Source organism: Schistocerca piceifrons, chromosome 1 (genome assembly GCF_021461385.2).
Source record: "Schistocerca piceifrons isolate TAMUIC-IGC-003096 chromosome 1, iqSchPice1.1, whole genome shotgun sequence".
In the NCBI taxonomy this organism is placed as follows: Eukaryota; Metazoa; Arthropoda; class Insecta; order Orthoptera; family Acrididae; genus Schistocerca; species Schistocerca piceifrons.
This window is the reverse complement of record NC_060138.1, coordinates 75,645,496-75,789,674: the sequence shown is the minus strand read 5'-3', so window position 1 is coordinate 75,789,674 and position 144,179 is coordinate 75,645,496.

Here is a 144,179-nt window from a genome sequence, read left to right as displayed (position 1 = left end):
CAAACACATTGTGCATGAACGACCTAATCAAAATCCATTTTGTTCTTCAGAAATACAGCTTCTGTAATATTCTTCATGCAATTATTGATTATCTTTGAGTAGAGCTTATAGCCGGTGTTTAGAAGACTCATGCCGCGACAGGCGTACAGTCATTACGTTTCCCATTCCTGAAACGAGACGATACTTCTGCTACATACAAAGAATCTGGGATCTAGCAGTTTGTCCAACCCTCAATTATTAATTGTAAAAGTCTTTTTCTAGTGATAACCCTCCACATTTAATTAGTTCTCCATCTATTTCATCAATTCCAGCAGCTTTTCTGTTCCTCAGCCTGTTAAGTCAAAATTTGTTATACGGTATCGTATTTTGCGGTAACTCGACAGACCGAGAAAAGTGGGCATAGTGGAAATTGATTCATTTGAAGCAGAACATTATAGTGGTTACGACCATGGAAAGAAGACCACACATAGCCGAACCCTTCGTTTTGACTCTCGGGATCTTTGTTGTAAGAGTTAATTGGGAAACAAATAATGTAATGAACGTGTTTAAACATGAACGTCTCTATAATCCTATCTTTCGCGACTACTTGTTACTTTCCTGTGTTACCTATACATAGCTGGTGATTGGTACGAGGTGAACGCATCCGTAGGTTGCCAGTAATGACCGAGAACAATTACACATTCCACCTCCCGCGGCCGCTCTAGACTCATAGGCTATGCCATTCGTTCTCCGCTGTTCGAATTCTCTTGAGCGAAACCGTCTTCTTTACGTAGAAGCACCTACAGAAAAAAGACTATTTGTCGACAATAGTATCGATTATCACACGAAAGCTTCCGAGAATTGTCGGTCAGCTAAGCTGAGCTCTTAACAGAACTTTCCGATATTGATATTTATAGCAGTGACCACTGGCAAAATACACGGGAGAAACAGGTGGTCAGTAAGTGAGCCGGGAGAGTTAAGAAAAAAGACTGCTCTAGTAGGGAGATCCCAGAAAATACGGGAGAGATGGTCATGCTACCTACAGATTCCCCTCCTTTCCGCAACGATGGAATTTTTGAACTTTCCATTCCATTATTAACAGTCATTAGCAATATATTCCTAAACAATGAATAGTTGTAGCTATCTGTAAACACTATAATCATTTTGAATTGGGCTGTGATAAAATTACACTACTGGCCATTAAAATTGAATTGCTACAGCACGAAGATGACGTGTTACAGACGCGAAATTTAACCGACAGGAAGAAGATGCTGTGATATGCAAATGATTAGCTTTTCAGAGCATTCACACAAGGTTGACGCTTGTGGCGACACCTACAACGTGCTGACATGTGGAAAGTTTCCAACCGATTTCTCATACACAGACAGTTGACCGGCGTTGCCTGGTGAAACGGTGTTGTGATGCCTCGTGTAAGTAGGAGAAATGCGTACCATCACGTTTCAGCCTTTTATAAAGATCGGATTGTAGCCTATCGCGATTGCAGTTTATCGTATCGCGACATTGCTGCCCGTGTTGGTCGAGATCCAATGACTTTTAGCAGAATATGGAATCGGTGGGTTCAGGAGGATAATACGGAACGCCGTGCTGGATCCCAACGGCCTCGTCTCACTATCAGTCGAGATGACAGGCATCTTGCCCGCATGGCTGTAACGGATCGTGCAGCCACGTCTCGATCCCTGAGTCAACAGATGGGGACGTTTGCAAGACAACAACCATCGACAGTTCGACGACGTTTACAACAGCATGGAATATCAGCTTGGAGACCACGGCTGCGGTTACTCTTGACGCTGCATCACAGGAGCGCCTGCAACGACGAACCTGGGTGCGCGAATGGCAAAACGTAATTTTTTCGGTTGAATCCAGGTTCTGTTTACAGCATCCGTGTTTGGCGACATCGCAGTTTACGCACATTGGAAGCGTGTATTCGTCATCGCCATACTGGCGTATCACCCGGCGTGATAGCATGGGGTGCCATTGGTTACACGTTTCGGTCACCTCTTGTTCGCATTGACGGCACTTTGAACAGTGGACGTTACATTTCAGATGTGTTACGACCCGCGGCTGTACCCTTCATTCGATCCCTGCGAAACCCTACATTTCAGCAGTATAATGGACGACCACATGTTGCAGGTCCTGTACAGGCCTTTCTGCATACAGAAAATGTTCGACTGCTGCCCTGGCCAGCCCATTATCCAGATCTCTCACCATTTGATAACGTCTGGTCAATGGTGGCCGAGCAACTGGCTCGTCACAATACGCCAGTCACTACTCTTGATGAACTGTGGTATCGTGTTGAAACTGCGTGGGCAGCTGTACCTGTACACGCCATCCAAGCTCTGTCTGACTCAATGCTCAGGCGTATCAAGGCCGTTATTACGGCCAGAGGTGGTTGTTCTGGGTACTGATTTCTCAGGATCTATGCAACCAAATTGCGTGAAAATGTAATGACATGTCAGTTCTAGTATAACATATTTGTCCAATGAATACCCGTTTATCATTTGCATTTCTTCTTGGTGTAGCAATTTTAATCGCCAGTAGTGTACTGTGTACATTTGAATTGATTTGTGTTAAAATTACTTAAGGCGGAAAGTTAACCAAACCTGTTTGCTCGACACAGCAGCACGGTCAGTGTTCCGTTACCGGTGCAAAGAGTGGCGGCTGCTGCTGCTGCCGCTGCTGATGCTGCAGAACACCTAGACGAGCCAGTGCAAGCAGCCAGGATTACTTCCGCCTGCCTAGCTTCGGGCTTGAAGCGATACGGCCCCAGCCCGGTGGCGTCGCCGGCGCGAGCACGGCGCGTCGTTAATCACTGCACTGCGGGAATGAGCAGTTTCCAACTTCATAAAGAAGTAATAGGAGAGCAGGTAATGGCGCCGTGTCAGTCCTCCCTCCAACCTCCTCTTCCCCTCCCGCCCTCCATGCTTTCCGACAGCCAGCGCGCTCTAATTATGCAAGACGTGCCCCGGCAGGAAATTTGTTGTAATTAGGGAACTCGATTATAAAATGATGAGTACATAATACTACCGACCCGGCTGCCGTCGCTTCGTGACGTGAGAAAGTTTTTCAGCGTCCGAGTGCCGGCCGGCTCCGATTAATTAGGCAGGGCATACTCGGCTGGTGCGTGACGCCCGTCGAGGCACAGTTTCGTCCGTCGAGTGAGGAGTGATCACGAAGGAACCGCCGATAGTCGGGAGGCAATGAACCAACTGCAGAAATAAGCCGTGGAGGAAAAGCAAGGTCACCGACTCGAGAAATCGTGTACGCCGCCTCTGCACTCTACAACGGCCGAAATTCGGCGAGGAGGACAGTCAACGAGTTTCGTCAGGTACATCATATCCAGATGAAGGTCCACGAACGTTAGATCCAGTATGGCCACCATATCGGTGACGGGGCGGGGGTGTTGATTACTATTCACTTTTGCAAATTGTCGCACATATTGATGTGACTACATAAACTTCCCCTGCGCATGAATCCATACATATAAAAATGAGTGTACATACACTCCTGGAAATTTAAATAAGAACACCGTGAATTCATTGTCCCAGGGAGGGGAAACTTTATTGACACATTCCTGGGGTCAGATACATCACATGATCACACTGACAGAACCACAGGCACATAGACACAGGCAACAGAGCATGCACAATGTCGGCACTAATACAGTGTATATCCACCTTTCGCAGCAATGCAGGCTGCTATTCTCCCATGGAGACGATCGTAGAGATGCTGGATGTAGTCCTGTGGAATGGCTTGCCATGCCATTTCCACCTGGCGCCTCAGTTGGACCAGCGTTCGTGCTGGACGTGCAGACCGCGTGAGACGACGCTTCATCCAGTCCCAAACATGCTCAGTGGGGGACAGATCCGGAGATCTTGCTGGCCAGGGTAGTTGACTTACACCTTCTAGAGCACGTTGGGTGGCACGGGATACATCCGGACGTGCATTGTCCTGTTGGAACAGCAAGTTCCCTTGCCGGTCTAGGAATGGTACAACGATGGGTTCGATGACGGTTTGGATGTACTGTGCACTATTCAGTGTCCCCTCGACGATCACCAGTGGTGTACGGCCAGTGTAGGAGATCGCTCCCCACACCATGATGCCGGGTGTTGGCCCTGTGTGCCTCGGTCGTATGCAGTCCTGATTGTGGCGCTCACCTGCACGGCGACAAACACGCATACGACCATCATTGGCACCAAGGCAGAAGCGACTCTCATCGCTGAAGACGACTCGTCTCCATTCATCCCTCCATTCACGCCTGTCGCGACACCACTGGAGGCGGGCTGCACGATGTTGGGGCGTGAGCGGAAGACGGCCTAACGGTGTGCGGGACCGTAGCCCAGCTTCATGGAGACGGTTGCGAATGGTCCTCGCCGATACCCCAGGAGCAACAGTGTCCCTAATTTGCTGGGAAGTGGCGGTGCGGTCCCCTACGGCACTGCGTAGGATCCTACGGTCTTGGCGTGCATCCGTGCGTCGCTGCGGTCCGGTCCCACGTCGACGGGCACGTGCACCTTCCGCCGACCACTGGCGACAACATCGATGTACTGTGGAGACCTCACGCCCCACGTGTTGAGCAATTCGGCGGTACGTCCACCCGGCCTCCCGCATGCCCACTATACGCCCTCGCTCAAAGTCCGTCAACTGCACATACGGTTCACGTCCACGCTGTCGCGGCATGCTACCAGTGTTAAAGACTGCGATGGAGCTCCGTATGCCACGGCAAACTGGCTGACACTGACGGCGGCGGTGCACAAATGCTGCGCAGCTAGCGCCATTCGACGGCCAACACCGCGGTTCCTGGTGTGTCCGCTGTGCCGTGCGTGTGATCATTGCTTGTACAGCCGTCTCGCAGTGTCCGGAGCAAGTATGGTGGGTCTGACACACCGGTGTCAATGTGTTCTTTTTTCCATTTCCAGGAGTGTATATACACTGAAGAGCCAAAGAAACTGGTACATCTGCCTAATATCGTGCAGCATGCTGAAGTGCTGCAACACGACGTGACATGGACTACGCTAATGTCTGCAGCAGTTCTGCAGGGAATCGACACCACGAATCCTGCAGGGCTGTCCAGAAATCCGCAGGAGTACGAGGAGGTGGAGATTTCTTCAGAACAGCACCATGCAAGGCGTCCCAGATATGCTCAATAATGAAACTTCCTGGCAGATTAAAACTGTGTGCCCGACCGAGACTCGAACTCGGGACCTTTGCCTTTCGCGGGCAAGTGCTCTACCACCTGAGCTACCGAAGCACGACTCACGCCCGGTACTCACAGCTTTACTTCTGCCAGTATCTCGTCTCCTACCTTCCGAACTTTACAGAAGCTCTCCTGCGAACCTTGCAGAACTAGCACTCCTGAAAGAAAGGATGTAGCGGAGTTTTAATCTGCCAGGAAGTTTCATATCAGCGCACACTCCGCTGCAGAGTGAAAATCTCATTCTGGATGCTCAATACTGTTCACGTCTGGGGAGTTTGGTAACCAGCGGAGCTGTTTAAGTTCAGAAGAGTGTTCTTCGAGGCACTCTGTAGAAATTCTAGACGTGTGGGGCGTCGCATTGTCCTGCTGGAAATGCCCAAGTCCGTCGGGATGCGCAATGGACAGGAATGGATGCAGGTGATCAGACAGGATGCTTACGTACGTGTCACCTGTCAGATTCGTATCTAGACGTATCAGGAGACCCATATCACTCCAACTGCACCCGCCCCATACCATTACAGAGCCTCCACCAGCTTGAACAGTGCCCTGCTGACATGCAGGGCCCATGGATTTATAAGGTTGTCTCCATACCTGCACACGTCCATCCGCTTGATAGTCTGAAATGAGACTCGTCCGACCAGGCAACATGTTTCCAGTCATCAGCAGTCCAATGTCGGTGTTGACGGGCCCAGGCGAGGCATGAAACTTGGTATCGTGCAGTCATCGAAGGTACACGAGTGGGCCTTCACCTCCGAAAGCCCATATCGATGCGGTTTCGTTGAATGGTTCGCACGCTAACGCTGATGACCCAGCATTGAAATCTGCAGCAATGTGTCTAAGGTTTGTACTTCTGTCACGATGAACGATTCTCTTCAGTCGCCGTTGGTCCCGTTGTCGCAGGATCTTTTTACGGCCGCACGATGTCGGAGGTGTGATGTTTTACCGGATTCCTGATATTCACAGTACATTCGTGAAATGGTCGTACGGGAAAATCCCCACTTCATCGCTACCTCGGAGATGCTGTGTCCCATCGCTCGTGCTGCGTCTATAACACCACGTTCGGACTCACTTAAGTATTGATAACCTGCCACTGTAGCAGCAGTAACCGATTCAACAAAAGCGCCAAACACTTGTTGTCTTATACAGTCGTTGCCGACCACAGCGCTGTATTCTACCTGTTTATATATCTCTGTATTTCAGTATGCATGCCTATACCAGTTCCTTTGAACTTCACATTATGTAGCTATGTACGTATGTAGTGATGTATGTAAGTAAGTTCATCTTCTCCTAAACCACTCGAACGATTTCAACCGAACTGTGTACGCATATCGCTTACTGTCTCGAAAGAACCGTAGTGGGGGTAACAACCACCTACCTATCGAAGGTATGAGGATGGAAAACAGTGGAGCACACGACGCACAAAAACATATAGTTCAGTCGTCTATTGTTTGAGAATGAGATCACTTAGTGACATGCTACAAACTTTACACATAATTTCAAATATTTACGAAACTTTTTTCACTGACGACACTTCAAGAATGATGAAAGCAAATAGGTTAACCCTCATTACAGTTTCGGTATCCACCCAGTATTACTGTCGCATCAGGGACAAGGTTTTCATTTATTACTTCTCTACTACTAACTGTATTCGCGATACGTTTTGCAGACGGCATTCACATATACTACTGAATTTACCAGCAGAATTATATCGTTGTACGATAAATAGTTCAGGTGATATGGCGCACTAACACTGAGATGGATGGAAAGCTACCGCATCAGGCAATACTTTTAAATTTATTACTTTGTTGTTACTAAAGCTATTCGCTCCACGACACACGATTCTGGAGATTTAACGTCAAAAACACTGAGGTGCATGAAATGAAACTGCAGCTCGAGATTCTCTATTGAAATGTGTGTACAAATAAGTGTGGAATGGCTTGGCTCTGAGCACTATGGGACTTAACATCTATGGTCATCAGTCCCCTAGAACTTAGAACTACTTAAACCTAACTAACCTAAGGACAGCACACAACACCCAGCCATCACGAGGCAGAGAAAATCTCTGACCCCGCCGGGAATCGAACCCGGGAACCCGGGCGTGGGAAGCGAGAACGCTACCGCACGACCACGAGATGCGGGCAAGTGTGGAATACATTAAATATATTTGATATCTGCGTACATGGGCAAAACCAGGGGCAGAACTCTCATTTTCAACCGCAGTAACGATTTTTAGATGCGGGGAGGCGGGAGGGGGGGGGGGGGTCACAATCGATTTGGCGTGCCTTCATATGGTTCAAATGGCTCTGAGCACTATGGGACTTAACTTCTAAGACCATCAATCCCCTAGAACTTAAAACTACATAAAGCAAACTAACCTAAGGATATCACACACATCCATGCCCGAGGCAGGATTAGAACCTGCGACTGTAGCGGTCGCACGGTTCCAGACTGAAGCGCCTAGAACCGCGCCTAGAACTTGACGTGCCTTGATTTCGGGTATTATACACTGGTTCTACTATTGGCAGCCCATATCGATTGTAGGTTGTCTCTGATTATTTCTCGCGGAGAGTCCTAAAGTGCCGGCCGCGGTGGTCTCGCGGTTCTAGGCGCTCAGTCCGGAGCCGCGCAACTGCTACGGTCGCAGGTTCGAATCCTGCCTCGGGCATGGATGTTTGTGATGTCCTTAGGTTAGTTAGGTTTAAGTAGTTCTAAGTTCTAGGGGACTGATGACCTCAGATGATAAGTCCCATAGTGCTCAGAGCCATTTGAACCATTTGAAGTCCTAAAGTAGGCCTTGAGCCACATTTGTGGGGCAGCGAGTGACAGCGGTAGAGAGGCCATCATATGCCGAGTTCCGGACATAGTGGGTTAGTCGGCCGTTTGCTTTGTTTATGTCAATATTTGGTGTAACTGTTGGAGTTACGACACTGCGCTGAACACGGCATCCTTTGGTCCGTGTCGGCTGATTTGTCCGGCTTTGATATACCATGCTGTGTGATACTGGATGCTGGGAGCTGCACTGGATATCTACAGGATTGTCAAGGGTCTGCCACATTGTGCGTTTGTGGTGAGTGTTTCTCATGCTACGATACGCCCACCTCTGTTGCCTGTGCTTGGTGGCTTACTGAAATTTTTGTTTCAGCATAATTCTCTGATCCAAGGCTGTATTGCTTCAGATTATTTATACTTCTCATCAGTCGAATATTTGGCTGTATATCTAGTTTTGCCTGTATTGGGAATTTCTGTGTGCCACTGAGAGCTTCATTGTAGTGTAGTTGTGTTGGCTATACAGAGTCTGAGAGACTAAGTTGAGTGCTTAACCTTAATGTTAGATGTACCAACTGGATATGGCAGTCGGATTTCTTGTGTCGTAGTATTCGGGGAAAGTGTTTTGGCAATAGCTTACGGCAAAAATTTTGCATGTTAAATTGTGATCTTAAGTGATCTTAAGGATTTTGCGTTTAATTTTTTATCTTATATTTTGTTTGCTGTAAAGAAAATTTCGTGTATATGGCATACGCTGTATAATTGCGATGTAGATATCCACGACTGAATACCACAGAAATAATGATTGCTTGTTAGATCTAATTCTTATGTATCACCTCATAGAGGTAAGCTAATAATTTACTTACATAACTGTTTGGTTGACTAAAGGTTCCTTGTCCTGTGGTTTGGCTAAATTACTGTCAGATCTATTCTCTGGGCGTTTTTTTAAGTTTCCCTCCATCAGATTTTTTCAGCTAAATTGTCTGAAACGTTATCTTGACCACTACTACGCATTCTTGATTTTTGTTAATTTGGTTAAAGATAAATATTTCAAACTTGGTGGCATATTACGAGGCCTTAGACGGGACTGGGAGCTGGGAGCCGTACTGGATATTACCAGGATTATCAAATGTCTGCTGCATTGTGCGGGCTGGTTCATTGAGTTTGGGTAGTGAAGTGGGTATTCTGGAACAGAGTAGTTCGGCCAACAGTCTGTTACTAGATTTAAAACAGGTCGGTGCTCGAGGTCTTGGTTGTTTGGGCTCTGAAGCATTTGTTAAATCAGCTAACCTTATCACGTGTTCGTTTAGTGGTATTTCCGAGTTTTATATGGATCACTTATATCAAGTTCGACAGGTAATTACTTGTCCGATTTGAATTTCATGCTGATGCCTTACACATATCGCATTCTGCTTTCCTTTCTTCACCCTTTGTCGGGGGGGGGGGGGGGGGGAGGGTTGTTAAGCAGTTTGTTGTCGGAGTTAGGTAGAAATCAAGGTACCCTAAGTCAGCTCAGGACTCATATCATAGAAAGAAAGTTACTACCACGCATGCGTAACAAACTTGGGCGGCTAAACTATTGGCAGATACAAGTACCACAGCGACCTACAGTCAGCATATTGAACGTGTACGCACTACTGTCTCGGCTTTGATCATGGAGGCTACCGAACAGGACTGTATCTCGAACATTACGCAAGGCATGAAGCCAGAAGATCGGTCGCGTTTTGTATTTGCGCTCTAGATTAAGATTTTTCCTGTGTTAAATCAGTAGCTTGCTTCTGTCGAGGCATTTAGATCTTCAGACAAGCAAAGAGATCAGGTTAGGGTTTTCAGTCTGAACCATGTATCCGAAATGGTAATCATCAACAGTCGCCTTCTGATCCATTAGCCTTTCTTTTCGGTGTGGTGCCAGTAGTTACGTAGTGCGCGAGTTTCTGGATAGATGTGGTCTTAGGCCTAGGGTGTGACACCACAGGGTGCGCCGTAAAGCTCTTCCGTGTAAACCTCCCGTTCATTGCGTGCTGATTCGAACTCTTCATAAATGTGCTTTTCCACTCTTTTGTGGTTGGTTTAACTGGGAACCTGTTTCTGCACTTCTGGATCCTTGAAGTTCAGTTTTCTTGCTCGACTATACTTGGTATCTCGAATTTCGTAATTTGTGTGAGTTGCCCCCTATATACCCCTCCGTCCATAGACGTCGTGTGGCAATGGGAAAGAGCTGCCTCTGGTGAGTGAGGTGTGCAGGAGTTTATCTGTTTGTCATTCTTCTTGGCCTGTTAGATTCATTGTCGTTAAGAATTTATCTGTCGCCTTGTTGCTTGAGCGTGATTTCATTCAATGAACAGACTTGGTTCTCGACTTCGCTAGTAACATCTTTTTCTTTAGATTCCGTCCATCTGAGAAACTAGGCCTTTTCTCTTGTCCGTCTGGCCGACGACATGCCGGTACAGCATGACCCGTATCATCTCTCACCTCCTAATATGAGAATATTACAACAAAAGATTAATGATATGCTATGGGATGGAATTATTAGACCATCAACTTTCCCGTATGCCTCAGCTGTGTTTCTCGTTCCTAAGTAGCAGGGTGAGGATCATAGGCTGGTACTCAATTATTGGGCCCTTAATGAGAAGGTAATTATGTAGTCAGTTACCCTTTCTGATCTCCATAATTGTTTCACGTGGTTTTCTGGTGTTTGCTATTTTACTGTACTTGATTCAAATCAAGCTTACTGTCAGATCCCATTAAGCGAAGAGTCTAACCACGTTATTGCCTTTTGTACAGATTGGAATCCGTATGAATTTGATCAAGTACCATTTGGCATGATTGCCGGGAGTAGTGGAGCAAACCATGTTCTGCCCCACTCTCCACTGTTGCCAAATGTATTCAAGATGGCGGATCCAAGATGGCGACGATAGATATGGCAATGTTGCAATGACGTAATGGTAGGAACTTCCAATTTTGGTGGGAAGATAGGTCAATTGGGCTACCTCCACTAATATAACCACCTCCCCTCCCACCTCCCGAGAAAATGGTGGGAAGTTCAAATCCTATCAGGAAAATGCAGCGCACCACAGCTACCTCCACTAACCTAAGAAAATGGCAGGAAAATAGGTCACTTGGGATACCTCCCCTAACATAAGTCATCTGACCACCACCTCTTCCTAGGAATTGTTGGGAACAGGACCCAGCCTTTATTTAGCATACAGTCCTTGTTTAATCAGTTTGAGGCAGTATGCCCATCAAGTGTGTTCACCATTGGGTCCAGAGTCCAACTGACCTAGTACACAGTACCACCACCACAGGTCACTGACATCCCTTCATGATGTAATCCAAGATGGCGGTCTGAGGAGGAAAAATGGCAGGAAAGGGACTCAGCCTGTGCTGGGCTGCTGGATAGGAAGGACATAAGTCTCTATTTTCAGGCAGTTTTTATTTAAACAATTTCAGGCAGTAGCTCCATCCAATGTGACCACCATGAGGTCTGGAGTACAACTGACGTAAGTCATAGTACTACCACCAGAGGTTGCTGTCATCCCTCCCATGACATAATACAAGATGGTGGTCTGGGGGGAAAATGGCAGGTAAAGGATTCAGTCTGTGCTGGTTTGCTGGAGAGAGGAAGGGGTGCACTTTATTTTGGAACAATTTATTTAGGAATGGATTTCACGTAGTTTATTTATTACATTGATACAAAGGACATGCTCTGACATGCTTGGGATCACAATTCACAGCCTACAGACATGCAAACTACTCGTAAATCGCCGAAATAATGCGGTACACTGATTTACAGACACGCAAATGATTCGTAAATTGTCAAAGTAATGCATGTATAATGCTCCGCAGACACTTTTACTGATTCTAAACTGTCCAAATAAAGCACTACACAGCACACAGGTATGCAAACTACTAGTAAATTATCGAAACGAGGCAGTATACTGATGTACAGACACACAAATAACTCGTAAATTACCAAAAATAATGCTTACAGACCTGCAAACTACTCGTAAATCACCGAAATAATGCAGTATACTGAAGTGTAGACACGAAAACAACTCATATATTATTAAAAGAACCCGTGTAAAATGCTCTGCAGTCATGCTCACTACTCATAAACTGTCCAAATAATGTGTAGCACAGCCTACAGACCTGCTCGCAAAATAATGGAACAGACTCGCAAACTACTCGTAAATAAAGGCCCCAATGCACGCACGCACTGATGCCACTGACTCTGCACATGCCCCCAGGAGTCGGGGAGCACCAGTGTCCCCTGCAAAGTGATGTTGCGGCCGTCAGCTGCCAAGCCACGCACAGGTGTCTGTTTGGGTCCCTCAAGCTTGAGGTGGTGGCATCCCTTTCACACTTGACACCTGAGAAATTCCTGTCGAAATATGTGTTTCCCTAGGCACTGTTGCTGACGCGATGACGCATAGCTGCGGTGTGGCTCCAGTGTGGAGAGAGATGTTTGCATAGTAGCTAAAAGGTTCACAATGTTGTACTGACGCCACATGTCTATCTAAATAAGCACCAATTCACAATCTGGGCCGCTGGCGTGAAACCTTTCTACCTGTGGATTCTGATGTCACAGGTCATGCTATAGAAATCTGTTACAGTGCTGCCCAGAATAGCACAGAATGCACTGTTCCTAGCAATCCTAATGGGACATGTGAAAAGCACATAGCCGTGCTCGCATGTTTACCTGCCCAGTGTGGCTGAAGCATCACTGCATCGTCCTGCTTTCAACATACGTCTCAGAAACATTAAACATTCTCACCGCTAAAAACCTTCATCATGTCTGTGCACACTCGCAAAAACTCTGTTAATCATAAAAGCATTCTTGTTGTTTGGAAAGACAGCACTGTCTAAGCACAGGCGGAGGGAAATTAGAACAATTATGCAAACAGAATTCGAAGCACTGTCCTACAGAAGAGATATATGACGAGAATCTTCGGTATCCTACAGCTACTGCTCTGGAGATGGCCTAATGCCACAGGGGCGGATGGGTGATGGCATCCCTGCCAGTGGTGGATTGTCTGCTTCAACTTGTCTTTGAACACTTGCTTTCTCAGAACATTCCATAGATACCTTGCCTCAGTCTTGTTTGAATCAACTTGTAGAAGCTCCTACGTCCTGGCACAAAGTATGTCTTGTGAATGAACAGAGCATTATGATTGGTTCTTATTGAATTTACCCACTGAATTACCGACGCCACCATTGTGGATGCACTGTCCGTCTTTTTCTTCCTTTCTGCAGACGAGACTTTCAGTGGCGAAAAATACTATTTTGCACAGATCACCATATCGCACCAACAATTAAACCCTGCAAAGTGACTTACAGATTGTCAAATGTGGAAAGACTCTTACTCAATTACACTGCTCTGCCACTGAGGATGGATGCTTGAATATTAGAGCGTTAAACTGATTTCCAGCCTGACAGTACATCACCGTGTACTGTGTCGATGTAGTAAACACACAATTCGTATCATGTGCCATACAAAATCGTCCCTTTTACACCATTCGTACATACACCGCAAAGACAGACAGCATAAGCACATGCACCGTAGATCTGGCTGCACTAGATATTTCCTGTGAGGTCATCCACTCCTGATGCATGACAAGAGCGCCCTCAGTGCAGAGAAGTCACTCTCAGAACTGTTGTACAAAGGCTGGGTCGGTTCCCCTAGGCACAAAGGGGTCACTGCTTCTGGTCCCAATATATTTGCCTTGTACACAAAACTCCAGACTCTCGGATTACAAGAACATATGTAATTCCGAGGATGTAGACTGGAAATTATTTGTCCAGAATCTCAAAACTTTAGCAAAGTGCATCATCCTGTAAACCATTGAGTAATTAGAAAGTTATCCCTTCTGCGACGATCTTTACATGGCAACTCGAAAAAAATAGAGCAGATTAATATTTACACTTGTGAATATCGATGTCGGTGATAAAACAGATTCCAAATCATCCCTATAGTTTACAAAGTCAGCTAAGCTGTGTGTCATGTCTAGAGAACCAGCAAACATGTCCTTCACCTGCTAGATGTTCATACCACAATCAATGTTTTCTCAACCAAATAAAGATGGGATATGTGAAGAAGCAGTCAAATGGACAATTTTCATGGGAGGGAATAATGGTCCAACGCAAACACATGTTTATATTGAACTTTCTCAAATTTCCATACGATCACGAAAGTTGCCCAACACATACTTAGTTCCCTATTCGGCCATCTAGGGGATGGCAAGGTTCAGTCAGCTACATTCCTACACCCAAACAGGACTTTCCATTCCGACGGCTCCAACTGTTAGCAAGAAACGTGAATCATTGACGCCTTAGGTCACCAGCGCTGCACACCAAACACACATATACAGAATCGTCCTAGGTAAATGGGTCACATAATATTTTATCCCTGTACTTACAATTAAATGTTACGATAGCAGTCCCAGGTGAACAACATTTGACAATGAGTGAAGTATCAGAAATACACCCTGCTGATGGCCATGGCTCTGGAAACAGAACTATCTGTAACATTTTTATGCCTTGGCATGCTGTCCCCTTTGCTATCACAGTATTCCATGTCAAGTCAATACCTTCCTATTTCCTTTGCACATTTCTGAACACAAACACATACTTTATAAGTCTTATGCTCAAGGCAAACCAGCACACATCCCCTGCATCAGTAACTGATGCCGGCGATATGAAATAATACTGACTGAAAATCAATGATGGGAGGACATGTGTAATAATTTTTATTGCAAGTGGTACCACTGTGTCCTACGAAGAGAGGCGTAATCGTCATATAAACAGCGAGAAGTTAAAAAACACAACCATATTACCATCACATGCGGTCTTAGTCCTACAGGTGCACACAAGTATCCATGTTAAAAGCTATACCCACTTTACAAATCGAGGTACAACATTACCTCTGAATGAGGGTTTTTTTGTCCAGACAAATATCGTAACACTGAATATCGATGGTGATTGCTGGAGTATATAGTATCAGAACAATAATACACATACACATCACCGGTGGTGCAACCTCATAATAATATTACCCAATTTAGAAACTCATTCTGCTAAGGAACGTGGTATGAAACCGGTATATGCAACTCCCTCATTCCGCCGCCGATAGGCGTTTCTCCAGTATTTGTTACACATTCTGTCTCGATGCCATGTCAGATGTTGAGTGATATATCGACTGGGTTATAGGTGATGGTTGATTGAGAAAAATCACAAACAGCAGTAAATGGTGTGTTGATTGAAGTCATAAGAAATGTACCCTAGTTTTTCAGATCTCTAGTGCTACGCTTTTGTCATAAATGCTGTCTGGGATTTGGAATCAAGTCTTCCATTCAAACATACCTGCGTTGGATCCTATGGAGAAGGTCTTTTATGATTACAGCCACTAGTGAATCATATTTCTGGCACTCTCATATATCGAAACGAGTCACCTTTCTCAAACCTATCTGCTACAGTAAAATTCCAACATGGTTTTTAGGTAGTCATACCAATCTTGCAATTGCCCCCTCAGACTCTGCATTACTATCCCTGCAGCTTTGCACATGTGATCGTTCTAGTGAAAGTCAAAACTGAGTAGAAGTTGGAGAAAGCTACATCTAACAGGAGGTCCTGGGTTCGAATTCCAGTCAGGGTACACACTTTTCAACTGCCCCCATTGATATTTGTCAACGTCTGTAAGCAGAAAAAGGCTTACATTTCATTATAACTTCATTCTTCGAGAGATGCAAGATCACCAGTGATATCTGTACAGGTACTAGATTCACACAGATAAGACTTAGCAGCCAACAATAGATATCATTGCAGATGCACTCAGATTGTCTGAACTATTCCGGGAATCGGTAGATTGACTGCCGTGAGTAATGACTATGGTGAGCAGGGACACTACAAATGCAGTGTGCAGACAGAAAGTTGGAAAGTGATGGTCTCAGGGGGAGTGTGCAAGAGGTAAGTCCCTGCAGTTGCATTTTGTCTGTGTCCTCAGTGGCTCAGTCAGCTAGAGTGTCTGCCATGTAAGCAGGAGGTAGCAGGTTCGAGTCCCATTCAGGGCACACGTTTTTCAACTGTCCTCATTGATATTTATCAATGCCTGTAAGCAGAGAAAGGTCTAGATTTCATTATAACTTTAGGCTCCCGTATGGATGACTTAGTGAAAGCATTCCTGGCATAGAAAACAACTGAAAGATTTGAAAGCATATAAATCACCAGACTTGGATGGATTCCCAGTTCGATTTTGCAAAGAGTACTCTACAGTATTGGCTCCTTACATTGCTTGCATTTGTAGTGAGTCTCTCGCCCAGCAGTATTGTTTGTTTGAAATATGTAATTTATTACACTTAGAAAAAGTAACCTATAACTGTATGCCTGGTGGTGTAAATCTGTCAATTGTTACACTGCACTAAATCACGGAAAACATGAAGGCTGTATCAGCTGCAGAATATTTGTATGACCATTATGTTACATTCCTGTCATGGTGTAGGTGATCGCCAAATGCTGGCGACACCTCTTGCCAGACACCCAGCTGGACTTAGCATCAGCATGGTAGCTGGGATGTGCACATGTCTGTTACCAGCCCAGTGAAGAAAGATATTTTGTCCACACTGCTGACAGCAATCCCCATGTGATCCAGCCACTCACACTGTTAGACACTCTAAATACAGAAGTTCTGACAACTGTGTAGACTATGTCCATATCCTGTGGTCTGACATATTTGATCCTTAATTTAGGACACATGCAAGCTGTGTCTGTATCCCTAGATTAGCTGTCTTATATCACCATCTTTGATTCGAATGTTAGAGAGCTGGAGACAACCTAGGAAATCCGGCAACCATCCAAGTTATGTGTGTATTCCAGATCCACTGTCTTTGATTCTGTACTTAACAGAAGCGACCACCTTCGATTTTCTTTTAATTCGCCTCCAACAGACACACTGACCATGTTGTTTTCTGGATTTCCTATCATTCATACTTCGCACAAGCATCCTGCCTCCACTGTGCTCTCAGAGGGATGGGAGAAAGCTGGCAGCACAACTCTGCCATTTTGAATTTGACACCAATTTGTAGATAATGACAATTGGCCTAGGTCAACTATGATTTCAGAAGGGTGGGTGAGAAACTGGGGGAGAAACATGCCAAAAACGCTTAGTATGGAGGGATTGGGGAGGGGAAAGTTGGGATAAGGGACAGAGAAATCTGGCAACAATGCAGACTGCACTTGAATCGGCGTAGCCCTACTACTACTGCGCACAACAGACAGACAGGTACATACATGTAAATTCCATGTGGGAATTAGGGGGAGTGGTGGGGCCAGGCAGGTCACACAGCCACCAGCTGTCACTAAGCATTGCTAAAATTGTCTCTAGTGTTCCCTTCTACCTTCAGAGCTACAGCAATTAAAATAGGCAGAGCTCGTGGTAGGTATGGTTCAGTCTGTTTTCTAACCACCCAAGAAAATTAAGAAGAGATGATGCACTCAGTAAATGACGATCTTGGTCTCCGTGTTCGTGGAATTTACAAAATTCCTCGTGAATCTAGTTGCATTTACTTTGGCCGAATTTCAGAACACTGTGTAAGATATTATATTATTCTCATCCTCAATTGTTTGCAGTTTTCTGTGAATTTAAGCTACGCAGTAGTTGTCACTATTTGCATATCTCTGTGCTCGCTGACTGTTTTCAGTAGCAGCCATGGACCTTACAAATCCGGTTAGTACTGGTTTGCATCAAACTTAATGTAATCGCGATCATTTCGTTTGTGAACCATGAGAAATGCAACGGTCTGGATATCGATCAGTAGTCGCGATTAAACTAAACATGCTTGCGTGATAGTGGTTTCTACTGCCCCTGCCTGGGCTTCAGTTTACTTTTTCTCATGAATAATAATTTTACCATTTCTCTCTAGCTCTACATACACACACACACACGTGCGCGCGCTCTGTTCAAGTACTGGACGATCTAACAAACCGCTAGTTTATATTGCAAATTGTTCAGTTGATTTTGCCCTGGAACAAGACGTTTTCTGTGTCATGTTTGCCCTATTCTTTGTGTGTAGTATTCGATATTTTAATTGTAACAGGATACCTTCCATTTCCAAGTGTGTTTGTGGAAATAAGTACATGGTTTTACCAGATCTGTTCGACTTCTGGTCTGTAGAATTCCCCTGTTGCCTCTTACAATCCTTTACTTAAATTCAGAAACCACTTTTAGAGGAGATGAGGTCCGATTCTGGCCGCAGTCAAGAGAGCCAAAGATTAGCAGGTAAAGCCACAGTATCAGTCAATTGGGAATCGGAGGTTTTTAATTTCTACCACCCCTATCGCCATGTTCGTTGTTTTAAAAGAGAACCTACGAAAGTCACAACATATACATTATAAAGCCGTGGAGATACGAGCTGAGATATCTAATGAAATCAACATTGGTACCACTGTTCGTCTGTCATAGACATCTACATAATTTCTGGTAGTATATGGAAGTTCCGTAACATCGTGATGTCTCCGTGGCATAATTCGGGCAACTGTATGAATAACAACACGGCCTACAGGTAACTCCTGACGATGACGGCGGAGGAAGTAACCGAAACTCTGGGAATGCCCTGCAAATCTCACGCTGCAAGTTGTCAGTCATGCACTTACATAGTACCTGGTATTGTTCGTGAGACATCTAGCGTCATGGTTTTCGGGTGCAACACGAATAATATTCGGCCGCGTCGCCCCTGCTGGACATAATTAGCCGCACCTTGTCGCCCGGCCTCCTGCGGCGGTCAGCGCAAGACTGGGGCGACAGCTTCCACGTCACGTGCACAAAGCTATTGGGCGAGGCTTTGCTCCGTAACCTAATTTCGGCCGCTTCAATTTTGAACACGTCCGGCGTTGCCTCGCATAGCGTTGGTGCCCGCCAGCTTTTCATCCTCCTTCCCTCTTTCTTTGCCCCTCACGTCTTTCCCTCGTACCGTTTATTTCTGCCGCTCCTTACCAGCGGCAGTCGCCGAGGGCGGCGCGGCACGTCTGCACCAGAAGCGGATTCCAGAGGCATAGTGGGAGAGGGGGGGGGGGGGGACGGAGGGGTTGGGGACGTCTGCTGGAGACGTGACGGCAGCACGCTGACGTGCCTCCCCTCCCCCTTCCCCCCCACCAGCCTCACACACACACACACACACACACACACACACACACACACTGATCCCACGCCACTCCCTCCAGGGTCTCTCTGCACAGAGCAGCAGTATGCACACGGTCAGTGGTGTAATTCATGGCCCCTTGCTGGTATCTTTGCTTTGAGAGTTTTCCTCTACAAATTTCGCGTGACATCGATGACTCATTCTTTGACTTAACCGTAGCGGTCGGGTTTTAAAAACTGTATGTCGCGGCCTCCGGAAGTCTTGCACCCCTACCTTAGAGGCGTCGTGGTATTTTAATAAAAGTACACTACTGGCCATTAAAATTGCTACTCCACGAAGATGACGTGCTACAGACGCGAAATTTAACCGACAGGAAGAAGATGCTGTGATATGCAAATGATTAGCTTTTCAGAGCATTCACACAAGGTTGGCGCCGGTGGCTACACCTACAACGTGCTGACACGAGGAAAGTTTCCAACCGATTTCTCATACACAAACAGCAGTTGACCGGCCTTGCCTGGTGAAACGTTGTTCTGATGCCTCGTGTAAGGAGGAAAAAGCGTACCATCACGTTTCCGACTTTGATAAAGGACGGATTGTAGCCTATCGCGATTGTGGTTTACCGCATCGTGATATTGCTGCTCGCGTTGGTCAATATACAATGACTGTTGGCAGAATATGGAACCGGTGGGTTCAGGAAGGTAACACGGAACGCCATGCTGGATCCCAACAGCCTCGTATCACTAGCAGTCGAGATGACGGCACTTTGAACAGCGGACGTTACATTTCAGATGTGTTACGACCCGTGGCTCTACCCTTCATTTGATCCCTACGAAACCCTACATTTCAGCAGGATGATGCACGACCGCATGTTGCAGGTCCTGTACGGGCCTTTCTGCATACAGAAAATGTTCGACTGTTGCCCTGGCCAGTACATTCTCCAGATCTCTCACCAATTGAAATGTCTGGTCAATGGTGGCCGAGCAACTGGCTCGTCACAATACGCCAGTCACTACTCTTGATGAACTGTGGTATCGTGTTGAGGCTGCATGGGCAGCTGTACCTGTACACGGCATTCAAGCTCTGTTTGACTCAATGCCCAGGCGTATCAAGGCCGTTATTACGGCCAGAGGTAGTTGTTCTAGGTATTGATTTCTCAGGATCTATGCCCCCAAATTGCGTGAAAATGTAATCACATGTCAGTTCTAGTATAATATATCTGTACAATGAATGCCCGTTTATCATCTGCATTTCTTCCTGGCGTAGCAATTTTAATGGCCAGTAGTGTAATAGTCGGGTTTATTTGTTTTCTGTGTAAAGGAACATTGTATGTGCTAGTAATTATATACAGCGAGCTGGCAAGTATGTGTTGTTATAATGGCAGCGTGGTAGATGACATCTGAATTCTGGTATTAGGTTGGTGCGTAAGTTCGTAGTGCTTTTCTCTACGTGCAATAAATATGACAGATACATATAACACAGATTTTTGTTGTCACTAATGTGTTCTTGGCTGTTTACAACAGTCTGCCAGCGACTGGGAAACTTATCGTTCCCGCGACTGTAGAAATCGCGTGGTTTTGAGACGAAGAGCGCTTTTTCATCCGGAATCGAAGTTCCTTGGAAGTTATTCGATAGAGAGCGGAAAAGGTGATAATCTGAGGGCGCAAGATCACGCGAATAAGGTAGGTGCGGAATGGCTTCCCAACCCAACTCCTGTACAGTCTTTCTAGTCAGTCTAGCAGAATGCTGGCGGCCGTTATCGTCGAGTGACGTCACTTCTCGCAGTCTTGTTGAGAACGAATGCCATCAGTAACGGCTGTACCGCGGGATATCGATTCCTAGTAAACCACACCGTCGCTCTTCCACCAGATACGTAACATTATCTTTTGTAGATGCGAGCAGCTCTTTGTACAGGGAGTTGCTCCTTTGTTTTGACTCAACCATCCCTTTCTTTTCCTTGTGTTAAGCACAAAGATGCGGTTTCTCGTTACCAGTAACGACGCAGGGTAGGAATAGTCGGTATTATCTTCTTCAGACACCGAAGCTGTTTCTCAGCGTGGAGACTAACTAATGTCAAAATCATCTTCCTCAACGCTAGAAAACCATTTTCTTGTGGTACTCTGACCAATAGTATTAACCTCATACGTAAATATTTCTGGCTGCCGCCGTTCCTGTCACCCCTCTATTGAACTCAAGCAGAAATTCGTGACGGAAATGTTCCGATTACTCCATTTTGCACTCCATTTTCTAGAGTTAACAGCTCCACTCACTATCTCCAAATGACAATATCACAGTATGTAAACTCAAAAAGCAACAGTGAATTACAAATAAAAAGTGACAATAGATAAATAAACCCATAGCAACCGAAGAACCAACATGCAAAACTAAAACGCTACCAACTTATGCTTCATTCGTTAACAGTAGATTAGAAGTTTACTATCCTGACGTGGTAACAAGGCCCTATAACTTTTGGTATCTTTTACTTAGTTGTTGTTGTGGGGGAAGAGATCAGACAGCGAAGTCATCGGTCTCATCGGATTGGGGAGGGACGGGGGAGGAAGTCGGCCGTGCCCTTTCAAAGGAACCATCCCGGCAATTGCCTGGAGCGATTTAGGGAAATCACGGAAAACCTAAATTAGGATGGCCGGACCCGAGGGTTCTTTTGCAATATACTGCTTACGTAAGATAGGTTTTTCGATAGCGACAGTCATCAACACAGGAATGTGAAGAAGTAAATGCGACTCGCATTTCCCCGTTTTGTTGCGAGATTGGACGAACTGATGATGAATATGTAAGTTCATCATTTTCCCTTGATTTCACCCCTAGAATAAGATGTTATAACAATAAAAATTCATTGAAATGTTACCGGTATGTGAACAGTTAATAAAGATGTATATGCTTTTATTCCTTTTTTAGGAAACTTAAGTTTGTTTACGTCACACGATGAGTCGGAAGTCAATACGAAGGTAGCTGCGGGTGTTAACGTTTAGTGAAAGGATCCGGGGACCGAAAAAGTTTGAAAATCTCTGGTACGGATAGTGCCCGGGTCTTCCCAGCTCTTACTCTTTATTTATCATACTACAGCCTGAACTGTGTAACACAACACACATCTGACAGTCATTCCCTTTTTAACGACGTTCATCATAATATTTGATTTTTGGTCATAATTTGCTTTACAGATGGACTATACTTCCTTAGGAACCTGCCAACCTATCAGTACTCCATGCACCTTTCCTAGTATTGATTTTACGTGATCATCCCAGTTCAGATCGCTTCTTGGTATTCCTTTCAACTAGTTACGTGAGGTCATGTGCTCCCGATGCTCATCACTAGGATATCACTCAGTTCTTTCTCTTTGTTGAAAACATTACCTAGCATTTAACGACTTTTACCTGCATGTATCATTGGTTAAGCCAAGTCGTAATTTTGTTTAATTATAAGTCTTTGCGTATTTCCGTCCGATCGTTCAATGACGATGTTTCCCTGGACACAATTGCATCACCAGCGAACAATCTCACAGCGCTGCTTTGCCTATTCGTTAAATCTTTTATGTATATTGAGAATATTGTAAGTTCTATTACGCCTCCACTAGGTGCCACTACTGTCATTTTCATTTCTGTGGAACATCCGCCGTTCATTACAACATGTGGGCATTCGCTGTCAGTTACAACAAATGGTTCAAATGGCTCTGAGCACTATGGGACTTAACTTCTGTGGTAATCAGTCCCCTAGAACTTAGAACTACTTAAACCTAACTAACCTAAGAACATCACACACATCCATGCCCGAGGCAGGATTCGAACCTGCGACCGTAGCAGTCCCGCGGTTCCGGACTCAGTTACAACATATGGGTCCAATTACACATATACTTGTAGCTACTACTATACTTCTTCATACATCGAGGAGGGACTGCTGTTGTGTACGATGAATAAACGAAGATGTCAGACGATTCCCAGTGTTTCTTTTACTACATTCCGAGTATTGTGGTTCTATATACGTGTTATGGAAATCATTGTGGCGTGCATGCCATAGGGAATTTCCGGTATACAATGTGTTACGCTTTCTTCCCATTCCAGTCACATATGTAACGCGGGAAGAGTGACTACTCAAATGCTCCTATGGGCACCGTTATTGGTCTTTACGTCTTCACGGTAACTACGGAATAGATATGTAGACAGCTGCAGTACACTTCTAGATTCCTCACTTATACTGGTTCTTGAAAATTTCTATGTGGTCTTTCACGGGATAGTTTACAATGTCTATCATAATGCGCCAGCATTTCCATGACGTCCTCCTGTGAGCCTAACAACTTGTGACCATTCTTCCTTCTTCCTGAGGGCACTTTCAACGTCACCTGCTAGTTCTATTTGGTATAGGACCCACGCACCTGAGCAGCTTTCGAAGCTCGTTTTGTAGGTAGTATCTTGTACAGGCTGAGTGCATTTTCTCGGTACCATACAAATGAACGGAAGACGGAAACTCGCTTAATCTTCGGCTGAACAGATGTTGTCATTCCATTTTTACCGTCACAAATTGTTACTGATAGGTCTATCCATGACAGGACTCACTTGTATTCTAGTCATTTAAAAAAACAAAGTTGACCTTCCTATCTCAGAAGCGATCCCACCTAGCAACAAAAAAACCAACGTCATATTATGGCCCCCGTTGTCCCTTGCAACTTTTGTCTCATAAACTTTTCAGCTACTATTATACTTTCGGAGTTATTCTAGGTGGCAACAGTTAGTGACTCACCCTGTATTTGCAAGTCTTAGCTTTAATGTCAAGTAATGAGACGGTAGGGGATAGAGCCAGTTTTTGACCGAAAGGGGAGCTTTCACAGCATCACGAACTCGCCGACACAGGATGATTGATGGACGAAAATGCGTTACCTGTTTGGCTGAGTTGGCGTTCGTAACGTCTATTTCTGCGTTACAGTCAATTATATTTTTGCAGCTTTTCGGTACAGTAAACTGACGACTGACAAGATATATCGCTCAAGTTTCATCTGTTTCATATAGAGTGAAAGGTGTGTAAGCGAATATAATATCTGCGCATTTTCCGAAAAAGTACTATTTGTCTTTTTTTCTTTTAAATTTATTTGTCTGAATCATTTAAGCTATTGATCATATTTTTGGGGACAGTAAACATGGAAACTAGAGATAACAGTAGTATATTAGTTATTTAGTATTAATCAAGTAGAAGGTTACAGACAACCAGTAATATACAATGTTTCACGGAGATTGAAGCACGTTTAATTCACTTTACATTCAGTTGAAGTATATTGATACAAATGAATGAAAGAGCAACGTCTGTTGCAGAATAGTCTTGTTTGAAACCTAATTTAGTTACCTAAGGAACTCCTCTCTGTTTTTTTCCCCTTTCCTACAGCTGTCCTGGACCAAAACACCTCGTCAGCATGGAGAACCATATCTCATTCACGAACAACGGAATTGTAGACATCTATATGACCGACTTTACAGCCATTTTCTCGTCTGCATAATGCGTGGCCGAGGGTAACTTTCACCACAACTTATCGTTTCCTTTCCTGTTACACTCACCAATAGAACGAGGGAAAAACAACCCTCTATATCTCGCTGAACGACCCCTAATTTCTCGCATCTGATCTTCGTGGACTTACGCGAAATGTACGTTGGCGACAGTACAATCGTCCTGCATACAGCTTCAAAGGCTGGTTCCCTAAACTTTCTCAATAGTGTTCCGCCAAAGAATGTCGTCTCTACTCTATGTTTTCCCTTGGAGTTCCTGAAACAATCTTGCACCCCGCCTCTAAATTGCTTCGATTTCTTGCTTTAATCCGAGAAGGTTCAATACTCGTAGATGAGTCGCACTAGTTTTCTGTACTCATCCTTCTTTACAGACGAAAGACACTTCCCTAAAATTCTCCCAATAAACTGAAGTCGAGCGTTCGCCTTCACTACTACCGTCCTCACGTGCTTCTTCCATTTCGTATCTCTTTGGAACGTTACACCTAGACACATACAGTCGACGAGACTGTATTTGAACATTACGGGAATATCTTTCCTTCTCATTTATATTAACTTATATTTTTGTGCACTTAGAGCAAGCTGCCATTCATCACACCAATTAGAAATTATAAGGCACAGAGATAAAGAGCGGTCCATCTCCCTTCCCTGGGGCAGTTCTGACGATGCCCTTGCCTCTGACGAATACTCGCCGTCGAAGTTTTCGAACCACTCACATCGGGCGATGCTTCCTAAAACAGTGATGATTTGTGGGAAGACTCTCTTAAGAAAATTTATTCTATTCGAACTGGGAATAAATCATTCTACAGAAAATCGATGTTATGTATACTACTGGCCATTAATATTACTACACGACGAAGATGACGTGCTACAGACGCGAAATTTAACCGACAGGAAGAAGATGCTGTGATATGCAAATGATTAGCTTTTCAGAGCATTCACACAAGGTTGGCGACGGTGGCGACACCTACAACGTGCTGACATGACGAACGTTTCGGCTCGGAGACCATGGCTGCGTTTACCCTTGACGCTGCATCACAGACAGGAGCGCCTGCGATGGTGTTCTCAACGACGAACCTGGGTGCACGAGTGGCAAAAAGTCATTTTTTCGGATGAATCCAGGTTCTGTTCACAGCATCATGATGGTCGCATCCGTGTTTGGCGACATCGCGGTGAACCCACATTGGAAGCTGTTATTCGTCATCGCCATCGCACATTCTCCAGATCTCTCACCAATTGAAAACGTCTGGTCAATGGTGGCCGAGCAACTAACTCGTCGCAATACGCCAGTCACTATTCTTGATGAACTGTGTTATCGTGTTGAAGCTGTATGGGCAGATGTACCTGGACACGCCATCCAAGCTCAGTTTGACTCAATGCCCAGGCATTATTACGGCCAGAGGTGGTTGTTCTGGGTACTGATTTCTCAAAAAATGGCTCTGAGCACTATGGGACTCAACTGCTGTGGTCATAAGTCCCCTAGAACTTAGAACTACTTAAACCTAACTAACCTAAGGACATCACACACATCCATGCCGAGGCAGGATTCGAACCTGCGACCGTAGCGGTCGTGCGGTTCCAGACTGTAACGCCTTTAACCGCTCCGCCACTCCGGCCGGCTACTGATTTCTCAGGATCTATGCACCCAAACTGCGTGAAAATGTAATCACATGTCAGTTCTAGTATAATATATTCATCATCTGCATTTATTCTTGGTGTAGCAATTTTAATGGCCAGTAGTGTATATTAGTCTGTAATTTTGCGGGACCTTTCTTTTATTCTTTTTATGGACAGAAGTCACCTACACTTTTGTGATTTTTCAATAAGCGAAAAATCGATGATAAATGCCAAATATGGAGGCAATGCCATAGATGACGCGCTCTTAGGATATTAGGTTTCTACATTTTGTGAAGGGCACAGTTAATAATTTGTGAAATGTTAAAGAAAGTCGTCAATATTTTAGACACTTTAAAATCTGGAAAACTTAATAATAAATTCAGTCTACAATTTCTATGGTAGTTTCACAGGATGGGCAAAGTAAAATTGGCCTGGATATATTTCACGTGTCATAAGACTAGAAAGGCAATTTACAGTCTTTACAGTCCCTGCTGTTTGGGTGGACGATGTACACCGAGTTGACATTCTTAAGAAGCATTAAATGCACTGCATATATATATATATATATATATATATATATATATATATATATATAGTTCTCTCATAACACATAATCGGATGCGACTATAGCTCTATACGTACCGCACAACATGTAGGGTTTGTAAAAAAAATGAGAGTGTAAATTCTCTGTGACAAGTGGAATGCCACGAGTGTGTATTACTGTTTTTCAGGTTCAGTGTTATCACCAGTCTTGGTAAAGTATGCAGGGTGTTCAGTTTAACCGAAGACACTGAAGTATCTCGAAAACTACCCATAGGATCAAAAAATGTTGTAATTGCAATATGTTTGTCTCTGAGGGGAACATTCAACGATGGCACACTATACCCGTCACCCCAACTCGTGCGTGGCTGGTACGTGCAACTAGAAAACTTCAATGAAAATCCTGTCTCCTACTGCGGATTACGATTATACGGAAAAATCTACGTACATTTTGTTTGAATTATTTTCTTCGCTTCTCCATAGATGGCGCTGTAATCGGAGGAATGGAAATGGGTTGACAACCGCAATTTCCAAGACGCCCCTCAGTGGCCCTGGAATGCACAATGCTACGTGAGACCTCATCTCCATGCTGCGACGTTAGGACAGGCCAGTATTTCGTAACTTATAATTAGAAACACAACTCGCAACGTTGTATTACTTCGATATATGGAACAGCGGACTACTCGACGCGCCACTGGCCGCTCATAAATTAAGGATAATTGCAGGATGTGATGCCACACAAAGTAGCACTACACAAATCTGGCAGTAATAACATAAGCAGATAGGAAAAATACACGACACAGATCTGTAAGTCCACGGTATTGGTGATAAGTTGAGAAAGCCGTCCCGAAACACATGTGTTACAAAACGCCACAGTTTCCTGCGCATGTACCCCGACATCAATATGGGATATAATCACCAGGCACACGTACACAGGCCGCACAACGGGTTCGTATACTCTGGATCAGGCGGTGGAGCAGCTGCTGGAGTATAGCCTCCCACTCTTGCACCAGTGCCTGTAGGAGCTCCTGAAGTGTCGTAGGGGTTTGAAGACGTGCAGCGATACGTCGACCGAGAGAATCCCAGACGTGCTCGATGGAGAACAGGCAGTCTACTCCATTCGCCTGATATCTTCTGTTTCAAGGTGCTCCTCCACGATGGCAGCTCGGTGGGGCCGTGTGTTATCACCCATCAGCAGGGAGGTGGGACCCACTGCACCCCTGAAAAGGCGGACATAATGGTGCAAAATCACGTCCCGATACACCTGACCTGTTATAGTTCCTCTATCAAGGACATGCAGTTGTGTACGTGCGGCAAGCATAATCCCACCCCACACCATCAAATCACAATCTCCAAACAGGTCCCTTTCAAGGACATTAAGGGATTTGTATCTGGTTCCTGGTCCACACCAGATGAAAACCTGGTGAGAATCACTGTTCAGACTATACCTGGACTTGTCCGAGAACATAACCTGGGACCACTGTTCCACTGACCATGTACTGTGCTCTTGACACCAGGCTTTACGGGCTCTCCTGTGACCAGGTGTCAGTGGAATGCACCTTGCAGGTCTCCAGGTGAATAAGTCATGTCTGTTCAGTCGTCTGTAGACTGTGTGTCTGGAGACAACTGTTCCAGTGGCTGCGGTAAGGTCCCGAGCAAGGCTACCTCCGTGTCCGTCTGCGGGCGCTGATGGTGAGATATCGGTTTTGTTGTGGTGTTGTACACTGTGGACGTCCCGTACTGCAGCACCTGGACACGTTTCCTGTCTGCTGGAAACGTTGCCATAATCGTGAGATCACACTTTGTGGCACACGGAGGGCCCGGGCTAGGATCTGCTGTTTTCGATCAGCCTCCGGTCACCCTAGTGTTTTACCCGTCGTAACGTCACTAATATGTGATCTTTGAGCCATTTTCATCACACAGTCACCATTAGCACGTCTGAAAACGTGTGCACACTTGCTCGCTGCACCGTACTTTGACATGCACCAACACACCTCTGCGTATGTGGACTGCTGCCAGTGCCACCGTGCGACGACCGCAGGTCAAATGCACCGCATGGTCATACCCGCAAACCGCCCACCAGAGCGTTGTTTCACCATGTATCAACATTATCCTTAATTTATGAGCATGAGTGTACAACGTATCATAACAGACAGTACACTGCGACCAGGGTTCACGTATCACGCAGACGTAGAACAGGTAGAGGCTCTGAACATTACAGTACTTGCACAGTGTTTATTGCCTGCACACCTACCTATCGTTTGGAGAACAACCACTACCACAGAAGAAAAACCTGAAATGATCCTGGTTTATGGAGCGCAGGAAGAATGTTGAGTCTGCTGTTACCTTACGTGCCAACCGTTTACCAGAGAAAGCTCGCTCTCGTTCGTTCTTCAAGGCTGTGAATACCGTTACGTCTGATGGCAGCGTAAAGGTCGGCAAAAAGAAACGAAGCAAACGTGTTACAGTAGAATCTAATGAAGTAGTTGCACTAGCGGCAGTGCACAACCCACGTATAAGCGCCCGGCAATTACACTGCTATTCTGGTATGCCCGTAGGCAGAATTGTCGCAATACTGCATTGACGTAAGTATTTTCCATACCATGTGTCACTGCATTAAGAACGTCATGGCGCCGATTTCCATAACCTGGTAGTGTTTCGTGAATGAGCTCGTCAACAAATTTAAACGTCCACCACGTTATTTTCTGAGGTACTATTTTCCGATGTGTCTACATGCACAAACAGTGGTTAAAAAAAATGGCGCCGGCCGAAGTGGCCGTGCGGTTAAAGGCGCTGCAGTCTGGAACCGCAAGACCGCTACGGTCGCAGGTTCGAATCCTGCCTCGGGCATGGATGTTTGTGATGTCCTTAGGTTAGTTAGGTTTAACTAGTTCTTAAAGTTCTAGGGGACTAATGACCTCAGCAGTTGAGTCCCATAGTGCTCAGAGCCATTTGAACCAAAAAAAATGACTCTGAGCACTATGGGACTTAACTTCTAAGGTCATCAGTCCCCTAGAACTTAGAACTACTTAAACCTAACTAACCTAAGGACATCACACAAATCAATGCCCGAAGCAGGATTCGAAACTGCGACCGTAGCGGTCGGGCGGTTCCAGACTGTAGCGCCTAGAACCGCTCGGTCACCCCATCCGGCCACAAACAGTGGTAGCGTTAACGGACACAACATGCTTTACTGGAATGGAGGCAACCCCTGGTTACAGCAAGCTGACAATCAATTTCTCGGTTAACGTATGGTATGTCATCGTGAGTAATAAAAGATGTACCAGAAAGTGCCAACAGGCCGTAATGACATGGTCGACAGCATCAGAAACGTCTGTGCTGACATTCCTGCAGATATGTTTCTGACCTATATGCAGTCAGTTGAAAAGTGGAGCACTTCTGAAGTTGGCGATACCACGCTTGAACACTTACTCTAATTCGTAAAGTAGAGTCGCGTTCGCCTCGATCCACGGACACAGTGGCGCATTGAGTAGTCCCCTGTTCGATATATCGGAAGAATGGAAAGTTGAAAATGGGCTTTCTAGTTAGAAATTATGAAATACTGCCCTCTCATACCCTCGCAGTATGGAGGTTGGGTCGTATGTGCCATTAGATATTCAATCGCCATTGAATAGCATGCCGTAAATTACGATTGCTTATCCCATTATGTTCCTCCGATTACAACGTCCTCTCTAGCGAAATAGAAAATGCTACATTCGAAACGTATGTAGATTTTTGCGTAGAATCGTAATCTGCAATAAAGCTGGGGGTTGGTATTGAAGATTTATTAGTTGCACTCCGCCACTCACGCGTGGGGAGAGATGGGGAGTCGAGTGTGGTATTATTTCATGTCCCCCTCCGAGACAAACAGACTGGAATTTTAGCTCTTTCTATCTGGTGTGTAGTTTTCGAGATATTTCAGTGTCTTCTGTTAAAATGAACGCCCTGCATAAGGGCCCGCGAACGGCCTCAGATATTGAGTTATCACTTTTCACGACACGGAGATGCCGCTTACACGTGTGAGATAGCTGTATCGGCAGCTGACGGCCTCGTTGTAGGTCTCCTTTTGGGCGGTTCGTCAACGTCTGCAACATTCCGATTTGTGGGGCATTTGTATGTGATAATGGTCTGATTTTGGACTGCATGGGAATATGAAGACAGCCAGATTCGACGCCACGGTTCCCACCAACTATGTGTGACTACCCCAATGTAAGATTGTCGTACTGTACACCAAGCACATCATAACCCCTACAGATGAGGGGTTGCCGTCTGAGAACAAATAATCGACTCCCTGCAACATTATCTGTTCGCAGACTGGGAGCAGCCGTGCTAGGGAATTACTAAACCATGAGCACACTGTCGCTAACACGACAGCACAAACGGGTGCGTTTGGAGAGGCGCTGTGATCGAAAAGCATGGACTGCCGATTCGCAGCGTCGCATTGTGCTCGGTGACGAATTGCCATTCTGTGCTACACCAGATGGCCGTCGTCGGTGAATATGGCGACGGTCTGGGTGGGAAAGCCTCATTCTTCCAGTGCTTTGGAAAGGCACAGCAATTTTACTCCTGGCGCTATCGTATGGAAAACCATCGTGTTTGACTCAGGCCACAGCTGGTAGTGACAGGAATTTCTGATGATACAACAGTACGTCACTGACATCCTGCATCCTCAAACAATGTCCAGACGCACTCACGTGACCGCCGCCTACGTTCAGTGTCAACGAGCATTAACCACTTACAGACTACAAATGGCAGCAGTAACAGTGGAAGGTACTAAGGCTTCTCGAAGGACGTGGAAAACAGTACAGTCGTTGTCTTGCTGCAGAAACGGACCGTTTTTTTTCTGACGTCCAAAAGAATATGATCACCGACTTTCAGGCCAAGGGTAGAATCATTTCCGAGAAGGCGAAGTTTGGAAACTGCTCTCCTGCCATCGTGGCTAACGTACTCTGAAGCGCCAAAGAAACTGGTATAAGCATGCAAAAACTAGGATATCTAAACGGGCAGAATACGGCTTCGTGGTCGGCAACGCCTATATATGGAATGTGTCTGGCGCAGTTGTTATGTCGGTTACAGCTGCTACAATGGCAGGTTATCAAGATTTAAGTGAGTCTGAACCTGGTGTTATAGTCGGCGCACGAGCGATGGGACACAGCATCTCCGAGGTAGGAATGACATGGGGATTTTGCCGGCCTGATTGGCCAAGCGGTTGTAGACGCTACAGGTCGCAGGTTCGAATCCTGCCTCGGGCATGGATGTGTGTGATGTCCTTAGGTTAGTTAGGTTTAAGTAGATCTAAGTTCTAGGGGACTGATGAACTCATATGTTAAGTCCCATAGTGCTAAGAGCCATTTTTGAACCAGAATCAGCCCCGAGGCACCACGGGCCGTGGATTTCAGGGGTCAACGACAGCGAATAGACGTGCAGCTTTTGAGCGACTAAACGTCCACATACACCTAGTCGATACAACAATATCTTCTCGAAAATTGATCAACGGACGTTGCTGCACATTGTACTCCGCAACAGGTGAATGGTTCTTGCACCCATACCGACTGCTGCTCATCGGCGACGAAGACTGGCATTTGCACGCCATAACGCAAATGGACGTCCACTAAGAGGCGACAAAAAAGTGGCTCTGAGCACTATGGGACTTAACTTCTGAGGTCATCAGTCCCCTAGAACGTAGAGCTACTTAAATCTAACTAACCTAAGGACATCACACACATCTATGCCCGAGGCAGGATTCGAACCTGCGACTGTAGCGGTCTCGCGGTTCCAGACTGTAGCGCCTAGAACCGCTCGGCCACCCTGGCCGGATGAGTGGTGACAGATGGAATTTTCAGGTTAATCACGTTTTATGCTCCATTTTACAGGCGGACGTTTGCGTGTACGGCGTGAAACGTCAGAGAGCAGTCGACGGAGCGTTACGGTCTGGGCAATGTTTTCGTGGCATTCCCTCGCTCATCTCGTCATTATAGAAGGCGAAATGTGTCAAAACAAATATGCATTTATCCTTGGGAACCATATCCATCCGTACATGAAGTTTATTTTTCCTCTTCTACCAGCAGGACAATGCAACGTGTCACGTGCGTGGTTTGAAGAGCACCAAGATGAGTTTACCTTACGCACCTGTCTCGCAGCCCACCCAGATACAAACCCAACCGGGAATCTGTTTGACCACCTTGTTCGGGCTGCTCGCGCATGTATAGTCAACCGAGAATCCTAGTGTAGCTGCCAATGGCGCTGGAATCGTCATGGGTTCACATCTATGTCAGTACTTTGGTGAATCTCGTCGACTCTCTTCCTGCACTCGGTCCGCGCTCAAGAAGGTGGTTATTCAGGCTTTTGACACGTGGTAAATGTGACTTCACAGTGTATGTTACCACTCAAGCGACACTATCATGCTGACATTTTTCAACAGGACAATGCTCGTGCATACGTGGCACATGTCTCTACGAATTGTCTGAACGATTCTCAAAGGCCCAGCAATATTACCCTGTCTGTACATGACAGAACATGTGTGAGAACAACTCGGGCGTCAAATCCATCTCAGTGCTAGTGTCCCGGACGTCAAGGACCAGTGACAACAGTAGTGGGCCAGCTTGCATCAGGAAAGGATGGAACGTCCCAAGCGAATCAATGGATGCACCCAGGATAGTGGGCGTGCAACGTTCTTTGTCAATTTTACTCATTACCGTAATCACTGAAATAACATCACATACGCTCTCAGCCCCTGAAGTCCTTTGTCGCTTTCTCGTATACTTCTGGGTACCTCACTTGTTTTGTCAATCACTATATTTCCCAGATTAGTTTTATTTGGCCTAGTCTGTGTTACGCCAATGTACATTCGAGGTCACAGCCTCATCACGTTCATTTTTGTTCTTATGTAAGGACACTGACTGCGATGTCAACACACCAAAAAAGTGAATCTTGACGTCGCAACAAACCCTTTGTGTGAGAGAAAACTCTGATGAAGAAACGGTGTCTTGAAGAATGTGTACTGACATAGTGCAATGTATACTAAAACAGTAGGCTGAAATTATTATACAGGTATGAAGTATTCATTGACAGCACTGTTGTATTTTCTCAGACATTTTACAGCATCAGTTCAGGGTAAAACCGCGAGCTTTCGAGGATTACCATCGTGGTCTCCGTCAGGAGCAACTGGCTGTCTAAACTGCTGTTGCAGTGGCTTTATATTATTAAGTTTTCTGTTTAGTCTACTGTCGTAGTTTGCCAACAATTGGCGCTATGGCCTCCACGAAGCTTTAAAATTCTCTCTAGCACTTACTGGATTTTTGTATCATGTTATCCAGGCAGTATTTTACTGTAGACAACTGCATCAGCAGCAGGAAAAATGAACTTAGTGTTAAAATTTATCCTTGTCTGTCAGACCATTCATAACAACGTGAGCAGTTACTTTTACATCTTGAGATGAATGTGTTAACCTGAGACTTTTCTGAGACATATAAAAAAGTGCCGAGAAGCTCCAGTAGCTGTCCAGCCAAGGATCTTACAGAGAAAGAAAGTCTTGTTAAATAAAAAAATCACGATTCAAATTTCAGAGTCGTATAGCATATTAATCGTCATGCCGACGATGTTAATGACGGACCTATTGCTTTACTGACTAAAGTCAATAAAATTATTCCGTCATTCCATGAGTTAGAATCATTTTTCCCTTGCAGTCGGAAACCATCGATGCCTTGGCTAAATAGAGGACCGTCAAATGATGAAGCAGATTAATTTTCATGTTCATCGATCAGTTAATTGAGAAAAACAGGAAGATGGTGAAAATCAGCAGAAGTTTGGCGCCATTACATTCAAATTCGTCTGCGTGCAGTTTGACTCGTGGTCGTCGACCCGGCGCGCAGTGGGTCGACTTGCTTCAGAACTTGTACAGAACAGCTACAGGGCATGGTGCGCTTTCCTACGTTAGTTCCACCAGTCTTATCTAGATTTCACTGCTACATACTTGTCCAATGCTGCGGTGGCATTAGTGTCAGGGCTGTTGATTGAACATTGATATATCGATACGAATCGGCGATATTCTACACCGATATATTGATATCAAAACGGAAATATCGAGTGCTGGTTATTTTATTTTATATTTAATTTTTTTCACAATTTTTCGTAAATTGGTGAAGCTGTTCTTTTAAAACTGTAGTTGAACATAATTTTGCTTTCGCTTCGTGAAAATAAGTAGTCCGATTGCACTGCGGGATGGGGTGTGGGGGGGGGGGGGGGGGTGAATAGAATAACAAGAGTTCCGATGTGAAGAAATAACACACCGGTTGCGTTAAAAAACAATTCTAACACATCTACATCTACATGGTTACTCTGCAATTCACACTTAAGTGCCTGGCAGAGGGTTTTTTTTTTTTTTTTTTTTTTTTTTTGTCATCAGTCTACTGACTGGTTTGATGCGGCCCGCCACGAATTCCTTTCCTGTGCTAACCTCTTCATCTCAGAGTAGCACTTGCAACCTACAACCTCAATTATTTGCTTAACGTATTCCAATCTCTGTCTTCCTTTACAGTTTTTGCCCTCTACAGCTCCCTCTAGTACCATGGAAGTCACTCCCTCATGTCTTAGCAGATGTCCTATCATCCTGTCCCTTCTCCTTATCAGTGTTTTCCACATGTTCCTTTCCTCTCCGATTCTGCGTAGAACCTCCGCATTCCTTACCTTATCAGTCCACCTAATTTTCAACATTCGTCTATAGCATCAGATCTCAAATGCTTCGATTCTCTTCTGTTCCGGTTTTCCCACAGTCCATGGTTCACTACCATACAATGCTGTACTCCAGACGTACACCCTCAGAAATTTCTTCCTCAAATTAAGGCCGGTATTTGATATTAGTAGACTTCTCTTAGCCAGAAATGCCTTTTTTGCCATAGCGAGTCTGCTTTTGATTTCCTCCTTGCTCCGTCCGTCATTGGTTATTTTACTGCCTAGGTAGCAGAATTCCTTAACTTCATTGACTTCGTGACCATCAATCCTGATGTTAAGTGTCTCGCTGTTCTCACTTCTACTACTTCTCATTACCTTCGTCTTTCTCCGATTTACTCTCAAACCATACTGTGTAGTCATTAGACTGTTCATTCCGTTCAACATATCATTTATTTCTTCTTCACTTTCACTCAGGATAGCAATGTCATCAGCGAATCGTATCATTGATATCCTTTCACCTTGTATTTTAATTCCACTCCTGAATCTTTCTTTTATTTCCATCATTGCTTCCTCGATGTATAGATTGAACAGTAGGGGCGAAAGGCTACAGCCTTGTCTTACACCCTTCTTAATACGAGCACTTCCTTCTTGATCGTCCACTCTTATTATTCCCTTTTGGTTGTTGTACATATTGTATATGATCCGTCTCTCCCTATAGCTTACCCCTACTTTTTTCAGAATTTCGAACAGCTTGCACCATTTTATATTGTCGAACGCTTTTTCCATTTCGACAAATCCTATGAAAGTGTCTTGATTTTTCTTTAGCCCTGCTTCCATTATTAGCCGTAACGTCAGAATTGCCTCCCTCGTCCCTTTACTTTTCCTAAAGCCAAACTGATCGTCACCTAGCGCATTCTCAATTTTCTTTTCCATTCTTCTGTATATTATTCTTGTAAGCAGCTTCGATGCATGAGCTGTTAAGTTGATTGTGCAATAATTCTCGCACTTGTCAGCTCTTGCCGTCTTCGGAATTGTGTGGATGATGCTTTTCCGAAAGTCAGATGATATATCGCCAGACTCATATATTCTACACACCAATGTGAATAGTCGTTTTGTTGCCACTTCCCCAATGATTTTAGAAATTCTGATGGAATGTTATCCATCCCTTTTGCCTTATTTGACCGTAAGTCCTCCAAAGCTCTTTTAAATTCTGATTCTAATACTGGATCCCCTATCTCTTCTAAATCGACTCCTGTTTCTTCTTCTATCACATCAGACAAATCTTCACCCTCATAGAGGCTTTCAATGTATTCTTTCCACCTATCTGCTCTCTCCTCTGCATTTAACAGTGGAATTCCCGTTGCACTTTTAATGTTACCACCGTTGCTTTTAATGTCACCAAAGGTTGTTTTGACTTTCCTGTATGCTGAGTCTGTCCTTCCAACAATCATATCTTTTTCGATGTCTTCACATTTTTCCTGCAGCCATTTCGTCTTAGCTTCCCTGCATTCCTATTTATTTCATTCCTCAGCGACTTGTATTTCTGTATTCATAATTTTCCCGGAACATGTTTGTACTTCCTCCTTTCATCAATCAACTGAAGTATTTCTTCTGTTACCCATGGTTTCTTCGCAGCTACCTTCTTTGTACCTGTGCTTTCCTTCCCAACTTTTGTGATGGCCCTTTTTAGAGATGTCCATTCTTCTTCAACTGTACTGCCTACTGCGCTATTCCTTATTGCTGTATCTACAGCGTTAGAACTTCAAACGTATCTCGTCATTCCTTGGTACTTCCGTATCCCACTTCTTTGCGTATTGATTCTTCCTGACTAATGTCTTGAACTTCAGCCTACTCTTCATCACTACTATATTGTGGCCTGAGTCTACATCTGCTCCTGGGTACGCCTTACAATCCAGTATCTGATTTCGGAATCTCTGTCTGACCATGATGTAGTGTAATTGAAATCTTCCCGTATCTCCCGACCTTTTCCAAGTATACCTCCTCCTCTTGTGATTCTTGAACAGGGTATTCGCTATTACTAGCTGAAACTTGTTACAGAACTCAATTAGTCTTTTTCCTCTTTCATTCTTTGTCCCAAGCCCATATTCTCCTGTAACCTTTTCTTCTACTCTGCATTCCAGTCGCCCATGACTATTAGATTTTCGTCCCCCTTTACATACTGCATTACCCTTTCAATATCCTCATACACTTTCTCTGTCAGTTCATCTTCAGCTTGCGACGTCTGCATGTATACCTGAACTACCGTTGTCGGTGTTGGTCTGCTGTCGATTTTGATTAGAACAACCCGGTCACTGAACCGTTCACAGTAACACACCCTCTGCCCTACCTTCCTATTCATAACGAATCCTACACCTGTTATACCATTTTCTGCTGCTATTGATATTACCCATACTCATCTGACCAGAAATCCTTCCTTCCACTTCACTTCACTGACTCCTACAATATCTAGATTGAGCCTTTGCATTTCCCTTTTCTGATTTTCTAGTTTCCCTACCACGTTGAAGCTTATGACACTCCACGCCCCGACTCGTAGAACGTTATCAAATGGTTCAAATGGCTCTAAGCACTATGGGACTTAACAGCTGTGGTCATCAGTCCCCTAGAACTTAGAACTACTTAAACCTAACTAACCTAAGGACATCATACACATCCATGCCCGAGGCTGGATTCGAACCTACGACCGTAGCAGTCGCACGGTTCCGGACTGCGCGCCTAGAACCGCGAGACCACCGCGGCCGGCGTAGAACGTTATCCTTTCGTTGATAATTCAATCTTTTTCTCGTGGTAACCTCCCCCTTGGCAGTCCCCTCCCGGAGATCCGAATGGGGGACTATTCCGGAATCTTTTGCCAATGGAGAGATCATCATGAACACTTCTTCAATTACAGGCCACATGTCCTGTGGATACACGTTACGTGTCTTTAATTCAGTGGTTTCCATTGCCTTCTGCATCCTCATGTCGTTGATCATTGCTGATTCTTCCGCCTTTAGGGGCAGTTTCCCACCCCTAGGACAAGAGAGTGCCCTGAATCTCTATCCGCTCCTCCGCCCTCTTTGACAAGGCCGTTGGCAGAATGAGGCTGACCTCTTATGCCGGAAGTCTTCGGCCACCAATGCTGATTATTTATCAAAATTTAGGCAGTGGCGGGGATTTTTTTTTTTTTTTTTTTTTTTTAAAAAATAAAGAAAGCAAAATTTTCAGTCGAGGGCAGATTTCAGAGCGATCAGGGGTCGTAACCCGAGGCCTGGTCGCAGTGTCCCCCTCGTCCGTCAAGGAATCAGGGATGGGAAGGGGAAATCTTTTGTGGGAATTATTGTTTATTTATTTATTTTTATTTACTGTTTTAATACATTCTTAATGTGGTTTTACTTTATACCACAACAAAAATAATAAAAATAAATGTATCTAGCACCGCATCGCGCTCTGAGAAAAAGAAAATATCTCGGCACGTTCCTACACCGAGGTAATGTATATGGGGAAAACCAAAAAAAAAGTGTCTCATACAGGACACAGATGGGTGTGTCGCTACTCTCCTTACGCTTCATCATCCAGGTACGTCTTCACGTATATCATGTTGTTCCACCGAGAATCGAACTTAGTCATGTCAGCTCACTCAATGGGTATCTTCTCCTACCTGTTGATGATCCAGCTGCGCGGAGGGTCGCGTAGGGCACTCCCAAAGTAATTAGAAAAATACTGTCTGTATTTTGGGTTCCGTACGATCTTGCAATGACGTTCTTGTAGGTAGTTCCAAAAGTCTAATACATCTTTAGGTCCATCGTGAAATAAGTAGTGTACCGCATGCGCACGGATCCACGTGACAGCGTTGGTCTTGCCGCGCGGGAAATACTGTAGATCCGGAAATAGTAGAAACCGAGGTGTAATGTGTTCCGGAGTCACTCGTAGAAAATACGACAAAATTTGTCGCACCAAGCGCCATACGTCTTCTGCCGCGCCACATGTGAGACGGTGTTCGTCCGTGTCTGGTATCCCGCAGTCTACGCAGAGAGGCGATTCCGCCATGTTTATCTTGTGGAGGCGTGATCGGGTGATCTGTTTACCATTGACTGTGATGTACCATGTGGATCGGACGGCTGTGTCCAGTGGAATCGCGTGAATCGTCTTCCACACCACCTTCCAATTAACCTGAGGGCTTTTCGTCTCCACGATGTTTGGTGGGCGCCTCTGCTGTAGGACATGATATATATCCCGCGCCGACGCCTGTTTCGTCGGTGGTACTGCGATACGGAAATAGCTGTGTTCAATGTAAAAGTTCCCGAAGTAGTAGAAGGGTGGGGGTATGTCTTGCGTCGTCAGTGGGGGCACAATGGACGGCGGAGCTAAGGACTCCAACAGCAAACCTGTCAAACTTTCCGGGTGGTGGCGCCACAGCTTGATGTGTGAGCTGACATACAGGGACACACCTCTGTCGTGGACATGGACTAGGCCAAGACCTCCCCTTTCTGGGGGAAGGGTCAGCGACTCATAACTGACTTTGAAGAGCATGCCTGTACTGACGTAGGCTCTGAATGCCGCTAAGAGACGTCGAGCCATCAGTAACGGTATTGGGAGAACACGCGCTATGTGTGGAAGGCGCGATGCGAGGTAAACATTAACGAAGTGTGTCTTTTGGAGAATGTCGAGGGTCCGCAGACGAAGGTTGAAGATCTGGACCCGAATTTGTTGTAATAAGCGGCGGTAGTTAAGAGCCGCGGTGCGCCGTATGTCGTCGTGAAACTCTATTCCGAGACATTTGATAGTGCCACGAAGCTGTAGGGGTGCGACACACGCTGGGGTCAACCCGTCTCCTATGGCCATGGCGACCGATTTGGCGACGTTGAGACAGCTGCCGGAAGCCACACCGTACGTGGTAATCCATTCTAGTGCTCTGTTGACATCATCGCGATTGCGGAACACGAGAACCAGGTCGTCTGCATATGCTGTACAGCGAAATGTGACGTCACGTAGGGTAAGACCGGTGAGGCGTTGACGGAGGCCACAGAGGAGCGGTTCCAGTGCCAGAGCATATAGTAACGTCGACAAGGGGCAGCCTTGACGGACGGAGCGGAAAATCGGGAGGGACTGCGAGAGACGCCCGTTTACGAGCACTTTGGAAGTCGCTCCTCGGAGTAGGCGCATCACGACGGCTGTGAATTGCTGTGGGTACTGCATGTGCTGGAGAACGGACGTTAGGTATGCGTGATCCACTCGATCAAACGCTTGGCTAAAATCTAGTGATGCCAGCGCTCCCGGGACGCGGCGTGCCCTGGCTAGGGCTATTAAGTCACGGTATCGACACAGTGCTGTGTGGATGTTGTTGATACCCCCTAGGGAAGTCTGATCTGGCGAGATGACGTAAGGTATAGTCGGTCGTAGACGGTTTGCTAATAGTCTGGTGAATATCTTCATGTCGCAGTTGACGAGTGTTAGCGGGCGGTAATCTTGTATTCGAGCCCCACCTTTAGGCTTGTGAACCGGTATAATTATTCCTTCTACGAAGGTCGCAGGGAGCGGCACCGCTGGGGACATAAGCTCCCGACAGATGTCTGTTAACTTGGGAGCCAGTAAATACTGAAAAGTTCTATAAAACTCCACAGGGAGCCCGTCGGGGCCAGGAGACTTATTCGCCGCTCCTTTACCGATGGCGTCGATAACTTCGTCTTCCGTAATGTCGTTCAATAATTCAGTTTGTAAATCCTGTGGGACAATGCCGTAAACCAGTTGTGAGACTGCTGTCACCGTCATCGGGTCGGAACATTGAGCAGAATAAAGTCGTGCGTAATGGTCGAAGAAGGCTGCAGCAATATCGCGTTGTGTGGTGTGATGAAGGCCGTCCTCAGTGGTGATGGCATGTATCAGCGCCCGTCTTCGCAGTGTACGTTCTCGGATGACGTGGTACATGGTGGGTCGTTCCGTTGCGTGTCTGTCTTGTGTCCGCGCTCGGACGATCGTCCCTTCGAGGTGTCGGCGCATATGGGCTACGATCTGTGCTTTCGCACGCTGAACTGTCAGCTGTCGTTCCGGTGTGGGTGGCAAGGAGGCGCATTCGCGAAGGACGGTGAAATAAAAATCAAGGGTCTGCCGCCTCCAAGCAGCAGTCTCACGACCATACGTAATAAAGGTTCGCCGTAGGGCCGGCTTGGCGCAGGTTAACCACCAACTAATCGACGTAGTATACGTTGGGAGGCGGCGGACGCACAAACTCCACGTGTCTTCGATGGCGCATCGACAATCCGGAGAAGCGAGATGAGCAAGGTTTAATTTCCAGGGATGTCGGCTGCGCCACACCCGTTGGCGACGAAGGGTGACGGCACATATATAGGCCTCGTGATCAGAAAAGGCTACTGGCCACACCTCCGCGTCACTCACCGTTGCCGCGAGAGAACGGGAGACGTAAATCCTATCGATGCGACTAGACGAGTGACTCGTGAAGTGGGTGTATCCCGGTCTATTTCCTCGGACATGTTCCCATGTATCTACTAGCTGGAGATCGCCGATGAGTGTCCCACGTTCGGGGCACGGTGAATGGCGTGGCAGCTGGTCTTTAGGTGCAATTGAAATCGCCCCCTAATATCAAGTCATCGTGCCTGCCCTGAAAAAGCGGTGCTATTCCTTCTGCGAAGAAGAGCGATCGGTCACGACGGCGATTCGTTCCGGAAGGGGCGTACACATTGATAAACCGGACGCCTTGCACCGTTACGGCCATTCCTCTAGCGTCGGGGAGATATCGGACTTCGTCCGCCTCGAGGCCCTCTCTGAGGAGAATGGCGACTCCATTGTTAGTCGGTGAGGCGTGGGACACATGAGCCGTATAACCATACATACCCGGGAAATCTTCGACGAAGACTTCTTGGAGAAAGACAATGTCAACGTCTGCTGCATTGAGCATGTCTTGGAGCAGCGACAACTTCGTACGTGTCCGAATGGTGTTAATGTTGATGGTCGTTAAGCGATAGGTTTGTAGATCGTCTCCTGCGGTGGGGGCTGCCGTCAGTGTCGCCGTAAAAGGTGGGGCCTGTGATCTGCTGGCCGCGTCCGCGCCGTCATCTGTTGCTACTCGGGAGGGGCCGAGGTGTGGGAGGAGAGACCCCTCTCCTCATCCACCACAGCGGCCGTAGAATCGTCTTCAATGTCATCCGCCCAAGATCCGCAAGTTAACGGTGGCTCCGGTAGAACACTTGTGGGCTGAGTGACTAAGGGTGAATCCGCAGTTGTTTCTGGTTGTGTACCAACGGAGGGCGCTGTGCTGGCCATCCGTTTGTCCGAGGGAGCGGAAACGGATTTGTCAAAATCAGACAAAGTGACAGGTGAGGGCGATCTCGTGTCATCCATTCTCCTCGTCGTTTCGTCGGCCGTCCGGTCGTCAACTGGAGAAGACGTCCTCTGGAGGCAATCGTCTGAGGGTGTGCGACGTCGCTTTTTATGTTTTCTCGGTGACCTTTGTTTGCGGACGTGGGTTTCTGAGTCCGAAAGAGTTTGTGGTTCCCGTATAGCATCCCCCTCAGGGAGAAAGGCAGAGGTCGGTACAACCCTAGCGTCGAGTTCCATTCTCTCGTCCGAATCTTCTTGTGGAGTCGATGGGCGGCGTTCTTCAACCCCTGCAGACACCGTAATGGTGTCGGTCAATCCAGGACCGGCGACAGGTGCGCATTCTAACGCTTGCTGTCTTCCGGGGGGGTTGTCGTCTGTCATGACGGTCGATCGTGTCACCTCTGAGTAATTGAGGGGGAGGGCCGTGAGCGTAGGAGGTGGTGTCGTGTCATGCAATGGAAGTTGTGTAATCCGACGTTGAATACACGCCGAGCGTACATGACCCTCCTGGCCGCAACCAGAACAAGTACGAGGTTGGCCGTCGTACATTATTATTGCTCGACAGCCACCTATGACTAAGTAGGACGGCACATGTTTCTTTAATTCAATTTTCACTTGTCGGACGCCGTTGAGGACTTGGTACGTCTCGAAGGTGTTCCATTTTTCGGCCACGTGGCTAATTACCGTCCCATAAGGGCGGAAAGCTGAGGTAACGACGTCCGGTGGTACTTCGAAAGGGAGTTCGAAGACTCTTAGTGTGCGTAATCCTAGTCCAGCATGGTCAACAGTAACCTCTCCGATGTGACCATCGGAGTGTTTGAACTTGAGAGTGTTCGCGCATCTGTTCACAACTGCGTGACATAACTCGTCATCGACCATCTTGACGTAAACGACGCTGCTTGTGATGGATAGGTGGATACCGATGATGTGCTGTGTTGGTATTTGAACTTCGTCACGGATAAATCGTTCGACTTCAAAGGCTCGTGGTCGTGCGTAGTCGGGCTGGAAGCTGATCTTGATGGTAGCTTTTCTGTACGAATGAGCCATGGCGACTCAGTGTTAACGGACGCGAGTATTAGCTGCGGCGAGGAAGTAAACAAACTACGCGCGCTCGCGACTCTGCCGACGGGACCGCGACTCTGCGGACGGGACGTAAACAAGACGTCCTCGCCGCTCACCGGCCGAAAGCAGACTGTCGAACCCGGAACCGAAGACGTTTTGATTATGAATCAAAGATGCTACCCCTAGACCACGGGCTAACCGAACCATTTTCATACTACTTCTCTACCATTCCACGCTCGAATGGCGCCTGGGGAAAAAGGAACACCTAAATCTTTCCTCTCGATCTCTAAATTTCCCTTATTTTATTCCGATGATCATTTCTCCCTACGTAGGTGGGTGTCAACAAATTATTTTCCCATTCAGAGGAGAAAGTTGGTAATTGAAACTTCGTTAATAGTTCTCGCCGCAAAGAAAACCGCCTTTGTTTCAGTGAATCCCATCCCAACTCGCGTTTCGTATCATTGGCACTCTCACCCCTATTGTGCGATAAGACGAAACGAGCTGCCCTTCCGTGCTCTCTTTCGATGTCCTCCGTCAATACCACCTGGTAAGGGTCCTAAGGATCCCATACCGCGCAGCAATATTCCAGCAGAGGACGGACAAGTGTAATGTAGGCTGTCTCTTTAATGGGTTTGTCGCATCTTCTAAGTGTACTGCCAAAGAATAGTCTTTGTTTCGCCTTCCCCACAATACTATCTATGTGGTATTTCCAATTTAAGTTGTTCGTAATTGTATTTCCTAGGTATTTAGTCGAATTGACAGCCCTTAGATTTGTGCGATTTATCGCATACCCCAAATTTATCGGTTTTCTATTAGTACCCATGTTGATGACCTCGCACTCTTCTTTGTTTAGTGTGCTGTTTTTTTCATATCGGTATTCTTCAATTACAGTTATTGAAATTGATGAACAAAAATCTAAATGACCAAACCGATCTTTGCGGTGGGAAGAGACGCGTGTGAGGAAATGCTGACATAAAAGGCGCTAGGTACTAATAACAGAAACAGCGAAGTTTAGCTTCAGCACGCAATTTTGACACTAAAACTGTTAGGTCACTGGCACCGGCAGAAATGAAAAACCAGGGAAGTCAACGTGAGGCATTCCGGAGAAATCCGACACGTGACGAAACAGAACGACGGACGCATAGGACACCTTTTATTGTCTGCCACTTACATGCTGTTACCATTGTTAGCAAAGCTGTTATGGCCAAGCATGAATACACATTGTTTTCCTTTCGGTTCTTGCTCTAAGATGGGATAGGCAGGCTGCTATCTTGTTGATGTACGAAATATCTAATACTAAAGCAATACTTCAATATACAGCTCTCAAACTGGCAGTATATTTTTATAGGCCGGTGTGTCAATGTACCTTCGGTCGATATAACGGTATGTCGATACCTCCCCTATATATATCTAGGGTATATATCGATGTACCGACATGATACTTTTAGTAATATCGGCAGTCCTATCTCGCGTCACAAGTCGCTATAACAGGTACCTAGATAGTTGCCAGTAAACTTTGAATCGGACAAGGACTCATATTTTTTTCAGGTATTGTTTGTGCGCCGTGTTTAATATGTGACAGAGATCCTGCCCTGTTAGGCTTTAAGACTACCTTGCTTTCATTATACTTTAATGGACAATATATTTTGAGTTACTGAGGCTCTGTGAGTACCAGGTAAGCCTACGTATGTATTTATTTCAGTCTTCTATTAATCTATCTCCTGCTTCCCTCTTTCTCTGTCCTCCCCCTCTCACCGTTCGTTGGTCCTCGCCCTCTCTTTTCCTGCTGCACCGCACCCCTGTTTTAGTCTGCTCCATCCCCCTCACTCTTTCCATTGGCTCCTCCCCCGGCTGTCTTTCCATCTCCTCCTCTCTCTTTTTGTCCATCTCCTCCTACTTACTCTTCCTTGGTCCATCGCCTCCTGCCCCTTCTTCCTCCATCACCATGCCATCTGACCCACCTCAACAGGAAGTTTGGTCGATGAATGAAGCACATAACACTCCTTCCCTCGGTACGCCCCCCACACGTCCTAATGTTTGCAGCCGGCCGCAAATGAGGCAAAAACGTTCGCTAACGCGCCTGAGTATCTCTTCCTGGTATCGTTGCTACGCTCAGAGGCAGTGATTAACTGCCGAATTTGCACTAGCCATTAACTGCCGGCACACTGCTCGCCTCGCCACCAGTTTCCAGCTCGGTCGCCTCGCCCCAAGAACTGTTTCACCTTTACAGTCTCACTGTCAGTGCCCTCTCGCCTCCATCTCCCCATGAAACACGACCTCCTAAGGCAAAGATTTTCTACTAGAGACAGTGGCGGCGACCTATAGATCGTGTTGCCCACTTAATCCGGCTGTGATGGACGCGGAACTTCCTCTCATTTTCTTCCTCCGTATGCCTGAGCCTGACCAGAGTCGGAACCTATATCACCCTATAGCAACCCACAAAATGGGGTGCCAGTTCACCAGAAGTTTTACCAGAAGAACCCGTAACCCTGAAATTCCTAACAAAGACCACATCTGCAAGCCGCACACTTCCCAGACGCCATCCCTGGTCATCAAGCCCCATTTGCCTCCTATGGGCGCTTTTGAGGTTGGTCTTGGCCCTGCGTCAATTATGTTCGGGTAGCTGAGGAATAACCTCATTGGAATGGAGGTTATGAATGGACCAAATGTTTGCCAACGGGAATTGAGGGTATAAGTCAAAGTAAGAGAGGCAGGTGTGGCTCGGTGTGCCTCGTGCTCTCGTGTCTGGTGGCGTTAAAATCAAAGTTTAACCAAGGTAAGGTAAGACAAAGTGCCATTTGGTTTGAGCCTCAGAGTGGAAGGCGATTGAGGAAGACTTGATTGACGTGCTCCGCAAATTAAGGCTTGAAGACTGGGGATAATATGGATGGCAGTGACATCTCTAATCCCAGAACAGAAACAAAAGTTCAGAAATTGAATAGAAGTGAAGGAGCGAGCGTTGTCCCGAACAATGACTCTTAAAGACCCGAACCAAAAGAAAATCTTACCTATGTGCTTGATACCTTCCCACACTGCATTGTCACTACTGAGGAACAGTCAGCTGAACCGGGTAATGCCATCGACGGAGACAAATCAATAACGATGTCCATCTTGGATGCGTGCAACGTGACCAATATAATCGATAAAAAGACCCTCCAATTGTGCCTCTGGCCAGGTGGACAGGAACAGCCCCCTTCTCCCATCCGAATTGGTCTTGGCTACAGTCCATCTAAGTGCCTGACTATCCGTTTACAAGATGAAATCCCGGTGTTCCAAGTAATACTTGAAATTTCAAGAGAACGACTAGCGGTTACAGTTCGTAAGTGGAGTACATCTTTTCACTCTCGATGTTATTTAACCATCATCTTGATTCAAGGAAGGCCAAGTGAGAGACACATGTATCTCACAAATTCCCACCCCCCACCCCACCCTGGGGACTTATCTGTTGAAATATTTAGACAAATCGGTACACTCAGTCTTCAGGCCACGAGTGGCATAATGGGACCATCCGACCGCTGTGTCATCCTCAGTGGAGGATGCGCATAGGAGGGGCGTGGGGTCAGCACACCGCTCTCCCGGCCGTTATGATGGCATTCTTGACCGAAGCCGCTACTATTCAGTCGAGTAGCTCCTCAGTTGGCATCACGAAGCTGAGTGCACCCCGAAAAATGGCAACAGCGCATGTCGGCCTGGATGGTCACCCATCCAAGTGCCGACCACGCCCGACAGCGCTTAACTTCGGTGATCTCACGGGAACTGGTGTAGCCAAGACAAATCGGTTGATAGGCGAATCATAACCTATTCATCCCACGGACCTCTACGACAGAATATGACCTTCCACAACTCAACCGGAAACAGCTTGCCTGGACTGAAACTGGTCCCTAACGGGGACTAATTCACCATCACACTGCCACTGCCGCACGGGGTCACCAAACTGCACAGGAATGTCAAGAAGTACAGCGTTTACAGAAACCAAGGCTGGGGCATCCTCACTGAAGGGAGGACCTTCCCCTGATCCACGAACATACAGCTCAGGGCATCAGCAACGATGTTACCACACACCCCGACATGGCTCACGTGGAACCGAAAGGCGGAAATACGCACAGCCTATTGCGTTGTACGACCTATTTTACGGGAATGGGCTACAATCCAACTAAGTGGCTGACTGTCAGTTTTCAAGTAAAACTTGAACTACTCGAATTGAAAGAGAACAGCTAGCGCTTCCAGTCCGTAAGTGGAGTATATCATTTCACTTGGAGAGAGGCACTTAGACGCATAGGCTAAAGGCTTCCGATCCCCATCTTTTTGTTGAAGGAGCACGGCAGCAAACCCGCAGTTGGAGGCATCGTTCTGAACTATATACGGATTATTAAAGTCGGGGACCGCCAGAACTGGAGGGTTACTCAATGCGATTTTCGGGGAGACAAAGGCGGCTTTTTTGGTTGTCTATCCAGACTTAGGGTTCACCCATCTTTTCCAAAAGGTTCAAGGGAGCAGACAGTTTCGCGAATTTGGGGACAAATTTTCGAAAAAGAAAACAGATCCTCCTGATATAACGCACCACGATCGTCTTGGGTTTAAGAGTGCGGGAACTATACATGGCCTCGATCCTTCAGTGGTCAAACCTAACCCCTTCTGCCGAAACCAAAAATCGAAGAAACGGCTTTTCACGTCAGGCTAAGGCACCGTTAGATGGTTTCACAGTAAGGCAGGCTTGACTCCAACGTTCAAGAACAAGACGCAGAAGCTCCAAATGATCGTCAAAGGTGGCAGCATAAATGACGTCTCCCATTAGTTATACACACAATTAAAGTTGATATCAGCAATCACGGAATCACACAACCCGGAAAGAACCACTGCGCCAATAGACAGCCGAAAAGGAACCTGACTAAACGCATGTAATTTCTGATGGAAATTGTGGCCCCTTGGACAAAGGAGTTTGGTAGCAGGTCTGATTCGAATCAGAAACCGAAAGGAAACGAGCACGCGAAAAAAAAGGAAAAACAACCATGCAAATCGGGAAGGGGAATGGACTCTAAGATGACCTTTTGCTTATTTATTTTTTATTTATTTTATTTATTTATTGTTCCGTGGGACCATATTAAGGAGAAGTCTTCATGGTCATGGAACGAGTCAATACATGAAATTATAACACGATAGTAGAAACAGATAAAATTAAATATAAGAAACATATTCAGTCGACAATTCGTAAGTTTAAATAAAGGAAATCAACAATGTAACACTGGAATTTGCTTAGTTTCCAGGAGCTCCTTGACAGAATAGAAGGAGTGAGCCATGAGGAAACTCTCCAGTTTGGACTTAAAAGTGTTTGGGCTACTGCTAAAATTTTTTAGTTCTTGTGGTAGCTTACTGAAAATGGATACAGCAGAATACTGCACTCCTTTCTGCACAAGAGTCAAGGAAGTGCATTCCACGTGCAGATTTGATTTCTGCCTAGTATTAACTGAGTGAAAGCTGCTAACTCTTGGTAATAAGCTAACATTGCTAACAAGAAACGACATTAAAGAAAATGTTTACTGTGAGGGCAATGTCAGAATTCCCAGACTATTGAATAGGGGTCGACAAGAGATTCTCGAACATACACCACACACAGCTCGAACAGCCCGTTTTTGAGCCAAAAATATCCTTTTTGAATCAAAAGAATTACCCCAAAAAATTATACCATATGACATAAGCGTATGAAAATATGCATAGTAGATTACTTTTCGTGTTGAACTGTCACTTATTACTTATTTCAGATACTGTTCTAATGGTAAATAAAGCAACATTTAGCTTCTGAACAAGATCCTGAACATGGGCTTTCCACAACAGCTTACTATCTATCCGAACGCCTAGGAACTTGATCTGTTCCGTCTCGCTTATAATATGCCCATTTTGTCCGATAAAAATATCGATTCTTGTTGAATTGTTAGTTAGAAACTGTAAAACCCGAGTCTTACTGTGATTTAGCATCAAATTATTTTCCACAAGCCACAAACTTATTTCATGAACTACATTATTTGATAAGGTTTCAATATTACGCACAAGATGCTTCACTGCCAAGCTGGTGTCATCAGCAAACAGAAATATTTTTGAATCACCTGTAATACTAGAAGGCATATCATTTATATAAATAAGAAACAGCAATGGCCCCAGCACCGACCCTTGGGGAACGTCCCACTTAACAGTGCCCCATTGGGACTGAACATCACTACCACTCTCAATATTCCGGAGAATTACCTTCTGCTTTCTGTTCTTAACGCAAGAGGCGAACCAATTGTAAGACACTCCCCTTACTCCATAATGGTCCAACTTCTGCAGTAATATTTTGTGGTCAACACAGTCAAAAGCCTCCGTTAAATCACAGAAAACACCTAGTGTTCGCAACCTTTTATTTAATCCATCCAAAACCTCACAGAGAAAAGAGAATATAGCATTTTCAGTTGTTAAACCATTTCTACAACCAAACTGTACATTTTACAGCAAATTATGTGAATTTAAATGCTCCAGTAACCTTGTATATACAACCTTCTCGATAACTTTAGCAAACACCGATAGCATAGAAATAGGTCTAAAATTGTCAACATTATCAATGTCTCCCTTTTTATAAAGTGGCTTCACTTCCGAGTACTCTAATCGATCAGGAAACCGACCACTCCTAAAGGAAAAGATACAGATATGGCTGAGATCTGGGCTAACATACATAGAACAATACTTCATTATTCTGCTAGATACCCCGTCATATCCATGAGAGTTCTTGGTCTTTAGTGATTTAGGTGTGAAAGATGTATTTTGGGTGGCTTAACTTAAGGTGGTGAAACACTTTCCATGCGAGTTGTACACTGCGCAACGAAATTAAGGATCACTTCTTCAAAACCCCGTGATTACCTCCCATTACGATGCGCAATTTTTAATTTGGCTTAAAGGTGGCAATAAACATCCACTGCAATGGTGCAAAAGCGTGGCTCCCTACGACGTCAGCCTCGGGCCCGGCGACACTTCAGATACAAGGTGCCGACACATGCGAAGAAAGGGGCCACAGTTCCGAAGTTCATGTGAGCTGTAACGTGGCCTAATGACGTCACGCAGGCACCAAATTTCGCTGAAGTCCCTCCCAACGCCACCGTGAAGGTGTCACGCTACGAGAAGATCATCACAGGCTGTCTTACAAACGTTTCACTCCGTCTTTTGACGTTTCTTAGAAGTAGTTCAGGACCGCGACACTCAGAGGGTAACGTAAATGGCGTCAATGACACCATACCTATCCCTGGGCCGTAAATTCCCACACATTTCGCGGTTGAGAATGACAGTTCGCAGTGCGATGAGCAACAGGAAGATGTACTTGACCATCTTTGGCACTTGTGACACCCTCGAAACTTTCAACCCTTCACTCAGGACATTGTGGATGTGCATTACGACTGAGCGTGATAGCATCCGTTAGGAGTGCAGTACGACCGCAATTTTTTACTTTCGTGTACAGTCTGGAACTACTAGGGACCGTTCAGACCCCATTCAACGTAATGTGAACGTGATCCGAAGCGGCAAGCGGTACTTAAACCTCCTGTTTACCGCCGTCCTGCTGCGTCATCACGCAGGAGTGCAACATGAACATGTACGCGAATGAAACGGCGGCTGCCTCTAAAAGTCCCAGTTCGGCAACACTCTTGAACCACCTGACAAAAGTATGTCAGAAACATCTAACAACGGTTCAGCGCGGTGGCTGCTCTAGCGCCTGAAGGTGGTCAAACACCCCAAAGGAGTGTCGAAGTGGTTGCGTATCCCTCGCATGAACTACTGAACCCCGGCCTTTTTTTCTTCATGTTTCGGCACCTTGATGACTGTAGCGCTGCTGAGCCCTGGAGTGACGTCGCAGAGTGTCTGGGTTTTACGCCATTACAGAGGAAGGTTGGAGGCACCTTTGACGCATGCACTATGTGATCAAAAGTATCCTCGGCACCTTGATGACTGAAGCGCTGCTGAGCCCTAGAGTGACGTCGCAGAGTGTCTGGGTTTTACGCCATTACAGAGGAAGGTTGGAGGCACCTTTGACGCATGCACTATGTGATCAAAAGTATCCGGACACATGGCTGAAAATAACTTACAAGTCCATCGGTAATGCTGGAATTCCATACGGTGTTGGCCAACCCTCAGCCTTGATGACAGCTTCCACTCTTCCAAGCATACGTTCAGTCAGGTGCTGGAAGGTTTCTTGGAGAATGGCAGCCCTTTATTCACGGTGTGCTGCACTGAGGAGAGGTATCGATGTCGGTCGGTGAGGCCTGGCATGAAATCAGAATTTCGAAACATCCCAAAGGTGTTCTGTAGGATGCAGGTCACGACTCTGTGCAGTCTAATCCATTACAGGGATGTTAGTGTCGTGCAGCAACTCCGCCACAGGCCGCGCATTATCAATAGGTGCTCGATCTTGTTGAAAGATCCAATCGCCATCCCCGAATTTTGCTCTTCAACAGTGGGAAGCAAGAAGGTGCTTAAAACATCAATGTAGGCCTGTGGTGTGATACTGCCGTTAGAGACAACAAGGGCTGCAAGCTACCTCTGTTCTGGATTGGCAAGACAGCCAGCCCACTATGAGAGGAAGCCGAAAGGTACGCGTTTTAGCTCACGCAGGCTGGCGTGAGGTCTGGAACAGGTCAAGGAAATGAGACTAACGAAAAACGTACGTAGCTGCTGGAATACTTAACTTTAATCCATAATTGGTGAACATCGCTCTTGACGGTACATATGTTACAGCATCAATAGTAACTGGTAATGGCGCCTTGCTAGGTCGTAGCAAATAACGTAGCTGAAGGCTATGCTAACTATCGTCTCGGCAAATGAGAGCGTATTTTGTCAGTGAACCATCGCTAGCAAAGTCGGCTGTACAACTGGGGCGAGTGCTAGGAAGTCTCTCTAAACCTGCCGTGTGGCGGCGCTCGGTCAGCAGTCTCTGATAGTGGCGACACGCGGGTCCGACGTATACTAACGGACCGCGGCCGATTTAAAGGCTACCACCTAGCAAGTGTGGTGTCTGGCGGTGACACCACAACCTCAATGGAAAACATAACCACACTATAACACCACCACATACCAATTTTACACATACTGGCAGATGACGTTCTCTGCGCATTCGCCATACCCACACCCTGCCATCAGATCGCCACATTGTGTACTGTGATTTGTCACTCCACACAACGCTTTTCTACTGTTCAATCTTTACGCTCCTTTTACCAAGTGAGGCATCGTTTGGCATTTACCGGTGTGATGTGTGTCTTATAAGCAGCCGCTCGACCATGAAATGCAAGTTTTCTCACCTCTCGCCTAACTGTCATGCAGTGGATCCCGATGCAGTTGGAATTCCTGTGTGATGCTCTGGATAGATGTCTGCCTATTACACATTACGACCCTCTCCATCTGTCGGCAGTCTCTGCCAGTCAACAGACGAGGTCGTCCTGTACTCTTTTGGGCTGCACGTTTCCCTTCACGTTTCCACTTCACTATCATATCGAAAACAGTTGACCTAGGGTGTTTAGGAGTGTGGAAATCTCCCTTACGGACGTACTACGCAAGTGACTCCCAATCACGTGACCACGTTCGAAGTCCGTGAGATCCGCGGAGCGCTCCATTCTGCTCTCTCACAATGTCTGATGACTACTGAGGTCGCTGGAGTACCTGGAAGTAGGTGGCAGCAAAATGCAATTAATACGAGAACCTTACGTTTTCCAGGGTGTCCGGATACTTTTGATCACATAGTGTGTATTAATCTTATGAATCGCATATTGGAGGCCATTACAGGATTTCGAAAAAATGACCCTTCAGTTCCGTTGTGCAGTGTTTCTTGTCCAGCCCATACAAAGGCGTAGTTAAGAGAATAGGGAGAAGACTGACATCGGCGAAATCGCGGCAAGACTCGTACTGCAGCGGTGTTGGAGGCAGCACCAGATTGCGGCAGTAGCAGCAGACCGGGCGGCGTGGCTCCCCTGCATTACAGCGGTTGCCAGGAGCTTCCTGCAGTGCTGGTCCCTCCCCTCGCAACGCTAGCACGCCCCTCCTACCGTGTTTTTCGCAGGGTCGCGATCCAGCGTGCTGGGCCACCCGGGTCGTTAGTGGTCCGCTCCCGGGGGGAGCACCGGCTCCCCGGGGACTCACGTGGGCCAGCAGGGCAGGCAATCACCGAGCCAGCCGCCCGGTCCGCCACGTGCATGGACGGGCCGGACCTCCGCGCAGGGATCAGCTTACGAGCTAGGAGACACGTGTCGTCGCCAGTAGAGAGCCTCTGCTACACAGGGTACTATTTTTCCATTACACACTACAGGTCTGTTGAGTAGGGGGCAATAACAGACCCCGCAAACTAACTATATATTCAAAACTGTAGTTACAGTGTTCGTCGCAGTGGTTTGCTTCTTACTTGTTACAAACTCTATTACATTTCTATCCCAACACTTAGCAAGCCCCTGGAAGGACCAGTAAATGTCTCCACCGGGACGAAAAGGGCAGGGCTCTACTCTCTTGCACAATCGCTGCCCATATCATAGTTATACTTAATTTATAAATTTTCAACAAAATTCAGCTTCTAATTCTACTGGTGCACACCATTTAAATACTACGCACCACCGTGCACCATTTAACTAAAAACTTCAACATTTGTAGCTTAAAGGCACATCTGCGCGAAGAGCGGATTTTACGTACAAAATAGCTGAAGCGTAATAAATAATCAGATAAAGTTTCAATTAAGAATTAAGTACTATGAACGGCTGTACCGACTGTAGAACGCAGCCGCAGAACCAAATGTAGAACTCCGAGCCTTAGTTGTCTTGGTGAAGCGGGCGGCAGCTCTTTTTTTTTTTTTTTTATTCAGAATCGAGCCAAGACGCATGCTTTCACCCTATTACGGCAGATTTATACACTGCTGGCCATTAAAATTGCTACACCACGGAGATGACCTGCTACAGACGCGAGATTTAACCGACAAGAAGAAGATGCTGTGATATGCAAATGATCAGCTTTTCAGAGCATTCACACAAGGTTGGCGCCTGTGGCGACACCTACAACGTGTTGACATGAGGAAACTTTCCAACCGATTTCTCATACACAAACAGCAGTTGACCGGCGTTGCCTGGTGAAACGTTGTTGTGATGCCACGTGTAAGGAGGAAAAATGCGTAACATCCCGTTTCCGACTTTGATGAAGGTCGGATTGTACCCTATCGCGATTGCGGTTTATCGTATTGCGACATTGCTGCTCGCGTTGGTCTTGAACCAATGACTGTTAGCAGAATATGGAATCGGTGGCTTCAGGAGGGTAATGCGGAACGTCGTGCTGGAGCCCAACGGCCTCGTATCACTAGCAGTCGAGATGATAGGTATCTTATCCGCATGGCTGTAACGGATCGTGCAGCCACGTCTCGATCCCTGAGTCAGTAGATGGGGACGTTTGCAAGACAACAACCATCTGCACGAACAGTTCGACGACGTTTGCAGCAGCATGGACCATCAGCTCGGAGACCATCGCTGTGGTTACCCTTCACGCTGCATCACAGACAGGAGCGCTTGCGATGGTGTACTCAACGACGAACCTGGGTGCACGAATACAAACGTCATTTTTTCGGATGAATCCAGGTTCTGTTTACAGTATCATGATGGTCGCATCCGTGTTTGGCGTCATCGCGTTACATTTCAGATGTGTTACGACTCTTGGCTCCACCCTTCATTCGTTCCCTGCGAAACCCTACATTTCAGCAGGATAATGCACGACCGCATGTTGCAGGTCCCGTACGGGCCTTTCTGGATACAGAAAATGTTCGACTGCTGCCCTGGCCAGCACATTCTTCTGATCTCCCACCAATTGAAAACGTCTGGTCAATGGTGACTGAGCAACTGGCTCGTCACAATACGCCAGACACTACTCTTGATGAACTGTGGTATCGTGTTGAAGCTGCATGGGCAGCTGTATCTGTACACGCCATTCAAGCTCTGTTTGACTCAATGCCCAGGCGTATCAAGGCCGTTATTACGGTTAGTGGTGGTCCTAACGCAGACCGTTCAGAAGTTATTACGATTTTATTTCATATAGTTCAATAATTGTCTCCCTGTAAATAGTCAAGTACGAAGCATTTGTTCATTGAGTAAATGTTTTATAAGTCCAGTAAAAGAAGTTTTCATCCAAAGAGATATCCACGGTCGATTAATCAGAACGGACCTTACATACAGAGCTATTTTCAAGCGCCAAACATGAGTAGCTTACTTAGTTATTACTTGAATAAGTGCGCCTCGCTCCCTAGCTCCATGGACGAACCCGCCAGAATTAGTAACAAAAAAATGTAAAGTAGGAGGCAGACTTTAACCATTTCCCTACGTCGTGACGTCTCCCTATCCTTTTATTGCTCAAGGCGGGGAAGTCATCCAGTTTACATTTTCGACACCTCTCTTGTACTCCATGACATCTTTGGCTTTCATCAGTCCGGGAGGCAGCTGGCCAGAAGCCGTATGTTGAGTTCCGTATCTCACTTGTCACTCCAAGGGCCATCTAGTGGCATTTTGCTAAACTGGGCATGTCAGTCTGTCTAGTATAATCCGCTCCCTGTCGGAAAATAATGTAACTTGGTGTGTGCGGAACTGGACTCTCCAGGTCCTTCGTTCAAGCGAGTACCGCCGAGCACCTGTTGAGAGCGGATGCCTCACGTACCTTGGTTCAAATGGCTCTGAGCACTATGGGACTTAATATCTGTGGTCATTAGTCCCCTAGAACTTAGAACTACTTAAACCTAACTATCCTAAGGACATCACACACATCCATGCCCGAGGCAGGATTCGAACCTGCGACCGTAGCGGTCACGCGGTTCCAGACTGAAGCGCCTAGAACCGCACGGCCACAACGGCCGGCTCACGTACCTTGGAAATACTGAGCAGACGCATGTCACGACCAGCCAACGTCCTCAGCTCGCTGCCACCTACTAATGTATTACTGAATACCACTTGTAAGGTAATACGAAACATAGTGTATTCACGTAAATGTTGTGTTGGGTCTCATTACTGTGGAGTGGATGTAAGGGGAGACCAGTGAGTCGTCCCGTACTGCACAATCTATACTTTAATGTACCAGTGGAGGACCAGAGGCGTGCAACTGAAATGCTTACACCATATTTAGATTGACACTCCAGGGGTTTCTATAGCCCAAGTTCTTCTCTATTACATATCTGCTGGGCGTGGGATGAGATTATCTCGGTTAATTCTGTTAAATATCCCGATTGCGATTGATCTGCAGGGTACACCGCAACTACAGAGGCTAGTCTTCGAAGAATATCCTCGCACATTACTGACATTGTGTCAGACTGGGACTTGGACACAGCCAGTTTCCTATAAACTGCTCACTGTGAAATACGTGCCAGGAAGCTGTCGTGGAAAGGTCCATAAAATCGCTTGTAACGTATTAATAAATGTGCTGTACGTCAAGCATAATTTACAAAAGACTCTACTTGTTACCTTCAAACAGTACACACTGTGGATTCCTGAATATAAGACTTCTGACGAATAAAATTTGCCAGGATTGACGAACCCGGTGGATTTCAGTAAATTATGTTCGCGCTCACTATTTCTAGCATTACTCGAGGCGACTTCCTTACTTCTCATCTTGTAAAGTTGTAACTGTCGCCTCAATTGGCTTCCTTCTCCGCTGGTCGCAGGCTTTAACGTGCATGCAGTAAACAGTGAATTTAGAAGTGGCAATTGGGAAAGAAGTGAGTGCTGTTCATATTGAAATTATGGAAAATTGTGCTGTTCATATTGAAATTATGGAAAATTGTAATGCCATTGATCTGAGATCAGTCTTCCGTCGATATTCATAGCAAAATTCCCGTGCGTTAATCATTAGTTCCCAAGCACCGCAAAAGTCGCAACAATATTTCACACGACCTTAGAACCAACATAAGATCGCACAAATGTTTTCCGAGGCGTATTTAACAATTAATTCCGTCTTTGCGTGGAGCTGCACTTCTAACACTTGTTCGCGTGTTGTCACTTCGAAAAACCAACCGTAGACTGACTTGGATTAACGCAACATCGCACAAATACGATAACCGAGGCAATTTTCCACAAACTGTTCCGTCTTTACAAGAGACCAGATTTTAACACGGATTCATGTATTACCTCCTGGGAAAGCAATCTTGGACTGTCTGATGAGCTATCTCAACAGTCTGGCTCCAGCCCTTTCAGGGTGCACTTGTGATTGGTCCATCATTCCCACCAATTAGGCACTGACAGTAACTAAACGACACGGCTCTTGCTCACGCTATGTGATCACCTGGTGCGTAGTTCTTTCAGTCTGCCTTGTGATTCTACCTACTCGCTGGCTTCCCGTAGCAAAATCTTTCTATACTTTGCATTAAAACAGAGCAACAAAAACGTAATAAACGAGGGCAGGGATGGGGCATAAACACGGCATCCTGTCCGAAATTTGAAACTGGCCTTGCAGGCAGAAGAGCAGACGGCTATTACCTGGTCTTTTATTACTGGTGAAGATGATCCCGAGTTCGAGTGTCGGTCCGGCAGACAGTTTTAATATGCCAGGAAGTTTCATATCAGCGCACATTCCGCTGCAGAGTGAAAATCTCTCTATGATTAGAGGTACTCGAACAAGAATTACAATGTAAATTTTTTTTCTATTCGATAGTCATTTATATTATTTCTTGTCTGGTGCAATCACAAATTTTTTGTCATCCACGCATCTTTAGAAAATGCAATGAAAATCATAAAAGCAAAATTATAAACATGGAATTTCTACTCGACAAATCGTATTTTGATATAAACAATAAATAAATTATGATCGTTACCTGTGTATCAGCATGCAGTACTTCAACTAACGTACATACACTGATCAGAGAGAATGTTATGACCATCTACCCAATAGTCGGTATGTCCGCCTCTGGCGCGGATAACAGCGGCCACGCGTCGTGACATGGAAACAATGAGGCCTTGGTAGGTCGCTGGAGGGAGTTGGGACAACATCGGCGCACAGACGTTACCTAGTTCCCGTAGATTCCGGGGAGGGCGGCGATGAGCCCTGGCGCCACATTCATTCACATCACAGATTTGTTCGATCGGGTTCAGATCTCATGAGTTGGGAGAGGGGGGGGGGGTGGGAGGGAGAGTGGCAGCAAATCAATTGGAACTCGCAACTGTGTTCCTAGAGCCACTCCAGCACACTCCTGGCCGTGTGACATGGCGCATTGTTCACTTGAAAAATGTCGCTGCCGTCGGGAAACATGATCGTCATGAAGGGGATGTACGCACTCTGCAACGAGTGATCGACACACCTTAGCCTTCACGAACTCCTCTGGACCCATGGGTGCCCATATGAATCTTCCCCAGAGCATAATGGAGCCACAGCCAGCTAGTCTCCGCTCCGCAGTACAGCTGCCAACGAACTGTTCCTCTAGGGTATCGCTCCCCTTCCGCTCCCCCCCCCCCCCTCCCCCTTCCCCACTGGCATGATGAACGTATCGGGATTCATCAGACCATGCATCGCTCTGCCACTGCGCCAAGGTCCACTGCCGGTGATCACGTGCCCATTTCGGTCGTAGTTGTCGATGTTGTGCTGTTAACACTAGCACACGCATGAGTCGTCGGGTGCGGATCCTCAGCTTTAGGTGTGTTCGGTGCACTGTATGTTTAGCATTAAACTCTGATGATAGTTCCGCCACAGTTCGCTCCCTGTCCTGTAATGACGGTTGGCCGCCCAAGCCCACGTCTTGACGTGGTTTTACATCGGTTTTGTCACGTGTTGATGACGCTGTGGCCACGCACTTCGGACATAGCAGCGCCTACTGTATCGGTAACCGACTTTACCTCGAAACATCACGGGATGCCTGCATCACTGGGTCTATATTCACCAGGAAAACCTACGTCGTTTCTGTTGTGAAACCAAAGACTTACTGGCGGCCACGACACAGCACACCACCAGGTCTCCACCAACGGCCGCCAGGGACCGCTACCCGTTCGCGGAGCCTGCAGAACAGCTTCACCAGATGTCGCAGCTGCCTAGGAAATACTTTGCTACGCCAGGCACGTGATCGCAAATAGTTCCGGCAGATACATCCACGAACGGGCTTTATAAGGCGGCGCACTGCCGGCGAAAGGCATTTCAACGCCTCACTCGGAAGGATATAGAGCTGCCGCCCCGGCAACCACGGCCAGACGCCTCTTCTAGCTTTCCGAACTCTTGGTATAGTCGACGAACCTCTGGACGTTGTAGAACTGTTTGTGTTCGCTCCCCGTGAAGAGTCGGGTCTTTATTATTATTTTTACATTTTGTATTTGTGTCGATCCGCATTTGGAATCGAGTCGGGTGTCTTTTGGATGCTGTATTATTTTTTCGATTTGGTGAGTCCAATACATTGTTTTCGGACATGTGTTTTCGGCACTTCTATTCCGCTAGCGCAGATACTCCAGTAGACACTCACCATTGCTCTCCTCGAACATCCGACAAATCCTTAAATTCCCGAAATACTCGTAGCAAGCCTCCGGATCATCAGAATCTACTCTTGGTTAAACTCAGATCACGAGATTTTCCCATTCTACACACGAGCAGCACGCTCACAGATCCTACGTGCACCGTGCTTGTGTTTGACTAGCAGTCATTCCTTAGCAGGTGACGCTACTGTCACCTGAACGGTTTATATCGATAGTCGGTCGGTGGTCGTAGCGTTCTGGCTGATCAGTGTAAGTTGCGTTGTCACTAAAAGCCCAGGAATATGCGCGTGGTATATATATATATATATATATATATATATATATATATATATATATATAAGGTAACAGTACTTTCTCCTCTGCCAGCCGAAGTGGCCTTGCGGTTAAAGGCGCTGCAGTCTGGAACCGCAAGACCGCTACGGTCGCAGGTTCGAGTCCTGCCTCGGGCATGGATGTTTGTGATGTCCTTAGGTTAGTTAGGTTTAACTAGTTCTAAGTTCTAGGGGACTAATGACCTTAGCAGTTGAGTCCCATAGTGCTCAGAGCCATTTGCTCAGAGCCATTTGAACCAACCTTCTCCTCTCTTCTAGCACTAATTCCGCGCTTCCTATACACGCTGAAGTCACCAAAGTCATGGGATACTTCCTAATGTCGTGTCGGACCTTCTTTCTCCCGGCATAGTACAGCAGCTCGATGTGACATGGGAACGATAAGCTGTTCAAAGTCCCGTGCACAGATATTGAGCAATACTATCTCTATAGCTGTCCATAATCGCGCAGGTGTTGCCGGTGCGGGATTTTGAGCACGAACTAACCTGTCGGTTATGTTCCATACATTTTCGTTGATATTCATGGCAGGCGATCTGGATGGCCAAATTATTCGGTAGAATTGTCCAGAATGTTCTTCAAATCAATCGCGAAGAATTTTGCCCCGCTTATATGGCCAATTTTGATCCATAAAAATTCCATCGTTGTTTGGGAAGTCCACGAATGGCTGCAAATGGTCTCCAGGCAACCGAACATAGCCATTTTCTGTGAATGATCGATTCAATTTGACCAGGGGACCCACCGCATTCTATGTAAACACAGGCCACACCATTATGAAGCCACCACCAGCTTGGCACCTTGGCTCCATGGCTTCGTGGGTTGTGCACCACACTCGAACCGTACAATCAGCTATTACCAACTGAGATCGGGACTCATCTGACCAGGCCACTGTTTCCCAGCAGTCTAGGATCCAACCGATATGGTCACCAGTAAGGGAGAGGCGCTGTAGGCGATGTCGTGCTGTTGGGAAAGTTACTCGCGTCTGTCATCTGCTGCCATACCACGTCAACGCCACATTTCGCCGCACTATCCTAAGGGACAGGTCAGTCGTACGTCCGACATTGATTTCTCCGGTTGTTTTACGATGTGCTGCTTGTCTATTAGCACTGACAACCTTACAGAAACGGCGCTGCTCTCGGTCGACAAGTGAAAGTTTTCAGCCACTACGTTTTCCGTGGTGATGGAAAACGTCTGAAATTCGGTATTCTCGGATCAATTTGAAGACTGTGGACCTCGGAAAATTGAATTCCCTAACGGTTTCCGAAATGGAAGTCCCCATGGGTTCAGCTACAATTACTATTTCGCTTTCGATGTCTGTTAATTCCCTTCGTGCGGCCATAATCGCGTCAGAAACCTTTTCACATTAATCACCTGTGTACAAATGACGGGTCAGCGAAACCGCTGCCATTTTATACAATGTGTACGCAATACTACCTCCATCTGTATGTATCTCTATCCCATTCTTCTGTCACCTCCAGGATGCAACATGTAATATCTGAGACGTGAAACGAGTGACTCTTAACATATACGAAAGCCATACAATTTTGTATTATACTATAGAGGTAAACAACATACGTTCATCGTATATTTTTAAGCAAATTTGAACCATCGCTGCAGGCTCACTTGACAATGGCAAAAATATCGAAACGAGTGCGTCGTGTTGGCCAGTGCAACGAAGCAATAGTGTCAATTAAAAAAGCAATAAAAGCTTGAAAGAATGAGTGTAACATGTCGTTCTTCGATGTACAACATGCTGCGGGCGCATCGGAAGGGAAACGTTTGTAAACAACATTTTTATATTTATAGTTTTTTTTTAATTCCCTAGAGAAGATTTATCAGCGATACAGAATTGTGTATTAGGGGTCCATATCCTTAATCAACCTATAGAACAAACGATTTTTACGATTTTTTTTTAAACTAATGAAGCAAATAAAGTGAATCTTTCACGTTATTTATTGATTTTTGGTCAACATTTCCTCATTTTTTTAAAAAAATTCAGCCATCATTAAGTTCCCCATCCCAGGAGTTAAGGCTGCTCTTCCAAAACAAGGTGTGTCCATGACAGAAGGCTTTAAGTCTGCAGATCTGATCGGAAATCAAGAAGCAAACAATTTTCTTGATCTATAGAATATTGTGCATGGCGTAATAACACAGTTTTTTGAAATTTTACAGTCGGATGTTTGAAGCAAAGATGTAGTTTTGTCATGTGTTTGTGGTGACATTTTTTACAGTGCCTAATGAATAAATTAAAATTAAAAAATTTCCCATTACTTCTTGCGGAACACACCTGAGGAGTAACTCAGCGAGATATGAGGAAGATATCTTTATTAGTGTGCCCGAAGTCCATTCATTCAGCTTGAAATACATCATATCTTGAATGATAGGATATCACTGTGAGTAAAATTCTCTATATTTTTAAAACTGCTATGGTGTGTGCTGTTAATCCATGCTATATGATTCATGCACCGTCTTATACTTTGAAAAGGAGGAATGTCTTCTACCCTGGAACACGCGATATTTGCTAATGACCTGAGTATATTTAACTTCTTAACAACCTTACCTGTCTATAGTTTGGTAATATGCTTTTTTTAATTAAATTCTACATTGAAAATTACTTAACTACAAATTGGTTTTTGATAATACTTCTACGTAATTTCTTTTCGATTAGTTATAACTGGGATGTCGTACAGTAAACACGTAACAAATAGACTGATACATACAGTAATAGCAAAAACTTTCTCGATTACAACAGTTTGAAATTTGAATGGCTTATATTATGGTCCTAAATACATGACGATGTTGTACCTTGGAACGTATTTAACTTTTCGAAAAACCGTACTTTAGTGTAGTAATATTTGTAACGTCAGCAAATGACTGTACGACTTTAAAAGTGAATCATATCATACAATAGAATAAAAATATAGTGAATTTCAGTTCCAAAGCTGGCTGATGGCTAATATCTAAAAAGTGCTCCAAGATATTACATTTTCCCCTATCCATCCAGGTGCGACTGGGCACCAACCTTCATACGTTTACTTTCACCAGTACCTCTTTCCGTCTTACCTGCCAGCACATAGTTCTAATCTCCAGACAGTTTCAAAACAGTGCATACTCCATTGAAAGGCTAAAATTCTAATTGGAAACAATCCTATAGCTGCTATGCATTGAAAGATAATGACTTTAACGGCCTACAAAGTGATTCAGAGGAATGTCATATAGTTTGAGAGGTGATTCTACGTGTGAAAGTATACCAAAAAAAGTCCTTTTAGTAACCGTCAAATTTTCCGTCGTTACAAAACTGGAGCGGGTTGAATGAGTGAATAAGAAGACGAGGATGAACATTATTTACCGAAATGTTGTGTAAGTAGTGTGGTGGGCACAATAATCTTGAAACAGATGACTGATTTATACTTCAAGAGGTGTGGGTATCCTCCAACAAATGGCAGCACTGTGACAGCACACCGAGGAAACAGCTGCAAGCGGACTCAGCATGCAATCATGCATTGGATCAGTGAGCGGTCGTGAGGCTGTGTGCTCGACATCCTTGAGTGTTGTTTCATTGAGCAAGTCCATTGTGTTTGTGAACACCAACATGCCACATACGTTCACTTGCGCAGACATGTTGTTTGTGAGAGGGTACTGTAATGACAGTGCCTATGTGGCTGTGACAGAATATGAGAGACGTTTGCCTGATCCACTGTGCCAAGGTTTTTTTTACACGGTTTTTCAAACATTACGTGAATCCAGAACACTTCCCAATGTACACATAACATCAGAACGTCAGGCTAACCAGTCATTTGAAGAAAGGGAAGACATTATTCCAATGGTATAAAGGAGTCCTATCACCAGTACACGGCACATTAGCTTTCAACTCGATGCTCCACAAACGCGAGTGTGGCGTACATTAAATTACAAGGACATCTAACCTTTTCACGTGCTGTGCGTGCAACATCTACATCTAGGTCACTCAATAAGCAGACAATAATTTTAAGTATGGTTGGCTGTCCCAAGAGACGTCATGCAATACATTTTGTTTACAGATGAGTCTACATGTACATGCAGTGGTATTATGAACACCCTCAGTTCTCATAAATTGGCGATGGAGGACCCACATGACACTGGGGAAACAAGATTCCTCATTAGGTTCTCACTGAACGTATGGTGTGGTATCACTGATGACATGTGTTCCTGCAAAATCGCATAACAGCCGCAGCAGGCGTACATTTCCCTGTAGAAAACCTTATCGCACTTTTAGAAGACGTGACATTAGGAAATCGAAGGCAAATTCACCTGCAGCATGATAGATCATTGTTTCACTGTACCGGACAAGTGTCCCAGTATCCGAACATTTCCTTAATGGTGGGTTGGCCGTGTGGACCCATTAACAGGCCTACCGGATCGCCAGACCTAACCCCATTAGACGACTGTGCATAGTGCTGTTTAAAGGGGGATGTGAACGCTACGAAGGTGGATACACATGAAGAACTTGTCATTCGCATCACCGCCACTGTTGCCTGCCTTAAAGCCCGCCGAGATGATGGTGGATGCGCAACACGGCAGAACCTCTAACACGTTGACAAGAGCATTGCAGTCGGTGGGGGGACTTTTTGAACACCTCTTGTAGAATGAATCAGTCATTCGTCCCACTGTCATTCTGTCCACCGCAACGCCTACACAGCATATCGGTAAGTAATATGCACACTTGTCTTGATAATGATTCACGAATGTGCGTAGTCTTCAACCCGCTCTGGTCAAAAATCGGATACATGTTAATAGGACTTTTTCGGTTCATTTTCACATGTAGGATCGTGTCACAAATTATGTTACATTCCTCCCGAGTCACTCTGCATGTACCGCTAAGTTAAAATGGGAGGACTACTTGACTTTAAAAATATGAAACTCTTTTTTTCTTCTGCTGAAAATCTGAAAATCGTGAATTGCAAGCTTAATAAGTTCTTGAGCAATAGATACCGTGAAATAATGATTGTTGGAAATCATCAATGTACAATACTTACTTCATACACCGAGAAATTATTTGTAGGCTTCTACAACGTCTAATTACCATTTACATCGTCGCAGTTAACTACTATTGTTCACTGAACTAGTTCTTATTCTCATCACGAACTCGTCGTCGTCATTTTTACTCGCGTAGCGAACAGTGAAATAACGTGGCATTGATCTGCATTCCCTGTCATAACCAATGTTAGTTATGACCAGTAAATCACCTCCAGACAAAATCTAGCCAACAAACAGTTTCTTGGAAAGGTAATACGCAAACTATCGCCACACACTCGACTTACAGGACGAGTGTTTTTGTATATTAAACTACGCAGAACGGAATGGGAAAGGATATGGCGCGCGTAACAGCCGCTAGATTAAGAAAGACTGTTCCAGAGGTAATCGAGCCTGGCCAAAAATGTTGCGTTCCCAACAGGAATATTATTGATGTACTTTGCTGCCTGAGAAACACGACCTTCTTCTCATGGATGCACCAAACCGTAACAATAGGATTGTTGAACATCAACCTAGAAAATACTTTTGACAAAGTTAGTCACGTATATTTAAGGGTTGTGTTCCAGCACTACGACTTTCCACAGGTGACAACAGATTTGCTATTACCAGACCGGAATACAGTGGTCCCCAAAATACAAATAAACGGAGACTTCACAGCAGAATTCACAATTAAGTAGTGATCAGCCCACCAGGGATGCCCGTTATCCATTATATATATAATACTCCGCAATCACCAACAAAATCTCTGGAACAAATTTTGGAGCACAAAGATTCGCCATTGAAGCTTATGCCGACAATATGACAACTGTACTCATCTTTCAGCACGATCGAGCAGCTGTTCATAATGCACGGCCTGTGGCGCTGTGGTTACAGTAACATCCCCGTAATGGACTGGCCTGCACAGAGTCCTGATCTGAATCGTATAGAACACCTTTGGCATGTTTTGGAACGCCAACTTCGTGCGAGGCCTCACCGGCCGACATTGATACCTCTCCTCAGTGCAGCACTGGGTGAATAATGGGCAGCACTTCCCCAAGAAACCTTCCAACACCTGACAGGACGTTGTCTACGATAGTGGAAGCTGACATCAACGCTAAAGGTGCGCCAACACCATATTGAATTCCAGCATTACTGATGGAGGGCGCCACGAACTTGTAAGTCATTTTCAGCCAGGTGGCCGGATCCTTTTGATCACATACTGTATTAAGGTACCTCACATAAAATATCTGCACTTATACCCGTTCCACCGTATACATGCAGAAACAAAGTAATAAATACTCTACTGGGCCCACAATTACTTTCTAAATGTTAAAATACCCACAGAGAAAATTATATTTTTAAAACTTTTCGAATAGGAAATATCAGATATGTAACCGTAAAATACTCCGTGGCATTCGTGTCATTAACATATCATTAACAGTTTCAAATAAACCAGTATCGTAAATCGTAGCGATTCCTTCTTGTTTCTGGATGTAACATGAACCGGCAGGGCGAGGAATATGGGAGCATTATTTTTAAATTCTTTATCGCCGCTAATTGAATTTTGCAGTTCCGTTTGCAACGGCACGTCATTCCTAATACTCCGTTCCCGTATTCATTTAAAATAAAAATTCATCGAGTAGCGATCATGTATTATATACAAAATAATTACGGAAGCAGACTACGTATTTCCACCTGAATTCTCTCCGGAAGCTTACAGTTTGCAGCACGTTATGGATTAGCTGGTTGGCCACCGCGCCGGACCTGGTGCGCTTTCTGCGAACGGAGCTCATTAACTGGCCCCTGAAGCTGCCACGCGCCCGGCTTAAACGAAATTTATGTACACTCTCTCTCGCTAATTAGTTCCCGCTTAGGTACTACTGCGCGTAGCATTGTTTGTTGTGAACGTCACGTGCTGAGGGCTTTTTTCCGGGGCTGAAACATCTGAATTTTCCGAATTATTAACAAAAGCACGCAAGGAATGTTTTTCTCCCGCTTGGAAACTTAATGTGACATTGATCATAGACTGAACCAGCTTCCGGATAGCGGCTCTCCAGTAAGAAAGACTATAGGCAGCAATATAATGAATGCGCTATATGCATTCAGAACAAAGAAGTACAAAATAATCTGACTGCTGCCAATATTACTTTGATGAACCAAGGTGAGAATGATGCCAGTCATAAACGATGGAGAACTTTTATAGGTATTTGGTGAAATTCTCTGTCAAACACACGTCCAGGTTACCTTGCTACATTTTTAATGATTGTCGGAGGGCTGCTGAATTCTAGAAATCTTCCGTGAAAGATGGGGAGCAGTTCGGGTCCCACTAACAGATATTGTCAGTTTATCGAGAAGCTCATTTTAAGAAACCCATAACAGTGAGTGAAAAGAGCTATGTGTATGTATTGAAGCAGCGAGAGAAAATTTTTGCCAAAGCCATCACTTTACTTTTCTCATACATACATGATTTTATGTATGTAGACTGAAGATTTGTACCGAGGCCGGGAATGGAACCTGTGTCTCCTGGTTTCTTCACAGTCGTGGTAGCCACTAAGCTACATCAGCACAGCGGTTCAGACAACAGCACGATACCCCTCCCTCCTCGGTCCAAATTCTCACTACTGCCCCAGTCTTGTTTGAATTTCCATGAATGAGACCAGCAAGGTCTCTGAAACTGTGTCATTTCATTTGTGTAAGTAGCTGCACCTGGGTTTCTGGCTGGATCCTCCATTTACGTTGATGCTGAGGTGCTGTTCCAGGACGTGGAGAGCATCGGCAAATGTGGTAGTGTGTAAGGGGGGAATTTAAAGTACAGGGGCGGCAGCGAAAACTTGGATCGAGGAAGCAGTAGTGCCCGGGTAATAACATGCAGTTGTGATGACCACTGTGCCAACGTGGCTTAGTGGCTAACGCACCTGCCCAGTAAGCAGGAGACAAGTTTCGAGTCCCAGCAGCGGTACAAAATTTCACTCGCCGCTTCAGTCTATATACACTGCTGGCCACCGTAAATGCAACACCAAGAAAGACAAGAGGTAGCACAACAAAATTTATTTTGTAGATAACATGTTGACCAAGTATCAAATGATTACGTTTACAGACGTCTGTGACATGTGGTTCCTGCCAGAATCAGTAGCCAGAGTAGCCGCCATTGTTGGAGATCAGCGCTGCCACACGTCTCGGCATTGAGTTAAAGAGACGTTGGATGTGTTCCTGGGGTACAGCAGCCCAAGCAGCTTCCACACGTTGCCAAAGATCATCTGGTGTGGCAGCTGGGGATGTAATCTGGGTCACTCGTTGAGCAACCATGGACCACATGTTTTCTATCGGCGAAAGATCCGGAAGCACTTCAATCTGGTTATTGACGAAGAACCTTTGCACAATGCGTGCCACGTGTGGTCGCGCATTATCCTGTTGAAATATGGCTGTGGCCGAGCCCTGAAGGTAAAGAAGGACAACTGGCTCCAGCACCTCGGATATGTAGCGCCGGCTATTTAAAGTACCGACAATGCGTACTAGAGGCGTGCGAGAGTAATATCCAATACCGCCCCATACCATAATACCCGGTGCAAGACCAGTGTGCCGGTGCATAATGCAGCTGTCCAGCATCCTCTCTCTACGGCGTTTCCACACTCGAATCCGACCATCGTGGTGCTGCAGACAGAAGCGTGCCTCGTCAGTAAAGACAACATCATTCCATTCTGCCGTCCACATCCGTCTGTCATCACACCATTGGCGACGGAGACGTCTGTGGTTCTGTGTCAATGGTAGACGAAGCAATGGACGTCTTGCGGACAGACCACTCTGCTGTAAACGGCGTCGAATGGTACGCGCCGACACTGGATGATGCGTTACAGACGCAATGTGCTGTACTATGGTTCGGGATGTCACTGAGCGATCCGTCACTGCCATGCGCACAATTTGCCTATCAGCACGTGCAGTGGTGCACCGAGGTGAATGCGATCGACCACGTCGGTCCGTTGTACCCTCCTGCATCCAACGGTCACATATCCGCATTACAGTTGTTTGGTTTCGTCCAACACGACTAGCTATTTCTCTGTGTGATAATCCACAATCTCGGTAAGCCACTATCCTTCCTCTGTCGAACTCGGATACTTGATCAAAAGATGTTCGCTGTTGTCTACGAGGCATAACTGATCGTCTTGTGAAACAACCACAAGGTAAACACACGTGCCGAACGTACACTCGTCGAAATCGCCAAGCCTTAAATGGCACTATGAGGCGCGCGTGATGTGCGTCTGCGCTGAAATTCCAATCAGTTGCAAATCTCATCGCTGCAAACTCATGGTGTAAATTTCACTTGATTCGGATGTTTCCTTCAGGGTGTTGCATTTACGGTGGCCAGCAGTGTATATAAAAACATGTTTTTGTGAGAACAGTAAAACGTCTGAAATTGTGTCATTTTACCCGAAAAAAGTTAAGCGTAACACTGATTTTGAGCTTTTTAATATAATAAAAATGTATAATAATAACAAATATTAAGATATAGGGAAATAATGAGATTTATTTTCCGGCACTCAGACAAGCACAATAAGCTAGGCTACGCCTGTAATGGGTTCATATTAGTTCTGCATGGACGAAATAGTCTTTCTGTTGTAGATTTATGCTCGCCAATTAATACGTCTGATCGCTGTATCCACCTACAAAATCTTAACCGCGTCCATCATTCCTTTTGTAATCGGATCTTCGTAGTAGCTTTGAAGTACACAGGTGGACTTCTTGAATTTTTCTCTATTGCAGTACTATTTGGAATAATAACTCCAGTTTTAAATGGTGAAATACGAATATATTACTTCTTCTAAAGACATCAGAAATACAGAATTTTTTACTCATTCTCTCAACCCAAACTGGCTACCACTGGTTACGCTCTAAATTAACGTGCGTCTACCTTCGTTCATTAGCAGAGAGCGAGTCCTTCCTCTTACCGAGGAACAGGAAAAACAGAAAACGAAAACATAAAAGTAAGAAAGGCGAAAGGTACATCACCAGCGTCCCCTCCCCCCCCCCCCCCCCCCACTTACTGTGTACTGTCGGAAATACATCTCTTTTTTTAGGGAGACTGTGTACAGTAGCCTTTGCAAGATACCACGTGTGGGAGGGAAAAAGAGATGCGAATTTTATTTAGGTTCTATAAATGAAATGCAAGGAGTGTGGTTCAACATATAAGTGGTTTATTCATTAAACATTCACTCACAAATTATTCAAACAATGATAAACAAAAATAAAAAAATTGGATCGCCAGATACTGCAGAAAGTATTAAAAAAAGCGACAAATAGAATTGAATTGACACCAAGAGCTCACAACAAGTGAATTATTTAAGATGCCTCCCCTGGTATTTGCCTTTTAACATGAGCATTGTATGACTTCATTCTAATTTAGCATATAAATAAATTACACGAAACGGGTTGACTTGGTGTAATAAATGAGGAAGGAATAAAAAAAACAGCTGAACATATGACTCTCTTAACGGGCTAATGGTGAATACTGTGCCTTGCCTCTTTATGAGCATCTAACACATTGCAAGGAAATTGAAGAAAGCGAAAGAAGAATGCGCAGCTAGGAAAGTGGGCGTTTTCTGTATTACCATGTTCATAGCGTGGTCGGCGTGGCTGTGGAGTCGGCTGATTGCGTGCGGCTGCATCAAGACTCTGCCGGCGACGTAGTTGATAGCGTCTAACATGCCCTACGCTGAAAATAGTGACCGAAACCTGCTACTGGAAGTTATCATTACTGACGACGGTATGCGTCCATCTGCAAGTGCAAACCTACGTGAAACTGCAACAAACAAAGCTCAAAACTGTTCTAACAGTACTACCGTCATCGGACATGTAGCAAATCAAAATGATCCTGAGTTAAGCTCTTGATAACGCTGACAGTGAGTGAAGCTCGCCTACTTGGATCTGACAAACTTTGCTCTCTACACTGTTTGCGACGAATGCGAAGTGCATCGTCTCATGACAAGCGATAAGAGAATCCTGGCGACTTCTCGGAAGCAGTCAAGAGTGACCTCCTGCCTCCTCAGATGCAATATTCGGAATCCCCAATACTAGTGCGCTCCTCGCACCTGGAGAAACAGAGCCGCTCCCCTCCAGCGCCTTGTCTCCGCCCTTCCGCTGATTACGTAGCTCGTACTATTTTTCAAAGCGAACATTGGATTCTTGCAAATGAAGAGGTCCCTTTCAAAATTTCCTACCTCCTTGCCGTCGCATTCCGCGAGGAAAAGAGAGCAATACTCTGTGTGAGACAGAGTATACAAATAAACCAAGACTTCTCCCTTTGATTATTGCTGCTACGTCCCCAGGTGTTCTGCTCGCGGGAAACGGCCAAAATTCCCCGGGGCACCTGAGGTTCTTGAACACCCAAGTCGTGTTGTTGCTATTCAACTCGCCGCTCTGTCCGCGTTACCTAGAATCGTGACAAAACTGTTTTTCGCTCTACGTTTGTGGTTTCCGCTGCCTCGGGTACACGTGTTTGAATGTCCACGGCTGCCCTTGGCAGCGTGTTGGTGTATGCAGCGTCTTCGCCTGTCGCTAATCCTCTGGGGGCCTGCCCTCTGTGAAGCGTGCCGACATGGGCGCGCGACCGCCGCTCGCCCGTGGGCGCACTACCTGTGTCCACCTGGTCGCCGGGCTCCCCAGCTAGGAACGCATCAGAAGAATTCCTTTCATGCACAAAGTGTACCAAGTTTGCAAAGAAAAGAATCATAGGCCTTTACCGATGCTTAATGACACAATAATTCACCTCCATCACAATTAATATATTGCAATAAACTAATGACTGGTTTTAAAAACAATTATCTCCTTTAATTAAAAACATGAAAAGCTTTGACGCTTTTCACCCTATTTACATTGGGGCTCGTAGTTTGGTCACTTAGTGCAATCAAAGGAGTTTTAATACCCGTATGCTACTGCAAGTATATTTCAGAAGCTTCATTTCTTTGTCCATTGCAAATTCATACACATAAATACATTCACATATATTTATGTTACATAACTGAACGTCCGTGTTGTGCTACCGTCTTAATATGTTATTTATCCTTACATTTGTTAATCTGTATGGTGTGAACAGGGGAAAAAATTGGCAATTCTGAGAAGGTGTCCTTCCGGTACACGTTATCTCATTGTTCGCTGCATTTACGGCAGCAGCAGCTCATTGTTTAAAGCGCCCGTCGCAGTGACGCAAGAGCAACGTCAGCAGCAGCCCTGCCAGTGAATCCATTGTAATGGCGCTCCAGGTTTATGAAGTCAGTGTTGTGTATGCCTCCAGGCCGGAGACTGGATACGACGGGATCAGCTTCAACGCTCAACCCGAAGAACACCCGTACCTCGGTGAAGTCTTCGGCCAGTGAAATTGAAGGTAAGCGCCGCACTGCAGAACTCGGCATTATCTTCCGTTGTGCATTGTAGTTCGGCGGCCCTCACATATCAAGTAGTGGTTATACGGTTTTCCTCTGATTTCTCCGTCGCGCACGCATTACGCTCACTGTATTCACTGTGGTGTCGATAGCTACAATGCCACAACGTAGGTCCGCTCTGCCAAGTTGGCATTACGAGAGACACCGACGACAGCACCCTCTAGCCGGCGCTGTCGACGTCTACGGTCTCCGCGACAGCTTCAGCCCATTTCATCAGGTGCAGCTAGCCAGGACACTTCGGTTCAACTTCGCACCACCTTGCAAGTTATGTAGTATGTTTGCATATGTTTATCCACTAGTAAAGGTGTTTAAGCAGTATTTGCAGTACCGAGAGATTAGTACCTTTTCCTGTTCCTTACCCACGCGCCGCCTCCCAGGCGGGATACAAAATTCACTTCGTTGGACTGTAGAGTTTACTCTTTTCACGGCTCAGACATTATTTTCACTATTATCAGGCCTTACTTCTTTTTGTCTCATTTCACACTTGCGAGTATTTTACTCGTCCGTCGCGTTACACGTCACATACTTACATAAATGCTTCTCCTTCAAGAATAAAATGTCACATAAAATTGACAGTAGTTGTGGTGTCACCGCCAGACACCACACTTGCTAGGTGGTAGCCTTTAAATCGGCCGCGGTCCGTTAGTATACGTCGGACCCGCGTGTCGCCACTGCCAGTGATTGCAGACCGAGCGCCGCCACACGGCCGGTCTAGAGAGACTTCCTAGCACTCGCCCCAGTTGTACAGCCGACTTTGCTAGGAAAGGTTCACTGACAAATACGATCTCATTTGCCGAGACGATAGTTAGCATAGCCATCAGCTACGTCATTTGCTACGACCTAGCAAGGCGCCATTATCAATACATATTTAACGTGTGATGCCTGTGCCGTCAGACCGATGTACACCACTTATGGATTAAAGTTAAGTATTCTACCAGTTACCTCTTGTTTTGCTAGTCTTATTTCTCTGACCTGTTCCAGACCTCACGCCAGACTGCGTGAGCATAAAAGCGTGCATTTCGGCCTCCTCTAGCAACACGGTGTTGGCTCTTCTGCCAACACTTCAGTAGTACATACATTTTACATAGACATAGACAATGACAACAATAGAGTTGACAAATAAATGTACAACTCACATTCCCATTTCATGTATTGACGTCATGAAAGTCTGCATCTTACACACTAATAAGGAAATTAGAAGCAATCTTGCATTTATTCTGAATATTTGCAGGCCCGACCCCCTCCGCATTTTTACTTTCACAACTACACATAAAAATACGCTCCAGCACTACTCATTGCATGAAAAAGAGGATTTGCTAGGGTCTGCTTCAGAGATCAAGCTACTACCAGGATTGCTGATTGTAGGGCGTCGTTAGTGTACTTATTCTATCCTTGGCATTTGATGAATCTTCATACTATGTACAATATTTTACAAGTGCAATGAGTAGGGGGAATGTTTTATCCCTTGACAATCTTGACTTCATCAGTGCTTGTTAATCGTTGTAATATTTCACATTAATGTACACATATTTCAAGCTGTATATCTGCTTTATTGGTGCAATGACATATACATGTTTACCTTCGTAACATGTGACCGGCAGTTTTACTGTATTTTTGTCATGTGTAATTCCAATCATAGTTCATTTCCGCTAAAGAAGAAGGTGTTTATGCTAAATGCACTCCTTTCGCTTCTGCGAGTATCAAGAATCCAGTGTAGAAAATATGGTTTCTCTGCATTTTGTGTTCATCCCTTGTAGAAGCTGTATATCATATTTTCATTCATATTCGCCTTATAGTTGCTCAAACTGTAACAGTTAGTCACTAAGGATATAGTTTTCGTACTAAATATTTTTCATTCTGATGTATGTGCAACAAATTACTGTGCTAAGGTGTACGTTAAATCTACCGTGTAAGTTTGTTACTGCTCAGTTCACTGTTTCTTATTTACTCTTCACTGCTTCTTCGAGAAGTTCGTTTTCACAATTACTTACCATACATGTATCATGATATTTCGCTTTCCACACTTATACAATCATTCATTCTAAGACCTAAAACTGTATAATCTATTCTTTCTTACATCGTCTTCGTAGCCCTTTCCTAGGTACCCCTGTAATATTTATCTTGATATTCATCGCCGTATATCCATATAATTATTCATTAAAAACCTTCCACATAAATCTCCATTTATACTCATATATTACCTGTGGTGTTCTCATACTAGTACCATCGACCTATTTATTTCTTCCCACAAATACAAATTAACTCATATTACTCTAATACACTTTCATGCTCTTCTTAGTTTCACTCCATGTAAGATATGTCACCACAAACGTAGGTTAACTAATTAATACCTCCAGTTGAATCTATAAACTTTCACACTCTCTTTACTTCCTAGTATTATCCAGCAGTGAAATTTCATTTATTTCTCCATATCGTTTTTTAAACATGCAATACTTACCTCAATTATTTTGTTAAAGTTCATGTAATTACGTTGTGCAATTGGTTTGTTTTTGTATTTAGTAAACGTATCTCCTGCGTGTTCACAGTCGATTCATGTTCACAGTCTTATTTTGATGCTTATGCTTTTCCTATGACGTACTTTGTAATAAGTAGCAACTAACATAAGTCAGTTCTATAATAGCAGATTTGTAGTTATACATAGTCCGCTAGCTTAGCTGGATGGTAATGTGCTGGCCTCCCATGCAAGTGGGTTGGAAATTTTTCTCCACTTAGGGACTGGGTGTTGTCCTCATCATCATTTCATCCTCATCACCGGCGCGCGGGCCGCCCAATGAGGAAAAAAAATGTGGCGTTGAATGAAATACGACTTGCACTTGGTTGCGGTACTTCCCCGAATACGGGCCTCCCGGCCAACGATGCCATGCGCTCACTTCATTTTTTGTGGGTATACAGGGTGAGTCACCTAACGTTACCGCTGGATATATTTCGTAAACCACATCAAATACTGACGAACCGATTCCACAGACCGAACGTGAGGAGAGGGGCTAGTGTAACTGTTTAATACAAACCATACAAAAATGTACGGAAGTATGTTTTTTAACACAAACTTATGTTTTTTTTTAAATGGAACCACGTTAGTTTTGTTAGCACATCTGAACATATAAACAAATACGTAATCAGTGCCGTTTGTTGCATTGTAAAATGTTAATTACATCCGGAGATATTGTTACCTAAAGTTGACGCTTGAAACCTCCGACGTTCAGTTGCGTCTTGTAACAGCTGCAACATGCATCGCGTTTTTACAGAATGATCTGCCAACGTTGCTCGAAAATGTCCCACTGAAAACGCGTCGACGTATGTGGTATCAGCATGATGGTGCACCTGCACATTCCGCAATTAACACTAGGCTGACCCTTGACAGGATGTTCGACGGGCGTGACATAGGACGTGGAGGACGCATAAATTGGCCAGCCCGTTCTCCTGATCTTACAGCTCTGGACTTCTTTCTGTGGGGTACGTTAAAGGAGAATGTGTACCGTGATATGCCTACAACCCCAGAGGATATGAAACAACGTATTGTGGCAGCCTGCGGCGACATTACACCAGATGTACTGCGGCGTGTACGACATTCATTACGCCAGAGATTGCAATTGTGTGCAGCAAATGATGGCCACCTCATTGAACATCTATTGGCCTGACATGTCGGGACACGCGCTATTCCACTCCGTAATTGAAAACGGAAAGCACGTGTGTACGTGTACCTCACCCCTCATGGTAATGCACATGTGTGTCAGTGAAAAAGACCAATAAAAAGGTGTTAGCATGTGGACGTAATGTGCTGTTCCAGTCTCTTCTGTACCTAAGCTCCATCACCGTGCATTTTTCTGTGTGTATATTTCATTCTATCCTTCTCATCGTCGCTTACTTGCGGGCTGTATGTAAATCGATTAGATCTTAAGTTCTGTGCTAATCACATTCTTTTAAGTGTACATGTTATTACTTCTCTTTCAGACTTTTCTAAATCCTGTTGTATATAGTCACATAGGTCATTTCCTGGGTACATTCTCTTCTACTTTTAATCGTTATACCTATTTCTAAATATGTACATTCAATAGCCTATGTTAAGTTCACAAATTTAGCGTATTGTACTCTCCTTATAGTTTACTTTCGTAGATGCTTTCCTTTCCATAAAATTACGTGTGCTTAAGCTAATGATATATGTGGTGTCACCGCCAGACACCACACTTGCTAGGTGGTAGTTTAAATCGGCCGCGGTCCATGTAGTACATGTCGGACCCGCGTGTCGCCACTGTGATCGCAGACCTAGCGCCACCACCAAGGCAGGTCTCGTGATACGAGAGTGGACTCGCCCCCAGTTGTACGAGAACCAAGCTACCGCCCAGTTGTACGCGAACCTAGCTATCGCCCAGTTGTACGAAGCCTTTCTCTCTCATTAGCCGAGAGACAGAATAGCCATCAGCAGAGTTAATGGCTACGAACTAACAAGGAGCCATTTGTATCAGTGCCTATAGCTTACGAGTATTCAAGAGAGATGTATTCCGAGGAATGAATAAAAGTTAAGTAAAAAGCATCTACATACTTTTCTTCTTATTCATTCATAAGTTCTCATGTTCCAGACTTCACGCCCGGCTGCTTATTGCTGTGCGTGCACTATCGGCCACAGCGTTAGTCACTAGCTTTCTTTTGCAGCAGTCAACTCCACAGTGTCGGTCCAGCTACCGACACTACAATTATGGCGACGAGATAAAGAGTTTGTATTCCTTTGTTTGTACCATTGATGACGTTTCAAGTGTTCTGATTGTTTCTATTTAATTGTGTCATGGCTTCGCCACATTCTCCAGATGTACTGTCCGAATTTTATCGCTTGCAGACTCAGCAGACGCAGGCGTTACTGGATGCCCTTGGACAGCTCGTCCAGGGTCAACGTACCATTCAAACCGATGCGGCCGCCGCCGCTTCTTCGCTACCGCTGCCACTGAACGCTGTTGCACCTCCCTTTCGACCATACGTGGCAGCCGATGAGACCTGGCAAGAGTGGTCTCGCCAGTTCCACTTTCATCTAGAAGCCTACAGAATTCAAGGTAAAGAGCGGCAGCCGTTTTTGCTTTCTTGTGTCGGTGTGTCCACATACCGTGTGATAGTGAAATTGTTTCCCCGGCGAGACGTAGCAACTCTGTCCTACGAGGAAATTTTGTCTGCATTAGATGCCTATTTCAAAGAAACAGTTAATGTGGTTGCAAAACGGTATACGTTCTTTCGTACAACACGTACGGCCGGTCAAACTAATAGGGAGTGGGTAGCAACATTGCAAGGACTTACTAGGGACTGTGCCTTTGAATGTGACTGTGGTCTTTCTTATTCAGATACAATGGTGCGTGATGCAATTGCACAGAACGTTTCTGATGTTCGCATACGGGAGCAAATTTTGAAACTAGTTAATCCCTCCCTTCAACAAGTGATAGACATATTGGATAGACAGGACACACTGGACTGTGCTCAGGAATCTTTTGAAACTTCGCCAGCCGTGTGTAACATTAACCGGCCCGCTGGACGCGCTGTGGGGCCCGGTAACCGGGCCTCGCGCACGGACACACAGCGACCGCCGCGTGCTAAGCCAGGTGTGCCGCGCCAGCCCACAAATGTAGTGAAATCATGCCCGCGGTGTGCTACTAGACATTCGCGTGAACATTGCCCGTCACGCCAAGCTATTTGCTTTTTCTGCAATAAGAAAGGACATGTTCAAAGAGTTTGCCATAAAAAGCTCAGATCCGACAATCACAATCATTCCAGGCCCTTTGCTTCGCGCCGGAATCGAACCAAGGACACTCAGGCTCGTGGACCTTCGCCTATGGACATTCATGTCGTTAATTCCACTTCGTCCAGTGACACTTTCTCTAACAGTGACTGTGATCGTCCCACAAAAACTGTGCGTCGACGTCGCCGGAAATCACGTCAATTAGCAAGTGATTCTGTACCAGTGTCTGTTCCAATTGCACAAAACAGTCGCTCTTGTCGTCAGCAGGACAATAAACTTTTTGTGGACTTAGACTTCGAAGGCAAAGTGATACCATTCCAGCTCGATACCGGAGCTGCAGTTTCATTGCTCAATCACGACACATACAAACAACTGGGCGCACCTCCGTTGCGTGCCGCAAATGTTAAGCTAACTACATATTCCGGACAGAAAATTCCTGTGTTAGGACAGTGCAGCCTTCTTGCAACATACAAGGGACAAACAAAACTTGTGTCGTTTTACGTTCTTCGTTCTTCTTCTGCAGTGAACTTGTTTGGTCTAGATTTATTTAAGTTGTTTAACATGTCTATTGTAAATCAGGTCCTATCGGTGAATCAGACTGTGCCTACAGACAGTGTTTCTCGGCTGTGTGACGAATTTGCAGACATTTTTGCACCGGGCTTAGGTTGCGCTAAAAACTATGAAGCACATTTAGAACTGAAGGTAAACGCGCAACCGAAATTTTTCAGGGCGCGCAATGTTCCCCACGCATTGCGTGATGAGGTCGCACGAACGTTACACGATCTCGAATCACAGGGTGTAATTGAACGTGTGCAAGCTTCTCTCTGGGCCTCACCCTTAGTCATTTTGCCAAAACCTTCCGGAAAATTGAGACTTTGCGTGGACTTCAAGGCCACAGTGAATCCACAGCTAGTGACTGCTACTTTTCCTTTGCCCCGCCCGGAAGATCTTTTTGCTAAACTGTGCCCGGGAAAATATTTTTCAAAGTTGGACCTAGCCGATGCGTACTTGCAAATACCGGTGGACGACGAATCCCAGCGCGTATTAGTGGTTAACACGCCTCTTGGATTGTACCGCTTCAAAAGACTGCCTTTCGGGTGTGCATCCGCCCCTGCCTTGTTTCAGCAATATTTACAAACTATTTGTGCGTCGGTCCCTACTGCCGCAAACTATCTGGACGATATAGTGATCTCCGGACAGACAGAAGAAGATCATCTTGCGAACTTACGAACATTATTTCAGGTCTTGCGGCAAAATGGTCTTCGCTTGAGGAAGGACAAATGTGTGTTTTTTGCTCGTGACTTACCATACCTGGGACATGTCATTAATGCCCAAGGCATACATCCGAGTCCAGAGCACCTCCGTGCCATACAAGAATTGCCTTCCCCTCAAAATGTGAAACAGCTACAGAGTGTGTTGGGTAAAATTACTTATTACCATAAATATGTGCGCAATGCCTCTTCCATTTCAGCTCCGCTTCATCGCTTACGCCGTAAAGGTGTTCCGTTCGTCTGGACGACGGAATGTGAACGCGCCTTTCGCCAGTTGAAATCGGCGTTGCTTTCTAATACTTGCCTTACGCCATTCGATCCCCAGAAACCCCTTTTGTTGATGGTAGATGCATCGGATTTCGGGATCGGTGCTGTGCTTGCGCACAAAGTTGGCTCCCATGATCGCCCTATTGCCTTTGCGTCCAAATTGCTCTCGTCTGCGCAAAGAAATTATTCACAGATAGAGAAAGAAGCTTTGGCTCTCGTGTTTGGTGTTACTAAGTTCCATGATTTCTTGTATGGTCGTCACTTTACCATCATCACAGACCACAAACCTTTGACGTCGCTTTTTCATCCGAACAAGCCTGTACCTCCACGTACAGCGCAGAAATTCATTCGCTGGTCTATTTTCCTCTCGCAGTACCGCTACGATATCTTGTATCGGTCCACTGCTAAGCACGGAAACGCCGATGCGTTGTCCCGTTTGCCTGTTGCTGAGGATAAAGCATTCGATTCTTCCGAACTTGCTTGCATGTTCATTGATTCGGAAACCGATGAAGTGGTCGAATCGTTTCCGATTGATTTTCGTCGTGTCGCTACAGCCACAGCTGCTGACCCTGTCCTTGCTACTGTTTTACGTTTTGTTGCTACGCAATGGCCTTTGTCAAAGTCTCGGATCGAGGATCCGTTGGTTCGCCGATTTTTTGCTCACAAGGAGAGACTTTTTGTTCGACGTGGTGTTTTGTTGTTGCGTTCTGATAATGATCAGTCCAGAGTCGTGGTCCCACGTTCGTTACAGTCCTCTGTTTTACGGCTTCTTCATCAAGGACATTGGGGTATAGTGCGAACGAAACAACTTGCTCGTCAGCACTGTACTTGGTTCGGAATCGATGCTGCGATTACGAATATGTGTTCTTCGTGCCCGGCGTGTGCCGAACAACAATCCGCACCGCCGCGGAAAGTCTTTGCATGGCCGAAAGCCACTTCCCCTTGGCAACGCTTGCACATTGATTTTGCTGGTCCATTCTGGAACGCTCGATGGTTGGTTCTGGTCGACGCCTTCAGTAATTTTCCTTTTGTTGTCCGGATGTCTTCCACGACGTCCTCCGCCACCATCCAAGCGTTGTCTGCTATCTTTTGCATTGAAGGTCTTCCGCAGACTATTGTTTCCGACAATGGCCCACAATTCATGTCCGCAGAATTTCAGTCATTCTGCCAGGCCAATGGTATTCAACATCTGACATCCGCGCCGTTTTCGCCTCAGTCCAACGGTGCCGCTGAACGATTGGTCCGGACTTTCAAGTCACAGATGTTGAAATTGAAAGAGTCGCATTCTCGGGAGGACGCTTTGTTGCTCTTTTTGTCTTCGTATCGCTCTCAGCCCCGAGATGGTCGCTCGCCGGCTGAGTTGCTCCACGGTCGTCCTCATCGCACCTTGATGTCTTTGCTGCATCCGCCGCATCCGGTTCCTGCGCAGCGGCAGACTCCTGCTTTTGCTCCAGGCGACGTTGTGTTTTATCGCAACTATCGAGGTTCACGGCGTTGGCTCGCAGGGCGCATTCTTAGCTGCCTCGGCCGCGCGATGTATTTGGTTTTGGGGGCCTCTGGTGAGGTGCGTCGGCATCTCAATCCGCTGCGCCTCTGTCGTCGCTCGGGTTCTGCCGCTCCCCGTCTGCTTTCAGCGACGGTGCCGTCCGGTCAGCGCCCTGGGGACCCATCTACTGGCTCGCCTCATCCCCAGGTGTTACCGACGATGCCTTCCATTTTGCCCGATGGCGACGCGCCGCCGCCGCCGCCGCCGCCGCAGCAGCAGCAGCAGCAGCCGCCGCCGCCGCCGCTTGTTCTCCCGCCGGCGCCGACCGCATTCGACGCTTCGTTGCAGCCGCTAGGCGCCTCCCAGGGTCACGCGCCGCCGATCGCTTCCCGTGACCAGCTGTCCTCCGCCATGGAACTCCCGACCGCTCCGGACCACATGACGTCATCGCGCGTCGGCTACCCCGACGCAATGGAGGTCGACACTTCGGCCCCTCATGTTTCTTTACGGGCGCATACACCGCATGTTGACGTGCACCCTGGACTAGTTTTGCAGGCGTTTCCTAGCTCCCCTCGGACCGGATGGCCGGGTGCGGGTGGCACAGCCTCGCCTGTTGTTAGGCTCCCCACCTCATCGCATACGTCAACATGTGGTCCTCCCCACGGCGGGCGGAAGCCTTATCTCACGACCGTTCGCCGATTTGCGGGGGAGGAATGTGGTGTCACCGCCAGACACCACACTTGCTAGGTGGTAGTTTAAATCGGCCGCGGTCCATGTAGTACATGTCGGACCCGCGTGTCGCCACTGTGATCGCAGACCTAGCGCCACCACCAAGGCAGGTCTCGTGATACGAGAGTGGACTCGCCCCCAGTTGTACGAGAACCAAGCTACCGCCCAGTTGTACGCGAACCTAGCTATCGCCCAGTTGTACGAAGCCTTTCTCTCTCATTAGCCGAGAGACAGAATAGCCATCAGCAGAGTTAATGGCTACGAACTAACAAGGAGCCATTTGTATCAGTGCCTATAGCTTACGAGTATTCAAGAGAGATGTATTCCGAGGAATGAATAAAAGTTAAGTAAAAAGCATCTACATACTTTTCTTCTTATTCATTCATAAGTTCTCATGTTCCAGACTTCACGCCCGGCTGCTTATTGCTGTGCGTGCACTATCGGCCACAGCGTTAGTCACTAGCTTTCTTTTGCAGCAGTCAACTCCACAGTGTCGGTCCAGCTACCGACACTACAATATACTCTTAGCATTATTGTTCCTTACAGTATATCGCCGTCTTGTGAATAAATGTCTCTATCCGTTTTGTTTGTGTAGCTGATTTATGTTATAGTAATCAGCTGAGAGGTACTCCTTTTCGTATATCTTGTGTTTTGTCCAGTTGGCAGTGGATGCCTACTCGCTTAAATTCTAAAGTGGTTTCCGTTACGGTGCTCAGCGTGTCTTTGCACATCTCGGCTATAACTGGCTGTCCTTAAAGGCGACATTGAATCTGACACTGCATTTTGCATACTCTGCCCCTAAGATCAGCTGTTAGCCACTTCGCATATAGTTGTCAATTTTCGCTCCGCTTTAAGGGCGGCTGCGAGTCTCAGTACATTTCACCACTCGCGACTCTCATTTAAATATGCGCGCTGTGAATTCCTTCCTTTTCCATCACTCTTATTCAAGTTTTTGTGCCTAATGTACTACAACTACGTCATCTAATGATCGACACTCGTTCAGTATTGTGTATAATTGTTTTAGTTCTTGTATATTCCGTGTTTCGTTAAGGAATATCAGAAGGTTTCCTTTGCTTCTATAGATATTTAACTCTTAGGAAGGTACAATATCAGAATAGAAGGAAAATTTCTATTCACTAGGTTGCATGTCATTCTTGGCATGTTAGATAGTAGAAGAAAACCGAACATTCCTTAATGGCTACACAGGATAGTAGAAGAGGGAGAGGGTACGGGAAATACAGATGTTGTACCCAATAGCTTTATTCGTCAAAGTGCGACAAACCTCCTACTTTCTTGCATTTTATTGATACAGATAGAGAAAGCACGAGACTTGAATTTTCATTTAGTAAATTTCCGCAAATCTTTATGTGGATACATGCCTTTTATTTTACCATGTTTTGCATTTCCCATCAAGCAGCACCCAGGATGTAGCTTGTCAACAATGATATATGGACCAGCATATAACAATTCCAATTTTTTGTTCAATGATTTTAACTTCGATAATTTTGGTTGAGTTCTTAGTATTCTTAGTAGTACCTGCTGTCCAGTCTGGAATTCTGCTACGTTTTTCAATTTTCTATCGTAAATTCCTTTCCTTATTTGAGCTTGCTCTTCCAATGTTATTAGTGCTCGCCGTACTTTCTCATCTAAGGCTACGCCTTTGTACCCTAATTTAGATATCGGTTTTGCTCATTCATCTAGTTCCACCTATTCAAACATAAGTTCGGCCAGTGTGTACCCCGTTGATGTGTGCGGTAGGTGATTTACTACATGCTGAAATGGATCCAGGTTTTCTACCCATTTCTTTTGATTCTCTAGTATATTTGTCCAGATAAATTTATTAAATTCACGAAAGCATCGTTCGAAGGGACTTGATTCCAGGTGAAACTTGGATACTAAAATATGACGTATGTTTTGTGATTTCAAAAATTATTTCCATTGGTCACTTGTAAAATTTGATGTGTTATCAGTTTGTACTGTGCGGAGTTTCCCAACACGTGGTATGTAGTCTTCCAGAATCCGCCTTATAATTGGTACAGACCTAACTGTTTTGACTGCATATAGCTGGAGATACTACTTACTAAAAACGTCAAACAGGGCTACGATGTATTTGATCCCGCCACTGGCTTGGGGATAAGGTCTTGCGGCGTCAATAGATACAGGATCCCTTGGTTACTTTGGTATTATTGGGTGTAGTACGTTAAGACATGTCATGTTCTGACGCTTTGCCGTTTGACAAACCGCACAGCGTCTGATAACTTGCTCTATACGTCGCCTCATATTAGGGAAATAACAATACGTAGAAATTCTGGCAGCACACTTTAGCAATCCATAGTGTCCCTATAAGCGATGCGTGTGTTGAATTAAGTTGTCCACGTATTCCTGAGGTATGAACACACACCATTTATCCATTCGTCGTTCTATTCTATGAAAAAAAAGACGCCATTATGTATATTGTAATACTGCTTTAAATGTTGGTGTGTTCTACATCTCGGGTCTTCTTCCTGCAAGCGTTGCATGTTTTTGCACATGTTGATGTAGTATGGTTTAGATGTTCCATTATTTATTAAAAGTATCCCGAAATCTGACGTCTGTTCTTCTAACTCGTGGAAATCGGTGAGGCCTTGGGGTAACAGTGATAGTGCATCTGCCAAAACATTCTGTTCCCCTTTAATGTACACTATTTGAATATCAAATTCCTGGACATACATACACCACCTTGCTATTCTCTTATTTAACAACTTACACGTAAGAAGAAAGGACAAAACTTGATGATCACAGTAAGCTTTATTATATTTTCCCCAAAGGTAATACTGAAATTTGCGAAACGCCCAAACTACCGCTAACGCTTCTAACTCAGTTACAGAATAAGATCTTTTACATTCCGTGAGGGTTCTACTAGCAAAACTGGTTATACTGACTTCTTCTTTACCATCATTTGTTATTGTTTGAAACAGACACTCACTGAACCCCTGACAACAAGCATGCATTCTCAAATTGATCATATGTCTCGCAGAGTTCCGACATCTCTGTAGCCCAAAAAGGGCGTCCGTCGCCTTCTGTGTGTCCTATCACGTATTTGATCTTTTGAGCTTCTGTCCAAGTCCTAGGTAGTACGTTCCTAAATGCTCGGACAAACACTACCGGATGCGTTCGCTTTGCTTCATTTGAAAATACAGGAAACTGTCCATGTTCTATTAAACTCTCGTTCATTAACAACGTTGTGCAGCAGGACGGAACAGCATTTACATGCGGTGATGAAATATCTGTCTCATAAAAGTTTTACCCGTTGCTCCCGTTGCGCGTCGGCATGCGCTCGCGCGGCGTGGGTTGGGCATTGTTGTCCGCATCACTGATTTCTCTCACCGGCGGACGGCTGTTTATACGAGGGCTATCCACAAAGTACATAACGTTTTGGAATTAAAGATAAATAAAGTATTGGAAATTTTTTTATTATATACAGATGAAAGCCACACTTAAATACTACTTTTCTACATAGTTGCCATTTAAATTAAGGCACTTATCGTAGCGATGGACGAGCTTGGAAATTCCTTCGTCGTAAAATTCGGCCGCCTCCGCCTTCAAACACGTGGTGACTGTCTTTTGGGACAGAAAAGGTGTGATTTTTGTGGATTTCCTGGAAAGAGGCACTACAATAAACTCTCAAAGGTATTGCCAAACTCTGCACAACCTCAGAAGAGCAATACAAAACAAGCGCAGGGGAAAGTTTGGCTCAAAGATCTTGCTGATTCACGACAACGCCCGGGCCCACACGGCAAATGCCACTCCTGAAGTTCTCTAATCTTTTAAGTGGGAGTTGTTTCCTCATCCGCCGTACAGTCCCGATCTTGCACCGAGCGACTTCCACTTAATCCCAGCAATGAAGAAGTGGTTTGCTATGCAGCGTTTTGATGACGACACACAGCTTCAAGAAGAGGTAACCACGTGGTTGAAGGCGCAGGCGGCCGAATGTTACGACGAAGGAATTTCCAAGCTCGTCCATCGCCACGATAAGTGCCTTAATTTAAATGGCAACTATGTAGAAAAGTAGTATTTAAGTACGGCTTTCATCTGTATATAATAAAAAAAATTCCAATACTTTATTTATTTTTAATTCCAAAACGTAATGTACTTTGTGGATAGCCCTCGTAGCTCCGCTTACCGACCCTGGCTATGAGTACTTCGTTTGCTAGTTATTTCGTCCATTAATCTTTGTTCTGTCTGTTTGATATCATGTTCTACGCGTTTCAAAATTTGATCTACCTTGTCCCCCCATTACTTCCTTGAACGATTCCTCATAAGTAGGCTGTTCGCGTACGCATTTTTCCGCGAACGTTGTGTTTTCATCTTTTGTATTATCCTTTACTATTTTATAAAGTTGGACGATATCTCAGTTGAATCTTATGTTCAAACTTAAGTAATCCTATCCCCACAGTGATTTTATCTACATTTTTTTATAAGTCGTCACAGAAAGAATGCAGCTTCGCTAATTCTGATTGCACATTATCTTTGTTAACCTACGCATCCTTTTGCATTAGCTGTAAATTATACTGAGTTTCTCTGATTCCGGATAGATCCGGTCCATACGCACGTGTGAGTGTTTCAAAGTTTTCTTTCACTTTGCCTTTTAATTTCTCACTCAAATCGTGAACTGAAGTGTGTACTTGTTCGTTAATTTTCCTATCCACCTCCGTGGAGGTTTGCGAAATCTGCTGTGTTAACTTTGTATCCAGATTATTGAGTTCTGTGCCCAAATTTTTGCCTCACCTGAAATGTGTGTCATGTTTGTATTTACCTTCGCGATCTCGGACTTTACTGTAGTCATGTCTGCTTTCATGTTATTCATGTCTGTTTGTATTGTGTCAAACTCGACACCTTTGAATTGATTGTGTTCATGTATGTTTGTATTGCTCGTAACTCGACATTTTTTAATTTACTGTGTTAAAATTAGTCCCTAAACCTGACATTTTTGAATTTAGGTCTGTTTTCATTGCGTTCATGTCCGTTTGTATTCCTGTTAAGGCTCGAAATAAGGCTTACATATCTTCCTTAGTCACTTCTGGCCTACGCCTGTAAGCATCTGCATCTGTACTAAGCGTACTACTTTCATTTAAAATATTCCTTTGCCTTGAAGTGTCATTAATTTCGTCTACTGTAATCAACGTATTACTTGTAATGAAATGTTGTGTATTTACGGGCGTCGAATGCGCCAAGAGCACGTCGCGTCCAGCATCCAAATAATCACGGCTTGACGGTTCCAAACCACTCATTGCTACGTTTTGCAAATGCAAGTCTACTAAACTGGCATTTTGATTTTGAAATGACATTTTCCTTATTGTTTTGTCCATCCATTATAGAAATCTTTACGCCTCTGCAGTTAGCAAAATTAATATTTTCTCTGTTTGGATTTTACTTCAGCGCTATTTCACTCACGACAGAACGCATATACAGCTATATATAATTGTAATCTCTGTTGTTGTTCATACAATTTGCTTTCCGTACTGATGAAGAAGTGTCATTCTCTTTACTTGATTGATATTGCGTTAACCTCTGAAGCTTTAGGTTCTGGGTCTTAGGAAATAGGTGCTTGGATTTTCTAATAGGCCTACTAAGAACGCATTTTCTACATGCATTACGCGGTCCTACCTTATTGTTGTATTGTAACTGGTACTTCCCTTTATTGTACTTTTAGTTGTCCATTATTCTGTTGTCTTTTTCCTTCTAATTTATTTATTATTTCTTTTTCTTTCAGTTAATATTTTTCCAGTGCTACATCATCGTCTCCATCATGTCATCAGAGTACATGGAACATAAAGATATTATTAACATACATGTATATTAATTGTCTTAACAATACTAATACTCACAGTTTTGCCCACTACGTATCGTGCCTGTCACTTGTGGCCACTTTATAATATACTAAAAAATATATAATAATAATAATAATAATAATAAATGTTAATCTTTATGTAAATAATGAGATTAATTTTTCGGCGTTCGGACAAGCACAATAAGCTGGGCTATGCCTGTAAATGTGTTCATACTAGTTCATATTAGTTCTGCATGAACGAAATAGTCATTCTCTTGTTGTAGATGTATGCTTACCAATTAATAACACTACGTCCGCTTGCCGTATCCACCTAAAAAATCTTAACCGTGTCCATCATCCGTTTTGTAATGGGATCTTCTAAGTAGCTCTAGGGTACACAGGTGGGCTTCTTGATTTTTTCTTTATTACACTACTACTTGGAATAATAACTCAATTTTTCACTGGTGAAATACGAATGTATTACTTCTTCTACATATATAAAAAATACAGACTGTTTTACTTATTCTCTCAACTCAAAATGGCTACCGCTGACTACGCTCTAAATTAGCGTGCATCTACCTTCATTCATTAGCAGAGAGCGACTTCTTCCCCTTACCGAGGAACAGAAAAAAATCTTATATTTTTTAACGTCTGAAAATCAAAAATACATGATCGTAGGCGCAGGCTCTACGCTGGGCTACCGCTTCACCCTTTCTCTTTGCCTTTGAAGAAAACGAAAACATAAAAGCAAGAAATGCAAAAGGTACATCACAGCTTGTGATGGTTTCTCGAAAAGAAGAAATGATGGAGATGGTAAAACAATTAAGAACAGAAGATAATGTTAAACGTCGCGGACGAAGGAGAAACTTCGACCAGCATACGTTGGTATTCAACAGCATCGAGACTGACTTGTTGTCCCAAGATGCATCTGAATACAGATGTGGTGGGTTCAGGAGGGCTATGTTTAACCTATGCAGGAACTTTACATCCCAACGCGACTAGCATATTGTTGTCTCACAATGAGATCATTTGACATGTGAACGATTACGGCTCGTTTCTGATTTGATTCTTTGTATTTAGTTACGTCCGATGGTACTTTAGTTCTCTGCCTCGAACTGATACTGAGATCGTTGCCAGATTGTATGCATTTACTTTCCGATTATATTTACTATTGCTAACTTCCTCGATTTAATGCTTACAATTTCATAAAAAAAGGGTCTCCCCAAAATAATTATTTGACTGTTAAGTGAAATACAAACAGTTAACCTGTGCACAACGGATAAAGCATGGGAGGGCTCAAGCAAGCAAGGAAGTTAACGGATATTTGCCGTACAGTCAGACAGCATCTATCTTTAACCGACTACCAAAATTATTTACTAATTGTCCGCCCCGATAGCTGAGTGGTCAGCGTGACGGATTGCCGTCCTATGGGACCGGGTTCGATTCCCGGTTGGGTCGAGGATTTTCTTCGCTCAGGAACTGGATGTTGTGTTGTCTTCATCATCATTTCATCTCCATCCGGAGCGCAGGTCGTCCAATGTGGTGTCGACTGTAATAAGACCTGCACCAAGGCGGCCGGACCTGCCACGCTAGGGGCCTCCCAGCCAATGACGCCAAACGCTCATTTCCATTTTTATGTACTAATTAACAATAATTTATCAACTGGGATCACTCAACAGGATTCCTGCCAGGAGTGATTTTTGGGCTGAAATTAAAAGACTACGAAACCAATAATTCTCATTTCAATGTGCAATTTATTGTGGCATGCAACCCATGCCTCACTTAAAAATGGAACATGATTGTTCTACGTGATTTTGGGATTGCAACCGGATCATTTTTACTTCTTTGCCACAATATTACGGCTGGCAACCGTCCAACTATCTTCAGGTAAGTGTCCTTAATGGTTACTCTCCACATCAGATTAGTACGTTGGTGAGCAGGAAAAAACGTGACCAAGCACAACTGAATCAGGCAAAGAACTGTTCAAGTCCAGGACGTTCCTTCCATACATCGGCAACATTTCGTCTAAAGTAGCGAAGATCCTAAGGAAACACCAAGTTAAAGTAATGTTCCGGGCATCGGCGAGGACTAGTGCCCTTCTCGGTTCGGTAATGGATGATCTGCGTCCGCAGAAGGCCGGGATTTACAAAATCCAGTGTGGCTAAGCTTTTTCTGCGATAGGTTCACTAGATGTCGCCGTGCTCTATGATTCGTCTACAGTGACGTTATAGCCCCACTCCTTGGCATCTGTGCTTTCCTGCCGAGACAGCGTATATATTGGCGAGACATCGGGGCAACAGCTAAGTAAGCACTTGAAGATGAAGAGCAGCTGTATCGTTGAAATACTGTGCAGCTTCCACAACGTTATCCGACGGGACACCTGTGAACCAACGAAGCCGTTACTACGTCGGGAAAGTCTCAGATAGCACATACTGGTACCTCTACGGGCAGGAGATGGTCAACAGAGCATGTAAGTTCGATAAACTCCGGAACAAGAGAAGCAGACTGTTGTGCTCTCTCACGTTTTTACTGACATGTCGGGACAAGAAAATTATACGAACATTCGCCGAGTTCACTCACTATGCTTACTCTGCTGCCGCCAAGAGGATCAGACACCGAGCCAGCATGGCATAGATGAGAGAAAGAATCCGTCATACTAGGCGAGAATTAGAGCCTCCAGGAGCTTGCTCTCACTACATCTGAATATCTCGTCGCGTCTGTCGGCGGATTCGTGGGAGTGGGTGGACGTTGCTACGTGACAGCTTTCGGAAGACCTTACATATCACGGATTTTGTCAGTGTAGTTGAGCAAGGTGTTTTGAAAATTCCGAGTGAGTCTACTGAAGAAATAAAGGGAGAGGCTTGCGGGGCCGTAGCCAGGATGCCTCCACCCAAGAATCAGAACAACACTCAAGAAAGAAAAGCCTTACGTTCCCTAAGAGAAGACACAGAAACAGTGCTTGTACCTGCTGACAAGGGAAAACGCTATTGTTCTTTTGCCTGCAACATCTAATTTCGGCAAGATGACGGGTTTACTGCAGCGTACTCGAAGTATCGGCGTCTTCAGAAGGATCTAACTGACGCAGTACAACGGAAGACATCCGCACTCCTCAGATCCAGCCAGTTTCCTCAACACCTGAAAAAGAGCTTAAGAGTACAAGCGCCAGGTCCACCACGACTTTATAGGCTGCCTAAGATCCATAAGGAAGGAGTTTCTCTTCGCCCCATCGTGAGCAATATAGGAGCCCAACATATTACCTGGCAGAGCATCTAGTTTCTCTTCTAAGCCCAATGGTCGGAAAATGTGAGCATCACGTTCGTAACTCAGAAGATTTTATGCAACGACTGAAGACTTAGCGTCTCGAACCAGCTGACCTACTAGTGAGTTTTGACGTCATCTCTTTGTTCACTCGGGTACTTTTGAAGGATTCGTTACAACTTATCGGAACTAAGTTGGGAAGGACATCTTACATCTATCCAAACATGTGCTTACGGTGACTTACTTTTTGTTTAATGAACAATATTTTGAGCAGAATGACGGTGTTGCTACGGGTAGCCCTTTGTCTTCCATATTAGCTAACCTTTTTATGGAAGATTTCGAGGAAAAAGAATTTCAGTCAGTGGTGTTGATGAAGGTATGTGGACGACACTTTTGTAGTTTGACCACACTGAGCAGCAAAGACCTCCCGTTCTTACATGTCTTGGTCTGCAGAAAAGAAGATCGTTCCTTAGATCACTGTGTTTCGCAAACCGACTAATACTGTCCTATATCTACGAGCTATGAGCTACCATCACTAATTTCAACGCCGTGGTGTATTACAGTCTCTCGCTCAGAGGGCTAGAATTATCTCAGATGCAGGGAACTTGTCAGCAGACCTTAGCCATCTTCCCTCAGCGTTCGTACAAAACGGGTACTCTGATAAACATATTTTAATGCACTTAAACCTGCACGTACTAAAGCAAAAAAAAAAAAAAAAAGAAAACCAGAAGAAACAGAGAACTCTATGAGGATATCTTTTCTGTCGTATTTTGTTGGGTGTCCTTTAAGATTAATTCAAAAACATCAAATGAAATGTGCCTTCCGTCCTCAAGCACTAGTGAAACCTGTGCTGTGTTCTGTTGAAAACAGCTTGAGTCTAAGGAGATCAGGGAATAACAGTGAACAGCCAAAGAGAGTGGTACATCTGGTTAATATAGTGTAAGGCGGCCGCGAGCACGCAGAAATACCCCAACACCACGTGGCATGGAGTCGACTAATGTCTGAAGTACTGCGGGAGGGAACTGACAGAATGAATGCATAAGAGTATGACGGGGTGCAGACCTCTTCAGAACAGCACGTTGCAAGTCATCCCAGATATGCTCAATAATGTTCATGACTGGGGAGTCTGGTTACCAGCGGAGGTGTTTAAACTCAGAAGAGTGTTCCTGGAGCTACTCGGTAGCAATCCTGGAGGTGTTAGGTATCGTATTGTCCTGCTGGAATATCCCAAGTCTGTCGGAATGCACAATAAACATGAATGGATGCAGGTGATCAGACAGAATGCTTAAGTACGTCTCACCTGTCAGAGTCGTATCTAGACGTGTCAGGGGTTTCAAATCACACCAACTGCCGACGCCCCACACCATTAAAGAGCCTCCACCAGCTTGAACAGTCCCCTGCTGTCATGCGGGGTCCATGGATTGATGAGGTAAATGTCCATCCGCTTCTTACAATTTGAAACGAGACTCGTCCGACCAGGTAACATCTTCCCAATCATCAGCAGTTCAATGTCGGTGTTGACGGGTCCAGGCGAGGGGTAAGGCTTCGTGTCGTGCAGTCATCAAGGGTACACGAGTAGGCCTTCGCCTTCGAAAGCCCTTACTGATGTTGTTTCGTTGTTTGGTTCGCATGCTGACACTTGCTTATGACCCAACATTGAGATCTGTACCAATACGCCAAAGGGTTGCACTTCTCTCACGTTGAACGATGCTCTTCATTTCTCGTTGGTCCCGTTCTTGCATGATCTTTTTCCGGTTGCAGCGACGTCAGAGATTTGATGTTCTACCGACTTCCTGATGGTACCGTACCCTCTAAAAATGGTCGTAAGGGGAAGTCCCCACTTCATCGTTACCTCGGAGATGCAGTGTCCCATCGCTCGTGCTCCGATTGTAAACCACTTTCAAACTCACTTAAATCTTGATAACCTGTCGTTGTAGCAGCAGTAACCGATCTAACAACTGCGTCAGACACTTGTCTTATATAGACGCTGGCGACAGCAGCGCCATTTTCTAATTCCTTACATATCTTTGTATTTGAATACGCATGCCTGTACCAGTTTCATTGGCGCTTCAGTGAATTTACTCACCCACGTGGATCGTTCTCGGTTTTATTACAAAATTAAACTTCACACTCATTTCCTAGCGGAACCTAATTTAGCATGCAGGTGGTCAACTCTCCTTGCAGAGTTGCTCACGTGGTAGTGGGAGACAATGACTACAGGACAACAAATAAAAAATTATCAAAGAATTTCACACCCCAGTTTACTTAAGTATCTCATGCAATTAATCTGAAAATTTTACTGTATTGTCCTGAGAAGGTTATAAGGCCACTGAACTACAGTTATTAATTTATGGTACAAATTATATCATTAACAGAGTTCTTAACTTTGCACATCCAAAATCAACTTTTTTCTACATACAGTCATCTAAAAATCAGAATTTAATTGCACGATCTCGTGTTCTTTAATTCCAGGGAGACGGCAGCACGTTGCGAACAGTCCCTCAAAATTTCATAGCATAGCATAAAAAATTTAAAACAGAGAGAATGAGGTTCAAAGATTTTGTTCTAATACTTCTACATTTAATAAGCTTACCTCAATTTTTAAATCTTCCATACTGATGCTCCTCATCCTCCAGGTTTCTCTTCTCTCCTCTCCCAATCTGCCTGGCCTGTATTTGCAGGTAAGACACTGATCTGTTAGCTTTCTTGACATTGCTCTCGTCGATGGTGTAAAATGCTTTTGTTGTAAACATACCAGGAGCTAAATCTACTCTTCTTAACACTTCAATTCTGCCATTATTCCGTTATTGTAACGTAAAACTGCGTGATAGACACCCTTTTTGACTACTTCAAGTCCACAGAATGTCCTTTTTGAGCATCTAATCCGAATTAAATTATTCAGTTTTATTTGATTTTTGTGTCACTTCATCAATATGTCAGGGTTTGCAAGAATCATGAATGTGGGCTTAATTGCATTCATAACAGGTTCTGGTAATGAGTGTTTATGTGAATACTTCTCATTTCTGTTGTTCAACTTACACCAATCGTGTTTCTGACACAATTTGCTCATTGGTGTTTGGTCAGTGGATATTTTGTGAAAAAAAAATTGCTCACACAGAATGCTTCTTGTCGATGTGTTTTTCCTGATAGCTCTCCCATAAAATAACAGAAGAGAATCAGTTTTCTTCGGAGTAAGCCTGATTTTTCCTCCTAGTGGTTTTCTAGCCTCAAGTATTTAACCTTTGATGTTTTTCAGCAAGGGACGAAGCCTACCACCAAGCGTGTTTTGGATGTGGCCAACACAGTACAGCTTTTCTGTTGTTGTATTGTATGGATTTTTATCTGTTACAGCTTTTAACGAAGAAGAGTCCCCATCACCAAGGTATTTAGTATATCTAACACCATACTGGTCCTCAGATATGAAGAAAATCCTCACAACTGCAGCAGTTTCCGCGCCCCAACTTGAGCCACTATGATTTTCACAACACGCTACTGCATGCTTTTCTTGCCACAGTTTCTCACTGTCTTCACTGTTGGATATTTTCCTTGCTGCACTCTGGTGGCAGTATTTAGACACAAAACCTACATCTAAAACTTTACCTGAGTCAGTACCAATATCAGATGCAACTCTATGCAGAGATGTGTGACCCCTTTTCATCCAGGTCCCATCTACAAACACACACAGGTCGGTAACATTTGTAGGAGATTCACTGTCATGAATATCTACCCCAGGGTCTATTTATTTTTCGTTTATTTGCACCAATTGCTCCACTGTTTTCTTCACAGAAACTTTGACAGTATTGCATACAGCATCAGACATTTCTTCACTTATTTATTCAAACCTTGCACAAGGTGGAGGCATGTTCAGAAAACCACGCGATAAATTACCTTCTTCCCTGCCCTGTCCAAGGCATCTCATAGCCTATGCTAACCTAAAATTGCTTCCATAGGCACCAGTGTTTTTTTTTTTTTTTTTTTTTAGCAGGAAAATTAAAATTCACATCCACACGAATTACAAATTAATTTACAATCACAAGCTACGCCCACACTTTTTTGTTCAACAACAACCATGCATTCCGGATTTTTATAGCTAACACGTAAACATGAAAACTTTATAGCCTGGCAGAGAAACCAGGTTAATCAGTTGTTAATCAGTTTAACAATTTAAAAGCATTTCTGAAGCTGCTATTACGATAAAATCCACACGCAATATAGATTAAACTGTGTAGATCAAGAAAATAATATTTATGAAAAACAGATTTTTTTGGACCAAAATCCATTACATCCCCTCTTAAGTATCTCACACAACTCACACGCAAAATGCCTAACAAGAAATCGTAGTATAATATCTGCTATCTTTTGTTGTACAGTGGGGACTACGTGGTTGTACCGAACACTCTAGGTGAAGCCCGTCCTAAAAAAAAAAAAAAAAAAGTCGTTAAATATATGTCAAACTATTCTATGTTAATTTTTAAAGGCAAGATAATTGATGACAGAATTCAAATATAACAAAAGTGTTGAAGCCACTTCCGGGCTGACATTGCAGTGCTCGATTGTATTGTGCTGACAAAATACCAAATATCTACCCACAGAATCTATCTTTGAAATTAATAAAAAAGGTGGTCGCCATATAAACCTGACTATAACTTTGCTGAAAAGTAACGGGTTAGTAAGCTTACGAATGATATATCTCATCCTCTTCAGCTTTTGCAAACTTCATCACAGCTTCCGTCCATCCTCTAGTGAGACCAGGAACCGAATGTTGAAAAATGGCGGAGCGCCCATAACGGTCACTCTGCTCTTCTATGACAGGGAGTGGGAGAGGCATCTAGTAACCTTGGAAGATCTACTGCTACAGGTGTATCGTTGTCAGTTCCCCACAAGAGTTACTTTGGCTCCAAAATGTAAGTAAAGTATGCATCTCTGTCCTACAGTCTGCAGTTCTGCAGTCGAACTCACAATCAAAACAGATACTCATTCTATAACTTACAGCAACATGATAAGGGCAAGGGAAAGAATGTGCAGAATAAAATAATTAGATACGTGAACAGAGTAGCGTCCGTCCATTTTACAAAGGCTCGCTGTGCCATATAATACTTCCCAGAATGAGTAATGCATCATATAAAGTCACTGTTACCAGGTACAATGAGACAGAGTAATGAGGCGGAACCACTAGCTCCTTCTCTCCTCTTAATCAAGAATTCTGTTGCTTCTTGGGTATGTTGTAGAGCAGGGCCGGCCACGGCCTGCCAATTCACGCGGGCCCGGTGTGTGGGCCAAGGCTCGGTTTCGCTCGGCTTTGTTCGGTCCTTCCCGGAAGTACTCGGTGGAGCGCAACATCTCGTTTAGTATTGCTGGGTGGCATTTTCCGGCTGCCACGTCTCTCTTTCGTTCACCAGAATCGTGATGTCAGCCCTGTATGTTCGCTGTTACTTCATGGTGTGAAGGACGTTGGCTGGTCCACTGGCTATCTGAAAAAAAAGAGGCTGTGTAGCGACCTATAGCTACAACCCTTTAAAAATGAATCAGAATGACAGAAGAGAGGGATGAAAATGCTCAGTACGAGCGTTGGAACTTAAATAGTGACAACTATTTATTCAGAACCGATACAAAAGAGTTAAATGTTTGCATCTGTTACTGACCTTCAAAGTAGTCACCAGCGTTGTGTAGAACACGTTGCCAGCGTTGTGGAAGGTGTAGAATACCGTTAACAGAGCCTGTTCTGTTGATGGAGCGAATGGAAAGGTCTACTGCCTGTCGAATGTCTGGAACAGTTCTGGAGAGAATGCTACGAAGTGGTTCCTTCATCTTCGGAATAAAATCAAAGTCACAAGGACTCAAGTCCGGGGAGTATAGTGGATGGTACAGTACTTCCCAGTCCCATCGACCGAACAGAGCACCCACAGCTTGCAGTGTACGTGCTCGCGTGCCAAATAATGAGTGGGTTGCGCAGAAAGTGTCGCCGCTTCTTTCGCAAAGCTGGTCGCAGGTGATGCTACAAAAACGAACAGTAGTACGACTTAAGTCCTTGTGGCTGATTTGGTTCCGTCGATGAAGGAACTACTTCGTGGCATTCGCTTCAGAACTGTTTTAGAGATTCAACAGGCAGTAGACCGCTCCATTCGCACCATCAACAGAACAGGCTCTGTTAACGGTATACTACGCCTTCCACATCGCTGGCAAGGGGTTCTACACAACGCTGGTGACTATTTTGTAGGACGGCAACAGCTGCAAACATATAACTCTTTTGTATCGGTTGTGAATGAGTAGTTGCCACTATCTAAGTTCCAACCCTCGTATATTATTGTGAAGTCGCATAAGCGACAGGTACTACAAATTCGCTATAAAACGTTATTAAAATAACGACCAAAAAAAACATCGTGCGAAAAGGCCCTGAAGATCCAACCGGGCTGACCGAATGTCGCTTCATCCTCAGCCCTTAGGCGTCACCGGATGTGAATACGGAGGGGCATGTGCTCAGCACTCTGCGCTCCTGTACGTTGTAAGTTTTCGTGACTTCTTAATCAAGTAGCTCCCCAACTGGCCTCACAAGGGCTAAGTGTGTGCAGCTAGGCAACAACTACACTCTACAAAGCAGGTTGGTGACCCACACAAGTGTTAGCCAAGCCTGACAGAGCTTAACTTCGGCGATCTGACGGAACCGGTGTACCACTGCGGCAAGGCCATTGGCACGATATTACAGTACCATGCAAAAAAACTGAAGACTTAGTTGGCAATGAAAGAGTAAAAAATTACAACAATCGACAGAAAGGATTCATTGTTCTGTACATCAAGAAGAATTTTGTGCTAAATTTCCAGAGCTGCAACACTTGAAGAAATTGGTTGTATGAATAGAAAATTTTCTGAAATAGCGCAAATTATTCCACTGTCCGTCGCTACAGTTTACGAAGGACTGAACGAACAGTACGGAGACTTTATAAATTACTGAAAAGTACATTGAGTAAGACAAGAGGCATGTCTGGAACGATTTAATACTCACTACCATCGAATTTATGAAGAAAAAGGTGTGCAGGAACGAAAATTAGAACATCCAGAATGGATTGCAGACCTCGCATTGTAGTTGGATTTGAGTGTACACTTCCACTCAATGAGACATTACAGTGTGAGAAGAACGTTCTTTCTGATTTGATGGAGATGCATTTCAGAAGATAATCACGGTATGGAAGGGACAGATTCGACAAACACAGTCCAATTCCCTAAGCTTATTGCCGTTAAGGAAATGCGAGGTTTGAAGAATTCATTATGGCCGTGAAAGAATTACAAGAATCGTTTCGTAAACGCTTTGAGGACGCTGCCAGTCCGATATCTGTTTTCAAGTTTTTTTGAGATAACTCGTCTGTGCTTGTTACTGGCGGTGAAACATGGGTTCATCACTTCGAACCGGAAATAAAGCGGCGGTTCGTCGAGTGGCGCCAAACCACGTTTCCTTCAAAGCGAAATTACAAAGCCTCACCCTCTGCTGGCAACGTAATGGCGACGATCTTCTGGTACTCTCAAAGGGTTGTTCTGTTTGATGTCATTCCTATTAGTGTGAAGTACGTTTCGCTACTATCGGAAACTGAAGAAACAATTTCAACGTCGCCACAAGAATGCAGACGAACTTGAACTTCTTCTTCTCCATGACAACGCAAGGTGCCTGCGTTGACCTTACAGAGCCTCATTGGACAGTTCTTGATCGTTCTCCCTGCAGCCCGGATCTCGCGCCTTCCTACTGCCATCTGTTGGGCTCAATGAAAGACGTCGCACTGGAGATAGTATTGAAAAATAGAGTATTGTAGCCAAAACAGTTGCGGCAAATATGGTGTCTTGGCGTGCTGAATAAAGCCAACCTGTGCAGTGTAACGACGTAAGTTTTGTATAAATGATTTTCTTTTGACATATGACCATGTGCAGACTTCGTCACTTACGTCAGTTACAAAACACTTCAAAGTTATTGAAATTCTTTTTAAAATTGTCTGTGAATGGTTCTTGAACGAAACTGTAATTAAAACATCATCATTTGAGTCGTATGCGCAGAATTACGTCACTCAGTCCAATTGGTTTGCGCAAACTTTTTCCAATTTTGATGTCGTTTGTTTCTTCTCAGAAATTATATTAATGCAAGCTTTCTGCTTTAATAAATATTAAAACCACATTGAATAAACTTTCAAGACTCAAACTCGCGCTGAACGTTGTCAAAAATTAATAATATTGTCAAATAAATTAGTAATGCTTCTTCCTTAATATCATTCTTCATAAATATATTCTCGGAACACGTATTTAAACTTTTGTAGTATACACTAGTTTATTATCTTCCTATATACTACATATAGACGTGAACCTGAGCCTTGACAAGATAGGACTGAACATTTACAACATGATTAAACTTTCTGTGGTGTCATTGTTGTAGAAACATTACAAATCCTAATTTTTTCAGTTTTTAGAAGCACGACGCAACAACTCGGTTTCAGTATCTTCTGTTGCTCTTTGGCTGTCGACCCGCGACGTATAGTGGCCAGCAATTTTCTCTCTGGTCCCGGCAGTGAAGATGCCGTCTCCGTTCGTTGCACCGCCCTCTCCGTACATGAAACATAAAAATAAATACAAAACTTTAGATAATTCACAAACATTACAAATATTACAAAATACATAAACAAAACACTAAATTAAACTTATATTCACCTGCAAACTGGGCTGACACTGGTGGATGGGTGACGCTTCAATTTCGCGTCCCACTACACCTGCCTTCAGGGAAAAAATGTGTTGCATCCCTTACTGAACGCCCCACGTAACTTAACTTCAATGCCAAGCGTCTTCTTGCAGTAGAAGTTTCTAGTCAGACGGCAGACCGTGCGCATGTTGTTTCAAGATCTTAACACTGATCCCTTTATATTTCAGAGTTTCAGACTTCTCCTGCATCACTTCGTTTGTGTATCTGAATTTCCTCACTCATATTTGCTTGGTAATGCTGACACGTTTTGGTCCATCATTGGGGTCCATCATTTACGTACGTACTTAAAAAAGTAAGTTGCACATCCCGTGCCACGCTGATACCATTCCCAACAACGGTGGCGCATTGTCAGAAGAGTACATGTTCTTCGTTCCCTGCAGACACAATTCTGCTGCTGTACTGTTAACGGTTAACAGGTGTGTCACAGTATTAGAATTAAAGGGCTTAACAATTGGAAACGTGCGCCAGAGCTGAAGTAAGCGGGACAGAGCGATTTTTAGAAGCAAAACAACAAAATTACACAAAGATTCACCGTAAAAACGGTGGCAGTATATGGACAAAATACATCTTCTGTTTCTTTGAAAACGGTGGCCGCAGTTTGGTTCACCACAGAGTGGGGGAGCAGCATCATAGTGACTGCATTCGCACAAGACATGCAACGCCAGCTCAAGCTCTTATGGGGTGGGGTGTTATTGGATGCAGCCACAAATAGCATTTGATGCGTGTCCAGGGCACTCTGACCAGTGTAACCTATGTGAATGACATCCTGCGACCCGTAGCCGTACCCTTTCTGCACAACACCCCAGACACCATTTTTCAACAAGACAATGCACGATCTCAAGTTGCTGCACGGTGTCTTCTTGGCGTCACAGGCTGTCAGCCTTTTGCCCTGGCCCGCCAGATCACCAGACTTGACGCCAATCTCAGATGTGGTGAAATGACAGGTGCAGCGCTGTGGCCCAGTGCCATCCAACGCAGATCAGCTTTGGAACCAAGTGAATGCAGCATGGATGGCTACATCGAAGTACGCCATTCGCGCCTTAGACGCGTCGATGCCATCAAGCATGGAACAAGTCATCAGCGCCCATGGTGGACGCTGTCCCTATTAGGCAACGGGATGCATACTGAACCGACGTGACCGAAATGCTAACCATTTCTGCTGAACGTGTTATGTACGAGGGCTATTCAATAAATAATGATCATAATTTTTATGGTCATTATTTCTCGCGCTAAACTTTAATCTTATGATATTCTGTTAGCTCTGTGCAACAAATACGCCGTAGTTGTTTCATTTTTGGGACTCCTGGTTCCCGCCTGTGAGAGGCAGTAAAGGTCAGACTTGTTCAGTATCGCCTACCGCTGCAATGGAGGTAACACGCGAGGAACAATATGCGGCTTTGAAATTCTGGTCTCAACAAATCTTCAGCTGAGGCCCATAAAATGTTACAGGAGACCTATGGAAAGCCTGTTTTTGCCCACAGCGCAGCTCGAAAATGGTTTAAAATGTTTAAAGAGGGGTCGCATTCAATTTCAAAGGGTACTCCGGTTACTGCTCTTACAGAAGAAGGCATCAACACTGCTGCTGTCATTGTGAGAGAGGATCGATCAATTATCTTAAGATCACCTTCTGAAATACTGAACATTTCATTGGGTGCCACCTGCACGTTCGTCACAGAAAAATTACACATGACACGTGATTGTGCGAGATGGGTTCCAAGACTGTTGATTCCCGAACAAAAGGACATTCGCGTGCAGGTCTGCATGCAGTTAAAATTGATATTAGAGGAAGATCCGGAGTTTCTTTCAAATGTAATCACTGCTGATTAAACTTGGGTAAATCATTTTGACCCTGAGAGCAAACAGCAAAGCTCAGTGTAGAAATCTCCTTCATCACCAATCCCCAAAAAAGCAAAAGTGGCTGCTTCTGCAGGGAAAGCTATGGTCCTCTCATTCTTTGATCTTCATGGATCGGTTTATCAATATGTTGTACCTGCACACAGATCAGTAACTGGACAACACTACAGGGATGTCTTGAAAACATTGCAAGTCCACATCAGGGGCAAAAAACTACATTTCCGTGAAGCAGGCTGGATGCTGCACCACGATAATGTGCGGCCGCGTGTTGCCAATGTTGTTGCTGGATAGCTTGCAGAAATCAACGTGAAGTGCATCCCTCACCCTTCCTACAATCCGGATTTAGCTACATGTGACTTTTATCTGTTCCCTAACATGAATAAACATCTTCGTGGGACGCATTATCAAACATCAGAAGCAGTGGTGAAGACTGCGGATGCGATTTTGAAGGACCTCAAAAAATTTGAAGACTGGCAGAAACGCTGGGACAAGTGCATCGCATTCATGGGAGACTACTTTTTTGAAGGGTTGGGTTGATTTGATGGAGGAGACCAAACAGGGAAGTCATCTGTCTCATCGGATTAGGGAAGAATGGGGAAGGAAGTCCTCCGTGCCCTTTCGCAGGAACTGTCCCGCCATTTGTCTAAACTGATGTAGGGAAATCACGGAAAACCTAAATCAATATGGCCGGAAGTGGGATTCAACCGTCGTTCTCCCGAATGCGAGCCCAGTGTGCTAACCACTGCACCAACTCGCTCGGTCTTTAAGACCATCAAAATTATGAGGACTAGTAAAGGTATGTTGTCAAAAAAAAATTATGATCATTCTTTACTGAACAGCCCTCGTACATGTCCTGTAAATATGATGGACCTATCTCTAGTCGTTCAAGGTTTTCTGCATTTTCTGAACCTGAACGTAATATTTAACGTACATTTTAAGCCTCACCGTATTTTATCTTGGCAAAGGAAACCTTTAGACTCTGTTTCTCAGATCTTTTCATTCTATAGTCGTAGATCACTGTCAAGTTCTCACATAATTTTTAGCGCCCTATGACGTTACTGCGTACGGTAGGTTTGTTGGTAGTACGGAAGCTTGACACGTGCGTGTCTTTCGAAAAGCATAGACTGCTCCCAGATGTATCGGTAATTAAGCATTGATTCTTTCAAGGTATTCAGAAGGATAATTCAAATGAAGCAGATACAATTTGAGATCGCCGTCTGACTCGTGAATTTAATAGAAAATGGTCTCACAACCCACATCTTACACAAATTTAGCGCAATTAGTGCATATCTAATACCTGTACATTGCACGGTGAATATATTAATTCGCAAAGGCAATGGATTGCACTGAACATGTATTATCTTCCCATTTACAGCGTCCAGCTGAGGCAGTCTACAAGTTGCGTAAGCATAGATTCAGTATACGAAAATACACACATCAACAAAAAGTTTTGCATCACCCCTGTTTCCAGAACTTCTGAAGATAGACGTTGACTGTTCAGATGTGACTAAACCCGCCAAAAGACGTAAACAACCATGCATAAGCAGCGCGTATTAGAAGGGGGGTGGGGGGGGGGGGGGTCCGATAGCCGATCAGTTCCAGTCATTCTACCAGTAAGGAGGTACACTGCTCGTGTTGTCTGTAGTTCGAACATGCCTAGACGGTCAACATCGCTGATCGATCGCGTCAGCATTGTTACCTTGTACCAGGAAGGGCTCTCAACGAAAGAAGTGTCTAGGCGTCACGCAGTGAACCAAAGCGACTTTGTTCGGACATGTAGGAGATACAGATAGACAGGAACTGTCGATGACATTCCTCGCCCAGGCCGCCCAAGGGCTACTACTGCAGTGGATGACCGCTGCCTACTGATTTTGGCTCGGAGGAACCCTGACAGGAATGCCACCATGTTGAATAATGCTTTTCGTGCAACCACAGGATGTCGCGTTACGACTGAAACTGTGCACAATAGGCTGCCTGATACGCAACTCGCACTCGCGAGGTCCATCTTTGCACATCTTTGCAACCACGGCACCATGCAGCGCGGTACAGATGGGCCCAGCAATATGCCGAATGGACCGCTCAGGATTGACATCACGTTCTCTTCACCGATGAGAGTCGCACATGCCTTCAACCAGACAATCGTCGGTGACGTGTTTGGAAGCAATCCGGTCAGGCTGAACGCCTTAGGCACACTGTGGAGGTACCCGGCTGTTTTGGCGTGGCATTATGTGGGGCCGACGTACGCTGCTGGTGGTCATGGAAGGCGCCGTAACGGCTTTACGATACGTGAATGCCATCCTCCGACCGATAGTGCAACCATATTGGCGAGGCATTCGTTTTCATGGACGACAAGTTTTTGTATGTGTGTGCAAAGCATTGTGAAAATATCTCAAATAATAAAGTTATTGTAGAGCTGGGAAATCGCTTCAATCATTTGTAATAACCCTGTACTTATAATTTGTGAAGTTAGCTCACGTTGGATAAAAAGATCGCAATCAGGCAACGAGATACATTGAAGCAGCCGAAATACAGATAGGTGACATGGTTCGTGGTTAAGGGACACTGACAGAAGTGAATTATCATTAAATACAAAAAGTTAATTCTACTGTCCCGAAGGAGTATTTAAACGCACAATTCCAAGATTTGAATTTGCATCGTCTTCGTAACACATAATAGTGATTGAAGGAGAAACTAGTCTTCATACTTCAGTAGAGGGTAACGTCCTTACACTGACAACATCACAGACGGCCGATCGATTGTTGTGAGCACCTTTCGCTCAAACAGGCACTGACGGATGTGCCAATGGGGTGGTGCCCCATCCTGCTGGAATATCAACTTCGAGTTGACGGAAGAGCCAGCCAATTCTGCAACATTTCAAGATAGGTTTGCCTAGTTACAGTTGCACCTTTGAAGAAACAAGGATCAGAAACTTTATTGGATGAAAAGGCACAGAAAACGTTCACGTTAGATTCATGCTGGATTGTTTCTCGCGGATTCTCAGTGCCCGCAGATTGAGCGGATTGACTTTCCCTGTTGTGTGAAATGTTGCTTCATCGCTGAACACTAGCTTCGAAATGAACCGGTCATTTATTTCCACTTGCTGAAGGACAAACTCGCAGAGCTCGATTCTTTCGATTTATCGGCTTCGGAAAGCGCTTGAACCAATTTTAGACGATAAGGCTTTGTTATAACCTTTTCCTTAGGACTTTCAAAATGGTCGGTTGCGGAATTTCCGGCTCTCTGCTTGCTCGGTGGGTCGATTTTCCTGGACTGCGAGCGAATGCTTCCTTGGATGCGGCCAATGTTTCCTTCGCTTGTCCGCGGACGTCCGGAACTTTTTCCTTTACACAAACGTCCTTTCTATGTGAATTGCCTATACCCAAGTACGATATAACACCTATCAGGAGGTTGAACGTCATACGTGGTTCAAAATGAACACTGAACAACTTTATTCCATTCACTTCTGCCGTACTCGATAACACAAAAAGCTTCTTGTTAAGCAGTCCCCATCTTTGCACTGACAACGGAAATGATGGTTACGTGGTCAACAGCGCTTCTAGCGACCAAATGAGCAACCAAATGAATCTTCAGTGCTCCCTACAATCGACGACAGAAAGAGCGAAACTCTCCGTTTGTTCCTTGCAGAGCTCTCGATTCTCAAAGTTATGGTATTCTCTTTTGAATCATCCAGTATTTATTTGCCCATGTGAGAGCTTGTATATTAGAGCTGATTAGGACGTTAATCGGTGCACGAACTAATATCAAAGTCAAAATGCACTTCCATGTATGCACACACACTCGTAAACGACACCTCCTCGTCGAGCAGTTTCTGCACACTGTTGGGTTTCGATTTTCCCCATGTTTACTGGCCTAAAGATTTATACGAGGTCACAATACAACCGCAGTTGCCTACGAAGCTAATTGTAAATTAATTAGCACTGCGCAGTGGGACCCAAACCGCTAATAGGCATTGTGCCAAACTGTTTGGTAGTGGTAGTCGTATGTGTGATTAATAACACGGGTCTCTGTGTGCTGGTGGCTTCTTCGCGAACCGAAGAAGAACCTGTCATATAAAGTGTCTGCCAAGGCTGTCGCTACGAACGCCTGAAGAAGACAACAAAGGAACAGGCAAAGAGGACACAAAAGGAACAGGTGGAACACAACAAACCCATGACAATTAGAGGCCACCAATTTCGCAACGCCTCCCAGACAAGAGATATCGTGGGAGAAGGCTTTAGGAGCTAGTCGGCGAAGAGCTCTCAATTAGGACTGGTTACCTAGCAACATTTCGACGCGCGCTCGAATTGCGTAACAATTTAGCAGTTCGCGGCTGTGAAAATTACCGCTCATTATCTGCTGCTGCGCAGAGCTTCCGTGAACCTCGGTTAATCGCCGCCTTGTTTGCAAGTTCTCGCTGCTTGAGGGTGGAGTATTCGATTTCAGCGGCGACGAAGTGCATTTCGGTCGGAGTTCGCAGTAGGACGAGACGATCTCAAGGACTGGTCCATTCCATTTTGCAAGGGAAGATCAACCACATTTCCCACTTAACTTCACACGTTTAACAGCTCGAAAGGCGATAAAAGAACAACTGCCCACGATCAATCCTTAGAATGGCAGTCAGAAAGCAGGTGTCCGATCTCAAATGGCTGAAACCGAATTGAAATTATTTTTAGCCACATATACGTGTCTGTCCTAGCACCTATCAAAGTCCTTTATCTGTAAAATTCTGAGTTTGCGTGGATCAAAGATTTAATGTTAAAAAAATACATATTGTCGCTGGTAATCAAAAGCCTACAGAAGTATATCTCGCTGAAGGTACAACATCGCTTAAGAGACAGTTATGGTCAGCAGATGCAGAAGGGTGCGAAACGAAATACTATTTATCGCGCACCCAAACCTTTGCTTTCAACATAATTGTGCAGTATTTAGAGGGTCACATTTTCTAAAACAGGAGTTGCTTTATCGTACGTCACTGGAGGATATTTTTGAGTTTCAGTGAACTGACAAATGCAAGGATAACTTCAGGAGTATCCCAAGGAAGTGTGATAGCACTGTTATTGTTTACAGTTCAGGATTAATCACTTAAACCGTGCTCCGCAAGTACTGCGCAAATGAAAAGTGCTATTGACGTGTGGTTTTCACAGAATGGACTGATAGTCAGGGGCTTGTATTGTTAGCCTATCAAAAGAGTATTTTTTTTTTTTTTTGCAAACGCTCACTTTTTAAATGGAACAATGCCTATTGCAATTTACACTACTTTCAATTTGTTATTGTCAATGCCTATTGTTGAAAAATTCTAGTATGAGACGTTTACGAGATACAGCACTTTGAAAAGTTCCCACACTGACACTTGTCTAATACCTGTGGTAGCACAGACTAAGCAACAACGCAAGTGCATACATTAATTATATGGGTTCTGACCAGTAACAAGACTACTGAGCATCACACCCTTCCAGTCTGGTATGGAAGGACTGCTGCACACGTGCTAGCATATCAGCGGAGATGTCCGAGCAGGCTCCTGTAACACATCGTTCCATATCTTCAGAGGTAGTTCGTATGTCCTTGAGACAGTCTTTCAGACCCCTCCCCCCCCCCCCTCCCCCCAACGGGCCGGCCAAGGTACAAGTCCTCTGCACACAGTCCAACAATTTGGAAACAATTCGTGAAGACATGCTGTAACACTTCGTGAACTATGGGCAGGACAGCCATCACATTACTACTACATGTTCCTCCTACTGTGCTGGGGAAACTCGTCTAACAGCTGTGGAAGATGGTCTGTTATGAGGCTGTGATACTTATGCGCGTTCAGTGTTCCATCTACGAAAAGCGGGTCTATGAGCTGATGGTTCACTACTCCACACCACACGTTTACACTCCATGCTGACGTTCCGCCTGATGAAGTTGACGGCAATTGTCAAGGGACCAGTAGTGCATGTTTCGGCAGTTTACCTGGCCATGATTGATAAATGTGGTTTCATCATTAAACAGGATACATGATATCTTGTAACTGCGACCAGGACGGTCGCGGGGTAGCGATGACGGAAGACGCGGCGGGACCCACGGAGAGGCCCGCGAACAACAACACAACGGAAGAGGACGGGCACGACCAACATAGGACGAAACGAATACGACAAGACCGAACAATAGAGTCACAAGGAAACAGGAAGTAAGCAGTCTAGCGCAAAGAGAGGTGTAACCCGACGTAAGCGAGATTAGACTGGATGGCTGAGTTTTTTTTTTTTTTTCGTTATTGTATTTCAATTCCTCATCGGGGCGGGCTGGCAGCAGCATATGCGCTGCTCTTCAGCCGAAAGACATAGAAAAAACAATAGAAGACATTTAAAAATAACAAAGGAGAGAATATGGTGAACATAGATATAAAAAAGGGGGAACATCATGGAAGGCAATAGACAAAAAAACGGGATGACTGTAAAATGGAGATAAAAACCTGTTTAAAAGTAGCACAGACAAAAAGGCACACACTGCGACAGTTAAAAGAACACAAGGCACAGTATGACTGGAGCATAAAAGGTACGAACAGATGGCGTAGCACATAACAAACACTGAAGGCGAACCTCAAGGCAGTACACAATTAAAATCACACCTCTTGATGCACAGGAGAAACAACACTAAACACTGATGTGGCACACTGACGATGATCAAAATGGAGGATCTGCCAGGCGCAAGGAGATGAGGGAGACCGAAATAAGGGAGGGAGGGGAAGAGATGGGGGAGATGAGCGGGGGGCGCACTGAAGAGGGCAAGGTAGGGAGGGATGTGGGAAGGAAAGAGGCAAGTATGGGGTGCAGGGTCTCATGGGAGGGGGGGAAGGAGGAAAATCCGCTCTGGGAGAAGAAGGGAAGAGGAAAAAGGGGGGCCTGGGGAGGGGAGGAGGGAACAAGGCCAGGTTATAGTTGGAAGGAAGGGTAGATGTCACGGCGAAGTTCGTCATCCAGCAGGGGGAGGCGTTGGAAATTGCCCTGATGAAGGAGATGGAGGGTGTGGAGGTGGAGAGAGGAAGGGATACAGCGACAGAGGTGCGGCAATGTGTGGGGGGTGGAGAGGAAGGAGGAAACCAGAGGGTGGGGGGATCAAGCCTGCGGACAATGTAAAGGATGTGGAGATGTTTGAGGAACAGGAGGAGGTGGGGGAAGGGGATCAGTTCATACAGGAGCCGTGTAGGGGAAGGAAGGTGGATACGGAAGGCAAGGCGGAGCGCATGTCGTTCAAGGATTTGGAGGGCCTTGTAAAAGCGGATGGGGGTGGAGATTCAGGCAACGCTGGCATAACAGAGGATAGGACGGATGAGGGATTTGTAGGTGTGGAGGATGGTAGAAGGATGCAATCCCCATGTCCGGCCAGACAGGAGTTTCAGAAGGCGGAGGCGGGAATGGGCTTTCTGCTGGACGGTCTGGAGATGAGGGGTCGAGGTGAGGTGTCGGTCGAGGGTGAGGCCAAGATATTTCAGGGTGAGGGTGAGCTGGATGGGACGACCATAAAGGGTGAGGTAGAAATCATGGAGGCGAAAGGAGCGAGTGGTGTGGCCTATGATGATTGCCTGGGTTTTGGAGGGGTTGAGACGGAGGAACCACTGGTTACACCAAGTGGTGAACTGGTTAAGGTGGGTTTGGAGGGTACGTTGAGACCGTTGAAGGGTAGAATAGAGAGCCAGGAAGGTGGTGTCAGCAGCATACGGGAGAAGGTGGACTGGTGGGGGTGGCTTGGGCATATCAGCCGTATACAAGAGATAAAGGAGAGGGGAGAGGACAGAACCCTGGGGGACGCCAGCCGTGGGATAAAAGATACGGGAGTTGATGTTGTGGAGGGTGACATAGGAAGGACGGTGCGAGAGGAAGGAAGCGACCAGACGGACAAAATTGATAGGCAGGGCGTAGGTTTGGAGTTTAAAGAGGAGACCGGGATGCCATACACGGTCATAGGCATTTCGGAGGTCAAGGGAAACAAAAATGGCGGAGCGACGGGAGTTGAGCTGGAGGGACAGAAGGTGAACGAGGTTGAGGAGTTGGGCTTCAGCAGAGAAGGAGGATCGGAAGCCACACTGGGTAAGGGGGAGGAGGTGGTGTTGAGCAAGGTGCTAATGGATACGGTGGGAGAGGAAGGATTCAAAGACCTTACTGAAGACGGAGGGGAGGCAGATGGGACGATAGGAAGAGGCGGCAGAAGGGGGTTTGTTGGGTTTGAGGAATAAGAGGACGCGGGAGGTCTTCCACAGGTCGAGGTAGAAGCCGGTAGAGAGGATGACATTATAGAGATGGGCGATGGCTGAGCGAGTGGCCGGCGCTTAAGTATGCTATCGGGGGCGCCGCTATTGGCCGCTGGGACCACGTGTTCCACTGTGGCGCCCTCACACTAAAAGTGGGCCAGGAGGCGCACGTCACCGCCATAGGCGCGATGGTGCAGAGACCTCTATGGGTCTTCGACGTACATGACGTCTGGTGCGGATTCAAATTCCGCGGCGCGCGGTACCAGATGATACGTCTGGAGTATTCTGTCTTAATGGCCATGTACACGATTCTCATAATCATTTCAACGCACATCTTGACGGAGAGAGATGTGATAGGAATGGAACCTATGTCGACGGAGAATGAATAGGACACTTGCCTGACTCATGGCACATCCTGGTGCGATTGCGCAGGAAGTAACGTGCGTATCAACTGCCACAGCAGCAAGAACCTTATTTTACCCCTCTTCTGTCGTCAGTTGCTTCCTTCCTTTAAACTGTATAGGTGTTACACTACCACCTTCAAGTAACTGCATGGAGATGTTGGTAAATAACTGCCGACATGGTTGACGTCTGTCGGGGTTATCTTGGCGCATACACCGGGCCGGCCGTTGTGGCCGAGCGGTTCTAGACTCTTCAGTTCGGAACCGCACTGCTGCTAGGGCCGCTGGTTCGAATCCTGCTTCGGGCATGGATGTGTGTGATGTCTTTAGGTTAGTTAGGTTTAAGTAGTTCCAAGTCTAGGGGACTGACGACCTCAGATGTTAAGTCCCATAGTGCTTAGAGCTATTTTGAGCATACACCGGGTGGGATTCTGCCCACTCTTTCAATATAGGGTGCCTAGGAAGATGTTTTCTCGGATAGCTAGACAACCATTCAAGCAACTTATTAATGGAGGTAATTGCAGTAAATTAAATTGACAATACCTAACTTTGCCTTTTTGCAAAGAGCTGTCGCAAGCAATTGGCGTCATGAAAACGATCAGTGTCCTTCGATATATACAATTTCCATGCAAACAATAAATACAGATCGCAAGTTACGGCTAAATCGTTTGGATCACGACTCATCTTCTATTCCGGCTGAGGCTAGCTGGAGCGGCGCTTATATTCTCTTCGTATAGGTGCTGCTCCTGTCGTGGTGTCGTCCTAGTCAGTGTGGTATTCACTGACTCCGTCTCTCAGCCTTCTCTGTTGTTACATTCCAGGCCGACGTGCCGGCGCTTAATGTTAGGCGCAACACACCGTACAAAAATTAGTCTTCCGACACTCCCCACACGTCATGAGCATGTCGGTTTTTTCTGCATTCGTAAATCCTGTCGTCCACTGACGACCTACTTCTTGGACTGTCACTAACTGACTAGCTAGTCGCAATCCAATAAAGAAACACATAAGCACGCTGTAAGCAAACACAACATCGTACCTAGCAACAAAGCAGGCTGAATGGCACAAACAAGTATTCCAAATATGATTTCAACGAACACCATTGACATTCTGGTTTACCCTACTGTTAGTTTGTTAAGTCAATAGGCTTTGATCCATTTAAAAAATTGCTTGCTTAGACAAAAAATATCCTTTCTAAGGATCGCTGTAATCTGTTGACTGGCTAACAATACGGTCCCTGACTACCAATCCATTCTGTGGAAACCGCACATAAATATTTCTTTCCATTTGGTGGGGCGATTACACACTCTAACCTTGTATACCAGTAACGCAACCAGTTTGTAGTTGCAACACTTCTTTATTTATAACACATACACATGAATTCATCAGCAGTAATAATCAATTAACAAAATTTGCATATCAAGGCCCTATCCGCAATTAGTATTTACAATATTAACCGTCACACCTGTGACAACGGCCCCTTTACGTGTCGGTAACAACAACCAAAATAATAGATGAAATAGATAACCAAATGTTTACAATGTCGGCTATGGACACTCAGTTTTACACTTACTGAAAAGGTGAAATTAATTTGATGCTATTTGACCTGAAGGGTACTATTAATTGTTCTGCTTACACTTAGCATTCTACTACACTCAACGTCCGGAACATTCTAGACTTTACGAGCGGTTTTAGGCGGTTCAGTCTGGAACTGCGCGACCGCTACGGTCGCAGGTTCGAATCCTGCTTCGGGCATGGATGTGTGTGATGTTCTTCGGTTAGTTAGGTTTAAGTAGTTCTAAGTTCTAAGGGACTGATGACCTAAGATGTTAAGTCCCATAGTGCTCAGAGCCATTTGAACCATGAGCTTAAGGCAAAAATCAGTTTGATGAACATGTGATGGACGCGAGCAAACGTTAATCTATTACGATTTCACAAACACACGATCCAAAGGGTGAAATTATACTCAACTTTGGGCAGTAGGAAATCTTCTGCCTAAAACAAGCCTCTCGTTGAACGGAATAGAGAAATCGCGCGTTAACGGGGTCCGGACGGCCCTGAGTTCAAATCCTGAGATTTCCGTCACACTGCAAGCTCGAGGGGCGAGGTTTGCTCGCGTCGACCACTGTACATGTTTCTGAAAACAGGAAAACACGAACGGCAGACACACTGTAGTATACACAAGTTACACAAATATATACCGGGCGATCAAAAAGTCAGTATAAATTTGAAAACTTAATAAACCGCGGAATAATGTAGATAGAGAGGTAAAAATTGACATACATGCTTGGAATGACATGGGGTTTTATTAGAACCAGGCGCTCCAACCCATATTACTAAACGCGTAAATGATCTCTTGTGCGCGTTGTTTGGTGATGATCGTGTGCTCAGCCGCCACTTTCGTCATGCCTGGCCTCCCAGGTCCCCAGACCTCAATCCGTGCTATTATTGGCTTTGGGGTTACCTGAAGTCGCAAGTGTATCGTGATCGACCGACATCTCTAGGGATGATGAAAGACAACATCCGACGCCAATGCCTCACCATAACTCCGGACATGATTTACAGTGCTGTTCACAACATTATTCTTCGACTACAGCTATTGCTGAGGAATGATGGTGGACATATTGAGCATTTCCAGTAAAGAACATCATCTTTGCTTTGTCTTACTTTGTTATCCTAATTATTGCTATTCTGATCAGATGAAGCGCCATTTGTCGGACATTTTTTGAACATTTGTATTTTTTTGGTTCTAACAAAACCCCATGTCATTACAAACATGTGTGTCAATTTGTACCTCTCTATCTACATTATTCCGTGATTTATTCAGTTTTCAAATTTATGCTGACTTTTTGATCACCCGGTATATAGAAAAGCAATACCTTAATATAAACATTTTACAAGTTAACCAATGAACAGAATTAAGGAGCTTAGTTTCCATTGAACCCCCTCCCCCTGCCCCCAAAAAAATCTAGATACTACATGAAAAGATGTGTCAGTCCACAACCAAATACTTAAGGTCCACCTTACAAGATAATGTGTCTTTGCTGAGTGGCTGACACCACATAAATCACACGTGCAGTACCTAACGTGACAATCAACCTTCAGATAGGTATTTGAATTTGCAATAGAAAACTAATGTCACTTCAATAGGTCGCTAATGCAATAAGCACGGCCCCTATGGCCACAGACCAAAATACACGCGGCCTCTATCCAACCATAAAACACAATGTGACCTATATTTATCTTGGCCACTTGCCTTTCATACAAACAAGATATTATTATGAAACAACAACTACCACTAATTCGTAAAACCAGAAAATTCTAAATCTATAACTAAATTAAGAAATGACGTTCAAGTGAACCAGCTACCTTCGGCGTGCCACTAAGCACCAAATCCAAACTTACAAATGCGAGGCGCTATTTCTAGCCACTTTAGTAACATAATTTCATGGCCCTTCCAGGACATAACTCGCCTCGCCAACACTGCAGTGAATGTTTTGCTGGCCACTAGCACGAGCAACTGCAACAGTCAACAGTACTTAAGTACACAATAATATACACTATATATAGAAGGAGGAACCCACCACGAAAGCTTGACGATTAATTTTTTTTTCTTCATGTGAAATTCACACGCCATCCATTCACATAGCTCTCGAGGTATTAGCAAATCCTGGTCACCAATGGCCAGCCGTGTCAATACACTTTAATAGTTTCCGGCAACGGCCCATGCTTCTTCTTTGCTCCAACTCAACTGGTCCTCATGGCATACGGCCGTGCCACGTGACGTGGTGTCGCCAACTCCCCATAACGACGACATCGAAAGCACGTCACGTCACAGACTGACTCGGCTCATGCACGGACCCACTCCCCTCGACTTGCGCACGCGCGCCATCATAAATAGCCTGCCTCAAAGACGCAAAGGGAACAAGGTACAGGGATAACGATCAAACATGGAAGTAAGAATCGATATCGCCTGGCGCCAGAAACCCACCGGCTCACCATTCCCACAATATTTGCGGTTCAAATTTTAGTTGATTCACACTGTATGTAGAAATGATCTAGTGGATAACGTCGTAACTTCCGTGAGGCTATTTGCAAAATGGCTCTGAGCACTATGGGACTTAACTACTGTGGTCATCAGTCCCCTAGAACTTAGAACTACTTAAACCTAACTAACCTAAGGACATCACACTCATCCATGCCCGAGGCAGGATTCGAACCTGCGACCGTAGCAGTCGCGCGGTTCCGGACTGCGCGCCTAGAACCGCTAGACCACCGGGGCCGGCAGGCTATTTGCAGATGATACGGTTATCTGGAGGAAGGTATCAGTAAAGAAGGCTATAGCGAACTGCAGGAAGACCTGAAAACGATTAATGAATGCTGCACTGACTGGTAATTGAATTAAAAGCAAGTAACCGTAGAATATTGCGCATACATCTGGGAAGATAGGCTGCTAGGAAAACTACTGTAAGATATCTTGGAGTAACAATCTGGAGCTATCTTAAATGGAGGAGAAAATCGTCCTAGGGTAGTATGTGAACTTTTCCAAGGCCATTGTGCGAGGGTGGTGTAGTGGTTAGCGGCTCTGCCTAGCGAACAGGAGACCCGGATTCCAATTCCGGTCCTGGTGCAAATTTTCACCCATCGCTTCATTCTGCATTTATACATCTTAAAAGGAGTGACCACATAAAACAAATAGCAGGGGAACAGACCGCGATTCATAGGAATAAACGTAAGAGATGGTAAACCATCGACGACAGAAGTATTAGGAAGCCACTTTGTTGTGGATAAAGTATATTTCCTTAAGATTCTTGTATGAAAATTGATTCGACCGGTTGTTCAGACCTGCTCTAATTTGAGACCCTTATCATGCAGGACTGATAGAAGAGATACAGAATATGCAACGAAGCGCAGCGCGTTTCGACACGTGACCCTTTACTCGCAGTGAGAATATTATGGAGACGCTCACCATTTCCAGAGGCAGACGTCAACATAGGCGTTGTACTTGACAAATAAATTTACTACTGCAATTCATGGAGAATACGTTCTGGGAATAGTTGGACAACGTACTACCTCTTCCCACAAATGACTCGAGAAGAAACCCCAACGATACAACGACAAAATTTGAGAAATTGGAAATAATACTGAGTTTTACCGAGAGTCATTCTTTCCATGAACTATTCGCGAATGGAACAGTGACCAGAAGTACACTCCGTCTCACACCGTCATGTGGCTTAAGCCGTCAGCACACAGACCGTGCACCCATTGAGCGTTGAGCGTGCCGAGTTTCTGACGTCGAAGCTTGGAACTGCACGTTCGGCAGTCTTTCCAAACTTACAGAGCAGTAGCTAGCATGTCAGATATTCTGAGCGTGCGTCTGAGCGCTGACCATCTACGTCACTTGCACGCCAATCCCTTCAGCACGGAGTTGTGATGCGCCATATTGGCATTCATTTCAAGCCTACACGTGTAATGCCTTTTCTGAGCACCATGAAATTGACAATCACTCCAAAATCCGTTGTTAACTGTGTGATTCGTCGCAATAAAATAATCAGAAACATCATATTCGTGGTAAAAGAATTACTGTAACTCGCGTATTATGAGAGTATACCATTTGAAGGCAACGACACTCTGAGGATCAACTAAAACCACGTTGTTCTTAGTACAATTTGTTATAATTAAATTTCAGTTCGTAGCATAACTACGTTTAAAGCTTGTAGCAAGTGATAACATGGTAGAATCGGCTGACATACGACTACCTCGTTTTAGCGTTTTTTTATTCTTATTTTGTTCGTTGCATCTGTTCGGGGCCGACGTCGTAAGACATCCATTAAAGTTCGTTGTTGATCGATTAACTCAGTTTTTTTTATTACAGAGGGCACGTAACCCTCTGGCCGAACACGCTGAGCTACCGTGCAGGCTGAAAAAAAAAATAAAAAAATAGTGTAGTGAGTAGCGTTGCTGTTTTGAACTCTTTGCGTGTTCCGGCGGTGGTTCGCGTCTCGACTCCTCTACATGTTTTTCCTAACTTTAGAGTTTTTAATAGGTTCTGATGCTTTATTATTAGTTTGACATATGTATATACTATATTATTTGAACTTACGAAAATATAAGTTCACGTTTTATTCAGGAGTGAGTTTGTTCGATTGGATTAATCTACAGGACAGCGCTGCTGTTTGTAAAAGAAAAGGAGCAAAATATCTTTGTACGTTTGTAATTCACATGTTTCAAAGATTCTGTTACTGGTTAGGAACAGTAGTCAAGCAAGAATGACCTTGGGGTTTTAATAAACTGTGGGAATGATGAAACAATGTTTATCTTATGTGGAGAACTATTGCAAATTTGTATCGCACTGTTTGTAATGGAAATTTTATAAGCCTGTGTCCTTACTGATTGGACATGGTACTTTCCTTTTCGTCTTAAAACAAGTATATGGATATTCAAGTTTTTATTTGTGTATATTACATATAGAACAACGTGACTAGCTTATGGACAATGGAGGAAATTTGAATTTTAATAGAGCTAACGTGGGAATTTTACGAGTGCCCGTTTAGTAAACAGTGTGATTTATAAGCTAGAAACATCCCGCTACTGCCACTGGAGTGCGTTGTGATCGGGTATACAACGCTGGGGCCCACGTACCGTGTGCATAAGTCGCATTGTTTCTGAGCGTTCAGCGGCACGCTGAAATCGGCACGCTCAACGTTGACGTTCGACAACACGGTCCGTGTCCCGACGGCTTTAAGGAGTAGAGACGTAGGTGGCGAAGATCAAAACACAGTGGAATGGAGCAGTATGGACACTCGGCAAGAATATACACTGAGGTGACAGAAATCATGGGATAGCGATATGCACATATATATCTGGCGGTAGTATCTTCTGCACAAGACTTAATTGCACACAGCATTAGCGGAGCTGTCATATGTACTGAGGTGATCCACGTAAAAAGGTTTCCAACGTGATTATTGCCGCATGACGGGGAATAACAGACTCTGAACGCGGAACCGTAGTTGGAGTTAGACGCAATGATTATTCCATTTCCGAAGTTGTTCGGCAGTTCAGTATTCCGAGATCCACAGTGTCAAGAGTGTGAGAGAATATCCAAATCCGTGCATTACCGCTCACCACTGTGAAAGCAGCGGCCTACGGCCTTCGCCTAGCGACCGAGAACGGCGGCATTTGCGTAGAGTTTGTAATGTCCCCACAGAAAATACCCTCTACCACGCACCAATTAATCTTTGTCAATCAAACCATCCACATTCATTCACTTTGGAAAAGTATCTGATCCGATTTTCTCGTAACATATGCGGCGACAGCTAGACGACGCCAAAGTATTTTCTAGCGCGTTTATTCTTTGAAATAACAGAGATGCATATATGCATTCTCCATGGTTGTTAGAGTGGTAGCTAGGACAGTTTCTGGAGTAGGGATTGAGGGATTGACGTATTTCTGAGAATTACATATTCTGATTTTCTTCTCGCTAAATCGAGCGAATTAACTTTTGTGCCACTAGCGGTTTGTTTGAATAGAAAGAGAGTGTAAACGGAAAATAATTAAGACGTGGAATCACCGGAGATCTGGACATGTAACGGAGATGGATTTAATACACAATTTCCTTCATAAATAAGGTTTGTGACTTTTTGTTCCGGAGTGAATGAACGAATGAGTTTTTTCTGAACCATTTGATGATCACGTTGGCCCTGTAATTAGTGGGGAAGTTTCAGCTGTGTCGAAGAGAGCCTGCAATCACTGAATCTGTGTTAAATCGTCCAAAAAGGCTTCGTACACATCTGGAATTCGCAATCTTTCGTAAAAGGAACAAATTGTCCAAACGATTGATTTTCCCGACTGACTGCAGTGTTTAACAGTAATAATAAATGTAAAGATCTCTTACAGCAAGCCAGCCGCTGATTACCAAGACGAAGGACTCCACCAAAGATCCTATTTGGCTGATTTCACTTAATGAAATATTATATTAAAAACTGTACATAGATAAAGGAGAGAAAGAGAGAGAGCGAATGAAAATAGAGATAATACTAATAATTCTCCATTAGTCTAACCTTTCGCCTGTCTTATCACGGATCAGCCAAGACACGGGAGGCCCTTACATTACTGTATAGATTTATGTGTGAAGGTGAAAGGGTCTTAACGGCAACAGATACACGTCCATACAGATAAGACATTACACAAAGTTAACGGCTAGCTGCATTCATCATCTATTCATAGAGAACGAAGAGACAACTTATTATTATGTTGTTAAAAGTTGTCAGTGCAAACAGTCAAGCAACACTGCCTGAAATTACGGCAGAAATCAATGTGGGACGTACGAATAACGTATCTGTTTGGGCAATAAGGTGAAATTTGTTGTTAATGGTCTGCGACAGCAGACGACCAACGCGAGTGCCTTAACATCACAACACAGCCTGCAGCGCCTCTCCTGGGCTCGTGACCACATCGCTTGTATCCTAGACGACTAGAAAACCGTCACGTGGGCAAGGGAGTTTCGATTTCAGTTCGTAAGAGCTGATGGCAGGGGTCGATTGTGGCGCTGACCCCACGAAGCCGTGAACCCAAGTTACCAACAAGGCACTGTGCAAGTTTTGCAAAAACAGACATAATGTCTTATGGGATACCAGCAATCAGTGATTTTATAATGTTACTTAAAATCCGTCTTGATTGCAATTTTTTTTATTATTCATATGACCGGTTTCGGTTCATTCAGAACCATCTTCAGATCTGATATTTCAGTTACAGGAGTAACCCGTCCAAATCCAGCAACTTTCACATGTTACTTTCACATGTTACTCCTGTAACTGAAATATCAGATCTGAAGATGGTTCTGAATGAACCGAAACCGGTCATATGAATAATAAAAAAATTTGCAATCAAGACGGATTTTAAGTAACTGTGCAAGTTGGTGGTTGCTCCATAATGGCGTGGGCTGTTTTTACGTCGAATGGTCTGGGTTTCCGGTTACGCACGGCTGCTTGGAATCATTCATGGACTTCATGTTACCAAACAATGAAGGAATTTTTACCGATGAGAATGCGTCATGTCACCAGGCCACGATTGCCCGCGATTATTTTAGAGGACATTCTGGGCATTTCAAGAGAGTGGTTTGGCCACCCTGATCGTCTGCAGCGATGAATCTCATTGAACGGCTATGGGACATAATCATGCACCGGCAACAATTTCGCGGTTATGGACGGCTGTAGAGTTATCATGGTTCAATATTTCAGCAGGGGACTTCAACGACTTGTTGAGTCCATGCCAAATCAAGTTGCTGCGCCACACCGTCCAAAAGGATGTCCGACACCATATTAGGAAGTATCTCATGACTTTTGTCACCTGATTGTAAACGCAGGACATGATACGTCATTTCCGGTGCATCCGCAATGAAGACGATTGAAATGCCACACCCAGGTCGTATTATCAAATGATACAACAGGAACATCAGCTGCGTGACCGTATCCTTGCTATGTCACGTATTTCTCTGCAGTAGGAGGTGAGAAAACTTTTTAAGACTGCGGCAAAATTAGTATTATTCTCAAGTTGCGAATTTAGAAAAAAATGATAAAACCGCTAATTGTAGCAGACAACAATAACAGAGTTTGAATATCCAATAAATGAGTAGATGTATCCGTTATACCAGCCATCAAGGTAATTTACTTGATAAAATGTACGTTTGTGTTTAATAGATATTTGAAGGTTCACGAATCTAAATGATGCAGAAGCACAAAAGCCAGTGTATCTCCAGCGAAATATCAGTGACATTAGAGTTTATTTGTTAACAGCCAAAGGAAACCCTATAGCGGATGTTTCTCATAAGAGCCATATCGTAATTTTTCCACACTCCTTGCAACTGACAGATTAGGGAAAGTGCTGTCTAAGGATTTCAAACCGTCAGCATTTGTTTGATAAATTAAATATTACTATTAAATTAGAGATATTATATCGTGATGTTACAAAATTATGCAGATATAATGCATTCATTTAAAAAGTCATACCACTATTGATGAAATACAGTGACAGTAATGGTACACACAGCTATTTCTTTTTTTTTTTTTATCATGTTCGGGTTGATGGCGAATGGATATGATTACAAAATAGTCACAAGAATGGGACAAGTAGGGTACATATCTGAGAAGATGAGAGATTAATCAATGACTGTCAGAGGAGCAAGTTTACTACCTGCCGCTTTAGCTCAGGTTCAGCGTGCAATTTACCTCTGCAAACGCTATATTTAAGACAAATATTAAGAAACGCGCAAAGAACATGATGAATGAAAAGTCTAAATTACTCTAACGTCTAAATATAAGTATTTAGGAAAAGCAGCTGAACAAAACTTGTCAGAAAATTAAATCTTGTGCTGTCTAAATGAAAGTAGCGTACCATTAGAACCACAGAATTCCATTACAAGAAAAAAAAACAATATCCTTAGACCCCAAACTTAGAAACTATGACACAATAGATCGCTTTGAAGCATTCTATGCTCCAGAGTGTAAGTTACTGAATACAAAAATGATGGAAGAACTGGAGATCACCGAATAAAAAGTTATTAAGAAAAATAAGAAGCACAATTAAAGACAAGAAAGAATACAGAAGGTCTCATAACACTGAATTTTCCTGACAAAAAAGGGTACAGATATAATAGGGAAGAGAAGAACTACTTTATAAGGTCACATTCAAAAAGTGAACACTAACAGACTCAGAAGAAAGCTATGTACTTATTTTGAAATTTTACAAATGATTAACTTGTGGATCAAAGAAACCGGAAAGGTTATACTAGAACTAAAAATTACTCAAGAGGATATCCAAGTCTGTGAATCACTTAAAGAAAACTTACAAAATCGAGTAAGTTGCCAGGAAAGTCCTAAACACAAGACTGGTGCAACCTCGATTGAAGAAAAAAGACAACAACACCGCGTAGGAATAAAGAAAATGTGGAGAAGAAGAAAAAGAAGAAGCAGTTGAAATTAATTCTAAACGTAATGGCTGTTAAAAATGGAGAACATGATTTAAATCCTAAAAGCACCATAATTTATTCCACAGTTGTTTCGCAAATAGTAGTTTATGTAATCTAGAGTAGACTTGACGTTTTCACAATTAGTGTTCATCGTATATCACAAGAACAATAATATTCATAAAGTCATTTGATAAGGTGATTTTCCAGAACTTTTCACTTTTTGGAAAAGTTGTTTAACTACTCTTAATAACACGCGACTCACTCACAATTTAAATGTGAGAAACATTGTTTTGAAGTAATTAGGAACAGGTCAGTGGAGATGTGTGTAAAATTGTGAAGAAATATTATCTCCAATTTTAAGAGTTTAATTCGTGATGTAAAAGCCACCTGGATTCAGCCGTTGCGCAGTGACACGCCACTTTCCTATACGACTCCGTCCTTGTTTGCGTTATTTTATTACTTCCTGCTATGAGATAAGATGTCTTTAGTGTAGAGAGGGCTGTTTGCCCATTTTCGACGCGATTGATTTCGATTTATTAAAGAAACGCAAAAAGGGGGGAACACAAAACCCTCATTCATTTAGAAGAGATCCCCCCAAAGAAAACATTTTGCCTACCTATTATTCTTATAATTTCCTCATATGATGCTTGTCTAGTGTTCAACGATGGTAACACTGGAAGAATGAGGACCCCTATGAGACTAGGATTTTATTAAGGTAGCTTCACTGAAAACCTACTAAAAAGTTTGATGACGTGCGTATTGCTAGTTCTGAAATGTCAGCGAAGGTTATTTCCAAAAGGGTGCGCAAGGCGGATCAGGCTGGAAGATAAGAGCTACATGGAGACCAAAAAGACCAAAGGTCTTATGGTCAACATTAAGGACTTGTTTCCAGCAAAAACGCTAATAACATCTTTTGTCTGATTTTCTCGCAAATTCATTTCTCAGAGCATAAGGGACATTTCCTGTTTAACGATTGCACATAAAAAGGCTAAAATTACTACAAACTTTGTACATACTGTAACAGAACTTACTGTAGTACAAAATTTTTCAAAGTGCTTTACTCTTAAATTTATTTAAATTTTTGTGAAATAAATAAGGCTATGTGTCATACACTTAAATTTAGAAAAGATGTTCCCGGAGTTCTGACACTGATATTACAAAACAAGTCCACACATTTGTTTATCTATTTACTAAGAATAAACTACTACATTTTGAAAGTGATAAGTAAAGTAACCTTTGAGAAAATATTGTTGATGTGACAGTATGTGTATCATACGTATCCAGCGAAGTCCTACTCAAATTATTCGACATGAAATTAAAAAAGAATCCAGATTATAGCCAATAACATAACGATAACACAAGCAAAATATGGTTTAACTATCTCTTAGACAGTAAAAGTTACATTATCTTCTCTGTATTATATCTTACGTTCCACCGTGATATAAATGAAGATCTTTCACCGGATCTCTTTTTAACGCTTTCTGTCGCCAGAAGTTCTATCATTGCTCTCCGTTGCTGCCTCCCTGGTTGACAGTTTTGTTGGGGAGTGCCATCTCCATCTCAGCCAGCCAATAAATTTAATCTAAATGCAAAGCTCAAAGTTGGAAATGCGACCCTCCTTAAACATGAAAAGACGCTTTGTAGTTTCACCAGAGTTTTGTCCGAATCGCTAGGGGCATAGTTTCAGGAAGAGTTTCTCTTTCAGCTTTTTTTGTAAAACACATTCCTCGTAGTAAAGCGCTCCAGGGTTTCTAATTAGTTTTCTCTCCAATGGCTGCACAGATACGGTCTAAACCCAGATTCACGACAAAGTTCTATTAGGATAGTCGCAAAGTTCATACATCTCTCGGAACCACTTGTCAACTTTAGTAGATTTTGAGAGAAGACAACTCGTGTGTCCTGAAAAATGCAAGACTGAAATTTTGCTAAGGACATTAGATTTTATATTAACTATTAATTCGTAGCAGGTACATATGACGTAGGCATTTTATTGATTATGTGTTTCCTAAGAGCCGGCCGCGGTGGCCGAGCGGTTCTAGGCGCTTCAGTCCGAAACCGCACGTGTGCTATGGTCGCAGGTTCGAATCCTGCCTCGGGCATGGATGTGTGTGATATCTTTAGGTTAGTTAGGTTTAAGTTGTTCAAAGTTCTAGGGGACTGATGACCTCAGATGTTAAGTCCCATAGTGCTCAGAGCCATTTTTTTGTTCCCTAAGATTTGTTCTTAAGCCACATTCCTTGGTGAAAAGGGCGTGTTTAAATAACAAATAATTATCAAATAGTATCACTGTTCACTGTTTCGCAAAGTAAGTTGTGTCAGTCAAAATTAATTTTGCTGTGTATTTTCCATGTTCATACATTTGATTTTCTTATTAATGTATATATTATTTTTAAGTTTATGTGTATGCTGTCTGTTCTTTCGGACTTGTCCAAAAGACAGACACTATTTGTTTTGTATTTAAACAGATTAAACAAAAATTCCAACATCAGCCGCAATCGGGCATCAAAATAAATTCAGTGGTGATAAGTAAAAATTTATGCTGGACCGGCACTCAAACCTATATGTCCCGGTTTACACGAGCGATCGCCTCGCTTCAGCTGTCTGAGCCTGCTTCACGTCCAACCCAAATTCCCAACGTGTCGCACACAACATATGTAGCGTTCCCCGTGCTGTACCTTCATTGCTCCATTACTCGCCACATCAAGCTGATTCTTACAGGAATGCAGACACCGCGCACGTACATATATGCACCTTGACGGCAATCAGAGATCATTCAGTGCAGATGCACTCTTCGTATCACCTCTAGCGGCAGTCATCGTCAGACTGTGAGCATTGAGAGTAATGATCAGCGGGCGCTACGCATGTAGTTCGCGACGTTGAGAATTTGGACTGGACGTGAAGTATGCTTGGATAGCTGAAGCAGTTAGGGTGGCCTCTCGCGTATAGCAAGGAATCCGGGTTTGAGTTCCAGCGCGACACAAGTTTCCAACTGTCGCCACTGAATTTATTTCAATGCCCGATTGCGGCCAAATTAGGAATTTCTATTTCGTCGTATTTTTTTGTCTGTGACATGTAAAAAGTTGACAAACTGCAGCGAAACTGAATATAGTAAATAATGGACTACGGGAATCATTATATAAATGAAGGCACTGAGGTCTGCAGGAGCAAGTGAAAGCCTTTTGGTCCTTTACATTTCCATCCTATGCCTTGGTAGCTAGATACTAAGCAAAATTTAAATAATCCTTCCTATAGCATCTAGTGCCCACAGAAGAATAAATGGCAGATCAAAGAAATAGAAGAATAGGAACTACTGGTGATGCCTGGTATGAATAAGCGAAACATTTTCAAACAACATACGGGATTGAAATGAAATGAAATGTCGTGTGGCGAGGAATATGGGATTGTAGATGGGGGACGTCTTCGACAAGCGCCGATATTTGGATAGATGTAAAAGCAATCATTTTCCAGGCGCAACTACAGTGAGAAGGCGCTGAACAAGGAAAACACCCACACTAGCACCGCAACAGAATCGAAGATGACCAAAGTCACGAATTATCGATAGTGGAAATTACCAACGGGTGTGCAAGTAGCAGCCTCTGTCCAAAAAGAGTAACGTTGAGCGAATCGGCTGTCACCTGCGGCCGTTCCAAAAAATTTCCCGTAGGCAACATTTAACTGTTGCTATTACTACTCTCACTCATCATCCTCTCCACCATGCTGCTCTCTGGAGGATAAGGTTCCGTGAGATACTATGAGGGGACAGCAATCTGTATGTGTAGGCGGCGCTGATTGAGGTCCACAATTCGACTATGATCTGTTGACATCGTGCAACGTCGGAGCGTCGTTCGTATATATAATGTGCTGCAGCTTTGTCATTCCCACGAACCGCCAAAACACCAACAGAAATTTGTCAGAAGTCGTATCCGAGCAGAGTTGTATGTGAAAAGCACAGACAGTAGCGCAAGTGAGGAGAGCGATCTAGCATTCGTTGACAGTATGCCCATTCTTCGAGGATAATTGCTATGCAAAGTCAATTCCTGGAACAGTTAAAGTCTTTTTTTTTTTTTTTTTTTTTTTTTTTTGTCGTGAGTGATTTATTGGGATTGTGGCAACTATTTGTTGATAAGATGCGTTTTCGGCGAATTTCAACACACGTAAAACTATCTTGACTTTTTGACGATCACGCAGGATACAAACTTCTCTCTCAGTTAAGATATTACGATGCGAATACTGAACTGCTGAAGTCGAATGTGCATGTGCATGATAAGAAGTTGCATTAAGTGGCGTTGTTCATCAAGCAGTACTGGAAGTTCAGTGAAATGAAGACGTCCACAGACTGTGAGGCAATCGTGAAGAAAGGGAGTGAAATATGTATTTTTTAACCAGTAGGTCCCTCTTTGTCTTCAATAAGTGAAATGTCCCTGCACGAAAATGTTTCGTGCTGAATCTGACGAACATATACAAGACGAAGACTTTGCAATTCCATTCCTGTTAAGTCGCTCTTCATGACAACGTAGAACGTCTCGAATTTGACTGAAAACGTAAAATCCATCCTGTCACGCATAGTATGCATAGTATTTTCCAACAAGACATATGCTTTGTGAAGATAAAGACCAGTCCCTTGGTATTCACCGCGAGAACTTTGTCATATATCTTTCGAATCTCTGTAATTGACTAGAATGCCGCTGTCTCCTGAGGCGAAACAACAGGAGCACTGAGACATGAAGTGCCGTGGCACCATAAGGAAAACGAGCATAGACTCTTTACGGATAGGTCCAGCGAGAGTTACCCTTCGTGGATGTCTCGACTAGTGCAGTGGAATCATTGAGGCTGGAATGAGCTGCTTTGTTTAGGACACACAATAGCAGACAACTAGCTGTTTGGATCACTTTGTATCCCACCTAAAACATCACTGAATCAGTGTAATTCGTAAATATTTAAGAATCACAGTTTTTAGCCTGAAAAAAGTAACGTTAGGCTTTGCGCCTACAAAATGCTGTGAGACGTTCTGGGCCCGGCAGAGTGATCCTTTCGTCGGAGGAAGCCTTGCTTTGCCACATACCGTGTAATCTTTTACAGTGTCTCAGGTTTGCGAACGAAGGTAACGGCGGAGTCTTTCGGAACCGTCGCAGAAGACGTGTTATGACTAGTAGTCCGATTGCTCGTCGGTGCCACCTAGCCATGGAAGGGAGTGTACCCCATGGAGAGCGTCAAGGTCAGGAAACCGGAGAAGTCAGCGATGAGTGGCGTCGGAAGGCAAACTCTCGAGCCATGTAGTGCCTCTGATCCAGGAGTTTTCAAAGAACAGTTTGTCTTTGACAGTAACAGGAAAATAGAGACCGAGAGGGTCATACAGTCGTCAGGTGACCTGAAGAACATGACGATTCATTGGTGGTTGTGCTGTGATATTTTTTCAGATGTCAGCACTTGGAGCGTTAGGAGTCTCTCAATCGGTCTTCGAGAGACTTCCGAGGAAGTGTGCTTTCGTGGGCAAGAGAAGTCATGATGTTGTCGTAGACGACGCAGCGACGAAGAATTCGCAGCCCTTTTCGACACTGGTAATTTTATTATGTACACCAGGTCAGTTAGTTGGTCTAACAACTCTAGCTGCAGAGCTTAACTTCTTTGGCCATAAATTGCTGGGTCCTGTGTTCCATTTCCGGTCAGGTCGGAGATTTTCTTTGCTCGGTGACTGGGTGCTTTTATTGCCATCGCCGAAACCAGTTGGTCGTGTGACGTAAAGAATAATTTGGCCATGTGTAGCGATCGTCCCAACGTTGCCAGTTACCATGGTAGGCAACGGAGCACATGTAGTGGGCCATAGGTAGAGAGGCTATTGGCGACGTCGCAAAGTATTCCGTGCATATCCGTGTTCCAATACGCCTACACACTAACCCAACGTGTGCAAACGGACGGTAGCCAATGGATTTGGCCGAGTGTTGGTCGCCGACGGATCGGCGTTCGGCCTGACACCCAAAGCAAGGGGTTGGGCCCAAGGGATTCGCCCATGTGGAATCGCAGTTAACTCTGATAAGTTTTCGAAGTTGTTCCAATTTTGTTACTGTAGTAAAGCAGCGTTTTAGTAACGGTTTCAGCGGCCAGTATTATGAGGGAAGGAGAGAATTTAACAGGTGTCGCATTTGCAGCATGTATTTTACTGCATGAAGCTGATCATCAAAAAAGAAGTCGAAGAAGAAACGACGTTGATGGACGGCCTCTCTTTTGAAAAGTAGGGAGCATTGCCGTGGGACAAAATTACACTATTTCATACTTTATGCAAATGAGAGTTATAGATTTCGAACTGTTATTGACGCATTGGCGTTCGGCCTGCCACCCAAACCAAAAGACTCTAAAATTTTCATACATGAGAGCTCTTTTACGAGCAGTGTACCTGCAGTAAAAAGATATCCGTGCAGATTCCATCATCTTCTTCAAATCGTGGACATAATTTTTTCTAACAGGTCATTTATTTCCCTCCAAAAGCCTAATTTTTTTTCAATTTATTTTTGAAATCACAGTTCGTTTGTTCCCTTAAACATTTGGTTCATTATAAAACTATCAGCTTTAATGCTGCTCCTGTTTTTCACTCAATACTCTAATATTTTTAGAAACAGTAAATGAATACCAGTTCAAAAGACACAGCAAATCGCTACTGAACCAACGAACATTCGACCTGGCGTCCACAGTAGGAGGTGGATCCCAGTCCCAACTCACGGCCAACGCTTTGGCGTTACCGCCGGCAATTGGAACCAAGGCGAAAGACCAAACGCTCCGCTGAGTCAGACGCACTATGCAAATTGCGGCTAACCAACTGGATGGTTGTAGTTTGTTTACCGTCATTGGTTTAGTGAGTACCCACCTTTACGTGAACGTCCCTATGAGTGAGGATAGGGGAAAAGTTGAAAGACAGTACATCATCGAAAACACAGAACGTATGAATCAGTGACGCCGACTGGATATGAAGATGAGAAAAGTTTAACTGTACTATAGGCCATAGAAACCGAATGCCCTCCACCAACACAACTGTGCTACAGTGCGTAATGGGACAGATGATAGTGTGCTGTATATCCCCTCCTCCTCTGCACCTGAATAAGAAGAGATGCGAAAGTGGGATGGTGGTTATCGCTGAAACAGCCGGTTTTCGGTTATATATTTTTTTATTCCTCTCGCCAGTTTAACCTAACTATTACAAGCGCTCAAAATAACAGATTTCTGAAATAACCGACTTTCGGTTTTTTTATTCCTATCATTTCTTGTAATAAACGTAGAAGTAGAATAACGATTGTCAGGCTTTGACTCTTTCAGTTTTTTAGGCACAGAGCGTAAATGTATCAAAGGGAACAGGCAAATAAAAGGAAACTTAGTCTGTCCACCGTTCGCTGCTTTTCTAGAAAAGTGGTAAGCGGTTGAAGCCTACAAAGAAAAAATCGATAGTATTCTCTTTCTGATTCTTTCTTTTTTCAGACTTTTTCTCAGAAACATGTTGTAATCGGGGATAATTTATTATTTTGGCTTTACGAATAGCCAGTGCTAAAGGGTGAAAAAACAGACTAAAGAATTCCGTGTTTCATGTTAATTTGCCCGTTTTCAAGGTCTACAAACAGGTAAAGGCATATTATGCACACACAGGCAGCAGATCACCTATTATTTTATTTTTCTTGTACGCTGTGAATGTATTCTTAAATTTTTGATTTATTGCTCTTACCATAATTTCCTTCTTCTTTTATTATTTCATAGAGATGGCAGATAAATCTTTAATCTTTTAAGGCAAATGAAGCACTGAACATTTCCACATCGCTTCGCAAAAATATTTGCAGTCTAGATGCCTGGCGGTGACAACGAGAAACTGCTCTATACAACACGTGGGAGCAGGTCTTGCATACTGCATATAAACGTGTACCTTGAGCCACGACACACTGCAAAAGGGACGTTATTGTCTGAGAAATATTGTATCAGTTCTTATGCTACGTGTTGCTCCTTTCTGCTGCATTGTTATTACTATAGCACTGATCGCTTTACCGTTTTTCTGTAACAATACAGTATTTGAAACCAATGCAAATTGCACGTATGATAATTATTCCCCTTTTGAAAAAACGTGTCTCAACAAATTACACTTAAGTGCCTGGCAGGAGATTCATCCTTCACAATAATTCTCTATTATTCCATTCTCGAACAGGGCGCTGGAAAGAGGAACACTTATTCCGTACCGTGCGAGCTTCCCTTACTTTACGAGTGTAATGATGATCGTTTCTGCCTATGTATGCCGGTGTCAACAAAATATTTCCGCATTCGGAGGAGGGAGCTGCTCATTGAAATTTTGTGAGAAGATTCCGCCGCAACGAAAAACGCCTTTGTTTAATTGGTGTCCACCTCAACTCCTGTAACAGATCAGTGACACTCTCTGCCCTATTTCGCGATACCACGAAACGTGCAGTCCTCTTTGAACTCTCTCGATGTACTCCGTTAATCCTATGTGGTAAGGACCCCAGGCAGCCCAGCAAGAGGACGGACAAGCGTGGTGTGGGCAGTCTCTTTAGTAGATCTGTTACATTTTCCAAGTATTCTGTCAATAAAAAGCTGTCTTTGGTTTGTCGTTCCCACAACATTTTCTAGATGTTCCTTCCAATTTAAATTGTTCGTAATTGTAATTCCTAGGTATTCTGTTGAATTTACGGCCCTTATATTTGTCTGATTTACCGTGTAACAGAAGTTTGACGGATTCCTTTTAGCACTCATGTGGATGACCATTCTAAGCACGATTCAAATGTTTTTTCTAAATCGTTTTGCAATTTGTTTATATCTTCGGATGAGTTTACTAGACGGCATTTAAACATGAAAAATTTTATGACTGCTGCCATGGCTAATTGATATTTCGGTTTTTTATTCGGTTATTAGTACAATACACCTGTTATAACCGATACCAAACAAATGCAGAGAAGTACCGGTCATTCAGAACTGAAATACCGGTGTTAGTTTTTGCTGTATTTGTGGTAGCAGAGACGAAACGCAATCGACCTTCCTCAATCTGTTTTTATTGGGACAAGCCAGTAAACAAAACATTAGTGATGTCGACACAGTAGTCGAAACAAAACACAATCAAAGTGTAGATCCCACTTCGTATCTTATAACGGAATAATAACAAAATAAAAGTCTCTCGCCCGAGAAAATTCACCAAAGAAAAAACTAGAGATGGTCGGCACAGCATTATCACAAAGTTGTCCAGGGAGGCAGACCAGCTTTGCACAACACAGTTGAGTCACAGTCCGAAGTTACCACTCCTGACGATCCGGGGCTATCAGCAGACGAGGCGCTCGGATGTTGCGGCTGGGAATGCAGATCTCTACAAGTGCGGGTGGCGCATCGAAACTGCCTCCTGGCCTGTGGTGCGTGGTCCGGTAAGACCAGTTGGCGGATTGTTCTTCTGGGACATCACGTGAGTGGCGCAGGGAAAAAGTCCACTTTGATCGCGATCTCTGGTACTGTTGACGATCCCCGTTGCCCGGGTAGCGGTCTCTGCCGGCCGTTGGCTGCGAAACGAGGCTGTGTTTTCGTGTCCTGAAGCGGCCCCTGTCGTACCGTAAACACCTGCTTCGGTTTCACTCGCTGCGATGAAGGCATCTCGCATCGCTGTTCAGTCGTACGGGATGCCGATGTCGCAGGCGGACGGGACGGAAGCTGCAGTTTTAACCGGTCGGCTTTTTCCACCCCTAGCGCGAAAGTGGGGCTGTGAGTAAAGCCAAACACCCCTCCAGCAGACAGGGACGCGCGCAGATCTCTCTCCCCCTGCCCTCCCCTCCCCCTTGCCCCCCCACGCTTGTTATTTGGCAGCGCTTTGTCTGGGACGGCAGACGCAGCGCGCAGCGTGGACGCATTAATGACTGGACGCGCGTGTGGCGCAGCCTGTCCTGGCGCAGCCCCACCACAGGTGGCAGCCCTGGACGGAGGGAATTCCCGGTCTGAGCTCCGCGGCTAGATCCGAGGCGACACCTAATTGCTCCATTAGCGCGGCGCCTCTGTTTGTGACGGCCGGCAATTACGTTGGCCCCCCTGGGCGGGGCCGGGGCCGCGGGCGGCGACTGCCGGCGGCAGGTGTGACCGCACCGGCTCGTCCGCACAGTAGTCGCGGCGCCGATGAAAGCCGTAGCTCACGTCGGCGCAATCAGGGCCGGCCTCGTTTTTCTGCCGCACCAACGGCAGCGGCGGCGGCGGCCGCACACAGTCGTCCTTCCTCACTCTTTCGCCTCTGCGCTCGACACACGATGCGGCCATCCGTTTCTGTAGCCCCTGGAACAGCGGGCGCGCGCGGCGACCCCAGTCCGACGTGCCACGCTGTCCCATATGTTCCGACTGCAATATTTCTCCGCGCGACGAGAAATACGTCCGTGTCTCACCGTCACGAGCGAAAATAAAGACGCCCCGTGCCTTATCGCGGGAACGTCACACGACGCTCGCAGGACAATTTGTGTGCGGCCGACAGGGGATTTCCCTAAAAATGTTGCCAGCGCACCGTGTGACTCGTCATTCAGCACGCAAAGTGAGTGTACATCAACACAAGCACGATGGCTGGGCATTGACGTCTCTGAAACAATGTAACAGATTTATTTTCAGTAATAGTTAAATTGATATTGAGCAGGAGAAGGAGTAAATTATTTACCTGGATAAGGAAGAGGACGCATTTTTTGCATAGTTGTCTATACTGAATAACAACAACACCGTACAAAATTGCCACTCCCTTAATTTATTAATCAAAATTAGCTTTATCGAATGTTTGTCATTCAATAATTAAACAGACTAATAGTTGCAGAGTAAAACTGGTTTATTAAATCAACACAAAACACCATAGAAAGCCTGCACAACGCATTTTCAGAATGGTATAATATGAGAATAAAAAGAACTCCGAAACACTTGCAGGCAAGGGCACCCATACAATAGAATGCAGCGAGTTTGGAATTATGTAAAGTTGTTGTTGTGGTCTTCAGTCCTGAGACTGGTTTGATGCAGCTCTCCATGCTACCCTATCCTGTGCAAGCTTCTTCATCTCCCAGTACCTACTGCAACCTACAACCTCCTGTACCTGTTTAGTGTATTCATCTCTTGGTCTCACTCTCCGATTTTTACCCTTCACGCTGCCCTCTAATACTAAATTGGTGATCCCTTGATGTCTCAGAACATGTCCTACCAACCGATCCCTTCTTCTAGTCAAGTTGCGCCACAAGCTTCTCTTCTCCCCAATCCTATTCAATACCTCCTCATTAGTTGTATGATCTACTCATCTAATCTTCAGCATTCTTCTGTAGCACAACATTTCGAAAGCTTCTATTCTCTTCTTGTCCAAACTAGTTATCGTCCATGACTCACTTCCATACATGGCAACACTCCATACAAATACTTTCAGAAACGACTTCCTGACACTTAAATCTATACGCGATGTTAACAAATTTCTCATCTTCTTTAGAAACGCTTTCCTTGCCATTGCCAGTCCACATTTTATATCTTCTCTACTTCGACCATCATCAGTTATTTTGCTCCCCAAATAGCAAAACTCCTTTACTACTTTAAGTGTCTCATTTCCTAATCTAATTCCCTCAGGATCACCCGACTTAATTCGACTACATTCCATTATCCTCGTTTTGCTTTTGTTGATGTTCATCTTATATCCTCTTTTCAAGACACTATCCATTCCGTTAAACTGCTCTTCCAAGTCCTTTGCTGTCTCTGACAGAATTACAATGTCATAGGTAAACCTTAAAGTTTTTATTTCTTCTCCATTGATTGTAATACCTACGCCGAATTATTCTCTCGTTTCCTTCACTGCTTGCTCAATATACACTTTGAATAACATCGAGGAGAGGCTACAACCCCGTCTCACTCCCTTCCCAACCACTGCTTCCCTTTCAGGTACCGCGACTCTTATAACTGCCGTCTGGTTTCTGTACACATTGTAAATAGCCTTTCGCTCCCTGTATTTTACCCCTGCCACATTCAGAATTTGAAAGAGAGTATTCCAGTCAACATTGTCTACAAATGCTAGAAACGTAGGTTTGCCTTTCCTTAAGCTAGCTTATAAGATAAGTCGTAGGGTCAGTATTGCCTCACGTGTTCCAACATCTTCCCCAAGGTCGGCTTCTACCAGTTTTTCCATTCGTCTGTAGAGAATTCGCGTTAGTATTTTGCAGCTGTGACTTATTAAACTAATAGTTCGGTAATTTTCACATGTATCAACACCTGCTTTCTTTGGGATTGGAATTATTATATTCTTCTTGAAGTCTGAATGTATTTCGCCTTTCTCATACATCTTGCTCACCAGATGGTAGAGTTTTGTCAGGACTGGCTCTCCAAAGGCCGTCAGTAGTTCTAATGGAATGTTGTCTATTCCCGGGGCCTTGTTTTTACTCAGGTATTTCAGTGCTGTGTCAAACTCTTCACGCAGTATCGTATCTCCCATTTCATCTTCATCTACAACCTCTTCCATTTGCATTATATTGTCCTCAAATACATCGCACTAGTATAGACCCTATATATACTCATTCCACCTTTCTGCATTCCCTTCTTTACTTAGAACTGGGTTTCCATCTGAGCTCTTGATATTCATAAAAGTACTTCTCTTTTCTCCAAAGGTCTCTTTAATTTTCCTTTAGGCAGTATCTATCTTACCCCTAATGAGATAAGCCTCTACATCCTTACATTTGTCCTCTAGCCATCCCTGCTTAGTCGCTTTGCACTTCCTGTCGATCTCATTTTTGAGACATCTGTATTCCTTTTTGCCTGCTTCATTTACTGCGTTCTTATATTTTCTTCTTTCATCAATTAAACTCAATATTTCTTCTGTTATCCAAGGACTTCTACTAGCCCTCGTCTTTTTACCTACTTGATCCTCTGCTGCCTTCACTACTTCATCTCTCAAAGCTATCCATTCTTCTTCTACTGTATTTCTTTCTCCCATTCCTGTCAGTTGTTCCCTTACGCTCACCCTGAAACTCTGTACCCTCTGGTTTAGTAGTCAGTTTATCCAGGTCCCATCTTCTTAAATTCCCTCCTTTTTGCAGTTTCTTCAGTTTTAATCTACAGTTCATAACCAATAGATTGTGGTCACAGTCCACATCAGCCCCTGGAAATGTCTTACAATTTAAAACCTGGTTCCTAAATCTTTGTCTTACCATTATATAATATATCTGAAACCTGTCAGTATCTCCAGGCTTATCCATGTATACAACCTTCTTTTATTACTCTTGAACCAAGTGTTAGCTATGATTAAGTAGTGCTCTCTGCAAAATTCTACCAGGCGGCTTCCTCTTTCACTTTTTAGCCCCAATCCATATTCACCTACTACGTTTCCTTCTCTCCCTTTTCCTACTATCGAATTCCAGTCACCCATGACTATTAAATTTTCGACTCCCTTCACTATCTGAATAATTTCTTTTATTTCATCATACATTTCTTCAATTTCTTCGTCATCTGCAGAGCTGGTTGCATATAAACTTGTACTACTGTAGTAGGCGTGGGCTTCGTGTCTTATCTTGACCACAATAAGGCGTTCACTATGCTGTTTGTAGTAGTTTACCCGCACTCCTATTTTTTTATTCATTATTAAACCGACTCCTGCATTATCACTATTTGATTTTGTATTTATAACCCTGTTTTCGCCTGACCTAAAGTCTTGTTGCTCCTGCCACCGAATTTCACTAATTCCTACTATATCTAACTTTAACCTATCCATTTCCCTTCTTAAGCCGACCGCGGTGGCCATGCCGTTCTAGGCGCTGTAGTCCGGAACCGCGCGACTGCTACGGTCGCAGCTTCGAATCCTGCCTCGGGCATGGATGTGTGTGATGTCCTTAGGTTAGTTAGGTTTAAGTAGTTCTAACTTCTAGGGGACTTATGACCTCAGATGTTAAGTCCCATAGTGCTCAGAGCCATTTTGAACCCTTTTTAAATTTTCTAACCTACCTGCTCGATTAAGGGATCTGACATTCCACGCTCCTATCCGAAGAACGCCAGTTTTCTTTCTCCTGATAACGACGTCCTCCTGAGTAGTCCCCGCCCGGAGATCCGAATGGGGGACTGTTTTACCTCGGGAATATTTATCCAAGAGGACACCATCATCATTTAACCATACAGTATAGCTGTATGCCCTCGGGAAAAATTACGTCTGTAGTTTCCCCTTGCTTTCAGCCGTTATGTAAAGTATGAGGAATCAAATCGACCGTGCTGTTTCAAAGGAACCATCCCGGTATTTCCATGGAGCGCTTTAGGGAAAACAGGGCGAGCCTAAACCTGGATGACCGGGCGCTAGTTTGAAACGTCGTCCTCCCGAATGTAAGTCCAGGGTATTAACTATTGTGCCAATTCGCTCCTTGAAGGGTTGGTGGGAGCGGGGGGTGTGGTCTGGACCGGAGTACGTAGGCACAGCATTATCGCAAAGTTTCCAGGGAGGCTAGATCAGCTTTGCACAACACAGCTGAGTCACAGTCCGAAGTCACCACCCCTGACAATCCGGGGAAGATAAATGGCTACTTGTTAATAGCCATAAAGAAGTTCCAGTTCTGATACTGTTAAAAACTTGCGTAACACCGGCTTTGAATCGTTTTCTCGAAAGAAAACACCTGACTACGCTTGTACGTTCCTCCTGTCCCAAAGAGCTAGTGGGACGGTATAAGGTATCCCTTAGGTTCTAGCCACAACTTATTTCGTTATTTTACAGTACTAGTGCGGTGTGAGGCAATATGGCTAGACTTGAGAACGCCCGTTGCGTCAGCAGCGAGGTACGTAGTGAAAGCACAATTATTCTGGCGCAAAATATGATATTTTGCTGAATAAATATTTGCTTATAGAAGTCTACAGGTCATAAGTTCTTCCTTACAGCAACTTTACAATGCCAAAATCGACCATTCTAATAGATGAATGAATAATGTTGAAAGTCACGAAAATGTACGAACGGCTACGAAATAACTCGGGAGGCTGTACGCCATGGTCGTCAGTCTCCGATAAGATGCTTCTGGTCTACCTATGTCATAAGAGCCGGCCGGTGTGGCGGTGCGGTTCTAGGTGCTTCAGTCTGGAACCGCGTGACCGCTACGGTCGCAGGTTCGAATCCTGGCACGGGCATGGATGTGTGTGATGTCCTTAGGTTAGTTAGGTTTAAGTAGTTCTAAGTTCTAGGGGACTGATGACCACAGATGTGAAGTCCCATAGTGCTCAGAGCCATTCGAACCATTTTTTATGTCATAAGACATCGCTCTGAGAAAATTGTTAGTTTTCAATTAAATCATTATTAACTGTGACGGTATTAAAAGTTTATTGTGTTTAGAAAATAATTACATCATAATGGTATCCATTTTGAATGTTACTGCGAATAACACAGCTTTCCTCTCAATCACTTAGTATCACAGGAAGTAGATTTGCACTTTACACAGAACCGACGGCACCGGTGATGCATCTGCGGGGCACACAAACTTCCAGAGCTTCTCGGAAAGATAAGCAGAAAGAATCCTACAAGACTGCTCAAAAATGTTTAAGGAGCGACTGTCTTAATTTACCTAAAACTCGGATTTAAAAGGGCTGCCAGTCACACCATACGCCTCTTATACCATGCTCGACGGACTCACTGACTAAACTGAGACTTCCATGGAGGTTTAGTACATGAAGGAGCTTCTTGCACACCCCACCTCACATCACCAGAAGTAACAGTGTTGTGCCTCTTCAGAACATCGAACGTGTGGGACTTCTCACCAGGACGCCACCTTCCTCACCGACGACGTTCATCCGGTGTAGGCAGAACCCCGATTAATCGCTGAACGAAATGTTTGGAGTGTTGCCCTGTATGGCTCGGAGACATGTGCAGTAAGGGAATCATAAAGGAAATGATTACAGGCTTTTGACGCATGGTGTTGGACAAGAGTCCTAAAGATTTCGTTGATAGAACGAGAGATGAAGAAGTCCGCAACAACAATGGAGAGAAAAGTCAACATATCCATACTTGTTAAATAGGAAGAGAGGACCAAAGCCGAAAGGAATACAACAATTTTCAACACCCCCGTCAGCTGTAATTTCATTATCAATTTACTGGCAACCAGTTTCGACGATACTCTTCGTCACCGGCAGACTCTCTAAATACATAGCGGCAGAATTTTCACAAAAGACGTCGATGAAAATTTTCCACTTCTGTTTACGGTCTCACCGTGTGTGGCTGCTTACAAGAGACGATGCAGATACCGGCTATTTTCTTGTGAGACTTTGTGATTGATGTTTTTCGGGAAAATTCAGCCATTATGTGTTTAGAGTGTCCGTCGATGAAGTGTCTCGTCGAAACCGGCTGCCAGTAAACTCATAATGAAATTACAGTCGACGGTAGTGCTAAAAATTGTAAAAGGAGAAAAAAGCTCGTTGTGGAGGAATATCGAGGGACGAAGGGACCGGTGGGTTTGACACCTATACAGACATTGTACATTGTGAAATTAATAAAATGAAAAATGCCTGGAGAGAATTTACGGAAAGGACAAAGACTTCAGTACGTCAGACTGATAAAACAATATCTGAAACTTATACTCGGAAATGAACGGACCTTGCAGAAGATAGGGAAAAACGTAGAACGAGTATTACCATCTACCAATTTACAAGTTGAGAACAAAACAAGATGACAATCTTGACGTCAGTCTTGACGTAATCTCCACTAATGTCTAAGCACTTGTCCCGTATTCTTACGAGGCTTCTTACAGAATTCGTTATCTTGCCCTCGAAGTCCATTCTCTACTTTTTACCTTCTTTCTGCATTTTTGTTGAACTTGCTATTGCGCCTATCACGTCATGCCAAAGAGATAAAAGTCCGAATAGGCAAGGTTAAAATCGTAAGGTGGATGAGGTAGGGGCTCCAAACTCAATTTACTATTAGTTCCCAGTGTCAGATGTGCCGTATTAGATCGAAAGACGTCTAGAAGAAGCAGCATGCCTTTCCTCTGCTCTCCCGGACGTTTCCTCTTTAGTGCAAGCATGATTTTGTTCTCAGGCGTGTGTGATTTGTATAGGCTATTTGTGGAGTCACCGCCAGACACCACACTTGCTAGGTGGCAGCCTTTAAATCGGCCGCGGTCCGTTAGTATACGTCGGAGCCGCGTGTCGCCACTGTCAGTGATTGCAGACCGAGCGCCGCCACACGGCAGGTCTAGAGAGACTGCCTAGCACTCGCCCAAGTTGTACAGCCGACTTTGCTAGCGATGGTTCACTGCCTACTTACGCTCTCATTTGCAGAGACGATAGTTTAGCATAGCCCTCAGCTACGTCATTTGCTATGACCTAGCAAGGCGCCATATTCAGTTACTATTGATATTGATATTGTGAATCATGCACCGTCAAGAGCGACGTTCATCATTAATGGATTAAAGTTAAGTATCAAATTAAGTACGTCCGCTTTCTGAATTCTAATTCCTTGTCATGTTCCAGACCTCACGTCAGTATAGTTCTTCCCTCCTCACGCCAGCCTGCGTGAGCTAAAACGAGTGCATTTCGGCCTCCACTAGTAACACGGTGTTGGCTCTTCTGCCATCACAACACTATTGATTTTGTGTTTCTCCTCCAATACTAAATATGAAATTGAAACATGGCACTCCAGAAGATGACTGACCGTAGTTTATGTGTTTTGATGTCTCAAACACACACGATTCAAATTCTTTCCACTGCATACCTTGGCACTTGGATTCCGGCTGAAGATGATGTTTCCAGATATAATCACAGTTATAACCTCGATAAAAATGCATCATTATCGCTGTAGAAACGAGTTTTGATCTCCGTGCCAATGGCAGATCTCTGTTCTCTGTGAGCCATGGCAATTTCTCTGGGAACCCGCAAAACACGTCTTAAGGCAGTTCAGTTTGTTTCCAATGGTAAAATATGCTTCAACCATTACTCCACTTTTTTTTCAGTAGTTTGTTCGACCTTAAGTCGTCGGTGTTCTTGGGCTGGTGAATCAATGTGAGCTTGTATCACCGAGGTTGATGTTGCTACCGTACCTCGCAACGGTTCTGTTCGTTTACGTTTTTGCTGCGACTTTTAACTTCTCCTGTCACTCATAATAACTCACACGGTTCATGAAACTGCTGCCGTACTGTTGTCCACCCGAGAGAATATTTATGACGGTTGTACTCTTCCCGTAAGTAAAAATCGGATCGGAGAACGCTGTCTTCAAAAATACTTCCTTTGATTGGAGAAGCCATCGTAACTAAACCTTTACGTTATGTTTATTTAAATGTCGATCAAACAAATGACTAATACTTCTAGCAAGGTTGCCAAACAGCACCACGAAAGTTTCACTCCCCAGCATTAGGCATAGTCTTCGGTGTGCGTGTTTGTCTAGTTATTGAATGACCATCGTAATTTACCTGTGGAAGAATAAAAACAAAAATCAACGATTAAAAGAAATAATGGTAATGATATGAATCAAACCAACAGAATCTGAAACTGGTAAAGTATAATTAATGAACAGTTCCTTTGTGTCTTTGGAACCTTTTAAGCTGTTTCTTAGCCAGTTGGATGTTTGTGTTTCTCCACTAAGGAGTTGCTCACTTGTCTTTGGACATCACAAACAAGACAATTAATTGTGCAGACTATGAATTTTCCTATTTGAAACACAGCGTCCGTCTTGTAAACGCAATTTTTTTATCGCATTTCTCAACCTCGCTTTGACTTCTTAAACAGCCATCGTCAAATACGGAAGTACATACTTTGACGCCCACCCGGCTAGCCGCTCCGTCTAACGTGCTGCTCCCCGAATGGGAAGGCGTGCCCTACCCGGGCATGAATCGAACCGGCGGATAAGTGACGAGGACCGGTGTGCCGGCCAGTGTGTGAATGGTTTTTAATGCGGTTTTCCATCTGCCTCGGCGAATGCGGGCTGGTTCCCTTTATTCCGCCTCAGTTACACTATGTCGACGTTTGCTGCGCAAGCACTGTCTCCACATACGCGTAAACCATAATTACTCTACCACGCAAACATTGGGGTTACACTCGTCTGCCGGCCGGTGTGGCCGAGCGGTTCTAGGCGCTACAGTCTGCAACCGCGCGACCGCTAGGCCGCAGGTTCGAATCCTGCCTCGGCCATGGGTGTATGTGATGTCCTTAGGTTAGTTAGGTTTAAGTAGTTCTAAGTTCTAGGGGACTGATGACCTTGGAAGTTAAGTCCCATAGTGCTCAGAGCGATTTATTTATTTATTTATTTATTTATTTTACACTCGTCTGGTATGAGAAGTTCCCAGGGGGGCCCACCGAACTGCAAAATAACACTGGGTTCGGTGTGGGGTGGCGTTGGGGTGGGTGGACAGCTGTGGTCTGCTGTGGGGTTATGAACCACTGAGGGCTACGGTGGGATAGATCATTGGATATGTTACCATTTGTGCAACGTATGCCTGAAAAGTTCAATATTTTATATGTAGCTTGAAAGTTTTGTTCCTTTTCAACAAGCTGGCTTTACTGCTGACCGTCGTTACTGTCAGAAAGACGTGGTTTTGACATCACACATTGAATTAGGATGCTAGAAAGGCCTAAAATACAAGTTGCATTCGTGGAACTGACTACTGGTTAAGACACGGTATAGCAAGACAGATTGCTACTCTGCTGAGACCACTGTTAGGTCGATGTTTGCATCACATTAAAAACACGACGGATTTCTCGCGTCGATTAGAGGAACTGCATTTGAATGACCCTGATGTTCCAGTAAGTTTGATGTGGCCTCTCTCTTCAGTCGTGTCCCTCTGCCTGATTCGTTATGGTTAATAGCGTTTAGGTTTTATGTTGGATTAACGAACCTAATCGACGTGTATGATATCTTGTAACTCCTTATTCGATGACCAGTACTATGAACAGATATATCCAGTTGTTAGGTGTGCCTATTGTCACCCATTGTTGCCAGTTGGTTTATGGAAGATTTCGAGGGACGTGCGCTGCAATCATCGGCATCGTAGTATGGGTGTTTCTGAGATATTTAGATGATACTTTTGTTGTTTGGCCTCACGAAGTGAGAATTTAAGTGGTTTTTTAAGTAGAATGTCTCAATTCAATCCACCAGCATTTACGTTTCATCGCAGTGGTCGAAAATGAAGGCTGCCAACCACTTCTTGATCTGTTGGTCAGGGGGAAGGTTGATCGTGCTTTGGGGCGTGCTATTTGTAGGAAGGTAACTCACAATGATTTGTATCTACAGGCTAGTTGTTATCAACTAGTTGTTATACTGAACAAAGTAAGAGCATATGGACTGTCAGACCAATTGTGTGATTGAATTGAAGAGTTCCTAGATAATAGAACGCAGCATGTCATTCTCAATGGAGAGAAGTCTTCCGAAGTAAGAGTGATTTCAGGTGTGCCGCAGGGGAGTGTCATAGGACCGTTGCTATTCACATTATACATAAATGACCTTGTGGATGACATCGGAAGTTCACTCAGGCTTTTTGCAGATGATGCTGTGGTGTATCGAGAGGTTGTAACAATGGAAAATTGTACTGAAATGCAGGAGAATCTGCAGCGAATTGACGCATGGTGCAGGGAATGGCAATTGAATCTCAATGTAGACAAGTGTAATGTGCTGCGAATACATAGAAAGATAGATCCCTTATCATTCAGCTACGAAATAGCACGTCAGAAACTGGAAGCAGTTAATTCCATAAATTATCTGGGAGTACGCATTAGGAGCGATTTAAAATGGAATGATCATATAAAGTTGATCGTCGGAAAAGCAGATGCCAGACTGAGATTCATTGGAAGAATCCTAAGGAAATGCAATCCGAAAACAAAGGAAGTAGGTTACAGTACGCTTGTTCGCCTACTGGTTGAATACTGCTCAGCAGTGTGGGATCCGTACCAGATTGGGTTGATAGAAGAGATAGAGAAGGTCCAACGGAGAGCAGCGCGCTTCGTTACAGGATCATTTAGTAATCGCGAAAGCGTTACGGAGATGATAGTTAAACTCCAGTGGAAGACTCTGCAGGAGAGACGCTAAGTAGCTCGGAACGGGCTTTTGTTGAAGTTTCGAGAACATACCTTCACCGAGGAGTCAAGCAGTATATTGCTCCCTCCTACGTATATCTCGCGAAGAGACCATGAGGATAAAATCAGAGAGATTAGAGCCCACACAGAAGCATACCGACAATCCTTCTTTCCACGAACAATACGAGACTGGAATAGAAGGGAGAGCCGATAGAGGTACTCAGGGTACCCTCCGCCACACACCGTCAGGTGGCTTGCGGAGTATGGATGTAGATGTAGATGTAGAACATCCTTCTCGTCATAAATGGTGGTACAGTACCATCAAATTATAAACATATACAGGGTGAGTCACCTAACGTTACCGCTGGATATATTTCGTAAACCACATCAAATACTGACGAACCGGTTCCACAGACCGAACGTGAGGAGAGGGGCTAGTGTAATTGTTTAATACAAACCATACAAAAATGCACGGATGTATGTTTTTTAACACAAACCTACGTTCTTTAAATAGAACCACGCTAGTTTCGTTAGCACATCTGAACATATAAGCAAATACGTAATCAGTGCCGTTTGTTGCATTGTAAAATGAGAATTACATCCGGAGATATTGTAACCCAAAGTTGAAGCTTGAAACCTCCGACGTTCAGTTGCGTCTTGTAACAGCTGCAACATACATCGCATTTCTACAGAATGATCTGCCAACGTTGCTCGAAAATGTCCCAGTGGAAACGCGTCGACGTATGTGGTATCAGCATGATGGGGCACCTGCACATTCCGCAATTAACACTAGGCTGACCGTTGACAGGATGTTCGACGGGCGTGACATAGGACGTGGAGGACGCATAAATTAGCCAGCCCATTCTCCTGATCTTACACCTCTGGACTTCTTTCTGTGGGGTACGTTAAAAGAGAATGTGTACCGTGATGTGCCTACAACCCCAGAGGATATGAAACAACGTATTGTGGCAGCCTGTGGCGACATTACACCAGATGAACTGCGGCGTGTACGACATTCATTACGCCAGAGATTGCAATTGTGTGCAGCAAATGATGGCCACCACATTGAATATCTATTGGCCTGACTTGTCGGGACACACTCTATTCCACTCCGTAATTGAAAATGGAAACCACCTGTGTACGTGTACCTCACCCCTCATGGTAATGTACATGTGCGTCAGTGAAAAAGACCAATAAAAAGGTGTTAGCATGTGGACGTAATGTGCTGTTCCAGTCTCTGCTGTACCTAAGGTCCATCACCGTTCCCTTTGGATCCCTACGTAATTCGGTGCTCTCCGATACACACGATCGAACGGCGGAGGAGTGGTACTCAAGCGTCAACTTTAGGTTACAATACCTCCGGATGTAATTAACATTTTACAATGCAACCAACGGCACTGATTACGTATTTGTTTGTATATTCAGATGTGCTAACAAAACTAACGGGGTTCCAT